General features: G+C 51.0%; 4 protein-coding genes across 9 annotated transcripts in view; all 4 read right to left on the reverse strand.

Moving 5' to 3' along the window:
• The window catches only part of LOC134338889 (properdin-like), a 52,845-nt gene extending 35,225 nt beyond the window's left edge, over positions 1-17,620 (reverse strand). For 2 of the 4 annotated variants that reach the window (XR_010016302.1, XM_063035055.1), the window contains exons 1-2: positions 17,422-17,620; positions 15,691-15,841 (exon numbers count right to left, since the gene is read on the reverse strand). Coding sequence is in view for 3 of the 4 variants with exons in the window: in XM_063035055.1 (XP_062891125.1) it covers positions 15,691-15,841; positions 17,422-17,497 (227 nt within the window). In the remaining variant the exon portion in view is untranslated. The remainder of the gene's footprint in view (positions 1-15,690; positions 15,842-17,421) is intronic. The other 2 variants (XM_063035053.1, XM_063035054.1) reach the window with 2 other exon arrangements.
• Positions 17,621-26,205: 8,585 nt separating this feature from the next.
• LOC134339120 (adiponectin receptor protein 1-like) lies at positions 26,206-53,385 on the reverse strand. The gene is made up of 7 exons (XM_063035451.1): positions 53,307-53,385; positions 39,552-39,689; positions 37,426-37,597; positions 37,141-37,327; positions 35,972-36,159; positions 34,968-35,161; positions 26,206-26,926 (listed from the first exon to the last, which is right to left on the reverse strand). Exons 1-7 carry the CDS (start codon positions 53,307-53,309, stop codon positions 26,798-26,800), a joined length of 1,011 nt encoding a protein of 336 aa, XP_062891521.1. The 5' UTR covers positions 53,310-53,385; the 3' UTR covers positions 26,206-26,797.
• A 14,071-nt stretch (positions 53,386-67,456) lies between these two features.
• On the reverse strand, positions 67,457-81,578 carry atp6ap1a (ATPase H+ transporting accessory protein 1a). Its single transcript, XM_063034999.1, has 10 exons — positions 81,443-81,578; positions 78,782-78,908; positions 76,917-76,991; positions 75,725-75,918; positions 72,396-72,436; positions 71,692-71,777; positions 71,155-71,399; positions 70,327-70,377; positions 68,691-68,922; positions 67,457-68,201 (listed from the first exon to the last, which is right to left on the reverse strand). The coding sequence occupies exons 1-10, from the start codon at positions 81,541-81,543 to the stop codon at positions 67,992-67,994; spliced, it is 1,362 nt and encodes a 453-aa protein (XP_062891069.1). The 5' UTR covers positions 81,544-81,578; the 3' UTR covers positions 67,457-67,991.
• A 10,033-nt stretch (positions 81,579-91,611) lies between these two features.
• On the reverse strand, positions 91,612-117,248 carry tafazzin (tafazzin, phospholipid-lysophospholipid transacylase). 3 transcript variants are annotated; one of them, XR_010016304.1, is made up of 11 exons: positions 116,856-117,246; positions 108,450-108,578; positions 106,142-106,187; positions 105,753-105,838; positions 104,471-104,551; positions 98,776-98,817; positions 98,567-98,629; positions 93,484-93,536; positions 92,897-92,974; positions 92,166-92,563; positions 92,089-92,098 (listed from the first exon to the last, which is right to left on the reverse strand). XR_010016304.1 is itself a non-coding variant. In XM_063035066.1 (10 exons), exons 1-10 carry the CDS (start codon positions 116,962-116,964, stop codon positions 92,456-92,458), a joined length of 795 nt encoding a protein of 264 aa, XP_062891136.1. In that variant the 5' UTR covers positions 116,965-117,246; the 3' UTR covers positions 91,612-92,455. The 3 variants fall into 3 exon arrangements, 2 of the variants coding, with proteins under 2 accessions (XP_062891136.1, XP_062891138.1); XM_063035066.1 differs by having other exon boundaries at positions 91,612-92,563; XM_063035068.1 differs by lacking the exon at positions 98,567-98,629 and having other exon boundaries at positions 91,612-92,563; positions 116,856-117,248.
• Between the last annotated feature and the right edge of the window lie 360 nt (positions 117,249-117,608).

Raw genomic sequence — 117,608 nt, forward strand, 5'->3', positions numbered from 1 at the left:
CATCACACATTCCCGGGGTTAGACACGGAGAAGCTCTCTCCACACCGTCCAGCACACATTCCCAGGGTTAGACACAGGGAAAAGCTCTCTCCACACTGTCCATCACACATTCCCGGGGTTAGACACGGAGAAGCTCTCTCCACACCGTCCAGCACACATTCCCAGGGTTAGTCAGAGAGAAGCTCTCTCCACACTGTCCATCACACATTCCCAGGGTTAGACACAGGGAAAAGCTCTCTCCACACCGTCCATCACACATTCCCAGGGTTAGACACAGGGAAAAGCTCTCTCCACACTGTCCATCACACATTCCCAGGGTTAGACACGGAGAAAAGCTCTCTCCACACTGTCCATCACACATTCCCAGGGTTAGACACAGGGAAAAGCTCTCTCCACACCGTCCATCACACATTCCCAGGGTTAGACACAGGGAAAAGCTCTCTCCACACCGTCCATCACACATTCCCAGGGTTAGACACAGAGAGAAGCTCTCTCCACACCGTCCATCACACATTCCCAGGGTTAGACACAGAGAAAAGCTCTCTCCACACCGTCCATCACACATTCCCAGGGTTAGACACGGAGAAAAGCTCTCTCCACACCGTCCATCACACATTCCCAGGGTTAGACACAGGGAAAAGCTCTCTCCACACCGTCCATCACACATTCCCAGGGTTAGACACGGAGAAAAGCTCTCTCCACACCGTCCATCACACATTCCCAGGGTTAGACACAGGGAAAAGCTCTCTCGACACTGTCCATCACACATTCCCAGGGTTAGACACGGAGAGAAGCTCTCTCCACACCGTCCAGCACACATTCCCAGGGTTAGTCAGAGAGAAGCTCTCTCCACACCGTCCATCACACATTCCCAGGGTTAGACACAGGGAAAAGCTCTCTCCACACAGTCCAGCACACATTCCCAGGGTTAGTCAGAGAGAAGCTCTCTCCACACCGTCCATCACACATTCCCAGGGTTAGACACGGAGAGAAGCTCTCTCCACACTGTCCATCACACATTCCCAGGGTTAGACACAGGGAAAAGCTCTCTCCACACCGTCCATCACACATTCCCAGGGTTAGACACGGAGAGAAGCTCTCTCCACACTGTCCAGCACACATTCCCAGGGTTAGACACAGGGAAAAGCTCTCTTCACACCGTCCATCACACATTCCCAGGGTTAGACAGAGAAAAGCTCTCTCCACACTGTCCATCACACATTCCCGGGGTTAGACACGGGAAAAGCTCTCTCCACACTGTCCATCACACATTTCCAGGGTTAGACACAGGGAAAAGCTCTCTCGACGCTGTCCATCACACATTCCCGGGGTTCGACACGGAGAAGCTCTCTCCACACCGTCCAGCACACATTCCCAGGGTTAGACACAGAGAAGCTCTCTCCACACTGTCCAGCACACATTCCCAGGGTTAGACACAGGGAAAAGCTCTCTCCACACCGTCCATCACACATTCCCAGGGTTAGACAGAGAGAAGCTCTCTCCACACCGTCCATCACACATTCCCAGGGTTAGACACAGAGAGAAGCTCTCTCCACACCGTCCATCACACATTCCCAGGGTTAGACACAGGGAAAAGCTCTCTCCACACCGTCCATCACACATTCCCAGGGTTAGACACAGGGAAAAGCTCTCTCCACACCGTCCATCACACATTCCCAGGGTTAGACACGGAGAAAAGCTCTCTCCACACCGTCCATCACACATTCCCAGGGTTAGACACGGAGAAAAGCTCTCTCCACACCGTCCATCACACATTCCCAGGGTTAGACACAGGGAAAAGCTCTCTCCACACCGTCCATCACACATTCCCAGGGTTAGACACAGGGAAAAGCTCTCTCCACACTGTCCATCACACATTCCCGGGGTTAGACAGAGAGAAGCTCTCTCCACACCGTCCATCACACATTCCCAGGGTTAGACACGGAGAGAAGCTCTCTCCACACTGTCCAGCACACATTCCCAGGGTTAGACACAGGGAAAAGCTCTCTCCACACCGTCCATCACACATTCCCAGGGTTAGACACAGGGAAAAGCTCTCTCCACACTGTCCATCACACATTCCCAGGGTTAGACACGGAGAAAAGCTCTCTCCACACCGTCCATCACACATTCCCAGGGTTAGACAGAGAGAAGCTCTCTCCACACTGTCCATCACACATTCCCAGGGTTAGACACAGAGAGAAGCTCTCTCCACACTGTCCATCACACATTCCCAGGGTTAGACAGGGAAAAGCTCTCTCCACACTGTCCATCACACATTCCCAGGGTTAGACACAGGGAAAAGCTCTCTCCACACTGTCCATCACACATTCCCAGGGTTAGACAGAGAGAAGCTCTCTCCACACTGTCCATCACACATTCCCGGGGTTAGACACGGAGAAGCTCTCTCCACACCGTCCAGCACACATTCCCAGGGTTAGTCAGAGAGAAGCTCTCTCCACACCGTCCATCACACATTCCCGGGGTTAGACACGAAGAAGCTCTCTCCACACTGTCCAGCACACATTCCCAGGGTTAGTCAGAGAGAAGCTCTCTCCACACCGTCCATCACACATTCCCGGGGTTAGACACGAAGAAGCTCTCTCCACACTGTCCAGCACACATTCCCAGGGTTAGACACAGGGAAAAGCTCTCTCCACACCGTCCATCACACATTCCCAGGGTTAGACACAGAGAGAAGCTCTCTCCACACTGTCCATCACACATTCCCAGGGTTAGACACGGAGAAAAGCTCTCTCCACACCGTCCATCACACATTCCCAGGGTTAGACACGGAGAAAAGCTCTCTCCACACTGTCCATCACACATTCCCAGGGTTAGACAGAGAGAAGCTCTCTCCACACCGTCCAGCACACATTCCCAGGGTTAGTCAGAGAGAAGCTCTCTCCACACTGTCCATCACACATTCCCAGGGTTAGACACAGGGAAAAGCTCTCTCCACACTGTCCATCACACATTCCCGGGGTTAGACAGAGAAAAGCTCTCTCCACACTGTCCATCACACATTCCCGGGGTTAGACAGAGAGAAGCTCTCTCCACACCGTCCATCACACATTCCTAGGGTTAGACACGGAGAGAAGCTCTCTCCACACTGTCCATCACACATTCCCAGGGTTAGACACAGGGAAAAGCTCTCTCCACACCGTCCATCACACATTCCCAGGGTTAGACACGGAGAGAAGCTCTCTCCACACTGTCCAGCACACATTCCCAGGGTTAGACACAGGGAAAAGCTCTCTTGACACCGTCCATCACACATTCCCAGGGTTAGACAGAGAAAAGCTCCCTCCACACTGTCCATCACACATTCCCGGGGTTAGACAGGGAAAAGCTCTCTCCACACTGTCCATCACACATTCCCAGGGTTAGTCAGAGAGAAGCTCTCTCCACACTGTCCATCACACATTTCCAGGGTTAGACACAGGGAAAAGCTCTCTCGACACTGTCCATCACACATTCCCGGGGTTCGACACGGAGAAGCTCTCTCCACACCGTCCAGCACACATTCCCAGGGTTAGTCAGAGAGAAGCTCTCTCCACGCTGTCCATCACACATTCCCGGGGTTAGACACGGAGAAGCTCTCTCCACACCGTCCAGCACACATTCCCAGGGTTAGTCAGAGAGAAGCTCTCTCCACACCGTCCATCACACATTCCCGGGGTTAGACACGAAGAAGCTCTCTCCACACTGTCCAGCACACATTCCCAGGGTTAGACACAGGGAAAAGCTCTCTCCACACCGTCCATCACACAATCCCAGGGTTAGACACAGGGAAAAGCTCTCTCCACACCGTCCATCACACATTCCCAGGGTTAGACACGGAGAAAAGCTCTCTCCACACCGTCCATCACACATTCCCAGGGTTAGACACGGAGAAAAGCTCTCTCCACACCGTCCATCACACATTCCCAGGGTTAGACACAGGGAAAAGCTCTCTCCACACCGTCCATCACACATTCCCAGGGTTAGACACAGAGAGAAGCTCTCTCCACACTGTCCAGCACACATTCCCAGGGTTAGACACAGGGAAAAGCTCTCTCAACACTGTCCATCACGCATTCCCAGGGTTAGACAGAGAGAAGCTCTCTCCACACCGTCCATCACACATTCCCGGGGTTAGACACGAAGAAGCTGTCTCCACACTGTCCAGCACACATTCCCAGGGTTAGACAGAGGGAAAAGCTCTCTCCACACCGTACATCACACATTCCCAGGGTTAGACACAGGGAAAAGCTCTCTCCACACCGTCCATCACACATTCCCAGGGTTAGACACGGAGAAAAGCTCTCTCCACACCGTCCATCACACATTCCCAGGGTTAGACACGGAGAAAAGCTCTCTCCACACCGTCCATCACACATTCCCAGGGTTAGACACAGGGAAAAGCTCTCTCCACACTGTCCATCACACATTCCCAGGGTTAGACACGGAGAGAAGCTCTCTCCACACTGTCCAGCACACATTCCCAGGGTTAGACACAGGGAAAAGCTCTCTCGACACTGTCCATCACGCATTCCCAGGGTTAGACAGAGAGAAGCTCTCTCCACACCGTCCAGCACACATTCCCAGGGTTAGTCAGAGAGAAGCTCTCTCCACACCGTCCATCACACATTCCCGGGGTTAGACACGAAGAAGCTGTCTCCACACTGTCTGGCACACATTCCCAGGGTTAGTCAGAGAGAAGCTCTCTCCACACCGTCCATCACACATTCCTAGGGTTAGACACGGAGAGAAGCTCTCTCCACACTGTCCATCACACATTCCCAGGGTTAGACACAGGGAAAAGCTCTCTCCACACCGTCCATCACACATTCGCAGGGTTAGACACAGGGAAAAGCTCTCTCCACATCGTCCATCACACATTCCCAGGGTTAGACACGGAGAAAAGCTCTCTCCACACCGTCCATCACACATTCCCAGGGTTAGACACGGAGAGAAGCTCTCTCCACACTGTCCAGCACACATTCCCAGGGTTACACACAGGGAAAAGCTCTCTTGACACTGTCCATCACACATTCCCAGGGTTAGACAGAGAGAAGCTCTCTCCACACCGTCCAGCACACATTCCCAGGGTTAGTCAGAGAGAAGCTCTCTCCACACCGTCCATCACACATTCCCGGGGTTAGACACGAAGAAGCTCTCTCCACACTGTCCAGCACACATTCCCAGGGTTAGTCAGAGAGAAGCTCTCTCCACACCGTCCATCACACATTCCCAGGGTTAGACACAGAGAGAAGCTCTCTCCACACTGTCCATCACACATTCCCAGGGTTAGTCAGAGAGAAGCTCTCTCCACACCGTCCATCACACATTCCCGGGGTTAGACACGAAGAAGCTCTCTCCACACTGTCCAGCACAGATTCCCAGGGTTAGTCAGACAGAAGCTCTCTCCACACCGTCCATCACACATTCCCAGGGTTAGACACAGGGAGAAGCTCTCTCCACACCGTCCATCACACATTCCCAGGATTAGACACAGGGAAAAGCTCTCTCCACACTGTCCATCACACATTCCCAGGGTTAGACACGGAGAGAAGCTCTCTCCACACTGTCCCATTACCATAAGGGTATAAGACCATCAGATATGTTGCAGAATTAGGCCGTTTGGCCCATCGAGCTTTTTCTGTCATTTCGTCATAGCTGATGCATCTCCCTCTCCTGCCTTCTCCCCGTAAGGTCTCACTCCCTGACTTGTATCTTGGCCTTAAATACACCCAGTGACCTGGCCTCCGGTGTTGTCTATGGCAATGAATTCCACAAACTCACCGTGCTCTGGCTGAAGAAATTCCTCCTCATCTGTTTTAAATGGGCGCTCCTCTACTTGGAGGCTGTTTCCTCTGGTCCTCGACTCCCCCACCATAGGAAGCATCCTCTCCACATCACCACTGAGCCCTTTGAACATTCGACAGGTTTCAATGTATCCCTCTCATTCTTCTAAATTCCAGCGAGTGCAGCCCCAAAGCTACTCATATGATAAAACTTTAATTCGCAGAAGTATTCTTGCGAACCTCCTCTGAACCCTCTCCAACAGTTGCACATCCTTTCTTAAATAAAGGGCCCAGAGTGCTCACAATACTCCATACAGTCTCATCAATGCCTGAGAAAGCCTCAGCATTACATCCCTGTTTTTATATTCCAGTCCTCCCAAAATGAATACTAACATTGCATTTGCCTTCCTCACCACCAACTCAACCTGCAAGTTAACCTTCAGGGAATCCTGCATGAGAACTTCTCCCAAAGTGCATGACCATACATTTTCTGACACCGTATTTTATCTGCCACCTCTTTGTCCGTTCTCCTCACCTAAGTCCTTCTGCAGAATCCCTGCTTCCTCTAAGCTACCTGCCTCCCCACCCATCTTCATACTGTCTGCAAACACAGCCACAAAGCCATCAATTCCATTATCTAAATCATTGACATGTAAGGTAAAAACAAGAAGTCCCAACCCCAACCCCTGTGGTACACCACTAGTCACCAGTAGCCAAACAGAAAAGGCTCCCTTTATTCCCACGCTTTGCCTCCTGCCAATCAGTCATTGCTCTATCCGTGATAGCACCTTTCCTGGAATACCATGGACTCTTACGTTGCTAAGCACTGTGTCAAAGGCCTTTTGAAGATCCAAGTACACAACATCCAACGATTCCCCTTTGTCTATCCTGCTTGTTATTTCATCAAAGAATTCCAACAGATTTGTTAGGCAAGTTTTTCCCTTGCGAAACCCATGCTGATGCTGGCCTATTTTATCATGTGCCACCAAATACCCCGAAACCACATCCTTAACAATCAACTGAGGTCATGATAACTGGTTTTCATTTCCTTTCTTCTGACTCTCTCCCTTCTTGAAGAGTGCAGTGATATTTACAATTTTTCAACTCCAGAACAATGCCAGAATCTAGTGGTACTTGAAAGATCATTACTCATGCCTCCACAATCTCTTCAGCCACCTCCTTCAGAACCCTGGGGTATAGTCCATCTGGTCCAGGTGATTTATCCACCTTTCAGCTTCCCAAACACCATCTCCCTAGTAAAAACAACTGCACTCCCTCCTGCCTCCAACACTCTTGAACTTCCGACATGCTGGTAGTGTTTTCCATAGCGAAGACTAATGCAAAAGAACTTATTCAGTTCATCTGTCACTTTCTTCTCCCCCTTTACTAACTCTCCAGCATCATTTTCCAGTGATCCAATATCTACTCTCGCCTCACTTTTGCTCTTTACATACCTGAAAGAATTTTTGCTATCCTCTTTGATATTACTGGATAGCTTACCTTCATATTCAAACAAGAGAAAATCTAAAAATGCTGGAAGTCCAAGCGACACACACAAAATGCTGAAGGAACTCAGTAGGCCAGACATGATGAAGGGTCTTTGCCCAAAGCATTGAATGTTTACTCCTTTCCATAGATGCTGCCTGACCTGCTGAGTTCCTCCAGCATTTTGTGTGTAACCTTCATATTTCATCTCCCCGCACCCTCCATACAGCTTTTTTAATTGCTTTCTGTTGGTTTTTAAAAGCTTCCCAATCCTCTACCTTCCCACTCATATTTGCTTCATTATATGCCTTGTCTTTTGATGAATCTCATAGAATTTTTTGAGGATGTAACTCGTAGAGTGGATAGGGGAGAACCAGTGGATGTGGTATATTTGGATTTTCAAAAGGCTTTTGACAAGGTCCCACACAGGAGATTAGTGTGCAAACTTAAAGCACCACCGTATTCGGGGTATGGTATTGATGTGGATAGAGAATTGGTTGGCAGACAGGAAGCAAAGAGTGGGAATAAACGGGACCTTTTCAGAATGGCAGGCAGTGACTAGTGGGGTACCGCAAGGCTCAGTGCTGGGATCCCAGTTGTTTACAATATATATTAATGACTTAGACGAGGGAATTAAATGCAGCATCTCCAAGTTTGCAGATGACACGAAGCTGGGTGGCAGTGTTAGCTGTGAGGAGGATGCTAACAGGATGCAGGGTGACTTGGATAGGTTAGGTGAGTGGACAAATTCATGGCAGATGCAATTTAATGTGGATAAATGTGAAGTTATCCACTTTGGTGGCAAGAACAGGAAAACAGATTATCATCTGAATGGTGGCTGATTAGGAAAAGGGGAGGTGCAACGAGACCTGGGTGTCATTATACACCAGTCATTGAAAGTGGGCATGCAGGTACAGCAGGCGGTGAAAAAGGCGAATGGTATGCTGGCATTTATAGCGAGAGGATTCGAGTACAGGAGCAGGGAGGTACTACTGCAGTTGTACAAGGCCTCGATGAGACCACACCTGGAGTATTGTGTGCAGTTTTGGTCCCCTAATCTGAGGAAAGATGTTCTTGCCATAGAGGGAGTCCAAAGAAGGTTCACCAGATTGATTCCTGGGATGGCAGGACTTTCATATGATGAAAGACTGGATCGACTAGGCTTATACTCGCTGGAATTTAGAAGATTGAGGGGGGATCTTATTGAAATGTATAAAATTCTAAAGGGATTGGACAGGCTAAATGTAGGAAGATTGTTCCCGATGTTGGGGAAATCCAGAACGAGGAGTCACAGTTTAAGGATAAAGAGGAAGCCTTTTAGGACCAAGATGAGGAAAAACTTCTTCACACAGAGAGTGGTGAATCTGTGGAATTCTCTGCCACAGGAAATAGTTGAGGCCAGTTCACTGGCTATATTTAAGAGTGAGTTAGATAAGGCCCTTGTGGCTAAAGGGATCAGGGGGTATGGAGGGAAGGCAGGTACAGGGTTCTGAGTTGGATGATCAGCCATGATCATACTGAATGGCGGTGCAGGCTCGAAGGGCCGAATGGCCTACTCCTGCACCTATTTTCTACGTTTTGCTTTCACGTTGGCTTTGACTTCCCTTGTCAGCCACAGTTGCATCATCCTACCTTTAGAATACTACCAACACACATCAGAGTTGCTGGTGAACGCAACAGGCCAGGCAGCATCCCCAGGAAGAGGTACAGTCGATGTTTTGGACCGAAACCCTTCGTCAGGACTAACTGAAGGAAGAGTTAGATCCCCCTCCCACTTTCAAATCTCTTACTAGCTCTTCCTTCAGTTAGTCCTGACGAAGGGTCTCGGCCCGAAACGTTGACTGTACCTCTTCCTAGAGATGCTGCCTGGACTGCTGCGTTCACCAGCAACTTTGATGCGTGTTACTTGAATTTCCAGCATCTGCAGAATTCCTCATGTTTATGTTTTAGAATACTACCTCTTCTTTGGGATGTATCTATCCTATGCCTTGCAAATTGCTCCCAGAAACTCCATCCATTGCTGCCCTGCCGTCATCCATGCTCGTGTCCCCTTTCAATCAACTTTGGCCAGCTCAACTCTCATGTCTCTGTAATTCCCTTTGCTCCACTGTATTACTGATACAACTGACTTCAGCTTCCCCCTCTCAAATTTATGATCACTGACTCTAAGGGTTCCTTTACCTTAAGTTCACGAATCAAAACTGGTTCTTAACGCAATATCCAGTTGAGAGTCGCTGCTCCCCTAGTGGGCTCAACTACAAGTTATTCTAAAAGCCATCTTGTAGGCTTTCTACCAATTTACTTTCTTAGGATCGAACAGCAATATGATTTTCCCAATCTACCTACAAGTAGATGATGGATGTAACGTGGATGTATGAAAGGACAAGCCAATGATTGGGTACAAATGCAGACAGAGCAAAGAGTTAAATTGTACCACAGAGGCAACATTCAAAAGGGTGAAGAATGCAGGGCTGAAGCTGCTGTATTTAAATGCACGTAAGATTTTGCATAAAGTGGACAAACCTGTGGCAATTAGAGATTGGTCGGTATGGCATTGAGGGCAGCACTGAGTCATGCCTGAAAGTAGGCCATAGTTGGGAGCTTAACATCAAAGGATATACTTTATATTGAAAGGACAGACAGGAAGGCATAACCGGTGGTGTGGCTCTGTTGGTAGGAGATGGACCATAAGACCATAAGACATAGGAGCGGAATTAGGCCATCAAGTCTGCAGATCCCAGATCCCACTCAACTCAATGCTCCTGCTTTCTCGCCATATCCTTTGATGCCCTGACTGATCAGGAAATGATCAATTTCCACCTTAGATATAGCCATGGACTGAGCCTCCACCGTAGTCTGTGGCAGAGCGTTCCGTAGGTTCACTACTCTGGCTAAAAAAAATTCCTCCTTAATTCTGTTCTAAATGATCAAACCTGTGCCCTCTAGTTCTGGATATGCTCACCATCTTTAGAAATAGCTGACATAGGGTCAGAGAATGTTGAATATATGTGGGTGGAGTTAAGAAACTGCAAGGGTTAAAAACCATTATGGGAATCATATAGATCTCCAAATAGTAGCCAAGATGTGGGGTTGAGATTGCAAAAGGAGCTGGAAAAGGCATGTAATAAGGGTAATGTCACAATTGTAATGGGGGTTATGCAGGGGAAAATCAGGTTGGTGTCAGTTCGCAAGAGAGAGAATGTGTTGAATACCTTCAATTATGGCTTTGAGCTTGAGCCTATTTTAGATTGAGTGTTGTGTAATAACCCAGATCTTATTAGGGAGCTAAACACAAAGGAACCCTTAAGAAGCAGTGATCATAATATGATTGAATTCATACTTCAGTTTGAAAGGGAGAAGCATAAGTCACATGTATCAGTATCGCGATGGAATAATGAGAGTTACAGACGCATGAGAGAGGAGCTTGCCCACGTGGATTGGAGCAGTATACTGGGGGGGGCGGGGATGATGGCAGAGCAGAGATGGCTGAAGTTTCTGGGAATATTTCACAAGGTGCAGGATAGCTGTGTCCCACAGAAGTTGTAGTTCTCATATGGCAGGGTTAGGCATCCATGGCTGACAAGGAAAGTTAGGGACTGCATAAAAGCCAAGGAAAGGGCAAATAATACAGCAAAAGTGAGTGGGAAGTAGGATGATTGAGAAGCTTTTAAAATCCAACAAAAAGCAACTAAAAAAACGTTAAGAAGAGAAAAGATGAAATATGAGGACAGACTAGCCAATGACATAAAGCAGGATACTAAAAGATTTTTCAGTTTTATAAAGAGTAAAAGTTGGTGAGAGTTGATATTGGACCACTGGAAAATGATGTTGGTGAGGTAGCAATGGGGGACAAAGAAATGGGTTCTTTGCATTAGTCTTCACTGTGGAAGACACTAGCAGTGTGCCAGAGATCTGTCTGTGTTGGGGAGCAGATGTGAATACTATTGCTATTACAAAGGAAAAGGTGTTAGGGAAACTGAAAGGTCTTAAGGTGGATAAGTCACCTGGGCCAGATGGACTACATCCCAGAGCCCTGAGAGAGGTTGCTGAAAGATAAGATGCATTGGTCATGATCTTTCAAGAATCACTTGATTCTGGCGTGGCCCTGGAGGACTGGAAGATTGCAAATGTCACACCACTCTTTAAGAAGGGAGGAAGGAAAAAGAAAGGAAACTGTAGGCCAGTTAGCCGACCCTCAGTGGTTGGGAAGGTGTTAGAGTCTATTATTAAGGATGGGGAGACTAATGATAAAAACAAATCAAAGTCAGTATGGTTTTTGTAAAGGGAAATCTTGCCTGACAAATTGCTTAGACTCCCTTGAGGAAGTAACAAGCAGGGTGGACAAAGGAGTGGTTGTCAATTACTAGGGTTTTCAGAAGGCATTGGATAAGGTACCGCACGAGGCTGCTGAACAAAATAAAATCCCATGGCATTACAGGAAAGATACTGGCATGGATAGAGGAGTGGCTGACAGCCAGGAGGCAGTGAGTGAGAATAAAAGGGATCTTTTCTGGTTGGCTGCCAGTGACTAGTGGTGTTCCTCAGGGTTCAGTATTGGGACCACTACTTTTCATATTGTCTTCAATGATTTGGATAATGAAATTGATGGCTTTGTGGCAATGTTTGCAGATGATACAAACATAGGTGAGAGGAGTCGGTTCTGCTGAAGTAGCAATGCGATTGCAGCAGGACTTAGATAAATTGGAAGATTGGGCTAAAAAGTGGCAGATGGAATACTGTGTTGGGAAATGCATGATTGCATTTTGGTAAAAGGAACAATATTGCAAACTATTATCTAAATGGGGAGAAGGTTCAAACATCAGAGGTGCAGAGGGACTTAGGAGTCCTCGTGCAAGTTAATCTACAGGCTGAGTCTGTGATAAAAAAAGGGAAATGCAATGTTGGCATTTATTTCAAGGGAATAGAATATAAACACAAGGAGATAATGCTGAGGCTTTATAAGATACTAGTCAGATTGCACTTATTGTACTGTCAACAATTTTGGGAGTCGTATCTCAGAAAGGATGTGTTGTCATTGGAGAGAGTCCAGAGGAGGTTCAGGAGGATGATTCCAGGAATGAAAGGGTTAACATATGAGGAGCATTTGGCAGCTTTGGGCCTGTATTGACTGGCAGGAGGGTCTCATTGATCACTGTAAGCTCTGTGGTCAAAAAGGGACACTGGCTCATATACTGTCCAGGTGTAAAACATCTCTAACTCAAGGACGGTATAGCTGGCACCATGATAAGGTGCTCCTGCTCTTGCTGACACACTAGAGCGGGAAAGATGCAAGAAGAGGGCGGCTGGCACAGATTTGAGGAAGGCCATCACCTTCATCAAAGAGGGAGCCAGGCCTTTTGTAACCAATCAAAGCCCAATCTGCTGCTAACGGCCAGTTCCTGGGAGATGAGGGTCGATGTGGGAAGCAGGCTGCAGTTCCCGGATGTGGTGCACACAACCCTACGCCCGGGCATTGTACTGTGGTCAGCTGAAGACAGGAAAATAATTCTGGTTGAGGTGACTGTGCCGTGGGAGGAGGGATGGGAAGAGGCCCACGAGAGAAAGGCCTTGAAGTACCAGCCCTTAGTGCAGGAGTGCAAAGACAAGGGATGGCAGGCATGGTTGTTCCCTGTGGAGATCGGCTGCAGAGGTTTCCCAGCCAAATCAGCATGGCGGTTGTTGTCAGATCTGGGCCTGGACGAAAGGAGCAAAAAACAAGCAGCTGGTAGGATGGGGGAAGAGGCGGATTTGGAGTAGGCGAGAGGAGGGGAGCTGGAAGCCAGGAGCAGATGGGCAGTGATTTGGCCACCACTGCCGGCCCACCTACTGGGAGAGTGTTGTGGTTAAGGGTCAAAACACTCTGTGAAGGTTGGGAACCACCTGATGACATCTGCTCCTGGCTGAAGGCCATGGTTACCTTATAAGGTATCTGGAGAATGTACCCTAACAGGTGTATGTAACAAGCAAACAAGCAAGAATGTTGAAAGGTCTGGATAGGATGGTTGTGGAGAGGATATTTGGGGGGTCCAGGACTAGAGGTCACAGCCTAAAAATTGAGGGATGACCTTTTAGAACTGAGGTACGGAGGAAATTTTAAGCCAGCAAATAGGCCAAGTCCGTGGGTATATTTAAGGCGGAAATTCAGAGTTTCCTGATCGTTAGGGCATCAAAGGATATGGTGAGAAGGCGATCAGCCATGATGGAATGGTGGAGCAGACTCAATTGGCTGAATAGCCTAGTTCTGCTCCTATGTCTTATGGTCTTAAATTGAAATCCTCCATGACTGTTGCAGTTCCTTAACTCTACCCACAAGGATTCAAATCTTCAAATCTCATGTCACCTCTTTCCAATGATTTGAAAGCCACCCCACTCCCTCTGCCTACCTGTCTGTCCTTTCAATATAGTGTGCGTCCTTTGATGTTAAACTCCCAACTATAATCCTTTTTGTGTGATGCCCACAATGTCAAACTTGCCAATCTCTAACTGTGCTAATGTTCATCTATCTCATTCCATATGCTGCAAGCATTCAAATATAACACCTATAGTCCTGTATTCCTGTTCTCTTTTAGATTTTGACCCCTTTTACATTGCAACTCATCCCTTTGACTGTAATTTTGCTCCATCATCAGCCTCTCCTTGCCAGCAGTGTCCCTTCGCATTGCTTCTGTTTATAAACCAACAGCCCTATCACTGCAGTTGTCATCTCCAGAATTAGTTTAAACCCTCCTGAACAGCTCTGTCTAACCTGTTGACAAGGATATTGGTCCCCCTTGGGTTCGGGTGTAACCCATCCCTTTTGTACAGGTCATACCCTCCATAGGAGAGATCCCAATGATCTAGAAATCTGAATCACTGCCCTCTGAACCAGAGTCTCAGCCATGCATTCAACTGCCAGATCATCCTATTCCTACCCTGACTGGCATGTGGAATAGGCGGCAGCTCAGAGATCATTACCTTGAACATAGGCGGCAGCTCAGAGATCATTACCTTGCTCCCTAAATTTTCTCTTCAGGACCCGATCCAAGACATTCCTCACCTCGCACTTAGGAGGCAACATACCACCCGGGTGTCTCTATCTCATCCACAAAACCTCATGTCTACCCTTCTAACTGTGGAATCAAACATTACGCAGTTCTCTTCTCCACCTTCCCTTTCTCTTCTGAGCCACCGTGCTGAGGGGAATAGCCACAGGGGCACTCTGCACCGGCTGCCCATTTCCTTTCCCTCTCCCAACAGTCACCCAGGTACCTGCCTCCTGTAACTGAGGGGTGACTACCTCTCTGTAGCTCCTATCTATCACTTCCTCAGTCTCTCATACCAGTCGAAGGTGATCAAGCTGCTGCTCCAGTTCTCTGAGGGGCTGCAGCTTGGTGCACCCGGTGCAGGAGGCTGGAAGCTCTCCCAGAATTCCCACATCTCACACAAGGAGCACAACACAACTCCCTCACTGCAGTAACAGTTGAAGAATGAAGAAGAAGAAACCCACCAGATACTTAACTTGCCCAAGCCTGTTCCCACCGAAGCCTCCCCACTCTAACGCTGGTCCACTCACAGAATGGCCACTCCTGCTGGTACCTGCCTTATTTTTATTTGTCTTTGCTAATGAATCGCGACTGTGATGGCAAAAAAAAGCTGAAATCCCACGACAGCTCCTTTTCAGTATCTCTCCCTCCCAGACCTGAGACCTCCTCCGTCGAGTCAACTGCGACTATGTGGTAAAAAGCCACTCGTATACTCCAGAGATCCAACATAGTGTGAAGGACTTTGCACACCACCTTATTACACAATCCCAGTATCAGACACAGAGTGGGACTCCCATCACACACTCCCGGGGTCAGACACAGAGTGAATCTCCCTCCACACCGTCGCATCACACACCCCCGGGGTCAGACACAGAGTGAATCTCCCTCCACACCGTCCCATCACACACTCCTGGGGTCAGAGACAGAGTGAAGCTCCCTCCACACTGTCCCATCACACACTCCCAGGGTCAGACACAGAGTGAAGCTCCCTCCACACCGTCCCATCACACACTCCCGGGGACAGACACAGAGTGAAACTCCCTCCACACCGTCCCATCACACACTCCCGGGGTCAGACACAGAGTGAAGCTCCCTCCACACCGTCCCATCACACACTCCCGGGGTCAGACACAGAGTGAAACTCCCTCCACACTGTCCCATCACACACCCCCGGGGTCAGACACAGAGTGAAGCTTCCTCCACACCGTCCCATCACACACTCCCGGGGACAGACACAGAGTGAAGCTCTCTCCACACTGTCCCATCACACACTCCCGGGGTCAGACAGAGTGAAGCTCCCACACTATCCCGTTGCATTCTCCAGGATTAGACACTGTCCAATCAAATTCTCCTGAGGCGGGGGGAGGGAACGAAGGTGTGCGTGTGATACTCACCAGCACAGGACTGATTTGCCATCGGAATTCCTCTGGAAGCAGTAATTCGGGTTCAGACAGCAGACTTCTTCCTTAATGTTGTCCGCGATCAGGTCAGTGCAGGTGAATGTGCTGCGGTCCATTGCAGTGTAGCATCGTACACTGGCCGTGTCTGGCAGGGGACAACGAGTTAGACCCTTCGACCATCAATCAGATCCTCCTTTCTCTCCTGGCCCACAGGCTTCCCATCTTTGTCCGGCCGACAGTCTCGGCTTCTTGGGGATTCGACAGCTCAACAGGTGGCGAGATGGGATTCCCTGCCCGGGTCCTCGCCTCCAGCTCCAGGCACAGCCGGAGCGCCAGGAGCACATCCCACTGTGTGGCGATCCTTCCCCACGACATAGCGATCTCTCCTCACCCACCACACGGTGTTCCGTCCTCACCGCCCCCCCCCCCCCACAGTGCGGCACTCTCTCCTCACCTCACACCCCCAGAGTGCGGCACTCTCCTCACCTCACACCCCCAGAGTGCGGCACTCTCTCCTCACCTCACACCCCCAGAGTGTGGCACTCTCTCCTCACCTCACACCCCCAGAGTGCGGCACTCTCTCCTCATCTCACACCCCCAGAGTGCGGCACTCTCTCCTCACCTCACACCCCCAGAGTGCGGCACTCTCTCCTCACCTCACACCCCCAGAGTGCGGCACTCTCCTCACCTCACACCCCCGGAGTGCGGCACTCTCTCCTCACCTCACACCCCCAGAGTGCGGCACTCTCTCCTCACCTCACACCCCCGGAGTGCGGCACACCTCACATCCCCAGAGTGCGGCACCACCCCAGAGTGTGGCACTCTCTCCTCACCTCACACCCCCAGAGTGCGGCACTCTCTCCTCACCTCACACCCCCAGAGTGGGGCACTCTCTCCTCACCTCACACCCCCAGAGTGCGGCACTCTCTCCTCATCTCACACCCCCAGAGTGCGGCACTCTCCTCACCTCACACCCCCAGAGTGCGGCACTCTCCTCACCTCACACCCCCAGAGTGCGGCACTCTCTCCTCACCTCACACCCCCAGAGTGCGGCACTCTCCTCACCTCACACCCCCAGAGTGCGGCACTCTCTCCTCATCTCACACCCCCAGAGTGCGGCACTCTCTCCTCACCTCACACCCCCAGAGTGGGGCACTCTCTCCTCACCTCACACCCCCGGAGTGCGGCACTCTCTCCTCACCTCACACCCCCAGAGTGGGGCACTCTCTCCTCACCTCACACCCCCGGAGTGCGGCACTCTCTCCTCACCTCACACCCCCAGAGTGCGGCACTCTCCTCACCTCACATCCCCAGAGTGCGGCACTCTCTCCTCATCTCACACCCCCAGAGTGCGGCACTCTGCTCATCTCACACCCCCAGAGTGCGGCACTCTGCTCATCTCACAACCCCAGAGTGCGGCACTCTCTCCTCATCGCCTCTCCCACAGCGCGGCATTCTCTCCTCACTGCCCTGCCACAACGCAGCACTCCCCTCCCACAGCACAGTGCTCCGTTCTCACTGCCCACGGTACGGAGCTCTGTCAGCTCCAGACACACATCAAATTCCTTCCCCGCTTGGGGCGTGAGCTGCCGAAAAGGCCCTGTGGAAAAGCGGTATGCCGATCCGATCCCAGGGAGGGCGTCACACACCCCTCTTCCTACCCACTGAAGTGGGGGATGCTGGAGGCTGCCCACCCACCCAGTAATGGAGCGCCCAGGTACCTACCTGTGGGGCTGGGGTACAGAGCAAGGAGCAGTAGGTAAGCCAGAAACACACCAGGTGCCTGGTTTCCGCTTGCCATGGTGTTGGACTGAATGCTGGACTCTGCCCGCTGGAGGTGTGAATGACCGGGGGGCCGAGAGCTCACTGTGACCGCAGCTGGGCCTTTCCTCAATGTTTACGGGGGCCGTGTATTCGGGGAAAGATCTCTCCCACCCACCCACGCTCCCCAACCCAGACAGGATGTTGCAACTGACGGGCAGGAGGGTGGTGAGCTGTCCCCGATCCCATTCAGTGATGTGGGCTGAGGATTAGAGTGACAGTCGCAGGACACAGTTGGAGGTGGCGTAACCCGGACCATCTCAATGGGGCCGGGGGGATTTCAGGATCCTCAGGCAACAGAGGAGGCCTCGGTCTCAGAATGGCAGAGCTGCGCTCCCTCCTCTCTGCCCGTCCCACGGCGCGGCGCTCCCTCCTCACTGCCCCCTCCCACGGCGCGGCGCTCCCTCCTCACTGCCCCTCCCACAGCATGACGCTCCTTCCTCACTGCCCCTCCCACAGCATGACGCTCCCTCCTCTCTGCCCCTCCCACAGCATGACGCTCCTTCCTCACTGCCCCCCACAGCATGATACTCCCTCCTCAATGTCCCTCCCACAGCATGACGCTCCCTCCTTACTGCCCTCCCACAGCAGGACGCTCCCTCCTTACTGCCCCCTCCCACAGCATGATGCTCCCTCCTCACTGCCCCCACAGCATGATGCTCCCTCCTCACTGCCCCCCACAGCATGATGCTCCCTCCTCACTGCCCCTCCCACAGCATGACGCTCCCTCCTCACTGCCCCTCCCACAGCATGACGCTGCCTCCTCACTGCCCCCCAACAGCATGACGCTCCCTCCTTACTGCCCTCCCACAGCAGGACGCTCCCTCCTTACTGCCCCTCCCACAGCATGACGCTCCCTCCTCACTTCCCCTCCCACAGCATGACGCTGCCTCCTCACTGCCCCCCAACAGCATGACGCTCCCTCCTTACTGCCCTCCCACAGCAGGACGCTCCCTCCTTACTGCCCCTCCCACAGTATGATGTGCCCTCCTCACTGCCCCTCCCACAGCATGACGCCTTCTCCTCACTGCCCCCCAACAGCATGACGCTCCCTCCTTACTGCCCTCCCACAGCAGGACGCTCCCTCCTTACTGCCCCTCCCACAGTATGATATGCCCTCCTCACTGCCCCCCCACAGCATGACGCCTTCTCCTCACTGCCGACCTCCCACAGCATGATGTGCCCTCCTCACTGCCCCTCCCACAGCATGACGCTCCCTCCTCACTGCCCCTCCCACAGCATGACGCTCCCTCCTCACTGCCCCCCTCCCACAGCACAGCAGTTCTTCCTCAGTGCCCCTGCCATAGCGCCAGAGTAAGTGTAGCAATTTGAGCTTTGGTGATGGAAAGGAGCAAGGGGTTGGGGCAGGACTGTGAGGGGAAGAGCTGCCCTGAAGGAACAGGCTGTGTACTGCTGGCAGGGGTGGTAGCACTTCCTCCCATTGCGGTTGTGCATTTCAAAGTGCAAAGGTCAGAGACCGTGGTCCTCGCTCAGTGCTGGGAATCTGGGTTGTTTGCAACGAATTGCAACATAAGCTTGTGCCGGGAATCGAGGCTTGACCTGTGAGTGCTAGGACCCCAAGGGGCTCCGAGGTGGGCTGTGGCTGTCACCCTTCAGGAATGGAGTTGGCAGGGGAGGGAAGGGAAGGGGGAGAGGGGAATACAGGCTGCTCAGTTCCTCTGGTCTGTGCCAGCTCTCCTTCCTCCACCACCCCACCATCAGTCCCACATTCCAGGGCACACTTCTCCCCCTCTCAATCTCCCTGATAACCCCTCTGAGAGTCCTTGTTGAATCTGCAGTGAGTCCTGGATGGCAGAGACTAAATAACCCCTCTCAGATGAGAGGCAGAATTGCTTCAGACTGTGCACTCTGCCTAGCCCCTCGCCGTCGGGAGGGGTTTTCCACCGGAAACACAACATAAAGAACAGCACAGGCACAGGCCCTTCAGCCCACAATGTGCTGAACTAATTAAACCAGTAATCAAATGCCCAACAAAATTAACACCTTCTGCTTCCACAATGTCCATAAGACATAGGAGCAGAATTAGGCCATCTGGCCCATCGAGTCTGCTCCACCATTCAATCATGGCTGATTCCCGGCCTTCTCCCCATAACCTTTGACGCCATGTCCAATCAAGAACCTATCCATCTCAGCCTTAAATACACCCAATGATCTGGTCTCCACAGCTGCCTGTGGCAACAAATTCCACAAATTCACCACCCTCTGGCTAAAGAAATTTCTCTGTGTCTCTGTTTTGAAAGGGTGCCCCTCTATCCTGAGGCGCAGATCTTGTCCTAGGCTCCCCCACCGTGGGAAACATCCTTTCCTCATCAACTCTGTCTCGGCCTTTGAACATTTGAGAGGTTTCAATGAGATTCCCACTCATCCCTCTAAATTCCAGTGAGTACAGACCAGAGCCATCAAATGTTACTCGTACGATAACCGTTTCATTCCTGGAATCACCTTGTGAACCTCCTCCGGACCCTCTCCAATGCCAGCACATCTTTTCTAAGATGAGGGGCACAAAACTGTTCACAATACTCAAGGTGAGGCCTCACCAGTGTCTTATAAAGCCTCAGCATCACATCCCTGCTCCTGTATTCCAGATCTCTTGAAATGAATGCTAACATGGCATTTGCCTTCCTCACCACCAACTCAACCTGCAAGTTAACCTTTAGGGTGTTCTGCACAAGGACTCCCAAGTCCCTCTGCAGTTCAGATTCCTGGATTTTCTCTCCATTTAGAAAATAGTCCGCACATTTATTTCTACTACCAAAGTGCATGACCATGCGTTTTCCAACATTGTATTTCATTTGCCACTTTCTTGCCCTTTCTCCTAATCTGTCTAAGTCCTTCTGCATCCTACCTGTTTCCTCAACACTACCTGCCCACCACCTATCTTCAAGTCATCTGCAAACTTGGGAACAAAGCCATAATTCCATCGTCTAAATCATTTATATACAGCATAAAAAGAAGTGGTCCCAACACCGACCCCTGTGGAACACCACTAGTCACTGACAGCCAACCAGAAAAGGATCCTTTTATTCCCACTCACTGCCTCCTACCAATCAGCTAATGCTCTAACCGCGTTAGTAATTTTCCTGTAATACCATGTTTGGTAAGCAGTCTGTGTGGCACCTTGTCAAAGGCCTTCTGAAAGTCCAAATATTCAACACCCACAGCATCTCCTTTATCTATCCTACTTGTAATCTCCTCAAACAATTCCAGCAGGTTTGTTGGGCAGGATTTTCCCTGAAGGAAACCATGCTGCCTTAGTATTATCTTACCCTGTGTCACCAAGTACCCCATCACCTCATCCTTAACAATAGATTCTAACATCATCCCAATCACTGAGGTCAGGCTAACTGGTCTATAATTTCTTTACAGCTGCCTTTCTCTTTTCTTAAAGAGTGGAGAAACATTTGCAATTCTCCTAATCTGTCTAAGTCCTTCTGCATCCTACCTATTTCCTCAACACTACCTGCCCACCACCTATCTCCAAGTCATTTGCAAACTTTGCAACAAAGACATCTATTCCATCATCTCAATCATTTATATACAGCATAAAAAGAAGTGGTCCCAACACCGACCCCTTCGGAACACCACTAGTCACTGGCAGCCAATCAGAAAAGGAAATCTTTTAAAGAGTGGAGAAACATTTGCAATTTTCCAGTCCTCTGGCACCATGCCAGAGTCCAATGATTTTAGAAAGATCATTTCTAATGCCACCACAATCTCTAACACTACCTCTTTCAGTATCCTAGGGTGCAGTTCCTCTGGTCCAGATGACTCATATAGCTTTAGGCCTTTCAGCGTTTTGAGCACCTTCTCTCTTGTAACATTAAGTGCACCCACTTCTCTTCCTTCACACATTACGACATCAGGCATACTGCTAATGTCTTCCACGATGAAGACTGGCGCAAAATACATAGTTCATCAGCCATCTCCTTGTCCCCCGTTATTATTTCTCCTGTCTCATTTTCTAGTGGTCCTATATCCACTCTCACTTCTCTTTTATTTTCAACATACTTGAAAAAACTTTTACTATCCATTTTGATATTTTTTGCTAGCTTGCTTTCATATTTCATCTTTTCCCTTCTAATGATTCTTTTAGTTGCTCTCTGTAGGTTTTTAAAAACTTCCCAGTCCTCTATCTTCCCACTAATTTTTGCTTTGTTGTATGCTCTTTCTTTTGCTTTTACAATAGCTTTGACTTCCTTTGTCAGCCACAATTGTACTATTTTACCATTTGAGTAGTTCTTCATTTTTGGAATACACATCCTGCACCTTCCTCATTTTTCCCAGAAACTCACACCATTGCTGCTCTGCTGACATCCCCGCCAGCATCTCCTTCCAATTTACTTTGGCCGACTCCTCTCTCATACCACTCACTCACTCTACTGGAATATTGCTACATCTGACATTACTTTCACCCTAACAAATTTCAAATTGAACACAATCATATCGTGATCACTGGTTCCTAAGGGTTCTTTTACCTTAAGCTCCCTAATCGCCTGTGGTTCTTTACATAACACTCAATCCAGTATAGCTGATCCCCTAGTAGGCTCAACAATAAACTGCTCCAAAAAGCCATCTCTTAGGCATTCAGCAAACTCACTCTCTTGAGATCCATTACCAACCTGATTTTCCCAATCGACCTGCATGTTAAATTCTCCATGACTACCATAACATTGCCCTTTGACTCGTCTTTTGTATTTCCTGTTGTAAGCTGTCATCCACATCCCAGCCACTGTTGGGAGGCCTGGATATAACTGCCTTCAACGTCCTTTCACCCTCGCAGTTTAACTCAACCCACAAGGATTCAACATCTTCCGATCCTATGTCACATCTTTCTACTGATTTGATGCCATTATGTACCAGTAGAGCCACACCAACCCCTCTGCCTACCTTCCTATCCCCCGATATAACGTGTAACCTTGGACATTCAGCTCCTAACTACCACCATCCTCCAGCCACGATTCAGTGATGGCCACATCATCTGTAATGTTGCAACAAGATCGTCCACCTTATTTCTTATACTACACGCATTTAGATACAACACCTTGAGTACCGTATTTGCTATCCTTTTTGATTCTGCATCCCTAATGATTTGATACTCAGCCTGCTGACTGCAACTAAGTCCTATCACCTGCCTGCCCTTCCTGACAGTCTGACTGCACGCTATCTTTACTTTTTTACCATCCATCCTATCCTGAGTCCATTCACTCCGGTTCCTAGATCCCTGTCAAGTTAGTTTAAACCCTCCCCAGAAGCTCAAACAAACCTGCCCACGAGAATATTGGCCCCCTCGGGTTCAGGTGCAACCCGTCACTTTTGAACAGGTCATACCTCCCCCATAAGAGATCCCAATGATCCAAGAACTTGAAGCCCTGTTCCCCGCACGAGCTTCTCAGCCACACATTTATCTGCCAAATCGTCCTGTTTCTACCTTCACTGGCATGTGGCTCAGGGAGCAATCCAGAGATTACTACCCAGGAGGTCCTGCTTCTCAGCTTTCTACCTAACTCTCTAAATTCTCTTTTCAGGACCTCATTGCTTTTCCTTCCTATGTCATTGGTACCAATATGTACCAAGACATCTGGCTGCTCCCCCTCCCTCTCCGAAATGTTGTGGACGTGATCTGAGACATCCCTGACCCTGGCACCTGGGAGGCAACATTCCATCCGGGTGTCCCATTCACATCCACAGAATCTCCTGTCTGCTCCCCTCACTATCAAGTCCCCTATCACTCACGCTCCCAAATCCTGTCTCTTTCCCTTCTGCACCACGGACCCATACTCAGTGCCTGTAACCTGATCGCCGTGGCATTCTCCTGGAAGGTCATCCCCCACAAACGGGCGCTCTGCACTAACTGCCTATTTCCATTTCTCCTAACAGTCACCCAGCTACTCACCTCCTGCAACTTCGGAGTGACTACTTCCCAATAACTCTGATCAATTATATCCTTGCTCTGCCGTACGAGCTGAAGGTCATCCAGTTGCTGCTCCAGATCCCGAACACGGTCTTCAAGGAGCTGCAGCCGGATGCACTTCACACAGATGTAGTTCCCCGGGAGACTCTGGGTCTCCCAAGGCTCCAGCATCCATATGTTCATATCCCTCCATTCCCTGCACATCCATGTGTTTGTCTAAGAACCTCTTAAATGCCTCTATTGTATCTGCCCACACCACAAGATCATAGGAGCAGAATTAGGCCATTTGACCCATTAAACCTGCTCTGCCATTCCGACATAGCAAATTCATTATCCTTCTCCTGCCTTTTCCTGTAACATTTGACATCATGACTAATCAACAACCTATCAACCTCTGCTTTAAATACACCCAATAACTTGGCTTCCACAGCCATCTGTGGCAATTAATTCCACAGATTCGCTACCCTCTAGCAAAAGAAATTCCTCCTCATTTCTTCTAAATGGTGGTCCCTCTATTTTGAGGCAGTGCCCTCTGATCCTAGACTCCTCCACTAGGAAACAGCTTTTCTATATCCACCCTATCTATTCAATAGGTTTTAATGAGGTAGCCCCTCATTCTTCTAAACTCCAGTGAGTACAGGCCCAGTGATCACATATTAACCCTTTCATTCCTGGGATCATTCTCATATAGCTCCTCTCCGATGCCAGTATATCCTTTCATAAATACAGGGCCCAAAACCGCTCACAATACTCCAAGTGTGACCAATGTTGTGTATAAAGCCTCAGCATTACATCCTCGTTTTTATATTCTAGTCCTCTCAAAGTGAATGCTAACATTGTATTTGCCTTCCTCACCACTGACTCAACCTGCAAGTTAACCTTTAGGGGATCCTGCACAAGGACTCCCGAGTCCCTTTGTACCTCGGATTTCCGAATTTTCTCCCCGTTTAGAAAATAGGCTAGTCCAATATTTCTTCCACCAAAGTGCATGATCATACACTGCACTGTATTCCATCAGCCACTTCTTTGCCCCTGGCAGCATATTCCAGGTACCCACTGCTCTCTGTAAAAATGTCTTGCCCCTCACATCTCCTTGGAACTTACTCCCTCTCACCTTAATTGCATGCCTGCTGGTGTTAGAGATTTCAGCCCTGGGAAAAAGATACCATCATAATTTTATAAACCTCTATCAGATCTCCCCTCAGCCTCTGCCACTCTAGAGAAAACAACCCAAGTTTGTCTAACCTCTCTGTATAGGTCGTACCCTCTAAACCAGGCAGCACCCTGGTGAACCTCTTCTGTACCCTCTTCAAAGCCTCCTCGTCCCTCTTGTAATGGCTTGACCAGAACTGTATGTGGCACAAGTAGAGTTTTATAAAGCTGCAAATTGATTTCCCAACTCCTGAACTATGAATAAAGGCAGTGTGCAGTGTGACTTCTTTACACACCCTGTCAATCTGTATAATCACTTTCAGGGAGCTATGATCTCTCTGGACATCAACACTGTTAAGGGTCCTGGCATTGACTGTGCACACTTCACATTCGGTGGGTGAGATAGGGACATGTTTGCCTAGCGTGTGAAGTCTTATCTGGTGGACTGGACAGGTGAGAACTACAGAGAGATCCAACAGTCAGGAAGGCAGTTCTGCAACGCTCCACGGAGAGTGAAGAGCATAATGAGGCACTGAAGGAGTCATGGTTGGCCATGATATGACGACGACTTGTACTACTGGACCTGGACATCCGAGGTCAAGAAAGTGGAACTGCCCCAAGGCAACAGCTCTTTCACTGCAAAACCTTTCCTGCACAGGTTTCACTGTCATTGTCAGATACAACGGATAAACACCAAACCCATCTAGCCACTTTCAGAGAGCTGTGGACTTGGACCCAGAGATCCCTCTGATCATCAACACCGTTTATGGTCTTCCCATTAACCGTCTCTTTACATTTGATCTCCCAAAGTGTAACACCTCACGTTTGTTTGGGTTAAACTTCACTTGCCATTTCTACCCCCATATCTGCAAATGATCTATATCCCACTGTATTTTTTGCCAGTCTTCTATGCTGTTCACAACGCCACCTATCGTCATATCATTTGCAAACTTACAAACTCGCATACGCGGTCTTCCAGATGATTTACAACGGGCGTCCCAGCACAGATCTTTGAGGAACATCTCCAGCCAGACTAAATCCCATCAACCACCACCCTCTGTTTTCCATGGGCAGGCTAATTCTGAATTCGGGCACTCATGTTACTGTGAATCCTCTGCATCTATTCACCCAAAGTCCCGGTGATTCTGAACACCTTGATTTAATGTCTCCTTAACCTGCCCTGCTCCAGCCCCCCTGCTCTCTGCAGGAGAGTCAGACACATGTTGCCTCTCTGGGTAGGTGACATAAGGGGGAGAAAGCATACTGGAGACTCAGGGGAGGGACGGAGCGGATGCTTGTGGTCTGTGATTCCTTGTGGGGTGTGGCAGGGAGGGAACATGTGAGGGTGCATGGGACGCCAGGGTATCGTTGATCCTAGGTCACAGACAAGGGGAATGGAGGTTGCTGTGCAGTGAGGAAATGACCCCCTGCTGTGTTCTGATTGGCCAGCCTCCCGTCTCTTGGCAAGCTCCCTGTCCAACACTCCCACTGCCGATGCCCCATCCCTGGGGCTAACCTGTGCCAGAACCCACATTCCCACCCGAACCGTCAGCAGGTCTTCTGTAAACAAAATGAGAAACAATCTGCCTTCTGGTTCACAACAGGCAATATTTTTCTCTCTGCACCTCATTACAGTCCTGCCTACCACATTCTCTTCCCCCCTTACCTTCTCTCAGTTCTAGATTTCCTTATGTTCCCCTCATCCCATTCTCCATCTCTTCCTCCTTCTGTATCACTGTCCTCCTCTCCTTCTCTGTGTGCTGCTCTGTTCTCTCTCTCTCCCTCTCTCATTCTGCGTCTCTCTCTCCCTATCCCTATCTCTTTTTCACTGTCCCACTCTCTCACTCTCTGCAAGTCTTTCTCTCCCATCTGACTCCATTCCTCCCCTCTCATACTTTTCCTCCGTCTCTCTTCCTCCCCATCTCTTTCTCCACTCATCTCTTTCCCTCCACTCACCCTTTCTCCCTCTCTGTCTGTCCATTTCTCCCCCTCTGTCTCTCCCGGTCACGCACTCTCTCTTCCTCTCTCCGTTTTTCATTCTCTCTCTCTCTCTCTCCCCACCCCCACTCTTCTTCATCCTCCTGTCTCTCTCTCTCTTCCATCTCCAGTTTCTTTGTCCCTCTCTCTCTTCCCTCCAACAGCAACTCCCACTCTCCCCCACGCTTCAAGCGAGTCCATGAATCGATGGAGACCAGGTCACAGCATTGTGTTGGAGGCGCAGCCTGCACCAAGCGATGAGCGGAATTCCTGAAGCTGGGAGATTCCGTGAAGGTGAACGAGCGCTGCCGCCACCACAAGAACGTGGAAAATCTGGTGCGAATGGAACTGTGGTAGAGAATACAACAATGGCGTTAGCAGGACGGCCACGAGCTTACAGTGGACATGTGCACTGGGCATTAGTTTAGTGTAAAAGGCATAGGCAGAGGGAGCAGATGGTACAGAGACAGACAGGGTGCCTTACAGCTTACACACAGGGAGGACTGTAGCAAGACAGATGGAATGTGTTACACACAGGGAGGACTGTAGCAAGACAGATAGGGTGAGATCCACACAGGTGGGACTGTATTGGGACAGACAAGGTGAGTTAAACACATGAAGGACTGTACAGAGACAGACAGGGTAACTTACACATAAAGTTGACTGTAGCAAGCTGGATAGGGTGTTGCATACAGGGAGGACAGTAGCGAGCTGGATATGGTGTGTTGTACACAGAGAGGACTGTACGGAGATGTACTGGGTGTATTACACACAGAGAGGACTGTACAGGGACAGACGGGGTGTGTTACACATGGGGAGGCCTGTACGGGGACGGACAGGGTGTGTTACACATGGAGAGGACTGTATGAGGATGGACAGGGAGGACTGTACATGGACAGATAGGGTGCATTACACATAGGGGACTGTACAGAGACAGACGAGGTGTTACATATGGGAACAGTGTGGTAAACCATATATATGTTGTAACTGGGTTAACTGTCTGGACTCGCCCCTCTGCTGACTGCCCCTGTGGCTCCTCCCCCAGATCCCTGAATAAAGGTGATTTCACCTTGCCCCCCACCTCAGTCTGGGGGCAGACACTCAGCATGGAGGTCGTATTGTACAGCGAATAAAAGTCTTTCAGTATTTTACCCAACTTCAGTCTTTTGGAATTATTGAAGGTGCTTCACAGAGACAGTGCATTACACATGCTGGAAACCAGTTTACAGGGAACAGACAGCGTGGTGTACACTAGGAACCAGTTTAAAGGGAACAAACAGTATGCTGCACGCTGGAAACCCGTTTCCAGGAGACAGACAGAGGGTTGTACGCTGGGCACTTATTTTCGGGGGACAGACAGTGTGGTAAATACAGGGGACAAGATTACAGTGGACAAATAGCATCTTACATGCCGGGAACTTATTTATAGGAGACACTTGGCATATTACACACAGAGCACTGGTTTATAGGAAGAGACAGTGTCTTACCACTGGCACAAATTTACAGGGTTGCACAGTGTGTTATACAGTTGAGTCTAGTATACTGGGGACAGAAAGCCTGTTACACACCACATAAAGTGTGTTATACACTAGGCATGAGTTTACAGGGAACAAGTTCTGTGCTGCACGCTGAGCACTAATTTAACGGACACCAATACAGATTGTGCATTTCATACCTAACACCACATTTTTACTTTACTTTATTTAGAGATACAGTGTGAAAGTGAAACAGGCCCTTCCAGCCCAACAAGCCTTGTTTAAAGGGGTAGGCAGTGTGTTACATGTTGGGTATCAGTTTTTACAGGGGGACATACAGACTGGAACACACTGGCCACTTATTTAAAGGCAACAGACAGTGTGTTATCCACAGGTCACTAGTCAACAGAGACAGAATGTGTGATACATTACAGAGGCCCTGTAGCTTGTTACACGTGGGGAACTACGATCAATAACCACTCAGGGCTCCTCCTGTACCTAATAAAGTGGCCACAGGGTATCCATTCATGGTCGTCTGCTGCTGTTTAATGTTTCAATTTGTTATGTGTTCAGAAATGCTCTTCTGCACACCACTGCTTTAAGTTCAAGTCCAAGCAAGTAACCATCTAAGTTGCTTTTCTTGTCATTGCAAGAACTTTTTGGATATTGCTGACGTGGGATGCTGCAAGTTCGATTCACTGATTTAGGGGCAGACAGTGGGGGGAGCTGTGTGGCTTCGGTCATAGTGAGGACTGGGCCTCAAGCTGTTTACAGCTGCCAGGAGAGACGTGTCTAAAGCCAGCGCACTCCACCAGGGGGCAGTGCAGAGCGGCATCCAGGCTGGAGTCGGTGCTGCCCCCGCTGTTCGCTTGGCAGAAGACAAGCTGTATTGTCGTTGACTGCAGATTTCTGCGGCAGTCATGGACTCAGGATCGGGACTATTTTTTTGTGTGGCTGCATTTTACTGATATTCTACATGTGCTTGCCATCTAGTATGTGCTATGTGTGCTTTGTGCTGTGTGTGACTGTTGGTAACGTGTCTTGCACCCTGGCCCTGGAGTAATACTGTCTCGTTTGGCTGTATTCATCAGTACTCATGTATGGTTGAATGACAATTAAACGTGAATTATCGTCAATCAACTGTACACATGTATACCACTGAATGAAACAACATTCCTTCAGACCAAGGTGCACAACACAGTACATATAATCACACACATAATATGAAGTAATACTAGCACAAATAAATTAACAAATAATAAGGTGTGTTGACAACACAGGTAAAAAAGTAGACCGTGTGGCACCACTGGCGCCTCTTACATTATGAGACCCGAGTGGTGGCTGGGAATTCAGTCGTCTTACAATCTGGGGGAAGATGCTGTTTCTCGTCCCAACAGCTCTTGTCATAATGCTCCCGCCCGGCAGTAGGGGATCAAAGAGATTGTTGGACGGATGAGAAGGATCATTCACAATGCTAAGGGCCCCTGGTAAATATCTCCAGTGGGTAGAAGGGAGACCCCGATGACCCTCTCAGTAGTCCTCACAATCCCTTGTAGCATCTTGCCTTCAGATGCCTTGCCATCTTGTACGAGACGGTGATGCAGCTGGCCAGGACACTCTCAATGGTACCCCCGTAAGAACTGGTTAGAGAGAGGCAGGGAGTCCTCATACGCCTCAGTCTCCTCAGGAAGTGAAGATGCTGCTGGGCTTTCTTGACTAAAGAGGTGATTTTGAGGGACCACATGAGATCAGCCGTTTTGTGCACTGCCAGGAACTCGGTGCTCCAAACTCTCTCCACGGAGGAACCGTGTATGTACAGTGAAGAGCGGTCAGACTGAACCTTCCTAAAACGTGGTGATTTGAGTTACTGTTGCCTTCCTGTCAGCTTGAATAGGTCAGGACATTCTCCTCTGACCTCTCTCATTATCAAGGCATTTTCACCCACAGAACTACCGCTGTCTGGATGTTTGCACCATTGTCTGTAAACTCTAGAGATTGTTGTGCTTGAAAATCCCAGGAGATCAGCAGCTTCTGAGGTACTCAAACCACCCCGTCAGGCACAAATATTCATCTCATGGGCAAAGTCACTTAAATCACATATCTTCCCCGTTTTGATATTTGTTCTAAAGAGCAACTTGGTTTGGCCAGATACTAAAGACTGGTGTTGATCATCTGGCTAGTGTGTTCACCGAGCTCTTTAGCCTCTCGCTTCAGCAGTGTGTGGGATCCACCTGCTTCAAGTATACCAGTGCCCAAGAAGGGCTTGGTGACCTGCCTCAATGACTATCACCCAGTAGCCCTTACATCCATGATGATGAAGTGTTCTGAGGGGTTAGCGATGAAACATATATCTCTCTCTCTCCATCTTGTTTTACGGTGGTTGGCACCCAGTTAATGGTGCAATACTGCCACCTTCTGCTCCGGAGTGTGCAATACACTTACATTCTAAATCTCTTCACCCAGTCTCACACACACACACATACCCTAAAGTAAAGGCACCCGTTAGTCTTGTGAGACCATGATCTGCGCCTGGAAAGTCTTCACTCTCCAGGGCGCAGGCCTGGGCAAGGCTGTATGGAAGACCAGCAGTTGCCCATGCTGCAAGTCTCCCCTCTCCACGACACTGATGTTGTCCAAAGGAAGGGCATTAGGACCCATACAGCTTGGCACCAGTGTCGTCGCAGAGCAATGCCTTGCTCAAGGACACAACACGTTGCCTCAGCTGGGGCTCGAGCTCACAACCTTCAAGTCCCTAGTCCGATGCCTTAACAACTTGGCCACGTGCCCACACATACCCTAACCTACACTTTATCCTCCCCTCTTTGGCCATCCTATTCTTGCTTATTCGTCATATCCTATAAAAAAAAACCCTGTACCCTTTAAGAAAGCTAAAAATACCCTAACCTGTTCTCTCTCACCCATGCCCAGCAACCCTTTTAATGTGAATTCCTGCATCCCCAATTTCCTTTGATTAATTCTCATCATCTCTCTCTGTATCCCATACTTCCTGCAACTCAGAACTACATGTTCTACTGACTCCCCTTCCTGACATCCCTCACACAATCCTGTCTGGTGTTTCCCTATCATTTTAAATGTCTCGTTTAACGCACAGTGCCCCAGCCTTAACCTAGTCCACACAGTCTCCTCTCTTCTGTATCCACTACCTACCCTAGTACCTGCTACACTTTTTTGTATTTGATATAAATGCCTCCCTTTCCCCTCCCTGTCCCATCTTTCTTGCCACATTTGGTTGAATTTTTCCCAGATTACACACTTAACCTCTGCTTTACTGACACTAATGTGCATTTATCTATTTTCTTCGATGAAAAATACCAACTCCTGCCTGAGAATCAACTTTGATCGGCTTCAATTTGCCTACCAGAGCAGATGTCATTTCATTGTCTCTTCACTCAACCCTGAAACATTCGGACAGCGAAGATGCATACATCAGGATGCTCTTTATCAACATCAGCTCAGCAGTTAATACCATCATCCCCTGAAAACTCATGAAAAAGTTCCAAGACCTTAGCATCAACACCTCTTCGTGCAATCGGATCCTGGATTTCCTCACTTCCAGACCCCAGTTAGTTGAGATTAGTTTACATCTCCATCAGCACAGGGGAAGCACAAGGCTGTGTGCTTAACCTCCTGCTCTACGCTTATGACTGTGTGACTAAGCACAGCTCCAATGCCACTGTGGGATCTAGTCATTTTTCGATCCCCAGGTTCTTTTAGGAGTCCAAGAATGAACAAAAACTTGTTGCTTCACAGTTGTTCATTTTAAAGTTTAAACAAAAGAACAGATAAAACTAAAAGAATACAAAGAGAAAGACAAGAAAGAAGATTGTGATTTTGCCGAGTCTGACACTTTTATACTCAGGTCAGACAAATTCCTGAGGCGAGTTAAAAGTCATGTGCCTATACTTAAGATGATAAACCATATGTAATTGTTGTACTGCTTTTCCGTCAGTAGGCAGGGACAGACACCAAATTTTGTAAAAAAATATACCAGTTAAATAGGTTAGTAAACAGCAATGGCTAAAAAAACATTAATTCAACTACTACCTTATTAAAGCATAAAAAGATTGATCCCAACACCATATTCAAGTTTGCTGATGATACCACTGTTGTGGACTGAATTAAAGGTGGTCATAACAACAACCTCTCACCCAATGTCAGCAACACCGAGGAGCTGATTATTGACATCAGGAATAGGGAACCAGAGGTCCTCATCAAAGGATCAGAGATGGAGAGGGTTAGCAACATTGAATTCCGAGGTGTTACTATTTTAAGAGGTCCGTCCTGGGCCCGGCACGTAAGTGCAATTATGAAGAACGTATGGTTACGTCTCCACTTCCTCAGGAGTTTGTGGAGATTCAGCATGACATCAAAACCTTTGACAATCTTCTATAGATGTGTGGTGGAGCGTATTATTGACTGGCTGCATCACAACCTGGTACGCAATGACCAATGCCCTTCAGCAGAAAATCCTACAAAAAGGAGTGGATATGGCCTCGTTGATCAGGGGTAAAGCCCTCCCCATCGTTGAGGAAATCTACACGAAACACTGTTACAGGAAAGCGGCGTTCATCATCCGGGACCCTCACCACCCAGGCAGGCCATGCACTTTTCTCACTGCTGCCATCAGGAAGAAGGTACAGGAGCCTCAGGATTAATCACCACTAGGCTCAGGAACTGTTATCGCCTCTCAACCATCAGGCTCTTGAACCAAAGGGGGGATAACTTCACTCAACTTCACTTGCTCCATTTGTGACCTGTTCCCACAACCGATGGACTCATTTCAAGGACCCTTCTCTTCATGTTCTCAATCTTTATTGCTTATTCATTCATTTATTATTATTACTATTTCTTTTTGTATTTCACAGCTGGTTGAATATCCTAGTTAGGTAGTCTTTCACTGATTTTGTTATGGTTATTTTTCTATACATTTGTTGCATATGCCCACAAGAAGACAAATCTCAGAGTTATGATGGTTAATCCTGGGGACAGAGCCTGTGTGACACGCTGGGCACTAGTTTACGGGGACAGACTGTGTGTGACACGCTGGGCACTAGTTTACGGGGACAGAGCCTGTGTGACACGCTGGGCACTAGTTTACGGGGACAGAGCCTGTGTGACACGCTGGGCACTAGTTTACGGGGACAGAGCCTGTGTGACACGCTGGGCACTAGTTTACAGGGACAGAGCCTGTGTGACACGCTGGGCACTAGTTTACAGGGACAGAGCCTGTGTGACACGCTGGGCACTAGTTTACGGGGACAGAGCCTGTGTGACACGCTGGGCACTAGTTTACGGGGACAGACTGTGTGACACGCTGGGCGCTAGTTTACGGGGACAGACTGCGTGACACGCTGGGCACTAGTTTACAGGGACAGAGCCTGCGTGACACGCTGGGCACTAGTTTACGGGGACAGAGCCTGTGTGACACGCTGGGCACTAGTTTACAGGGACAGAGACTGTGTGACACGCTGGGCACTAGTTTACGGGGACAGACTGTGTGTGACACGCTGGGCACTAGTTTACAGGGACAGAGCCTGTGTGACACGCTGGGCACTAGTTTATGGGGACAGAGCCTGTGTGACACGCTGGGCACTAGTTTACAGGGACAGAGCCTGTGTGACACGCTGGGCACTAGTTTACGGGGACAGAGCCTGTGACACGCTGGGCACTAGTTTACAGGGACAGAGCGTTTGTGACACGCTGGGCACTAGTTTATGGGGACAGAGCCTGTGTGACACTCTGGGCACTAGTTTACAGGGACAGAGCCTGTGTGACACGCTGGGCACTAGTTTACAGGGACAGAGCCTGTGTGACACGCTGGGCACTAGTTTACGGGGACAGAGACTGTGTGTGACACGCTGGGCACTAGTTTACAGGGACAGAGCCTGTGTGACACGCTGGGCACTAGTTTATGGGGACAGAGCCTGTGTGACACGCTGGGCACTAGTTTACAGGGACAGAGCCTGTGTGACACGCTGGGCACTAGTTTACGGGGACAGAGCCTGTGACACGCTGGGCACTAGTTTACAGGGACAGAGCGTTTGTGACACGCTGGGCACTAGTTTATGGGGACAGAGCCTGTGTGACACTCTGGGCACTAGTTTACAGGGACAGAGCCTGTGTGACACGCTGGGCACTAGTTTACAGGGACAGAGCCTGTGTGACACGCTGGGCACTAGTTTACGGGGACAGAGCCTGTGTGACACGCTGGGCACTAGTTTACGGGGACAGAGCCTGTGTGACACGCTGGGCACTAGCTTACAGGGACAGAGCCTATGTGACACGCTGGGCACTAGTTTACGGGGACAGAGCCTGTGTGACACGCTGGGCACTAGTTTACGGGGACAGAGCCTGTGTGACACGCTGGGCACTAGCTTACAGGGACAGAGCCTATGACACGCTGGGCGCTAGTTTACGGGGACAGACCCTGTGTGACACGCTGGACATCTTGTACATCTCTATCAAGTCACCTCTCATCCTCCTTCTCTCCAAACAGAAAAGTCTTAGCTCACTCAAACTTCCCTCATAAGACATGCTCTCTAATCCAGGCAGCATCCTGGAAAATCTCCTCTGTACCCACTGTAAAGTTTCCACAAGCTTTTCATAATGAAGTGAACAGGACTGAGCACAATACTTCACGTGTGTCTAACCAGGGCTTTATGTGGCTGCAATAAAATGGGGCCTCATGGCTCTTAAACTCAATCCCACAACTAATGCAGGCCAACACACCATATGTATCTGTGAACCACAATACTCTACGTGTGGTCTAACCAGGGTTTTATAGAGTTTTATTGTTATTTCTTTGCTGTGGGCGTTGAATAAAATGGCAGTCACCTTACGTATTCTCCTCATTGACTTCTGAACGATATCACCTCCAGATCCAATGTACTTACCCAGATATCGCACTTGCCGGGGAAGAAACGCTCAGGGATGCGAGCAGCGTAGATGGCGACACCCAGGATGTACAGGAAAGCCATGAGGAACAGCCAGCCCAGCTGTCCAACCGTCGCTGCTTTGATGAAGCCCTCGGCAAACATGAAGTGAAGTGTGGGGACTAGTCCGCTCAGGCCTAGACTCAGGAACACGCCTGTGGGAGCGAGGAGAGCTGTCAGCCCCTTTTCTCCCCCTTCACCTCTCCCCCATCCATCCTTCCTCTTCCCCCTCCAAACCTTCTCTTCTCCCCATTTTCCAACAACTCTCACCACCCTTCTCCCCAATCCCTCCACTCTCTCTTCTTCCAGCTCCCCAGCTTCCTCAACCTCTCTCGCCAACCTTCCCCTCTCCTCGCCCTCCCTCACCCTCTCTCCCCAACCTTCCCCTCTCCTCTCCCTCCCTCCCCGACCTTCCCCTCTCCTTAGCCTCCTTCCCCGACCTTCCCCTCTCCTCAGCCTCCCTCCCCGACCTTCCCCTCTCCTCACCCTTCCTCCCCAACCTTCCCCTCTCCTCACTCTCCCTCCCCCACTTTCCCCTCTCCTCAGCCTCCCTCCCCAACCTTCCCCTCTCCTCACCCTCCCTCCCCTCTCCTCTCCCTCTCTCCCCGACCTTCCCCTCTCCTCAGCCACCCTCTCTGATCTTCCCCTCTCCTCACCCTCCCTCCCCGACCTCCTCCTCTCCTCAGCCTCCCTCCCCAACCTTCCCCTCTCCTCACCGTCCCTCCCCTACCTTCCCCTCCCTCCCCGACCTCCTCCTCTCCTCAGCCTCCCTCCCCAACCTTCCCCTCTCCTCACCGTCCCTCCCCTACCTTCCCCTCCCTCCCCGACCTCCTCCTCTCCTCACCCTCCCTCCCGAACCTTCCCCTCTCCTCAGCCTCCCTCCCCGACCTTCCCCTCTTCTCAGCCTCCCTCCCCGACCTTCCCCTCTCCTCCCCCCACGCAGCTGCCCTGAGTCGAGCACTCACCCGCGCGCACAGCCCTGTACTGAGGGGTGGCGAAGCGGTCCCACTGGGACACCACGATGGCGGTGATGCCCAGCACACAGACGGTGATGAGGTAGATGAGCCGGGGCTGGGGGGAGCAGTAGAACGAGTAATACAACCAGGGTACGAAGCTGCCCATGATCAGCAACGCGATGCCTGAGTAATCCAACCTGCCAGCACGGCAAGGCCCAGTGAGTGGCGTGAAATATGTTATTCTATATATAGAATGCCCCGCGCCCCTGGATTAGATCCGAGTCTGTAACCACAGCTGGGGATCTTTTATTCTATATATAAACCCCTACCCGAACCCCTGGATTACACTCGCCCCATCACTGAACTGTTCCCATAACCTATGGACTCATTCTCAAGGACTCTCCATCTCATCTTCTCGATATTTATTGCTTATTTACTTATTATTAATACTTCTTTTCTACTGGCACAGCTTGTTGTCATTTGCACACTGGTTGTTTGTTCATCCTGTTCGATGCAGTCTTTCTTCGACTCAACTGCATTTCTTGGATATATTGTGTAGTCATAGTCATACCTTATTGATCCCGGGGAAAATTTGGTTTTCGTTACAGTTGCACCATAAATAATTAAATAGTAATAATACCATAAATGGTTAAATAGTAATATGTAAATTATGCCAGGAAATAAGTCCAGGACCAGCCTATTGGCTCAGGGTGTCTGACGCTCCAAGGGAGGAGTTGTAAGGTTTGATGGCCACGGGCAGGAATGACTTCCTGTGACGCTCTGTGTTGCATCTCGGTGGAATGAGTCTCTGGCTGAATGTACTCCTGTGCCCAACCAGTACATTATGTAGTGGATGGGAGACATTGTCCAAGATGGCATGCAACTCGGACAGCATCCTCTTTTCATACACCACCGTCAGAGAGTCCAGTTCCATCCCCACAACATCACTGGCCTTACGAATGAGTTTGTTGATTCTGTTGGTGTCTGCTACCCTCAGCCTGCTGTCCCAGCTCACAACAGCAAACATGATAGCACTGGTCACCACAGACTCGTATGCCCACAAGAAAATGAATGTCAGGGTTGGCCTATGTTATTTTGCGCAGAAACCCCTCTGAACCTTGGACCAGATCCCACCCTGCGAGCCCCACAGTGCCAGCCGGAAGCGTTTGCGGACTCACTTGGAGAAGGTGCGTGAGACTTTCTCGGAGTGGCAGTAGACGGTGTGGAAGAGCCAGGAGAAGCAGAGGCACAGGATGGCGCCCAGGAAGAACATGCCGAAGACCACCTTCTCCTGCACGGGGGCCACAAAGTTGATGTTGGGCTGGAACATGTATCCAACTCCGAAGAAAAGGAAGAACAGGAAGCCTGAGGAGGGGAGAGAGAGGGAGAGGCCGAGTTAACAGAACAGAACAGTGCCTCCCCGAGCTCAGCACGCCCTGGCGGTCGGAGCGACTCTCAGGTACCTAGTAGGTGTGTCCAGATGTTCCCCGTCTCAGTGTGCAGCCTGAAGATGCTGTAGAAACAGGCACGGAACGAGGGCATCGGCGGCCGATGACCGTCGAGCAGGAAGTCATTGTCTTGCAGCCAGTCGGGCAGGACATCGTGTGGGATCACACGCCACCTGCCCTCCCAAACCTGCAGAGAGTGGTGGGGGGAGGAAACAGAGGACAGGGGGGAGCGGGGATTGGGGTGGAGGGGAGAGGGAGGGATTGGGAGGGGGGTGGAGAAGGTTGGAGAGGGTGGAAGACAGGAGGGGAGAGAGAGGGGTGAGGGAGAGGGGAGGAGGGAGGAGAGAGGGAGGAGGAGGGAGGGGGGGAGAGGGGGAGAGGGGAGAGGGAGAGAGAGGGGAGGAGGGAGGAGGAGAGAGGGAGGAGGAGGGAGAGGAGAGGGGGAGGAGGAGGGAGAGAGGGGAGTGAGGGAGAGAGGGGGAGGGAGAGAGGAGGGAGAGAGGGGAGGGAGAGAGGAGGAGGGAGAGAGGAGGAGGGAGAGAGGGGGAGGAGGGAGAGAGGGGAGTGAGGGAGAGAGGGGAGTGAGGGAGAGGAGGGAGAGAGGGGGAGGAGGGAGAGAGGGGGAGGAGGGAGAGAGGGGGAGGGAGAGAGGGGGAGGAGGGAGAGAGGGGGGAGGAGGGAGAGAGGGGGGAGGGAGGGAGGGGGGAGGAGGGAGAGAGGGGGGAGGAGGGAGGGGGGAGGAGGGAGAGAGGGGGAGGAGGGAGAGAGGGGGAGGAGGGAGAGAGGGGGGAGGAGGGAGAGAGGGGGAGGAGGGAGAGAGGGGGGTGAGGGGGGAGGAGGGAGAGAGGGGGGTGAGGGAGAGAGGGGGAGTGAGGGGGTGAGGGAGAAAGGGGAGGAGGGAGAGAGGGGAGGAGGGAGAGAGGGGAGGAGGGAGAGGGGGAGGAAGGAGAGAGGGGAGGAGGGAGAGAGGGGAGGAGGGAGAGAGGGGAGGAGGGAGAGAAGGGGGTGAGGGAGAGAAGGGGGTGAGGGAGAGGAGAGGAAGGAGTGAGAGGGAGGAGGGGAGGAAGGAGAGAGGGGAGAAGGAGAGAGGGGGAGGAGGGAGAGAGGGGGGTGAGGGAGAGAGGGGAGGAGGGAAAGAGGGGGAGGAGGGAGAGAGGGGAGGAGGGAGAGAGGGGTGAGGGAGAGAGGGGGAGAAGGGAGAGAGGGGGAGGAGGGAGAGAGGGGAGGAGGGAGAGAGTGGAGGAGGGAGAGAGGGGGAGGAGGGAGAGAGGGGAGGAGGGAGAGAGGGGAGGAGGGAGAGAGTGGGGAGGAGGGAGAGAAGGGAGGAGGGAGAGTGGGGAGTGAGGGAGAGGGGAGTGAGGGAGACGGGGGTGAGGGAGAGAGGGGAGGAGGGAGAGGGGGAGGAGGGAAGGAGGGAGAGAGGGAAGGAGGGAGAGAGGGGAGGAGGGAGAGAGGGAAGGAGGGAGAGAGGGAAGGAGGGAGAGAGGGAAGGAGGGAGAGAGGGGAGGAGGGAGAGGGGGAGGAGGGAGAGAGGGGAGGAGGGAGAGAGGAGGAGGGAGAGAGGGGAGGAGGGAGAGAGGGAAGGAGGGAGAGGGGGAGGAGGGAGAGAGGGGAGGAGGGAGAGAGTGAGGAGGAGGGGTGGTGGTGGAAAGAGAGGGGCGTGGTAGCGGAGATAGGTTGGGTGGTGGTGGTGGAGAGAGTGTAGGGGGGAGACAGAGGGGGTGGGTGGGGGGGAGAAGGATGGAAGGGGAGCATTCAGAAGGGAGAGAAGGGGTGAGAAAGAGAACAGGGAGTAAGTACCAGCTCATTTGATTAAGTGGCACAATTATAGCACCTCTGGTCGCTGAACCACTGCTTCCCCTCCTCAACCCACTGTCCAAGCCCCCTGGGTTCTCCCTTCCCTGTCCCTCCCCACATACATTCTCTCCTCTGCACCCACATTCTATACCCTCGTCTGTCCCGCTCCCTACGTACAGTCACGATGAAGGAACTCAACCTGTAACATCATGTGCTCATTTCCGTCCGGCCTGCTGAGTTCCTCCAGTTTTTTTTTTGCGTGTGTTCCAGCAACTGGTGGAAATCTGCTCGTATCTCCACAATACATTTGACTTCAATTTTGATAAAGGCCATGGTGGTCTTACCTTGAAGACAAACTCCTCCATCTTCTCCATGGCGTGGTGAGCCTGCTGAGGGAGGGTCAGGACTTGCGGACTGTCCATCCCCTCCTCCTGCACCCCCTGTTCCAGTGTGATCCAATCCGTCGTGCTGCCTGCACCTTCCTGCGGAGGAGTCAGGGAGCCCTGTCACACATTGGGAAATCGGCCTTGAGACACGCGTCACTACGGACCTCTTGCTACAACCATCAAAGGGGAAAATCCACATTCAGCAATTCATGAACAGCTTCTTCCCTCCACCACCAGATTTCTGAACAGTCCATGAATCTCACTGTTCTTTTTTTGCACTTTTTGGTCATTTATAATGATTTTACAGTACTGTGCAAAAGTCACATACACAGCAGGATGCCCTATGACTTTTGCACAGTGCTGTAGTAATTTTATGTATTGCACTGGTACACTGTTGTGAAAAAAAACGGATTTCATAACATATGTGAGTGATGATATGGGTCACTATTCTGTACTGAGAGTGGGAATGGGGCAGGGAGAGGGGAATCATGGTTGGGAAAAGAGGAAGGTAGAGTGAAGGGACTGGAAAACACCAGAGTAATTATCAATAAACCAAATAACCTTGCCTGGTGTCTCAGGGCTGGGTATGCACTACCCATCCCACACACTCTCTCTCCACCACCTGTCCCACACCCCTCCTGCGGTGCCCCACCCTCGCCATTCCCGACCATCCTTTGCTCGCACCCGATTTACAAACTCACTCTCCACCCCACATTGACAAATACAGTTCAGTACCGTGTAAAAGTCTTAGGCACCCTAGCTATATATTGTATATGTGCCTTTTGCATTGTATCTCTTGACTCTGTAATGCTGCCATCAGCAAACAGCTACAGGAGCCTCGGGACTCTCACTACCAGGTTCATGAACAGTTATTACCCCTCAACCATCCATCAGCCTCTTGAACGAGTGGGGATAATTTCACTCACCCCATCACTGAACTCTTCCCTCAACCTATGGATTCACTTTCAAGGACCCTTCATCTCATGTTCTTAATATTTATTTATTACTATTTCCTTTTCCATTTGCACAGTTTGTTGTCTTTTGTCTGACCGTCCTTTGATTCTATTATGGTTTTTGGATTTACTGAGAATGCCCCCAAGAAAATGAATCTCAGGGTTGTATACGGTGAAATATATGTACTTTGAACTTTGAGTGATAGTAACCATATAACAACTGCAGCACAGAAACAGGCCATCTCGGCCCTTCTAGTCCGTGCCGAACTCTTACTCTTACCTAGTCCCACTGACCTGCACTCAGCCCATAACCCTCCATTCCTTTCCTGTCCATATATCTATCCAATTGAACTTTAAACGACAACATCGAACCTGCCTCAACCACTTCTGCTGGAAGCTCGTTCCACACAGCTACCACTCTCTGAGTAAAGAAGTTCCCCTCATGTTACCCCTAAAATTTTGCCCTTTAACTCTCAACTAAAGTCCTCTTGTTTGAATCTCCCCCACTCTCAATGGAAAAAGCCTATCCATGTCAACTCTATCTATCCTCCTCATAATTTTAAATACCTCTATCAAGTCCCCTCTCAACCTTCTACACTCCAATCAAGCCTAGTAAATCTGATTTTGACCCCACCACTGAAAAGTTCCACTCTCACGCCAGTACTGGTCAGGAATTTCACCGGGTGAGAGGAGACTGCCATTCAGCCCATCACAACCCAATCTATCCCCAACTTTCAGCACTAGGTTTACTATCTTTCAGGTCTTTTGGAAGACACACAGACGCTGAGATACTTCCTCTGTTATACACTAAAGATCTAGATGTGGTTGACATAAGTTATATTTCTGATAATATCGGAATCTGAATTCATATACGAACAATGAATTGAATTGTAAACACGAGAGATTCTGCAGATGCTGGAAGTCTAAATCAACACACACAAAATGCTGGAGGAACTCAACAGGTCAGACAGCATCTGTGGAAGATGCATTTTTTTGCTATTGTCACACCGAGGTATCGTGAAAAACTGCATGCCATCCACACAGAGCTTTTCATTACCACAGTGCACTGAGGTCGTACAGGATGCAGGATAAAGTGTTACAGCTACAGAGAAAGTGCATTGCAGGCAGACGGGGTAGATTCTGAGGTCAAGAGTCCATCTTACCGTACTAGGAAACCACTCAATAATCTGACAACAGCTGTCCTCGAGCCTGGTGGTACGTGCTTTCGGGCTTTTGTATCTTCTGCCCAACGGAGAGGGGAGGGGAGGAGAGAGAACGTCTGGGTTGGGTGGGGATCTTTGATTATATGGGCAGCTTTGCTGAGGCAGTGAGAGTCGTAGACAAAGTCCACAGAGGGGAGGCTGTCAGAATCAGGATTATTGTCACTGACAGGTTGTTTTGCAGTAGCAGTACAACGCAAAACCACAATTACAAGTTACAATAAGAAATATAAAAGTAAGTAGTGTGAAAAGAGGGCAAAATATTGTGACGGTATTCGTTGGGTCATGGCCCAGTCACAAATCTGATGGTTGAGGAGAAGAAGCAGTTCAGGCTCCTGTACCTCCTCCCTGATGACGGGCACATCCTTAACAGTGGATGCCACCTTCATGAGGCATTGTCTTTTGAAGATATTCTTAATGGTGGGAGGGCTGTCTCATGAATGCGAATGGTATGCTGGCATTTATAGCGAGAGGATTCAAGTACAGGAGCAGGGAGGTACTACTGCAGTTGTACAAGGCCTTGGTGAGACCACACCTGGAGTATTGTGTGCAGTTTTGGTCCCCTAATCTGAGGAAAGACATCTTTGCCATGGAGGGAGTACAAAGAAGGTTCACCAGATTGATTCCTGGGATGGCAGGACTTTCATGTGAAGAAAGACTGGATGAACTGGGCTTGTACTCGTTGGAATTTAGAAGATTGAGGGGGGATCTGATTGAAACGTATAAGATCCTAAAGGGATTGGACAGGCTAGATGCAGGAAGATTGTTCCCGATGTTGGGGAAGTCCAGAACGAGGGGTCACACTTTGAGGATAGAAGGGAAGCCTTTTAGGACCGAGATTAGGAAAAACTTCTTCACACAGAGAGTGGTGAATCTGTGGAATTCTCTGCCACAGGAAACAGTTGAGGCCAGTTCATTGGCTGTGTTTAAGAGGGAGTTAGATATGGCCCTTGTGGCTACAGGGGTCAGGGGGTATGGAGGGAAGGCTGGGGCGGGGTTCTGAGTTGGGATGATCAGCCATGATCATAATAAATGGCGGTGCAGGCTCGAAGGGCCGAATGGCCTACTCCTGCACCTATTTTCTATGTTTCTATGTTTCTATGATGGAGCCGAGTGAATGTACAATCCTCTGCAGCTTTGGCCAGTCCTCTGCATTGGAGCCTCCGTGCCACACAGTGATGCCACCAGTCAGAATGCTCTCCACAGTACAGCTGTAGAAACTTGCTATAGACTCTTTGGTGGCATATCAAAACTCCTCTCTCAACATAGCTGCTAGCACGCCTTCTTCGCAATTGCATCAATTTGTTGGGCCCAGGATAGATCTTCAGAGGATGTTGAAGCTGATCACCTTTTCCACTGCTTCTCCCTCGGTGGTCAGTGCGTGTTCTTGCAAATTCCTCTTTCTTTCTTTCTCAATCTTGTTATTAATTTCGAAATACAGAAACAAAACATAGCAATAATACAAATAGTAGGAGATATATTGTTACACTTAAGAAAAGTAATTGTAAAATGAAATAGTGCAAATTAACAAGGCTCCCTATCATGTAGAACTAGCAACGTATAATACAAAGCAAAAAAAAACTGGAAAAAAAATCATGAAAAAGAAAAAAAAACCAAACAAAAAAAAACAAACGCCATTCCCAAAGAAAAACAAAATTAATCAACTAAACTAAAAGACTTGGGCAAAACTAACAACTTAAAAATGGAAAAGAAGAAAACCTTAGTGTCGACGACTCCATCCCCCTCCAACAACAGTACAGAGAGGTAAAACAAGTTTGGAAATGATCAAATTACATCAAATGAAAATGCTGAATAATGCTGAATAGGTTGATACAGTTTAAAGTAGTGCACAGGGCTCGTATGTCCAAAGATAAACTATCTCGTTATTACTCTCATATTAATCCAATATGTGACAGATGTCATTCCGAGATAGCTTCTTTAACCCACATGTTTTGGTCATGTCCCTTGTTGGAGAAATATTGGGAAGATATTTTTGATATTATTTCAACGGTCCTAAATATAGACTTACAACCTCATCCAATTACTGCTATCTTTGGACCACCAATGATAGACTTAAATAATTTAACCTCTTCATCACGAAGGATGATTGCATTTCTTACTTTAATGGCTAGAAGGTCCATTTTGTTGAAATGGAAAGAGATTAACCCTCCCAAGATATTTCATTGGTTTTCACAAACTATGGTGTGTTTTAATTTGGAGAAAATTAGAAGTGCAGTTTATGACCCTTCTATTAAGTTTGAAAAAACTTGGAGGCCACTTATCCAAATTCCTCTTTCTGAAGTCCACAATCAATTCCTTGGTCTTACTGATGTTGAGTGTAAGCTTGCTGTTGCAAAACCACAACCTGCTCCTGTAGGCCCCCTCATCACTATCTGACATTCTGTCATCAGTAGCTGAGACATTGATTAATTTATGAATGTCGTTTGAGCTGTGCTGAGCCACACAGTCGTGGGTGTAGAGGGAGTCGCGCAGTGGGCTAAGCACGCATCGTTGAGGTGCAGTGGTGTTGATTGTCAGCGAGGTTTTATTTCCAGCCCACGCTGTGGTCTCCCGGTGAGGAAGTCAAGGATTCACAGTTGCAGAGGGAGGTAGAGGTCAGGTTTTGAAGCTTTTGATTAGTACTGAGGGGATGATGGATGATTGTACTGAACATTGCTGTTTACTGATTACAGCTCAGTCACAAACAAGAGAAAATCTGCAGATTCTGGAAATCAAGGTAGCGCACACAAAATGCTGGAGGAACTCAGCAGCCCAGGCAGCATGTATGGAAAAGGGTAAACAGTCAATGTTTCAGGCCGAGACCCTTCATCAAGACTGGAAAAGAAAGAGATGAGATGTCAGAGTAAGAAGGTGGAGGTGGCGGAGGTGGGGGGGAGGTAGGAGATGAAGAAGTACAAAGTAGGTGACACCGGGAGAAGGGTAGGGTGAAGTAAAGAGCTGGGAAGTTGATTGTTTAAAGAGATAAAGGGCTGGAGCAGGGGGAAATCTGATAGAATACAGAAAAGCATGGAAGAAAGGGAAGGGGGAGGAGCACCACAGGGAGGTGGACAGGTAAGGAGATACGGTGAGAGAGGGAATGTGGAATTAGTGGAAGTTTGAGAAATCGAGCTCATGCCAGCAGGTTGGAGGCTAACCAGGCAGAATATAAGGTGTGGCTCCTCCAACCTGAGTATGGCTTCATAGCGGCAGTAGAGGAGGCTATAGAGTGACATACTGGAATGGGAATGGGAAGTAGAATTGAAATGGGTGGCTACTGGGAGATCCTGCTTTTTTTTGGCATAGGCGAAATGCTTTCCCAATCTACCTTGGGTCTCACTGACATACAAGAGGCTACACCAGGAGCACCAGATACAGTAGATGACCCCAACAGATTCACAGATGAAGTGTTGCCACACTGGAATGACGATTTAGAGTCCTGAATGGTCGTGAGGGAGGAGCTGTAGGGGCAGGAGTGGCACTTGTTCTGCTTGTAAGAATAAGTACCAGGAGAGAGATGAGCGGGGAAGGACGAATGGACAAGGGAGCGATCCCTGTAGAAACCAGTAAGTGGGGGTGAAGGGTAGGGAAAGATGTGTTTGGTGGTGGGATCCCGTTGGAGGTGGCAGATACAAGGAATTATGTGCTGGACATGGAGGCTCGGTATTGCTGTTGTCCAGGTGGTACGAGGCTGAGTGAAAAGTCGGTGAGATTGCACCCTCCATAGAACTGTTGTAGCAGTAGCAGATTGCAGCAGGTCCAGATCTTTGCTTGGGTCATCATCATTATCATCATCAGGTGCCGTGCCCAGTTTGAGCTTTGACGCTATGGCCCACCCGCTCCTGTTTCAGGTCAAGTGGACCAATTCATTGGTATTCATTTCCAGTTCATTTGTCTTTGTCTTCCTCTTGCTTTCTTCCCTTCAATCTTTCCCATAATTACCATGCATTCTAACTCCTCTTTCCTAATCACATGTCCAATGAAGTTACGTTGCCTTTTCATGATCTCATACATCATTTCTCTTTTTCTGTTTGCTCTGTTCATGACATCCTCATTAGATATTCATTTCGTCCATGATATTCTTTGCATCCTCCTCAAAAACCACATTTCTGCTGCTACAGTTCGTTTCCTCACGTTACTAGATATTGTCCAACATTCTGAGCCGTATAACATAACTGGATAAACGTAACATTTCAGTACTCTGAGGCGGGTTGTCACGCCTAGTTTAGTGTTGGTCAGTATACTCTTCATTCTCATAAAGGTGTCTTTTGCCATCCCTATTCTTCTTTTGATGTCCATGTCGCACCTGCCATCTGATGTCACCCAGCTTCCAAAGTAGCAAAAGTTCTGTACTTGTTTTATGTCTTCCCCGTTTATTCTCAGCCTGCAGATAGGATTCTCCTTCTTTTTGGATATCACCATATATTGTCTTTTTGCAATTGATAGATAGACCCATTCTTGCACTTTCTTCAACAATTATATCAATTAAGTTTTGTAGTTCTTCCTCCATAGTTGCAATTAACACAGTGTCATCTGCATATCTGAAATTATTGATGTTTTCACCATCAACTTTGATTCCCAAGTCTCTTGGTTGGGTAGGATTCTAATTTGCTCAGGTTGCTTCCGGCAATGACCGATCTCTCAAAGCACCTTATCACAGTCGATGTGAGTGCTACTGGGTGACAGTTGTTAAGGCAGCTCACCCTGCTCTTCTTGGGCACTAGTATGATTGGTGTGCTGAGCTGTGTCCACAACTCTCTGCTTTGCCCCTCTGTCTCAGGCAGAGCAGTTCTGTACCCAGCCTTAAGCTACCAGATGTTACGGATCAGCCAGCAAGATGGGCAGAGCAGCGGCAGACGGAATGTGGGCAGGGAAAATGATTAAAAACACGGGAAAGTCTCTAGATGCTGGAAATCCAAAGTAACAACACAAGATCCTGGAGGAACTCACCAGGTCAGGTGGAACTTAGGGAAATTAATAGATAGTTGACAGTTCGGGTCGAGACTCTAGTTCAGGACTGAGAAAGAAGTGGAAAGATGCCAGAAGAAGGTTGGGGAGAAAGAGACTAGCTGGAAGGTGATAGGTGGAGCCAGGTGGGTGGGAAAGGTAAGGGTGGAGAAGAAGGTATCTAATAGGAGAGGAGAGTGGACCACAGGAGAAAGTGAAGGGGGTTGACCCAGGGGGAAATAATAGGCAGGTGAGAAGAGATAAAAAGTTGGAAAGGGGAATAAAGTAAGGGGGGGGCGGGTGGGAGAAGCGAAATTTAGAGAAATCGATGTTCAAGCCATCAGGTTGGAGGCTACCCAGGTGTGGCTCCTCCAACCTGAGAGTGGCCTTGTCCTGGCACAAGAGGAGCCATGGACCGACATGTCAGAACAGGGGTGAGAATGGGAATTGGCCACGGGGAAGTGCCGCTTGAGATGGATGGTGCAGAGGTGCTCGATGAAGCGGTTTGCATGTCCACCCCATCCACACCCCTCATGATCTTACACACCTCAATAAGGCTATCCCTCAGTCTCCTCCGCTCCAACGCATAACATTCTAGCCGGTCCAGCCTCTCCCTATAACTCAGTCCCTCAAGTCCTGGCAACATCCTTGTAAACCTCCTCTGCACTCTTTCCAGCTTAATTGTGCACTTACTCCAGCAGAGCAGCTAGAACTGAACAAAGTTATTCCAAGGCAGCCTCACCAGCGTCTTCTGCAACTGCAACTTCACACCCCAACTTCTATATTCAGAGCCCTGACTATTGAAGGCTGGTTGCCCAAGGCCTTCCTCAGCCAGCCTGTCCACCTCACTTTCAGGGACATTATGAGGGAGGGTAAATCATGGGAAATGTTCCTGATGTGTCTGACGCCTGCAGTTGTGCAGAACGGTACAAGAGTCTGAGGCACAGATAGATAGCGAGGACGCCTGAGATTTGTGCACAGTACTGTATTTGGCAAGGTGGAGCGGAGATCAAGCAGGAGCAAAGGATAATGGGAATGGTGAGGGTGGAGCGGCGTGGGAAGGGTGTGGGAGAGGTGCCAGGGGAGGGGGTTGGCGCAGGTGCAGACGCACCCAGCCCTGAGGCACCAGGCAAGGCAATTTGATTCCAAACAATTGGTTTATTGATTATTATAGAGCGTTCCTGTCCACTACATTGCAGTTTCTGTACCGTGCTCTCTACTTCACATCTGTAGGTTGTGAGCATAGCTCTCTGCCAGCCACGATGACAATGAACTTGCCTGTGACGACGTACATCTCTCTCTCTGTGGGGGATGGATGTTTCCCCCACTCTGCCACATTGAGGTCTTTTCCTGACCGAGCATCACTGGACCAGCTGGTCTTGCAGCCACACGAGGTTTCCCTGACTGCCCCGAAACCGAGAAGACAAACTCATTACTGTCGAGTCACGTACGGACAAAGCACCTTTAGGGTGACAGTTTCCTGTCGCTTAAGGACATAAAGGAACTGGATCATCCTGTCGCAGCAATCCAATCATCTTGCATTTACACAACATGTTAAGATTACAGACTTAATTAGTTTAGGGACTCGATGGTAGTGTTGCAGTTAGCCTTACAGTCAAGTCAAGTCACTTTTTATTGTCATTTCGACCATAACTGCTGGTACAGTACACAGTAAAAACGAGACAACGTTTTCCAGGACCATGGTGCTACATGAACAATACAAAAACTACACTGAACTATGTAAAAAACAACACAAAACTACACTCAACTACAGACCTACCCAGGACTGCATAAAGTGCACAAAACAGTGCAGGCATTACAATGAATAATAAACAAGACAATAGGCACGGTAGAGGGCAGTAGGTTGGTGTCAGTCCAGGCTCTGGGTACTGAGGAGTCTGATGACTTGGGGGAAGAAACTGTTGCATAGTCTGGTCGTGAGAGTCCAAATGCTTCGGTGCCTTTTTCCAGATGGCAGGAGGGAGAAGAGTTTGTATGAGGGGTGCGTGGGGTCCTTCATAATGCTGTTTGCTTTACGGATGCAGCGTGTGGTGTAAATGTCTGAGATGGCGGGAAGAGAGACCCCGATGATCTTCTCAGCTGACCTCACTATCCGCTGCAGGGTCTTGCGATCCGAGACGGTGCAATTCCCGAACCGGGCAGCGATGCGGCTGCTCAGGATGCTCTCAATACAACCTCTGTAGAATGTGGTGAGGATGGGGGTGGGAGATGGACTTTTCTCAGCCTTCGTAGGAAGTAGAGACACTGCTGGGCTTTCTTTGCTATGGAGCTGGTGTTGAGGGACCAGGTGAGATTCTCCGCCAGGTGAACACCAAGAAATTTGGTGCTTTTAACGATCTCCACGGAGGAGTCGGCCATGTTCGGTGGAGAGTGGTCGCTCCATGTCCTCCTGAAGTGAACAACCATCTCTTTTGTTTTGTTCACATTCAGAGACAGGTTGTTGGCTCTGCACCAGTCCGTTAGCCGCTGCACCTCCTCTCTGTATGCTGATTCGTCGTTCTTGCTGATGAGACCCACCACAGTTGTGTCATCGGCGAACTTGATGTGGTTCGAGCTGTGTGTTGCAGCACAGTCGTGGGTCAGCAGAGTGAACAGCAGTGGACTGAGCACTAGCGATCTCCTCTCAGGGGTTAAATTCCCACCGCAGTCTGTAAGGAGTTTGTACGTTCTCCCCATGATCGTGTGAGTTTCCACCGGGTACCCTGGTTTCCTCTCTCATTCCAAAGACGTACAGGTTAGTGAGTCGTGGGCATACTATGTTGGTGTCGGAAACGTGGTGACACTTATAGGCTCTCTCCAGCACATCCTTGAACGGTGTTGGTCAGTAATAGAAAACGAGGCATTCCACTGTATGCTTTGATGTACATGTGACAAATAAAGCTAATCAAACCTCTTATGAAAATTTAAGTGCCCCATTTTAGCTCAGAGGTATCTAAGCGGAGGTAGGTAACTATCGGAAAGACCAGGGGATCTGGTACAAAAGAGGAGTTAAGGTCTAGGGGTAGATCAGCCAGGGTTACTTTGAAAGGTGGGACCCCAACACACACACACACACACAAACTACCGGTGGAACCCAGCAGGTAATCAGGTCAGTCAGGTCTATAGCGGAGAATAAACAGTCAATACTTCAGGCCAAGACCCTTCATCAGGACAATGTCACTGAAAATTTCCAGCATCTGCAGAATCTCTTGAGTCTCTAAATGTCGAGACAGTCTGAAGAGGCCAAAGGGCCTGTTTCTGTCCCCAAATTATTGTGCTCCATGACAGATTTTGAAATCTGCATCAATGGTCTGGACGCCAGTCGCTAATCTACTGAGTTTGTTACAGCAGCCTATTTAGAATCACTGGGGCTGCCCCGGGACCCCTCAGTGAACCTGAGCTGAGGGAAAAGACTACCACCTGTCTGGAATTCTTGCCTGAATGGGTAGGGGAATGACAAACCCTCCTGCAGAGAGAGCCGTGGAGGCTGCAGCATAGAGATAGGCCTTTGGACAGGAGAGAACATCACAGACAGCCTGTCCAGCTCCAACAGTGGACAAGAAACATCACCAGTGCCTCTACTTGCTCAAGGTTAAAGGCAAGTCCACATCAACCCTCACCAATTTTATCGATACACCAGAGAAATTATCCCATCCAGATGCATCATGGTTTGGTACGGCAACTACTCTGCCTGAGGCCGCAAGAAACCTCAGAGTGTTGTGCACACAGCTCAGCACATCACAGAAACCAGCCTCACCTCCACAGTTACACACAAAATGCCTCTGGAGGGGAATAATTCTGTACAGTTCTGGTCACCGAATTATAGGAAAGATGTCAATAAAATTGACAGTACCGAGGAGATTTACTAAAATGTTGCCTGGGTTTCATCTCCTAAATTTTACTGACGTTGAGTGCCCACTCAACTAGTTGATCTATCTCGTTCCTGTACGCCTTCTCATCACCACCTGAAATTCTGCCAGTGGCTAATTTATAGATGGTGATTGAGCTGTGCCTAGCCACATAGTCGTGGGTGCAGAAAGAGTGGAGGAGTGGGCCAAGCACACATCCATGAGATGTGCCAGTGAGGTGGAGATGTTATATCTAATTCCCATAGACTCCCGGTGAGAAAGTCAAGAATAGAGTTACGGAACAGGGTACAGTGCCCCAGGTTTTGGAATTTGTTGATTAGAAGTAAGGGCTTGATTTTATCTGCCTGATAGTGGTGACCTTCCCACCATTATCCTGATAGCGGTGTACATTCCACCTCAGGGCAACGTGGAGGTGCTGAGCAGTGTAATCAACAGGCACGAAATAGCACACCCTGATGATTGCGGGAGATTTCAACCAGACACGAGGAAATCTGCAGATGCTGGAAATTCAAGCAACACATACAAAAAAATGCTGGTGAACGCAGCAGGCCAGGCATGTATAGGAAGAGGTACAGTCGACATTTCGGGCCAAGATCCTTCGTCAGGACTAATGCAAAAAAGAGATAGTAAGAGATCATCTCTTACTATCTCTTCTTTCAGTTAGTCCTGACGAAGGGTCTTGGCCCGAAATGTCGACTGTACCTCTTCCTATACATGCTGCCTGGCCTGCAGATTTCAACTGGACCAACTTAAGGAAGTCTCTGAACAACTACAACCAATCTTTAGCCCATACCCCTCTAAATCTGTCCAACTGTATTTTAAATATCGTTAGTTCTTATCAGATAAACTCTGCTCTAAATCTTAAGGTACCTGTGACCCCTGTTTCCATCCAGGGGGTCAGTGTGGACATGGTGGAGGATTAAAAATACCTGGGGATACGAATTGACAATAAACTGGACTGGTCAAAGAACACTGAGGCTGTCTACAAGAAGGATCAGAGCCGTCTCTATTTCCTGAGGAGCCTGAGGTCCTTTAACATCTGCCCGACGATGCTGAGGATGTTCTACAAGTCTGTGGCGGCCAGTGCTATCATGTTTGCTGTTGTGTGCTGGGGCAGCAGGCTGAGGATAGCAGACACTAACAGAATCAACAAACTCATTCATAAGGCCAGTGATGTTGTGGGGATGGAACTGGACTCTCTCACGGTGGTGTCTGAAAAGAGGATGCTGTCCAAGTTGCATGCCATCTTGGTCAATGTGTCCCATCCACTACATAATGTACTGGGTGGGCACAGGAGTACATTCAGCCAGAGACTCATTCCACCAAGATGCAGCACAGAGCGTCATAGGAAGTCATTCCTGCCTGTGGCCATCAAACTTTATAACTCCTGCCTTGGAGGGTCAGACACCCTGAGCCAATAGGCTGGCCCTGGACTTATTTTCTGGCATAATTTACATATTACTATTTAACTATTTATGGTTTTATTACTATGTATGATTTATGGTGCAAATGTAACGAAAACCAATTTCCCCCGGGATCAATAACGTATGACTATGACGATGACTATTATGAGATGGACAATTACAGCTAATAGAGCTCGCTGTCTATTGGGTAGCACACATATCAATCTTCCTCAAGCACCGCCCGCAAATCAAGACCCTAGTCTTTGATTGGTTCGAAATCACAGACCCGCAGCAGTCAATAATCCCAGAGCCCTCTTAACTCCCGCCAATACTGTACTACGAGGCGCGATGGGGGAGAGGGTTAATAACGGAGCCGTAACCGGGGAGACAAGCCCCACTGTGCATGTTCCGAACGGTCCGAGGGGGGACCGCTATAAGCACGCACCTTCTCCGTCACCAGAGCAGCTCAGACCGGTAGGGCAAGCAACGAGTGGACATTCGTTCAGACGGCCAATGGGTGTACAGCGTTTCCTAAGTGACAGCTGTCACCAGTCGAAGGCGGGACTTATCGCCCGGCTCGAACCGCCTTCCGAATGGTGGGAGGTATCAGGCGCTGTGCCCAGAGGGCGGACAACAGCATCACAGACGGATAGCTACATCGACCAATCGGGGGAGGGCGGAGGCGGAGTCAATGCTCCCAGTGGCCAATTGACGTCAGCCCTATGAAAAACAAGATCAATAAAGAAGGACGGGATGTCATTTCATTGACAGTTACTTCAGCCAATAGAAATCTCCAAGGGCTGAAAAATAAGGCGGGCTCCCAATGGCAGCGGAGTCAGATTGTTATTGGTCAGTGGCGAACCAATCGCCATCGTCTAGAGGTTTTTTTCCGTGGGAAATCAAATGTTGTCCGTCTGGACTTCAATTCAATGGTGCCGCCATCCCAATCCCATCCCCACAACTGAACCAATTTATGGGAGTTTTCCACATAGATCTTGGAGTCGGTTGGCTTAAAAAGTGCCTTTTGAAAGAACATGTTTCTCTCAGGTTTCGGATGTTCCGTCCAGCCAGTGCCAATGGTCTTGGCTGGACTCCCCACCCCCGTCCAACACAAACGCCATCAAGCCAATGTCCACCCCGGAGCCAGTGGAGGACTCACGTGCTGGAAGGCGAGGCGGCATGAGGTGTGGAAAGTGCGAGAACAAGTCACAGAAAATGGAGAAATCGTCAACCCCCTCCCAACCCAACTCTCTTCTCGCCCCCCCCCCCACCGCATCCCATCCCTTCCTGCCCCTCCCGTGGCACCTGCGAGACCATCACTCACCATTTACTCAGTCCCGATGAAGGGTCTCTACTGTTCTTCCACAGATGTTGCCTGACTCGCTCAGTTTCTCCAATATTTCTGTGGATAATTTCTAAGCTCCTTCCTATAGGCCGCCACAGCCATCAATATTCGTGGTACCGCCCACCTCCCGCAGGCTCTTCCCTTCCATTGGTTGGGAACCACAGATCTGCGGCTTGGTTGGGTCGCCCTGCCGTCAATCCCAAAGGCCTCGCCCAGACGCCAGCGAGTCTATCGATGAAGAAACTCGAAGCCTCGCCGTGGCCGCTCTCTGACTTCCTCCAGCGCTTTCTGTGCATCAGGATCCATGCGGAGCCTCGTGTTTATGGCGCGTGGACGGAAGGGAGAGCGCGTGTTCGTTTGGCGGGTCGGTACACGAGGGAATATCTATTGCACGCGTCCGTGAGTCGGGGCTGTGTAGGGTAGAGCGACCCCACGTGTCCGTTACTCGGGAGGAGGGATACGCGTGTCTGTGGGACGGGGTGGGGACCGAGTGCATGTGTCTGTGACCCAGGATTGGAAGAGTGAGCTCGCGTGACCGTGACCGGGGAGAACGAGCGCGCCTGTTCGGGAGCAGCGACGCGCGTGTCCATGAGCTGGGGGGTCCGCGCGTGTCGGTGACCCAGGATTGGAAGAGTGAGCGCGCGTGACCGTGACCGAGGAGAACGAGCGCGCCTGTCCGGGAGCAGCGACGCGCGTGTCCATGAGGCGGAGTGGGGGGCGCGCGTGTCTGTGACCCGGGATTGAAAGAGCGAACTCGCGTGATCGTGAGTCGCGGAAGGGGCTGTGAGCGGCGCGTTCCCGAACGACAGCATCCTCCACCCAGCGTGGACGGGGACGGAGCCCGGAGGGGCAAACCAGGGTGGTGGGTGAGGACAAGTTACATTGGTTCCTTTGGGGGGGCGTCTAGAAATAAGGAGGGAAGATACGGTTATAGTGGGTGAAGGGACTCCCAGCGAGGTACATTAGATGGAGCAACACACATCAAAGTTGCTGGTGAACGCAGCAGGCCAGGCAGCATCTCTAGGAAGAGGTACAGTCGACGTTTCGGGCCGAGACCCTTCGTCAGGATTGACTGAAGGAAGAGTGAGTTAGAGATTTGAAAGTGGGGGGGGAGAGGGAGATCCAAAATGATAGGAGAAGACAGGAGGGGGAGGGATAGAGCCAAGAGCTGGACAGGTGATTGGCAAAAGGGATATGAGAGGATCAATGGGACAGGAGACCCAGGGAGAAAGAAAAGGGGGAGGGGGGAACCAGAGGATGGACAAGGGGTATAGTCAGAGGGACAGAGGGAGAAAAAGGAGAGAGAGAGAAAGAATGTGTGTATATAAATAAGTAACGGATGGGGTACGAGGGGGAGGTGGGGCATAAGCGGAAGTTTGAGAAGTCAATGTTCATGCCATCAGCTTGGAGGCTACCCAGACAGAATATAAGGTGTTGTTCCTCCACCCTGAGTGTGGCTTCATCTTTACAGTAGAGGAGGCCGTGGACAGACATGTCAGAATGGGAATGGGATGTGGAATTAAAATATCTGGCCACTGGGAGATCCTGCTTTCTCTGGCGGACAGAGCGTAGATGTTCAGCAAAGCGGTCTCCCAGTCTGCGTCGGGTCTCCCCAATATATAAAAGGCCACATTGGGAGCACCGGACGCAGTATATCACCCCAGTCGACTTACAGGTGAAGTGTTGCCTCACCTGGAAGGACTGCTTGGGGCCCTGAATGGTGGTAAGGGAGGAAATGTAAGGGCAGGTGTAGCACTTGTTCTGCTTACACGGATAAGTGCCAGGAGGGAGATCAGTGGGGAGGGATGGGGGGGGGAACGAATGGACAAGGGAGTTGTGTAGGGAGCGATCCTAAAAACCTCATCCTGAGAGCAGATGCAGCGGAGACGGAGGAATTGCGAGAAGGGGATGGTGTTTTTGCAAGAGACAGGGTGAGAAGAGGAATAGTCCAGATAGCTGTGAGAGTCAGTAGGCTTATAGTAGACATCAGTGGATAAGCTGTCTCCAGAAACAGAGACAGAAAGATCTAGAAAGGGGAGGGAGGTGTCGGAAATGGACCAGGTAAACTTGAGGGCAGGGTGAATGTTGGAGGCAAAGTTAATAAAGTCAACGAGTTCTGCATGTGTGCAGGAAGCAGCGCCAATGCAGTCGTCGATGTAGCGAAGGAAAAGTGGGGGACAGATACCAGAATAGGCACGGAACATAGATTGTTCCACAAACCCAACAAAAAGGCAGGCAAAGCTAGGACCCATACGGGTGCCCATAGCTACACCTTTAGTTTGGAGGAAGTGGGAGGAGCCAAAGGAGAAATTATTAAGAGTAAGGACTAATTCCGCTAGACGGAGCAGAGTGGTGGTAGAGGGGAACTGATTAGGTCTGGAATCCAAAAAGAAGCGTAGAACTTTGAGACCTTCCTGATGGGGGATGGAAGTATATAGGGACTGGACATCCATGGTGAAAATAAAGCGGTGGGGGCCAGGGAACTTAAAATCATCAAAAAGTTTAAGAGCGTGAGAAGTGTCACGAACATAGGTCGGAAGGGATTCTATCCCTTCCAACCTATGTTCGTGACCCCTTGTTAAATCCCTTCCGACCTATGTTCGTGACCCCTTGTTCAATCCCTTCCGACCTGTGTTCGTGACCCCTTGTTCAATCCCTTCCGACCTATGTTCGTGACATTTCTCACGCTCTTAAACTTTTCGATGATTTTAAGTTCCCTGGCCCCCACCGCTTTATTTTCACCATGGATGTCCAGTCCCTATATACTTCCATCCCCCATCAGGAAGGTCTCAAAGCTCTACGCTTCTTTTTGGATTCCAGACCTAATCAGTTCCCCTCTACCACCACTCTGCTCCGTCTAGCAGAATTAGTCCTTACTCTTAATAATTTCTCCTTTGGCTCCTCCCACTTCCTCCAAACTAAAGGTGTAGCTATGGGCACCCGTTTGGGTCCTAGCTATGCCTGCCTTTTTGTTGGGTTTGTGGAACAATCTATGTTCCGTGCCTATTCTGGTATCTGTCCCCCACTTTTCCTTCGCTACATCGACGACTGCATTGGTGCTGCTTCCTGCACGCATGCAGAACTCGTTGACTTTATTAACTTTGCCTCCAACATTCACCCTGCCCTCAAGTTTACCTGGTCCATTTCCGACACCTCCCCCCCCTTTCTAGATCTTTCTGTCTCTGTCTCTGGAGACAGCTTATCCACTGATGTCTACTATAAGCCTACTGACTCTCACAGCTATCTGGACTATTCCTCTTCTCACCGTCTCTTGCAAAAACGCCATCCCCTTCTCGCAATTCCTCCGTCTCCGCCGCATCTGCTCTCAGGATGAGGCTTTTCATTCTAGGACGAGGGAGATGTCTTCCTTTTTTAAAGAAAGGCGCTTCCCTTCCTCCACTATCAACTCTGCTCTTAAAGGTTTAGGGAACGTTGGTTTTCAAGAGATATTGAGGCCCTCAGAGGAGGTATAGGCAGGTAGGAACAAATGATGTGCTTATGGAGCATAAGAAATGCAAGAAAGCACTTAAGAAAGAAATCAGGATGGCTAAAAGAAGGCATGAGTTTGCCCTAGCAGTCAAGCTGAATGAGGGATGTTAAGAGCAGAAGGTTTGCAAGGGACAAAATTAGTCCTCTGAAAGACTATAATGGTAATCCATACGTGGATAGGGGAGATCTTAAATGAATTTTTTGCTTCTGTGTTTACTCAGGAGACAGACACGGAGACTACAGAAGTGAAGCAAAGAGGTGTCAACTTCATGGACCCAATACATATTACAAAGGAGGAAGTGTTTGTTGTCTTGGATCCGGGCCGGAAAGCCTCACAGAAACGGGTTGTGCTACAGTTTGTTTGGCTCAGCCTCAGCAAGGATGTGCATGATTGGACTGTAGCCTGTGTGAAGTGCCAGCGGGAAAATTAAACCATGTTCAGGCTCCATTGGCACATTTTGAGGTCCTTGAGCGACGGTTTGTCCATGTCAATGAAAGAGGACTTTGTTGGTCCTCTTTCCCCCGCTTCTGTGATTTCACACACCTTCTTACCATGGTGGACGGTAGACCAGGTGGTCAGATGTCATCCCTCTCGCAATAATGACGGCCGCAGACGTGGCCCAGGCATTCATCAACACCTGGGTTGCTGGGTCTGGCACCCTATCTGACCGCCATCCCCAGGTGATTTCAGACCTCTGGGCTGTGATGGCCCAGAACCTCGGCGTTGGGCTACATCCACCATGGGGCATGTCACCCAGATTCCAACGCTGGATGAGAGGTTTCACTGCTCCTTAAAGGCTGCTCTGAGGGCTTCCCTGATTGATGAGTGTTGGCATGATCGTCTCCCTTGGGTCTTCCTGGGACTCAGAACTGCTCCAAAAGACAACCTGTAGTCGTCTGTGGCAGAGTTCGTAGAGGGACAGCAGTTACAAGTGCAAGGAGATTTCATTCCTGACCCTGATCAGCAGCATTCCACCCTCCCCAGTAAATTCAATTCCTTTTCACCTATCCTGGCGTACAGCAGTCCTTGGGTTCCTGTTGACTTACATTCCGCCTTGTTTGTTCACGTCCACCGTGACACACACCAACACCCGAGGCCCCCTTATGATGGCCCGTTTAGATTAGAGGAGTAAACCTGAACGTATTTCAGTAAATCGCCTTAAACCGGCCGAAAGGTGTATCCTGCTGCCGTGCCCTGGAGTCACAACATGGCCTTGAGTTCTGGTCCATGTAGGTACCAATGATATGGGTAGGATGAGTGATGAGGTTCTGCATAGAGAGTTCTGGGAGTTTGGTGCCAAGTTGAAGGGCAGGACCTCCAGGATTGCGATCTCAGGATTGCTACCTGTGTCACGCTAGTGAGGCCAGAACTAGGAAGATTATACAGTTTAATACGTGCCTAAGGAGTTGGGAGTAGGAGGGATGACACGATTTTTCAATCATCGGGCTCTTTTCCAGGGAAGGGAAGCCTAAACAGAAGGAGTGGTTTGCACCTGAACTGGAGGCAGACTAAAATCCTAGTGGGAAGGTTTGTTAGTGCTGCGTGGTGGGTTTAAACTGGAGTTGCAGGGCGATGGGAACCTGAGCGCCAGAACAGATAGTGGAGAGGTTGTAGATGCAGATGTTGGTAAGACCTCAGTCAAAGTTAGGAATCACATGGTGCGAATAGTGTCCTATGTTGCCTAAATTTCAATGCAAGAAGTGTCACAGGAAAGACAGATAATTGTGCTGAGGATGAGGTAGCTGGTTTACAAACACAGGCAATGTGTATTGAGGAGAGGCTGTTGATAGGGAAAAATTGCAGTCAACAGGATGAGTTGCAAGGTAAAAGGTGGACAAAATTGAAAAGGGACTAAAGGTGTGGTATCTGAATGCACGCAGTATACAAAATAAGGCAGATGAACTTGCAGCACTGTTGCAGGTTAGCAGGTATGATGTTATAGGGCTCACTGAATCATGCATACCAAAAGGGCAATGTTAAAATAGTCAAGGGGGACTTCAATATGCAGGTAAATTGTGAAAATCAGGTTGGTGCTGGATTGCTGGAGGGGCAATTTCTAGAGTGCCTACAAGATGGCTTTTTAGGGCAGCTTCTGGTTGAGCCCACTAAGGGATCAGCAATTCTAGAGTGGGTGTTGTGCAATGAACCAGAATTGATTAGAGAGCTTAAGGTAAAAGAACCCTTGAGGGCAGGTGGTCATAATATCAATTTCACCCTGAAATTTGAGAAGGAGAAGCTAAAGTCAGATGTATCAGTATTACAGTGGAATAAAGGGAACTACAGAGTCCTGACGAAGGGTCTCGGCCTGAAACGTCGACTGCGCCTCTTCCTATAGATGCTGCTTGGCCTGCTGCGTTCACCAGCAACTTTGATGTGTGTTACAGAGACATGAGAGAGTTGTTGACCGGAATTGTTTGGAAATGAACACTGGCAGGGATGACAGCAGAGCAGCAATGGCTGGAATTTCTGGAAGCAATTCAGAAAGCACAGGATATATATGGAGAAGAAGATGGCAGCGGCCACTCCGGTGATGAATATCTGTTATCTGTCAAGTAGGTGCCGTGCACCATCCTGATTTGATGGAGACAGACATGAGAGCATGGAGGAACATCTGGTGAAACTTTTGAAATGCCTGCTTCACTGCCGCTGCTGCTGTGTGATCCTGATTTTCCAGAGGGGAAGGCCCCGAGTCCTGGGCTTTGCTTGTTGTTTGGCGGCCGGGGTGGGGTCGAAGCGCTCGGCAGAGGTGGTGCTCGGAGTCGGAGGCTCGAAGTTTTCAGACGGACTCAGGGTCGGCTGTGGTCGGGTGCTTCCAATGGTGCTGCATTGGCAAGTTTGCAGCACTGGAGGTTCATGGCAGGGAGAGTTTCTCCCTTCTACCGTCCGCGTGAGATGATGGGCTATCGGGACTTTGAGACTTTTTTTTTACCATGCCCATGGTCTGCTCTTTATCAAATTATGGTATTGCTTTGCACTGTTGTAACTATATGTTATAATTATGTGGTTTTTGTCAGTTTTAGTCTTGGTCTGTCCTGTGTTTCTGTGATAACGTACTGGAGGAACATTGTATCATTTCTTAATGCATGCATTTCTAAATGACAATAAACGAGGACTGAGTGTCCTCATAATCTAATCTAATCTAATCTAATATACATCCCAAAGAGGGAAAAGTATTCTAAAGACAAGATGACACAACCGTGGCTAGCAAGTAAAGTCAAAGCCAACATAAAAACCCAAAGGAGGGTGTATAGTAGAGCAAAAATTAGTGGGATGTTAGAGGAATTGAAAGCTTTTAAATACCAACAGAAGGCAACTAAAAATGTCATTAAGAAAGTAAAAATGGAATAGGAAAGTAAGCTAGCCAATAATATTAAAGAGGATACTAAAAGTTTCTTCAGATATGTAACGTGTAAAAGAGAGTCAAGGGTGCATATCAGACCACTGGAAAACAATGCTGGAGAAGTAGTAATGGGGGACAGTGAAATGGTGGATGAACTGAATAAGTATTTTCCATCAGTCTTCACTGTAGAAGACACTAGCGGTATGGTGGAAGTGCCAGATGTCGTGGAAAATGAAATGTGTGAAGTTACCACAATTAGAGAGAAGGTTCTTGGGAAACTGAAAGGTAGATAAGTCACCTGGACCAGATGGTGTACATCCCAGAATTCTGAAAAAGGTGGTTGAAGAGATTGTGGAGGCTCTAGTAATGATCTTTCAAAAATCACTAGAATGGTTCTGGGAGACTGGAAAATTGCAAATGTCACTTCATTCTTCAAGAAGGGAGAGGCAGAAGAAAGGAAACTATAGACTAGCTAATCTGGCCTCAGTGGTTAAAATGTTGGGATTGATTATTAAGGGTGAGGTCTCAGGGTACTTGGAGGCAGATGATAAACTAGGCCATAATCAGCATGGTTTCCTCAAGGGAAAATCTTGCCTGACAAACCTGTTGAAATTCTCTTGAAGGATAGAAACAGGAGAATCAGTTGATGTTGTGTACCTGAATTTTCAGAAGGCCTTTGACAAGGTGCTACACATGAGGCCTCTTAAAAAGCTGCAAGCCAATGTGACAGGGGTCCTGAATTACCCCTATGAACTGTGCTTTCCAAAAGAAAGAGAGAGAGTTATTTAACACCGACATGTTGTTTTGAAAAGAGAGAGAGAGAGAGAGAGACGAAGACTAACTTTTGGACTGTCACTTTAAGGCACTGGGAGTAACTTTTGGATTTCTGCTGAGTTGGAGACAAACAGCACCGAGCAGCTTGTAAGTTGCTATGGTGACCGAGGGTGGTGTTATTTGATGGACAATCGATGTTGTGATTTTTCAGCAGAGTGTTTATATTTCTCAAGGACATTTGCCTGCTTGTACATTTCTTACACAGAGAAGAAAAGGAGGAGTTATTTGAGAGACAGTTGATGCTCAGCACGGGAAGATAAAATAGAAGGTCAGATGATAGACCTCAGGCACATGTTTTGGACACTGAATGAGTTTTGTTGTGCCCACAGGAAAAGTGCGTTTTTGGAGGATTGATCAGGCAGATCGATCAGTCGCTCTTGCAGTGAGAAAAGGGATTGACTGGTGGGGAGTTGTCCATGTGTCTACCCTTGCCTGGGTTGATAGCTCCACCACAGAAAACCAGTCCCCTTTGTTGTGGTCACAGTCGGTGACTTTTAAAGGATTTCGGAGGACAACGAGAAGATCAATGGCGTCAGCTCACCTGAAGACTCAAATCTCTCCCTCTCTCTCCAACACTACTCAACTCAATACCACGAACTAAACTGAACTTTACTCATCATCGTAAGACTGTATCTTTTTACCCCTAGACTTAAAGAAGCTTGGTTTTTCATATATGTTTGTACATATTTCCACACTTACTGAATTACTTATTTATATAATCATCGCTAACCTGTTTGATTTATTTACATTTATATTACTGTATTGTGTAGTTACTAATAAATAATATTTGTTAATAGCAATACTGGACTCCAAGTGTTTTCCATCTCTGCTGGTTCTTTATTCCTGTCACAGGGTACGTGACACAGGAAAGATTCTAGCACGGATAAAGCAATGGCTGATTAACAGGAGGTAAAGAGTGGGCATAGAGAGAGCCTTTTCTGGCTGGCTGCTGGTGACTAGTGGTGTTCCACAAGGACAAGTTCTTTTGACGTTATTTGTCATTCATTTGGATGATGGAATTGATGGCTTTGTTGAAAAGTTTGCAGATGATATGAAGATAGGCGGAGGGACAGGTAGTTTTGAGGAAGTAAAGAGGCTACAGAAGGACTTAGACAGATTAGGAGGATGGACAAAGAAATGGCGGTGTTGGGAAATGTATAGTCATGGGCTTTAGGGAATCCTGCATGAGGACTCTCAAGTCCCTTTGTACCTCCGATTTCTGAATAATCTACATTTATTCCTTTTACCAAAGTTCATGACCATACACTACACTCCATCTACCATTTCTCTGCCCGTTCTCCTAATTAGTTCAAGTCGTTCTGCAGCCTCCTGCTTCCTCAACACTACTTACCAATCCACCTATCTTCCTATCTCCTTAATGAATTATAGCTGCTATTGTGTCTTCTTTGTAACTGCAACTCTAAATATAAGAATGTTGCTCTGCATACAGAGGTTCATGGGGTGAAGGTAAGGACAGGGGGACCTTTTTCGGCAGCAGGAAGATGGGGTGAGAGTGGATGTCTAGGAAATGGAGGAGACGCCAGTGATGGCAGCATCAGTGGTGGTGAGTGAATGGCCATTCTTTGAAGGAGGAGGTCATCTCAGATGTTCTGGAATGAAAAGTCTCATGATGAGGATAGATGAAGCAGAGATGGAGGAACTGAGACGTGTTGACACTCATTGACACGTGTGCACGCTTTCCACCACACTTACAGACATGTGCACTTGATCCATCTGGATTATTGTAGTCCCGCCCACTCAGCACTCCTTATGGGAAAGCAGTATACATCATCAAAGATACCCACCACCCAGACCATGCTCTCTTCTTGCTGATGCCATTAGGTAGAAGGTACAGGAGCCTCCGGACTTGCACCACCAGGTTCAAGAACAGTTACTACCCCTCCACCGCTCTTGAATAAAAGGGGATAACTACATTCACTTGCCCCATCGAGATGTTTCCCACAACCATTGATCGCACTTTAAGGACTCTATCTCATGTTCTGGTTATTTGTTGCTATTTATTTATATTTGCATCTTTTATTGCTCCTGTTATAGTTACTATTCTACAGATTTGCTGAGTATGCCAACTGGAAAATGAATCTCAGGGTTGTATATGGTGACACATATGTACTTCGATAATAACATTTACTTTGAACTTTGAAGCAACATACCCCCAGTGCCAAGGTGCAAAATACATTACATAGCACATGTAGTTACGATAGTTCGTTCTGGAAGGCAGCACTGATGGGAGGGGCCATCTCCCAGCCCAGTACGGATACAGCGTGCCCAAAGTCCTGTAAAGCCTAGTCCGCCCTACAACCAAGTCAATGCGGCTTCTTCACCTTTGAACTCGCTAACGAATCGGGCTTGCAGTATTCTACGTTACCCATGTGCAACAGGGGTCTTGTGATCATAATGAAAATGTCCAAGATAATCACTTGCTCCCTTTGTTGGATCACGCACCGCCTTGGCACAATGGTAGCCACAAGTCCAGGGGAGAAAATGGGAAGCAGCAGAGAGACATGCTGGAATGATCAATAAACTAATTGTCTGGAATAAAATGACCTTGCCTGGTGTCTCAGGGGCAGATGTGTCTGCACACACACCACCCCCAACAGTCCTCCTCTGTCACCAATCCCACACCCTTCCTGCAGAGCTCCACCCTCACCGTTTCCTACATCTTACGCTTTCACCAGATTTACAAACTCACTCTCCTACTGCACATTGACAAATACAATACCATGTAAAACTCTTAGGCACCCTCGCTATATATGTACTGAATATACTGATTGTAATTTATAGTTTTCATTGTTATGTATTGCTACCACAAAATAACAAATGTCACGACATCTGCCAGTGATATTAAACCTGACTCTGAAAGCACGTGGAGATTGTGCAGAGTTCATCAGGATTCTGCCTGGGTCATAGGGCACGTGTCTGGAGTTTGGGCTCCCATTGTCAGCTAGAGTGGGGATCGATCGGAAAATGAAGCCTGAGCATCAATGGGGGGAGTTGGAGGTCTGTCTGTCTGGGTGGGAAGGAGGAAGATCAGGGCTTGTCTTGATGTTGTTTTGTTGCTTGTGATCTGTGTTGTTCTGAGCATTATGGCATCAGAATGTGCAGCAACACTTGCAGGCTGTACCCCGATGCATTTCACTGTATGTTTCGGTGTACACGTCACAAATAAAGCTGGGTCTGAATCTGAACTTTAGCTGGACTGATAATGGAAAGACAGCGCAGACATGTCAGCCCACCTATGCTAACCATCGAGCACCATCGCTCCTGCTCCCATTCAACATAAAGCATAGGACAGCAGAGCAGAAGAAATGGCCCTTCAGCCCACATTACCCCTGCTGTACGTGTCAATTTTAACATTCAAGTTCAACCATAGCCAATGGATGAGCATTCCTCCACAGCCAAGGTGCAAAACACATTACCAACAGCACACAGCATGCAGCACAAAAAGCACATATGGTTATAATTATAGAAAAACATACAGTCACAAAGAAAAACAAAATCATAATATAACCCAAGTACGGAAAATGAGGCCAGAGAAATAATAACGAGGAGATGGCAGATGAACTAAATAATTATTTTGCATCAGTCTTCACTGTGGGAGATATTTGCAGTGTGCCTGATGTTGAAGTGTGTAGGGAAGAAAAGTGGGTGTAGTTACTATTACAAGGGGGAAGGTGCTCAAAAAGCTGAAAGAACTATGTGTACCAAAGTCACTTGGACCAGATGAACTGCACCCTAGGGTTCTGGAAGTGGTAGGAGTAGAGATTGTGGTGTCATTAGTAATGTTCTTTCAAAAATCATTGGACTCTGGAATAGTGCCAGAGGACTGGAACATTGCAAATGTTACTCCACTCTTTAAGAAAGGAGGAAGGGAGCAGAAAGGAAATTCTAGACCTGTTAGCCTGACCTCAGTGATTGGGAAGATCAATTGTTAAGGATGAGGTGGTGGAGTACTTGGTGACACAGGACAAAGTCAGCATGGTTTCCTTAAGAAAAACCTTGCCTGACGAACCTGTTGGAATTCTTTGAGGAGATTACAAGTAGGATAGATAGAGGGGATGCAGTGGATTTTGTATATTTGGACTTTCATAAGGCCTCTGACAAGGTGCCACACATGAGGCTGCTTACCAAGTTAGGAGCCCATGGTATTACAGAAGAGTTACCGGCATGGTTAGAGCATTGGCTGATTGGTAGGAGGCAGCGAGTGGGAATATAGGATTCTTTTCTGGTTGGCTGTCAGTGACTAGTGGTGTTCCGCAGGGGTCGGTGTTCGGACCACTTCTTTTTATACTGTATATCAATGATTTAGATGATGGAATAGATGGTTTTATTGCCAATATAATAAGCTCGGCGGAGAGGCAGGTAGTGTTGAGGAAACATGTAGGCTGCAAATGACTTACACAGATGAGGAGAATGGGTAAGAAAGTGGCAAATGAAATACAATGTTGGAAAATGCATGATCATACACTTTGGTAGAAGAAATAAATGAGCAGACTATTTTCTAAATGGGGAGAAAATCCAAAAATTTGAGATTCAAGGGGACTTGGGAGTCCTTGTGCAGATCACCCTACAGGTTAACTTGCAGGTTGTGTCGGTGGTGAGGAAGGCGAATGCAATGTTAGCATTCATTTCAAGAGCTCTAGGATATAAGACCGGGGATGTGACGCTGAGGCTTTATAAGACACTGGTGAGGCCTCACCTTGAGTATTGCGAACAATTCTGGGCTCATCATCTAAAAGATGTGCTGGTGTTGGAGAGGGTTCAGAGGAGGTTCACAATGATGATTCCAGGAATGAAAGGGTTATCATGAGAGGAATGTTTGATAGCTCTGGGTCTGTATTCGCTGGAATTTAGGAGGATGAGGGGGAATCTCATCAAAACCTTTCAAATGTTGAAAGGCCTAGACAGAGTGGATGTGGAATGGATGGGTGGGTGAGTCTAGGACAGGAGGACACAGCCTACGGATAGAGGGGCGTCCTTTTAAAATAGATGCGGAGAAACTCTTTTTAGCCAGAGGGTGGTGAATTTGTATTGCAGGCAGAGCTTTATAGGTTCTTGGTTGGCCACTGCATCACAGGTTACGGGGAGTGCGGCTGGGGAAGGGGGAGAAGGATCGGCCATGATTGAATGGTGGAGCAGACTTGATGGGCCAAATGGCCTAATTTTGCTCCTTATCAGACCCTGTGGGCTGCAATGTTGTTGCAAGTTATGTTTTTTTTAATCGCACCTTGTGCACTTCAGCACATAGCCATAATCTCCATTTTAACCCCAGTCAAAAGGAAAAGTCATCCTTACCGCAAAGCAATGCAACCTACTGGTGGTTGACAACTGACTCACGCGGTCGAGTAGCTCACAGCGCTGGAGGCTCAGAGCAGTACCAGTGAATGGTCTGGTTCCATGAAGGGGGGAGTTTGTAAGTGACTGATGTGGTTTGTATGCTCACTGTGGCTTTGATTTCTCCGGCTTGCGCCCACAACTCGCTCTCTGTACTGAAGGGAATGAGCCAAGAGGGGATGCACCTGAAGATCTTCTCACCCCACATCCCCACTTTAACTCCCGAGCATCACCACGATAACTGAGACTTGCATCTCACCAGCAATAACATCTGTAAGTTTTCTGAAATACTTTTAGCCACCTGTGCATGGCTGGCTGTGATGGCTTTGGGGATTTCAGCCTGGGAAACAGATGGCAGATACAGCCCCATCCAGTGGACCCTTGTGCTGAATGTCAGGAGGGAGCTTTACTCTGTGTCTGACCCCAGGACTGCGTGATGGGACGGTGTGGAGGGAGCGTCACTCTGTGTCTGACCCCGGGAGTGTGTGATGGGACAGTGTGGAGGGAGATTCACTCTGTGTCTGACCCCGGGAGTGTGTGATGGGACGGTGTGGAGGGAGATTCACTCTGTGTCTGACCCCGGGAGTGTGTGATGGGACGGTGTGGAGGGAGCTTCACTCTGTATCTGACCCCGGGAGTGTGTGATGGGACAGTGTGGAGGGAGCTTTACTCTGTGTCTGACCCCAGGACTGCGTGATGGGACAGTGTGGAGGGAGCGTCACTCTGTATCTGACCCCGGGAGTGTGTGATGGGACAGTGTGGAGGGAGCGTCACTCTCCATCTGACCCTGGGAGTGTGTGATGGGACGGTGTGGAGGGAGATTCACTCCGTATCTGACCCCAGGACTGCGTGATGGGATGGTGTGGAGGGAGATTCACTCTGTGTCTGACCCTGGGAGTGTGTGATGGACGGTGTGGAGGGAACTTCACTCTGTGTCTGACCCCGGGAGTGTGTGATGGGACGGTGTGGAGGGAGCTTCACTCTGTGTCTGAACCCGGGAGTGTGTGATGGGACGGTGTGGAGGGAGTTTCACTTTGTGTCTGATCCTTGGACTGTTTGACCTTAGGACCATAAGCCTCATCGTTTAGCTCCAATTTCCCACTGACCCAGCAGAATGGTTCATTCACGTTTATTGATTCACACGAAGTTTCAAAATCAGAATAAATTCACATTTAAGCACATTATCAACAATACAAGCTTGGTTGATCAGAGAGACACTCGACGTGTAACAGGTGACAGGGGAGTTGGTGTGGCTTTTATCCATCACACACTCCCTTCGCAGAAACAGTTGGGGGCTGATCAAAACACTCATGTTTTACCAAAATAATTATATACATCCATTAAATAATACCACAGTTAAATAGGAGCAAAATCCAGTGCACGTCCAGGGGGAAATCACTTAACATTGGGATGTCATGAGGAGTTGAATTGGGAGAGAGGATTGTCACGAACTGCTCCGATGTCCCCATGTTCTGCCAGCTCGACATCCTAGCCCAAGCGAATGGGAGTGTGAACATTGGAAGCAGAGCAGACACTCCGATAATCAATCCTTGCTCTGGATCATGTGGGAAATTTCAGTGGAAGGTGAAGGGCTAAAGGATGGGCAGCAAGGGGCAGAGAGATTTGTTACTTGTAAGAAAGGGGGTGGTCACTCAGTCTGGGGCACAGAGATGGAGGGGCCCTTAGGGTCATCAAAGCGGTCCATGGTCTTGAGGCTGGTCACCATGTGTAGGCCGTATGTCAAGATAGAAACCATCAGAAGGCTCGTGAGGAGACCCATCCAGACGGCCGGCGTAAAGAAACCAGAGCAGTCACTGGCGTAGGAGAATCGTAGGCCCTTCACCCCAAATGCCTGGATCTGCAAGGAGTGCAAGATATGGGTCAGCAGAGCAGCAAACACACACACTGTCCAAGAGCACAACTTATTATTTCACTATCTATCCCATTCTCAAGGCTGCAGTCTAATCCAGGGGTTCAGGGTGTATAGAATATTAGATCCTCAGGAATTGGTTACAAGCTGGGATCCAATCTAGGGGTTAAGGGATTTATATATATGGAATAAGAGAAGCCCCAGTGGGTGTTACAGGCTGGGATCTAATCCAGTGGTTCTGGGGATTTTATATACAGAATAATAGATCCCATGTCATGGATTACAGGCTGGGATCTGTTCCAGAGGTTCAGGGGTCTACATACAGAATAACAGATCCTCGGGAGTGGGTTACACGCTGGGATGGAAACCCAGGGAATTGGGGATTGGGATCAGGAGTAGCTGGGATCTTTAGCTGGGATCGGGGGGAGGTCTGTACACAAGTCCATCGCTCACAGAACAAGCATCCTCCGACTGTACCTGGAAATCGTAGATCTGAAGCCTCCAAGGCTGGGAGGTGGCGGTGGTGCGGAGGACGGAGCTGGAGGCCGGATCGTTGGAGACGTAGCCGCAACGGTAGGAGTAGGCGGCTGGAGCATAGACATCAGTGACGTTGAATGTGACAGCGTCCTTGTCGGAGGAGACTTCCACCTGGTCCAGGGTAAACCAGGGCTTGGCTGACACCCTGTATGACTGGTTGCTCATTTTAAAGCTGCAGGGAGTCAGGGCAGAATAACTTGTGGCTCATCATCACTCACAATAGTCCTGAAACGCTTTGTGGCAGCGAGACGTAATAATTATGATAAATTCAAATAAATACATTGAGCAAGAGGAATGAGGATGCAGCGTTTACTGAGGGTTTAGAAATCCGATGGGGGAGAGAATACGCTGTAGTTAAAAAGTTTGAGGGTGTGCCTTCAGGTTCCTCGATTGCAATAATGTGAGAAGGGCACGTCCTGGATGGTGAGGGTCCTCGTTGATGGATGCCACCTTCTTGAGGTGAGATGTTGAAGGGGTTGGGGGGGGTGGTTTTCGGACCCTTGTGGGGAGGGGCTGCTCGGACTTCTGCCTGGGTGGTCTGCCTGTGTTGCTTTCAGACTGACAATTTTGCAGAAGTTATGTTTTGTGAATTGGGTTCTGCTTTTCTGTCTTTGTCTTGTAAGCTACTTCTATAAATACTCTATGTTCAATATGACCTTGCAATCCTTGTTGCAGGACAGGATGTAGTAATTTAATTATTCTGTCTAAAAATGTGAAACTATGGTTGAAAAATGAGGAACTACATCGTGCACATTGTCTGAGTTTGATGGCTTTTACCTTTTAAGGTAACTAAGGGGTCTTTGTCTTAAAATACCACTGTTGCTGGGCAGTGTAACTATAGGGGTAGCTAAAAACTTGTTTCCTGCTACGACAAAAATGATGTAATAATTGTGTCTCTGTGCTTTGGGGGAGAGGGAGGGAGAGGGAGGGAGAGGGAGGGAGAGGGAGGGAGAGGGAGGGAGAGGGAGGGAGAGGGAGGGAGAGGGAGGGAGAGGGAGGGAGAGGGAGGGAGAGGGAGGGAGAGGGAGGGAGAGGGAGACCGACGACTTGTGTGTGCCTAGGTGCTCTCTCTCCAGTAGCAAGCTACTAATAAAAAGCTGTTGCTTTATCTTCTGCAGTACTGTGTGTTCTTGCATCGGGTAACGGGTAATAATTAGAAGGTTTGACAATTATCGGGTAACGGGTAATAATTAGAAGTAAGGTTTAACAGAGGGACCTCGCTTTGAAACTGTCCTTGATGATGAGGAGGCTGGTGCCCATGATGTCGAGTAAGGGAAGGAGGCAGGGCTCTCCCCAAGAAAGAGGGGGGTGGGAGGAGAACGGAGGAGGCAGTAAGGGATGGGAGGGTAAGGGAGGGGGAGGGGAACTGGAGGAACGGTGGAGAGAGATAGGTAGAGGGAGGGAGATAGATTGAGACAGAGGGTGTGATAGAGACGTGGAGAACGGGGCCCACAAACAGGACATGTGGTTGGGGTGAGATTGGGGTGTTCAGGAGATCGAGTGGCCGGGTCAGGGAGGAGCAGGAAGTGGAATCGCTGTCCGGGACGGACCCTGAAGATGTCACTCTGGTACTTACGTGATCTTCACTGCCCCGAGCTTTTCCACGTTGCTGTACTCGAGGACGAGTCTGCGGAGTCGGAGGTGGGGAACGGGAACAGAGCGTTAATGAGCAGCCCCACCACCACCGTCCCCACTCAGCTCCAAGGAGACGATCGACCTCCCGCCTCGAGCCACTAGACGGCGGGTGGGGCAGCAGTCCATTTCCGAGGTGAGGGCGACCAATGCTTGGGGCATCATCAGAGACGGAGTGCTGCCTCCTCTCTAATCCTCGACCCGAAGCCCCAGCACCCTACCCATGCACAGTAGGATCCCATGGAGTACCAGCGAGGAGCAGCTGAGGAAATGGGAGGGTGATGGGGTGGGAAGAGTGCACACACACAAACCCTCACCTCAGAAATGACTGACCCCTTCCTCTCCCCAATGCTCACCCCACGCTATCCCATCTCTGTCCCATCCACTCCCCACCCAACTCTCCCACCCTCCCAAATGGTCTCTCCCCTGCTCCAACCCATCATACCCCTCCCCTATGGACACACACTGGGCAGTAGGACATTACCCCATCACCCCCTCCTTCCTTGCATCCCCCCACCCCATCTCTCAGCGCCCGTGGAGCGGCGGATGGACATGGGGTCGGTGGTCCCAAACCCTCACCCCTCTCATCCCTCCTGTCCTCCCTACCCGTCTGTACAGCCTCAGCCTTGTCCTCTCTCCTCCCTCCACTCAGTCAGCGCTGTGGTTGGCGCAGGAGGAGCTGCAAACGGTGGCCTGTCCCTCCTTACTCGCAGCCACCCACACCGACTCGGTGTCCCTCCCTCCTCCTCCTCCCCTTCCCGAGGCCACTCACTCGGCGCTGTGGTTGGCGCAGGCGGAGCGTTGCACGGAGACCGTGGCAGTGCTCCCGAACGTGCGGTTGGTGAGGTTGACCTGCTGCTCACCCCGGGACAGCCACAGCTGAGACGCCCACAGCAGGATGCAGGGGGCCCCGCTCTGGTTGAAGGCCAGCGGGGCGTGAGCCCGCTCACCCTCGTCCTGCAGCCCCAGCAGGTGGCGGCTGGGCGCTGGAGGGGCAGGCAGCACAGCCTGGACAACCTGCGGAGAAAGGTGGGGGGAATGGTGTGAGAACCCAGGGTAGCCAGACCCCATCCTCCCCACCAGCACACCGAGCTGTCTGGCCTCCTCCGCTCCACTCCCCACCCCCAGACTGTCTTCCCCCCTCTCACAGCACTTCCTGCCCTCACCAACTCTCTCTCCCCATAGCCCCATCTCTCTCCACACCCCCACTTCCCCTCTCACATTCCTCTCCGTCGTCCCCTCTCCCCGTACACTCCTTATCCCCTCCACCCCACCCCTCCCTGCACACCTCTCCCCTGCAACAGCTTACCCGGGAGGGCCTGGAGGCGGTGAGGATGGCAGTGAACGGGACCCCGTCCTCCTTCAGGATGTCCAGCACCTTCCCCACAATGTCGTCTGTGGGGTACAGCAAATGGCAGTGTCACTCAGGGGCAGGGGCAAGAGAAGGGTGACAGTGGGACGGAGATAGCACAGAGAGAGACTGACATGACGAAATTCCATCCTTGAACAGTCCAGCACAGAAACTGGCCCTTTGCCCATCCGGTACCTGCCAACCCACCGTGTACAGTATCCCATTCCAATCCCTCCCCCACCCAACCCCCAGGAAGGGCAATTAACCCGCATGTCATTGGGTGTGGGGAGGGAAGCTCATGTGTGTCACAGGGAGCGTGCAAACTCCACGCTGACAGACAGCGTTAGATCAAATCCGGGGTGGTGATACCCTCCCCCCTCCCCACAGCTGAAAGCACACACAAGGGAGGGAGAAAGAGGAAAGGTAACAGGGAAAGAGGGTGAAAATCAAACACAAGTAGTTCTGCAGATGCTGGAAATCCAGAGACAGACGGACACACACACACAAAATGTCGGAGAACCGCATCAGGTCAGGCTGCATCCATGAAGGGGAATAAACGGTCGACGTTTCGGGCCTACGCTCTTCATCGGGACTAGAAAAGAAGGGGACAGAAGCCAGAGTAAGGTGGAAGGGAGGGGAGAAACACGAGGAAACAAACGTACCGTTGGCAGCGAGGGCCTCCTTTGGACGTATCAAAATGGAGCTGAGAAGGATGAAAACAAAGTGGACAATCAGCAGATGGGGTACAGACACACCCTCAGGTTCAACCCAAATCACCACAGCAGCCCAAGTGCTTACCATTATTTTGCACACCTCTATCAAATCTCTCCTCAAAATCCTATGTACTAGGAAATAAAGTCCTAACCTATTCATTCTTCCCTATAGCTCAGGTCCTCAAAGTCCTGGCCACATCCTTGTAAATCTTCTCTGCATCCTTTCAGTTCTGTTTACATCTTTCCTATACTTAAGTAACCAAAACTACACACAAAACTCCAAACTACACCTCACCAACGTCTGACACGATTTCCACATTACATCCCAACTCCTGTACTCAATACTTTGATTTATGAAGGCCCATGTGCCAAAGGCTCTCTTTATGAACCTATCGACCTGTGACGCCAATTTCAAGAAATTACAGATCTGTATTCTCGGATCCCTTTGTTCTACGGCTGTGCAAGACCCCCAAAGTGTACCAACTCACACTTGTCTGCACCAAATACCTTCCGCCATCTACTACCACTCTCCAGCTTCTCCAACAAAACCAACGTCCAATCCAATCTACTACCTCATCTTAAATACCAAGCAACTAAACTTAGGCATGGATAAGGTGCCAGAGGATTGGAGGATAGCAAATGTGATTACGACAGAAACCAGGGCATAGATAGAGTGGATGGCGAGAGCTTTCCCCCCCAGAGTGGAAATGGATAATCCTAAGGGGTATGATTTTATTCGAGCCCCACTGAGACAATACTTAATCCACACCAGAAGGATGTAGAGGGAAGGATCTAATTGAAAACACGAACACTGAAAAATATGGGGGTGGGGTGGGGTGGGTTTTTTGGTACCAAGCAAAGGAGATTCACAAGAATGATCCTGGGAATGAAAGGGTTAATGTATGACGCGCATTTGATGGCTCTGGGCCTCTACTCACTGGGGTTTAGAAGAATGAGGGGGAATTGCATTGGATGTTAGAAGGCATAGATAGATGTGGAGAGGAGGTTTCCTACAGTGGGAGAGTCTAGGAGCAGAGGATGTTTCCTATAGTGGGGGAGTCTAGGACCAGAGGACACAGATAGCGTGGATGTGGAAAGGATGTTTCCTGTAGTGGGGGAGTCTAGGACCAGAGGACACAGATAGAGTGGATGTGGAGAGGACGTTTCCACTAGTGGGGGAGTCTAGGACCAGAGGGCACAGATAGAGTGGATGCGGAGAGGACGTTTCCTATAGTGGGGGAGTCCAGGACCAGAGAGCACAGATAGAGTGGATGTGGAGAGTATGTTTCCTATAGTAGGGTAGCCTAGGACCAGAGGGCACAGATAGAGTGGATGTGGAGAGGTCATTTCCTATAGTGGGGGAGTCTAGGACCAAAGGACAGATAGAGTGGATGTGGAGAGGACATTTCCTATAGTGGGGGAGTCTGGGACCAGAGGACACAGATAGAGTGGATGTGGAGAGGACGTTTCCTATAGTGGGGGAGTCCAGGACCAGAGAGCACAGATAGAGTGGATGTGGAGAGGACGTTTCCTATAGTGGGGTAGTCTAGGACCAGAGGGCACAGATAGAGTGGATGTGGAGAGGTCATTTCCTATAGTGGGGGAGTCTAGGACCAAAGGACAGATAGAGTGGATGTGGAGAGGACATTTCCAGTAGTGGGGGAGTCTAGGACCAGAGGGCACAGATAGAGTGGATGTGGAGAGGACGTTTCCTATAGTGGGGGAGTCTGGGACCAGAGGACACAGGTAGAGTGGATGTGGAGAGGACGTTTCCTATAGTGGGGGAGTCCAGGACCAGAGGGCACAGATAGAGTGGATGTGGAGAGGATGTTTCCGATAATGGGAGAGTCTAGAACCAGAGGACACAGGTAGAGTGGATGTGGAGAGGATGTTTCCTGTAGTGGGGGAGTCCAGGACCAGAGTACACAGATAGAGTGGATGTGGAGAGGACGTTTCCAGTAGTGGGGGAGTCTAGGACCAGAGGGCACAGATAGAGTGGATGTGGAGAGGACGTTTCCTGTAGTGGGGGAGTCTAGGACCAGAGGGCACAGATAGAGTGGATGTGGAGAGTACATTTCCTATAGTGGGGGAGTCTAGGACCAGAGGACACAGATAAGAGTGGATGTGGAGAGGACGTTTCCTATAGTGGGGGAGTCCAGGACCAGAGAATACAACTCAGAATAGGGGAATCTCCCTTCAGAACAGAGATGAGGAGGACTTTCTTTATTTATTTATCTACTGAGGTACAACAGAGAGTAAACCCTTCGAGCAGCGCCGTCTAGCAATCCCCCAATTTAACACTTGCCTCATCACAGGACAATTTACAATGACCAATTAACCTACCAACTGGTGAGTCTTTTGGACTGTGGGAGGAAACTGGAGCACCCAGAGGAAACCCACGTGGTCATGGGGAGAAGGTACAGGCAGCGGCGGGAAAGGGGTGAATCTGTGGAATTCATGGCTACGGACGGCTGTGGAGGCCAAGTCCTTTGAAGCAGAGGTAGACGGGTTTGCAGAATCAGAACCAGGTTTGTACCACGGTACGTCATGAAATTTGTTGTTTTTAAGCAGAAAAACAATAAACACAAATAAAAGAGTGTACAACAGAGAGAATAAACAGTGCAAGGAGTGAGAGTTTTCATGGACTTTCGAAATTTGACGGTGGAGGGAAAGCAGCTGTTCTTAAATTGTTGAGTAAGAGTCTTGAGGCTCCTGGGTACCTCCTCCCTTATGGCAGTAATCAGCTGAGGGCATGCCCTCGATTGATTGGTAAGGGGGGAGGTGCAAGAATGGGAGTTGGACTGATCGAATGACTGACAAGGGACGACGGGCAGAACTACTTAAAATCTTACAGGAGCAAAGGAGGTGCTGCAGACGCTGGAATCCAGAGCAACACAAACAAAATGCTGGAGGAGCTCAGCAGGTCAGGCAGCATCTGCGGAGAGGAATAAACAGTTGTTGTTTCCAGCCGAGACCATTCATCAGGATGGGCAGAAAGGGGGAAAACAGTGGGGGGAGCAGGACAGGTACAAACTGGCTGGAAGGAATACAAGATATTAGCTCATCTGGCTTCCTTTCCAGTCCTGATGAGGGGTCTCGGTCCGAAACGTCGACTGTTTAAAGCTCTCCATATATACTACCTGAGTATATCCAGCATTTGATGTGTTTCTCTTTCCGGAACAGTACCACTCGAGGGTCGAGCCCAACCCGCGAGGAATCCCAGCCCAGAGCAGCAACGTACCACTTCCACCCTCCCCTACGGGAAGCCCCACACTCACCCAGAGCTGTAGGGGAGGCGAACAGCAAGCAAAGAGGGGACACTGGCGTTGAGCCGGAGATCGCGGATGGTCAGTGGGTCCACGTAGAGTGGACCAGCCCCTACAGTGGCCTGCAGGAGAGGCAGCAGGGAGCTGGTGGCATGCCAGTCCACTGAAGGCAGAATGAGGGAGGAGGGTGAGGATTCCAGGGCCACCTGAAACCCAAAGAGCAACAGTCGGCGTTCAGTGATATCATACCCCAGTTATACAGTAATAGACCCGTCCCCACCGGTACCGTACCCCAGTTATACAGTAACAGACCCGTCCCCACCGGTACCGTACCCCAGTTATACAGTAACAGACCTGTCCCCAAGTTATACAGTGACAGACCCATCTCCACCGGTACCATACCCCAGTTATACGGTGACAGACCCGTCCCCACCGGTACCGTACCCCAGTTATACGGTGACAGACCCGGCCCCACCGGTACCGTACCCCAGTTATACAGTGACAGACCCGTCCCCACCGGTACCATACCCCAGTTATACAGTGACAGACCCGTCCCCACCGGTACCGTACCCCAGTTATACAGTGACAGACCCGTCCCCACCGGTACCGTACCCCAGTTATACGGTGACGGACCCGGCCCCACCGGTACCGTACCCCAGTTATACGGTGACAGACCCGTCCCCACCGGTACCGTACCCAAGTTATACGGTGACAGACCCGTCCCTACCGGTACCGTACCCCAGTTATACGGTGACAGACCCCTCCCCACCGGTACCGTACCCCGGTGTCGCACGGCGAGACCCGTCCCCACCGGTACCGTACCCCGGTGTCACACAGCGACAGACCCGTCCCCACCGGTACCGTACCCCGGTGTTACACAGCGACAGACCCGTCCCCACCGGTACCGTACCCCGGTGTTACACAGCGACAGACCCGTCCCCACCGGTACCGTACCCCGGTGTTACACAGCGACAGACCCGTCCCCACCGGTACCACACCCCGGTGTCACACAGCGACAGACCCGTCCCCACCGGTACCACACCCCGGTGTCACACAGCGACAGACCCGTCCCCACCGGTACCACACCCCGGTGCTACACAGCGACAGACCCGTCCCCACCGGTACCGTACCCCGGTGTCACACAGTGACAGACCCGTCCCCACCGGTACTGTACCCCAGTTTGGGGTGAACAATTGCCGATTACCTGCAGGCGGTGAAACGCGCTGTCCTGTTTGTTTCCGTAGACTCCTCCATATACGGTGAAATCGTCAACGCTAAGCTGCAGGGAGAGGCGGACAGAGGGTGAGGGCGGTGTTGCTGGCGGCTGGGAGATTGCCTTTATCCCATCAGCGGCAGGCTGGTGGGAGCACCCAGGGCTGCCGGGCACGGTGACCGCAGTCCAACAGACGGGCAGCTGTGGGGAGCTCCTGTTGTCAGCAGCCAGAGGGGAGCAGGGTAACATCACGGTCCGCCGTGGCAGAATTGGTTTATTATTGTCACGTGTAATGAGGTCTTGCACTCTGCTTGTGCAGATCAATTTGTGCATTCAGGTAGCACAGAATGCAGGATAAAGTCTAACAGCTTCCCAAAGAGTGCAGGGCAGGCAGACGAGGTTGAGTGTCAGGTCAAAGGTCTATCTCATCATATTGGGGAACCGTTCAATAGTCTGATAACAGCGAGGTAGAAGCTGGCCTTGAGCCTGGTGGGACATGCTTTCAGGCTTTTGTAACTCCTGTCTGATGGGAGAGGGGAGAAGAGGGAATGCTTGGGGTGGGTGGGGTTTTGATGATGCTGGCCGCTTTACCAAGACAGCGGGAACGTAGACAGAGTTCATAAAGGGGAGACAACAGCAATTCTGCAGATGCTGGAAATTCAAGCAACACACATCAAATTTGCTGGTGAACGCAGCAGGCCAAGCAGCATCTCTAGGAAGAGGTGCAGTCGATGTTTCAGGCCGAGACCCTTCATCAGGGTCGAAGGGTCTCGGCCCGAAACGCCGACTGTACCTCTTCCTAGAGATGCTGCTTGGCCTGCTGCGTTCACCAGCAACTTTGATGATCATATGATGATCATAAAGGGGAGGCTGGCTTCCGCTCTGTCCACCACCTTCTGCAGATTTTTGTGGTTACGAAGCCGTGGTGCATCGATTAAAAATGGATGAGGGTTGATGGAAGGGTGACGCAGCCTACTGGATGGTGGGACAGGACAGGGGGACCCTCAGTACACCTCAGCAAGAGGTAACCAGCTCTCTCGGGGGTGTAGTGGAGCAGGGAGGAAGGGAATCAGATCAGATTTACTGTCATTAACATATATTATGGAATTGGTTGTTTATGTTTGCAGTGGTGCTGGCGAGTAGCCAAGTGGTTAAGGCGTCAGTCTAGTGATCTGAAGGTCGTGAGTTCGAGCCTCAGCTGAGGCAGCGTGTTGTGTCCTTGAGCAAGGCACTTAACCACACATTGCTCTGTGACGACACCGGTGCCAAGCTGTATGGGTCCTAATGCCCTTCCCTTGGACAACATCGGTGTCGTGGAGAGGGGAGACTTGCAGCATGGGCAACTGCCGGTCTTCCATACAACCTTGCCCAGGCCTGCGCCCTGGAAACCTTCCAAGGCACAAATCCATGGTCTCATGAGACTAACGGATGCCTATAAAATGGTTGCAGTACAGTGCAAAACATGAAAGATACTATAAATTATAATAAACGTATATATAAAATAGTTCAATAAGTAATGCAGAAAGAGTGTAAAAATGGTGAGGTTGTTTTCATGGTCCGTCCAGAAATCGAACACCGAGGGGAAAAGCTATTCCTGAATCATTGCGTGTCATCAGGGCTCCCGTACCTCCCTGATGGTAGCAATGAGAAGAGGGTGATGGGGTCCTTAGCAACGTAGGCCATCTTTTTTTGAAGTGTCACCTCTTGAGGATTTCTTCGACGGTGAAGAGGGAGGAGTTGGTTGAACCTCTGAAGGGGAGTGGGGGGCGGTGGGAGGTCGAGGTTTGGATCTGGGCACCGACACCAGTGTAGGAGAGACTCGCGAGCAGACCGGCCACCCGGCGAAGGGTCCTCACCTTTTCCTGAAGAAAGAGTATGATAGTCTTGGGGCCCATCCCCAGGGCCGGTCTCAGGTACGACACCAGCTGCTGCTCGGAGACAATGTGGCCTTCGTTAGGAGCAGCCTGGGAGTGCCACAGGGAGCTGAGGGGGAGGAGAGAGAGAGAGGGGGTGTCAAGTTTGTCAGCCACGACCCTAGGCCTAGCACACGGAACCACAGAGAAGGTTGGGAATGGGCAAACCTGGAGGTCAAAGCCGCTGGAAGTCAGAGGTCTGTAGGCCATTGTGTGCGAGTCCGGGGCCAAGTACTGGAGGTCAAAGAGCCGGAAGCAGCCTGCCCTGGGGTCCGAGGCCCATCAGTGGGTGTGTGGGAAGGTGGGAAAGGGACGTGCCTTGCTGCTGCTAAACAGAGTGGACTTTGGAGTCAGATAAGGAAGGAAGGATCAAAGAGGCATTTAGACCAACGCAGGACGCCCAGTGCTCGCTCCGTGGAAGGACAAGTTCACCAACAACTCTACAGTCATACCACTCAGGGTCTTGAACTGTATTATGATCTTTTTTCCCTTTGTGACTGGGAGGAGAGGGGGTACAGCCTACATGTGTCACTGCACATTCTGACACCAACATAGTATGTCCATAACGCTCAGAACACCAGCAACAAAACATCAAGACAAGGCCTGTTCTTCCCCCTTCCCACCCAGGCAGACAGTCCTCCAACTTCCCCCCCATTGATTCTCAGACAGGTACACCCAAGGCTTCATTTTCCAATCGACCCCCAGTCCAGCTGACAATGGGAGCCCAAACTCCAGACACGTGCCCCATGACCCAGGCAGCATCCTGGTGAACTCTGCTGCACAATCTCCACGTGCTTTCAGACAACACACACAAAATGCTGGTGGAACGCAGCAGGCCAGGCATCTGTAAGAAGAGGTAGAGTTGACGTTTCGGGCCAAGGCCCTTCGTCACTGGCAGATATCCTGACATTTGTTATTGTGTGTGTGTGTGTGTGTGTGTGTGTGTGTGTGTGTGTGTGTGTGTGTGCGCGCGCATAATTATGTCACAAAAGTGCCTAAGAATCTCACACTGTACTGTATTTGTCAATGTGCAGTGGAGAGCAAGTTTGGTGGGAGCAAAAGATGTTGGGAAGGGTGAGGGTGGAGCACTGCAGGAAGGGTGTGGGACGGGCGGCAGAGGAGTGTCGGGGCGGGGGGTGCCCCGGCTGCAGACACACCCAGCCCTGAGACACCAGGCAAGGCAATTTGATTCCAAACAATTAGTTTATTGGTCATTACAGAATGTCTCTGTGGTGCTTCCCACTCCCTCCCTTGGCCCCTTCCCTTTTTCCTAACCGTGACTCCCCTCTCCCTGCCCCTTCCCAGTCCACAACAGAGACCCATATCAGAATCAGGTTTATCATCACTCATTGTGTTATGAAATATGTTTTTTTTGTGGCAGCAGTACAGTGCAATACATAAAATTACTACAGTACTGTGCAAAAGTCTTAGGCACCCTAGATATTTACATAAGCCTAAGATTTTTGCACACTACTCTATATATCAAATTAGTAGTGTAAAAAGGGGGAAAAAAGTGAGATAGTGTACAAGGGCTCATTGTCCATTCGGAAATCTGCTGGCAGAGGAAAAGAAGCTGTTCCTGAATCGATGGGTGTGTCTCTTCAGACTCCTGTACCTCCTCCTGGATGGTAGCAATGAGAAGAGGGGACGTCTCAGATGGTGTCTGCGATACCAGGGAGGCTGGTGCCCATGATGGATCCAGGGTAACTGTGATTAGTATTCCTCACAATGGTCCAGATGACAGGTTGTGATGCAATACCTGATTATTTTAATCTAAGTGTTTGATTTTTAATTTTGTCTTGCATGTTTATGACTGTATTGATTTATCTTTGAGCCTGCACCTTAATGTATGAAAGATGACATATGAAGTAAGTTATTTTTAAAATACAGCTCAAGCAAAAATGGAGTACTGTTGCAAGAAAGTAGCATCCATCATCAGCTCCCCCCTCACCCCCCAACACCCAGCTGGAAGATGATACAGGAGCCTCAAGACTCAGACCACCAGGTTCAGGAACAGTCACTACCCTTCTACCATCAGGCTCTTGAACCAGAGTGGATAACTTCACTCACCCCTTCACTGAAATATTCCCACAACCTATGGCCTCACTTTCAAGGACTTAATCTCATGTTCTCAGTATTGATTGCTTATTTATTTACTCTATCTTCCTTTCTGTATTTCTGGGTTTGTTGTCATTTGCACATTGGTTGAATGCCCAAGTTGGTGCGCTCTTCCATCAAATGTTGTGGCCATTAGCCCATAGTGGACCATTGAGCACGCCCGCAGGAAAACGAATCACAGGGGATATGGTGACATGGATGCATTTGGATAATAAATTTACTTTGAACTTTTCAAAGATGAGAAAGAATTTCACATTCAGGCCTCTCTCACCACCCCAAGATGTCACTTCCAGAGAGCTGTGGACTTCCACCCCAGGTCGGAGACCTGCATTCGACCTCCCAAAGGACACACAGACGCTCCGGGTAAACGCCGTCTGCCATCTTCCTGCCGAAGAATCTGACAACCGTAGGAAGCCGGGATCCCGGGCCCGGGGCGGAGTGGGGCCCCCGGTGTCCCCACCCGCCGCACTTCCCCGCCCCACTCACCCGTCTGTGGACCATGCCAACACCGGGACCTGGTCGGTACCCCGACCGCCGCTCAGCGCCGAACCCAGGGCAAGCCCCAGTAACCAGCCCGCCGCCGCCATCACCGCCCGATGTCACCTGACTGCCTTCCCGATGCCTGCGCAATGCGCTTGCGCAACTTCCCTAACATCCCGCCCTCTTGTAGCAATCACCGGCATTCTCTTTGTTCATTGGCAGAGGTTTCCAAGCTCGAAATCTATTGGGCAGAACGCCTATCACTCATTTCGAGTTCCGCCCTCGTCTGACGGGAGGGCGTGACGATAATACAATTCGGATGCCAATCATTCCTAGACCGGCCCTTGGCGTGACGTTGCAGGCAGCTTTTACTTCTGATTGTAGGACTCCGCATCCCTCTCCTGTCAGTCACCAGCGGGTCCCGCCTCTTCCGCTGTGCCCAGCTCTCTCGTCCCGAAGGAGCTGGTTCGGAAGTTGCACGGAGAGTGAGGAGGCTAACAACAGGAATTCTGCAGATGCTGGAAATTCAAACAACATACATCAAAGTTGCTGGTGAACGCAGCAGGCCAGGCAGCATCTATAGGAAGAGGTGCAGTCGACGTTTCAGGCCGAGACCCTTCGTCAGGACTGCAGTCGACGTTTCAGGCCGAGACCCTTCGTCAGGACTGAGTCCTTTCGGCCGAGACCCTTCGTCACGAAGGGTCTCGGCCTGAAACGTCGACTGCGCCTCTTCCTATAGATGCTGCTTGGCCTGCTGCGTTCACCAGCAACTTTGATGTATGTTGAGTGAGGAGGCTGCAGACTTTCAAACGGGATGCAATGCTGAAGATTGGTCAGACAACATTATAACTGTCTTTCTCACTGTTTTAACGGTCTTTCTTTGTTTACTACCTTTTTTCACCAATTCATAATTTTAAAACAATCTCATTTTGTGAAATGTTTTCAACTTTAAAACGCCAAATCCAAAACAATGGGGGTAAGGCTAGACTACCTGCCCACTCCGGCAAAGGAGAGAGGATTTGCCCTGAGCTGTCAGATAGTACCTCCAGATTCCTGATGGAAACGTCAAAACAGCCGAGCTGCGCGACACCTTAGACACCCCCGTCACAAGCTGAGCGCTGGTGGCGGACCCAAATGCAAGGCACAGGCACTGAAGTACTGGGAACTGGACTAGGACTCAGACTAGGGGCTGGGACAGGAACACAGACTTGGGCTAGGACTTGGCTAGGAAAGCGGGACCAGGACAAGGAACAGGGAACTAGGAGCCTGGGCTTGGACTCGGAGCCAGAGACTGGACAAGGACCCAGAACTTGGGTCTTGACTTGGGCTAGAACCCCGGAACTAGGCGAGGAGATGACGTGGCTACAGGACTGGACATAGCTTGGATTCTTCGAGGCTTTCCTGGGCAGGGCGAGGTACTCCTGGGCTGGGTGAGAACATGAAACCTTGACTTGGTCTTGGCAGAACAGGAACTCAGAGCCTTGGACAAAGACTGGACACTCGGAGCCTTTTCTAGAGCATGGGAACATGGAGTCTTCTACTTGAGAGACAGGAACATGGAACACAGAGCTGGGACCCCTCCTTGGGAACAGGATGTAGGGCCGGGACTCATACACAGAATGCTGAACATGACGAGATGGTTCCCAACACAAGGCAGCAGCAAATGGCTGGACTACCTAGCGAAGGCATGGACACAGAGATTGTTCCCAACACAAGGTAGCGGCAAACGCTGGACCTATCTAGCGAAGGCATGGACACAGAGACAGTTCCTAACACAAGGTAGCGGCAAACGGCCAGACCTACCTAGCGAAGGTGTGGACACAGAGACTGTTCCCAACACAAGGGAGTGACAAACGTCTGGACCTACCTAGCGAAGGCGTGGACACAGAGACTGTTCCTAACACAAGGGAGCGGCAAACGCTGGACCTATCTAGCGAAGGCGTGGACACAGAGACAGTTCCTAACACAAGGTAGCGGCAAACGCTGGACCTACCTAGCGAAGGCGTGGACACAGAGATAGTTCCAAACAATGATAGATAGTTTCTTATCTAGACACAGCAAGGCTCCGGTCTTGCTCCGGCAGAACTTAACAGTGATACAGATGAGGACACAGGCGAGGTTGCAAGCAGGTCTTCAGGCAAAGGCTTCAGAAGGAAGGAGAAGGGAAGGGAAGGGACAGTCCAGCAAATGAAGCTGAACCCAGGAGCTATTTATGTAGCCAGCCCAAAATGAGAATCAGGTGCCTCAATTAGAGCACCCAACAGAACAAGGGAAAACCGGAAAATCTGGAATAAGGAACGATGGACCGGACTGTGAACCAGAATGCGGACTTCACAGACTGGAGCGTGACACCCCCACAGGTGGACATAGCCACAAGCCACCTGGTCATGATCGGACTGCTCAGCCTGCTCCCGGATCGACTTCCTCTTCCTCTCAGAGCCCGTCTCGGTCAGATCCACCAGCTTCACGCCGGTGTTCTTCTCTGACCACTGCCTTATGCCAGCCACCTGTCACCTGCCGGAGGACTAGAAAGCAGGTGGGGGTGGGGGGGGAGGGTGGAAGCTGAATGTTAAGCTGCTGACCCGAGAGAACATTAAGGAACGAGGGAGGGAGTTCACAGGTTGGAGAACCTTGAAAGCCTTCTTTGATTCCCCTGGTCACTGATGGGAAGCCACCAAGGAGAACATCAAGAGGTTCTTCACCCAGCAAGGGATCCGAAAGCAAGGCAGGGGCGAGGGAAGTGTGTAAACTCCAGACAGAGTTGCAGCAATTTCTCTTTCTACAGTCAAAGGGAATAGTTGTGAGGGAGGGATTACGAGAGTTGAAGAGCCGGTAAATCCAGTACTTCGCCGTCGAATCCTCCAAGATTATCTCCCGATCGAGGGTCAAAACCGTGGAGCAGGACGAGACGTGCTCACGCTTCTTCTTCCAAAAGGTGCACAGGGGGAGCTCTGTGATCCACAACCTTAAGGAAGAGGACAGCTCAGTCACGTCCTCGCAGACCGACATACTGAGGATCTGCAGGTCCTTCTACGCTGTACGACAGAAAGGCCACAGACTCCACAGCCTCCCGCAACTTCCTGTCGTCTATCACGCAGGTCTCAGACGACCACCAGCAGGAGAGTCTGGATCAGCCTCTGACCCTGGACGAGCTGACAGGCTCCATCCGTTCCTTTGGGTCGGGTAAGACTCCCGGAAGCGACGGCTTGCCGGTTGAGTTGTACTCGGCTCTGTGGAACTGGATGGACCCAGGCCTATTGGAAGTGTACAACGCTATGTTTCTATCTGGCAGCATGTTGGAATCCATGAGGAAGGGCATCATTACCCTCACCTCAAAGCAGAAGGGGGAAAGGGAGGACATTAAAAATTGGACCCGTGCTGTACCGGGCAGGGAGATCTCGGACAGCCTCGCTCTGCTGAGGGACACCATCGGCTACGTGCAGGACAGGGGGGTGGACGCCTGTCTGGTTAGCTTGGACCAGGAAAGAGCCTTCGACAGGATATCACACGCGTATGTGATGGATCTCCGAAATGGGATTTGCGAAGGGAATCAGGAATTCGATCCAACCGCTCTACACAGACGTCTGTAGTCAGTCCCAGTCAAAGGGTGGAAAACAGACAGCTTCCCCATCAAGTCTGGAGTCGGGCAGGGCTGTCCCCTCTCCCCTGTCTTGTTTGTCTGCTGCATAGAAGCCATCAGGAAAGATGGGAGCATAAGAGGGGCGACGCTTCCAGGCAGTGGAGGGACCCAAGTGAAAACCTCCCTGTACATGGACGATGTCACTATCTTCTGCTCTGATCCGAGGTCAGTTCGCAGGCTGATTGGCATCTGCGAACAGTTCGAGCTGGCATCAGGGGCCAGGGTCAACCGCACAAAGAGCGAAGCCATGCTCGTCGGCAACTGGCCCGACCGATCCAGCGTCCCCTTCACCATCAGGTCTGACCACGTGAAGGTGTTGGGGATCTGGTTCGGAGGGGCCGAGGCGTGCAACAAGAACTGGCAGGAGCGGACTGCCAAGGTGAAACAGAAACTGGGACTGTGGGGAGGGCGCTCCCTCTCAATAACGGGCAAGAACCTGGTAATCAGGTGTGAGGTGCTCTCGGGGCTGCTGTACTTGGCGCAAGAGTAGCCCGTTTCCACCACCTCCCCCCACCCCCGCAGCTTGGAAATCACCCGAGCCGTCTTCAGGTTCCTCTGGGGGTCGAAGATGAAGCAGGTCAGACGGGCCACTATGCACCATGGGGGCAAAACCATTCCCAATGTGGCCCTCACCCTGTCAGAGTGCTGCCGAATGGCACCTTCTCGGCTGCAGGAGGTCGCGTTAAGGGACGCGCTGAAACTCGGCGCAGCCACCGCAAAAGGGCCTGGTGGGGAAGGGCCACGGTTTACTTCTCCCGCGGGAGAGGGAGGGGTTGGGTGGCGGGGAGGAAACCCTTCGACTATTATATTGTATGATATGAACCCCCAGAGTACGGAATGTAATGATAATGTCTGGAATGTCATGATAATGTCTGTAAAGAATTAGAGTTCTTGAACGGCTTATTGTTGTAAATTGTGCATAAAAGTTTATTCTGATAATAAAAAAAATTAGGCTGTGGGGTATATCTGGGTGGGACAGATAAACGACCATATCTGGTATAGATTCCTGGAAGTGTCGGAGCCGATGGAGATTATTGAACAGGTGAGTCCACCTCGTCACGGGGATTCCTTCCTCGACCTTTCGTGGTCTTTGACGGCGGACGAGCGCACGCCTGGTCCGCCTGATTCGCCTGATTCCCCCCGTGATGTTCTGTTCACGAACGATCGTGGTGCCTGCTGCCGGACAATTGTTCCTTTGGTGAATAGCTTCACACCGCCTGAGCGGGGCAGAGAGTTTACTCCGTGTGGGAGATCATGCATGAGTTTCGTTTTATCACGCCGTGTTGTCTCAAACTTTCTCGCCTTGTCCAAGTCCGGTAAGTGAGGTTAGAGAAGGGAAGGAAGAACGGGCAGGCTTGTTCTCTCGCTGTTACCATCAGGTAGGAGCTACAGAAACCTGAAGGCTCACACTCAGCGATTCAGTGAGGAAGGACATTCTTGCTATTGAGGGAGTGCAGCGTAGGTTCATTGGGTTAATTCCCGGGATGGTGGGACTGTCATATATCGAAAGATTAGAGCGACTGGGCTTGTATACTCTGGAATTTAGAAGGATGAGAGGGGATCTGATTGAAACATATAAGATTATTAAGCGATGGGACACGCTGGAGGCAGGAAACATGTTCCCGACGTTGGGGGAGTCCAGAACCAGAGGCCACAGTTTAAAAATAAGGGTTAGGCCATTTAGAACGGAGTTGAGGAAAAACTTTTTCACCCAGAGAGTGGTGGATATATGGAATGCTCTGCCCCAGAAGGCTGTGGAGACCAAGTCTCTGGATGCTTTCAAGAAAGAGATGGATAGAGCTCTTAAAGATAGCGGAATCAAAGGTTATGGGGATAAGGCAGGAACTGGATACTGATTGCGGATGATCAGCCATGATCACAGTGAATGGCGGTGCTGGCTCGAAGGGCCGAATGGCCTGCTCCTGCACCTATTGTCTATTGATTCAGGAACAGCTTCTTCCCCTCTGCCATCCGATTCCTAAATGGATGTTGAAGCTCCTTCCACACTACCTCACTTTTTAATATATATTGTTTTTTTGCACGATTTTTAATCTATTGGATATACGTACACTGCAATTTATTTATTTATTTATTTATTTTTCTATATTATGTATTGCATTGAACTGCTGCTGCTAAGTTAACGAATTTCACGTCACACGCCGGTGATAGTTCACCCATTCTGCTATTATTTTATTTTTGTATTTGCAGTTTGTTGTCTTTTTGCACACTGGTTAAACACCCAGTTGGTGTGGTCTTTCAGTGATTCTGTTATGGTTACAGTGTTGGAGTTACTGAGCGCCTGCAGGAAAACGAACCCCAGGGTTGGATATGGTGACATACCTGCACTTTGATAATAAATTTACTTTGCCCTTTTCTCTCCCGTTTCTTCAGCCTGACACTCGACGGCAAGCAGATCAACCCGTCTTGGGACACAGGAGGTAACTGTTCTCAGGGGAAACCCCGCTGGTTACAGCGAGAACGTGCGAACTCCACACATACACACACACACACACACACACACACAGCTATAAAGTTTGTAAACCCTGTGGATTTTTTTTCTATTTTCTAAATATGACCTAAAATGTGATTAGATCTTCATGCAAGTCCTAAAACTAGATAGACAGCCCAATTAAATAACACAAAAACATTATACATGTTCATTCATTTATTTATTTATTGAGAAAATGATCCAGTATTACATGTATTTGTTGGGAAAAGTATGTGAACCTCTGGGGTAATGCCTTCTACAAAAGCTATTTGGAGTCAGTGTTCCACTCAATGAGATGAGATTGGAGGTGTATGGAAGTTGTAGAGGTGCCCTGCCCTATGAGAAAGACACACAGTTAGGTTACTGACACAGCCTGCTCTTCTCAAGAAAGATCAGTTTACGTGCATCATGCCTCCATCAAAACAACCTTAAGAGGCCCTTAGAAGTAATTGTAGAGATGCATGAAGCTGGAAAAGGCAACAGAAGTATTTCTAAAGACCTGAGTGTTCATCAGTCCACAGTAAGAGAAATTGTCTGCAAATGGAGGAAACTCAGTCCTGTTGCTACTCTCCCCAGGAGTGGGCATCCTGCAAAGATCACAACGTGCAATGCTGTAGGAGGTTAAAAAAAAAGAACCCAAGGGTAACAGCAAAAGACCTCCAGAAATCCAGAACTTGCTGAAGTCTCTGTTCATGTGTCCACTATAAAAAAAAGCACTGAACATGACTGGTGTCCATGGAAGGACACTACAGAGGAAACCACTGCTCTCCAAACCAAACATAGAAACATAGAAAATAGGTGCAGGAGTAGGCCATTTGGCCCTTCGAGCCTGCACTGCCATTTATTATGATCATGGCTGATCATCCAACTCAGAACCCTGCCCCAGCCTTCCCTCCATACCCCCTGCTCCCTGTAGCCACAAGGGCCATATCTAACTCCCTCTTAAATATAGCCAATGAACTGGCCTCAACTGTTTCCTGTGGCAGAGAATTCCACAGATTCACCACTCTCTGTGTGAAGAAGATTTTTCCTCATCTCGGTCCTAAAAGGCTTCCCCTTTATCCTCAAACTGTGACCCCTCGTTCTGGACTTCCCCAACATCGGGAACAATCTTCCTGCATCTAGCCTGTCCAATCCCTTTAGGATTTTATACGTTTCAATCAGATCCCCCCTCAATCTTCTAAATTCCAACGAGTACAAGCCCAGTTCATCCAGACTTTCTTCATATGAAAGTCCTGCCATCCCAGGAATCAATTTGGTGAACCTTCTTTGTACTCCCTCTAAGGCAAGGATGTCTTTCCTCAGATTAGGGGACCAAAACTGCACACAATACTCCAGGTGTGGTCTCACCAAGGCCTTGTACAACTGCAGTAGTACCTCCCTGCTCCTGTACTCGAATCCTCTTGCTATAAATGCCAGCATACCATTCGCCTTTTTCACCGCCTGCTGTACCTGCATGCCCACTTTCAATGACTGGTGTATAATGACACCCAGGTCTCGTTGCACCTCCCCTTTTCCTAATCGGCCACCATTCAGATAACATTGCTGCATGTAGCACACATAAAAGATGCTGGTGAACGCAGCAGGCCTGGCAGCATCTATAGGAAGAAGTACAGTCGACGTTTCAGGCCAAGACCCTTCGTCTAGTCCTGACGAAGGGTCTCGGCACGAAACGTTGACTGTACTTCTTCCTATAGATGCTGCCTGGCCTGCTGCGTTCACCAGCAACTTTTATGTGTGTTGCTTGAAATTCCAGCATCTGTAGATTTCCTCGTGATTGCTACATGTGCAAGTTTGCAAAAAGACCAGCTGGATATTCTACAACACTTCTGGGACAATGTTCTGTGGACAGGTGAGATGAAAGTTGAACTTTTGGGTAGAAATGCACATGGCTATGTTTGGAGGAAAGAGGGCACGGCACACAACACTAAAACCTCACCCCAACTGTGTAGCATGGTGAAAGGAACATCATGGTTTGGGGATGTTTTCCTAGCTCATGCCCTGAACAGCTTGCAATTGCTAAGGGAACAATGAATTCAAAATTGTATTAAGACAGTTTGCAGGAGAATGCTAGGGTAGCTGTCACCTGAAGCTTAATAGAAGTTGGATGATGCAACAAGACAATGATTCAAAAGACAAGAGTAAATCAACAGCAGAATGGTTTAAAAAGAAGAAAATTTGTGTTTTGGAATGGCTCAGTCAAAGTCCTGACCCTAATCCTGTGGAAATGTCAAAAGACCCGAAACAAGCAGTCCATGCAAGGAAGCCCACCAACGTCCCAGAGTTGAACAGTTTTGTAAGGAGGAATGGCCAGATTAAACTCCCCCAAGCTGATGTGTGGGACTGATCAACAGTTAGCAGAAACGGTTGGCTGAAGTTATTGCTGTACAAAGGGGTCACAACAATTACTGAAAGCAAGGGTTCACATACTTTTCCAACAAATACATGTAATACTGGATCATCTTCTCAATAAATAAATGAACAAGTACGTTTTTTGTGTTATTTAATTGGGTTCCCTTCACCTAGCTTTAGGACTGAAGTTACCTGATCACATATTTATGCAGAAATAGAGAAAATTCTGCAGGATTCACAGATTTTCCAGCACCACTGTACGTGTACACTTGTCCAGATAGATACGTGCACTGTTCACATACACAGGCAAGGGTCCATGTACACGGACAGCGCTGGAGGTCAGGATCGAGCCAGGGTCCCTGCAGACGCGTGGCAGCAGCTCTCTCCACAGCTCCTCTGTGCGAGTTGTCCACTGTTACGTCTCCTTGCCCTGTTAACACCTCCCCACCTGCACCATCTCTCACCTCTCTTGGCTGTTTCACTTCATGGAGCCAACCGAATGGCTGGTCTTTCACTGCTGGGAGAAAGCCCCCTCCACATTTGCCCCCCGGGGAGGTCCCCAGTGATACTTCTTCCCAGTGGATGTTCTGGGATTAGCGAGACCTTGGGCTCCTGCCATTCATCTGACTGGTCTGCAAAGCGGCAACAGAACCCTGATTCTGCACCTCCCCACACAGTGTCACACTCCGCTGCAGTGGAGACACAGGCTCTCCTGCCTGGGTTCCTGTCGCATCGACCGTCGCCCTACATACCCTCCCATCTGTGTACTTATCCAAGCTTCTCTTAGACGTTGCAATTGAATTCACATCCGCCACTTCCACTGGCAGCTCGTTCCGCACCCTCACCCCCCTCTGCGTGAAGAACCCCCCCCCAGTTCCCCTTAAATACTCCACCTTTCACCCTTAACCTACGACCTCTAGTTCTAGTCTCACCTCCCCTCAGTGGGAAAAGTCTGCTTGCTTTTACCCTATCTACACCCCTCGTAAGTTTGTGTACCTCCATCAAATCTCCCTCATTCTCTGGTCCAGGGAATGAAGCCCGAACCACTTCAGCCTTTCCCTGTAACTCCTGTCCTCGAGTCCAGGCACATCCTTGTAAACTTTCTCTGCACAATTTCAGCCTTATTTATATCTTTCCTGTACGTAGGTGAGCAAAACTTCACACAAAACTCCCAATTAGGCTCACCCGCATCTTATACAACTTCAACCATCTTCTATGCTCAACACTTTGGAGGCCAGTGTGTCAAAAGCTCTGTGTACAAGCTCATCCACTTGTGATGCCACTGTTGAGGAATGATGGATCCCTCTGCTGTCTCTCACTCCTCAGAGCACTGTGAAAGTGTCCAGCACCTTACACTCGTCTGCACTGAATTCCATCCGCCATTCTTGCTGCTGGTCCAGATGCTGTTGCAAACTGTGAGGGACAGAAGGCCGGGAGGAAGCGGGGGGGGGGGGGCGGTGAAAGACTGAGAATGGCATCACGGATCCACATCCTGTCTGGAGGTCGCAGACACTCTCTCAGGCCCCAGAATCTAAACCGACTGGTTCCTAGTGCTGGGGCTGATGCGGCAGAGAAGGGATGGTGCTGAGAGAGAGTCACCACTTTCTCTGACAATCGCTGCTTTCCATGTACTTACACACACCTTGGCGCAGTGCCACTGGGCTGAACAAAGCACACCCGACACTTTTAAAAGATACGGAGTTGTGTATTTCGATTAACGTACACGAGTACAGGACATTGTGACTGGCGTAATCCTTGTGTCAAATCCCCTGAACCCTTCCTGCAGGCCTGGCAGCCCTCAACAAGGCCGAGGGACAGGACGTGGGTCCTGAGGAGCAGAGCCTCAAAACCAAGGGGCTGGACCTGGATTGTGGCAGGCAAGGCCACAGAGCCGAAGGGTTGGGACCTGCATTCTGCGTGGCGGGGTCAAAGGAACAGAGGGGCAGGACCTGGGTCCTGAGTGCAGGGGTCAAAGGAACTGAGGGGTGGGACCACTGGAATTGAGGGCAGCCCCTCGGTCACGATGGGCGCGACCTGCACCCAGAGGAGTAGAACCACAGGAGCCGGTAAGGGAGGGGGGTGGGACCTGGGTCCTGAGGGACGATGCTGAAAAGGGCTTGCATCTGTGGGAGGGGACGAGAATGGTTAAGAGAGGGACAGGAATAGTGTGCAGGTGACATCACTGGGAGGAGCTTGGCCTCACTGACAGAAGTCAGGGAGATGTGATGTCACTAACCAATGTGGGTGACCTGGGAGGAGGGGTGACGTCACTGGTGAGGGGAGTGACCTCACAGGGTAGGATCCATCAGTGACCGGGGGAAGGGGTGTGTGGGTTAGCGCCCACCAGAAATCGTTAGCAATGGGGCTGTGGCCCAGGGCTAAGCCGATGACCCGGATATCCCACCGCACACTCCCTACAGAGCACCCAAAGGCCAGGGAAGGACCGGACTGGCAGCTGGAAGCTCTCTCTGCCCCTCTCTGTTCAGGGCATGTCCAGTAGTGGCGCTGGACTGCTGAGTGGCCTCTGACCGCTCTCCATTCAGGGCTGCCGCGGCTGGTGATAACGTTGGTGAGTCGCCTCAGCTAGTGCCTTCAGCTTCCACATCTCGTCCTGGATGAAGTCTGTCAGGGCTTTGCGCATCTCCATCTGGGAGGGGCGGAGAGAAAGAACCACATGAGGGCAGGGGCAACGGGGGGGGGGGGTTCAGACAATTGAGGCTGTTCCATGCGGCCGGGGTGCGGGGGCCGGTGGGACAGAGGTTCAGGCCCTTGTTAGGCCACTCAACCTCCCAGAGAATAGACGAAGGGTGGGTGGTGACGAGTAGGAAAGACTGTTGAAGTGCCGGGGGGGGGGGGGAGGGAGTGGCAGGGATGGGGAGAGGTGGAGGGAGAGGGGCCAGGATAAACGGGGTAACGGAGAGAGGGGGGAAGGGAGGGTGTTAGCGTCACCACCACCAGCCGAAAGGGCCGTGATACTCACCGGGGTCCGGTTCTCGGCCCTCAGCTGCTGCACCATCCGTTCAAGTGTGAAGGGTCTCCCGATGTAGACAGTGATTCTCTGCGGAGACCAGGTGAAGGAGCATCAGACCCCGGGGGAGGCAAGAGACCACCCGTCCCCCTCCCCCCAAGGAGCCGGTCTGTGATTGTCAGATTTTAAATGCTCCCAGCAGCCCCTCCACCCAGAGACCGTGGGTTTGCAGGAACTTGTGAAATGGTACACGTGTCAACATATGTGGAGAGTGCAGGCAGGCCTGCGTACGAGTGTGTACATGCACGCACAAGGGTTGTGTATGTGAGAACATGCGGGCATATCAGTGTACCCTGTTCCCCACCCCTCGATGGAGCTTCCCCAGGGGATGTCCCCTCAGTCCTATTCCTCCCTCCCCCCACCCTCGAGTCCATCCCCACCCCTCACCCTTGGTCCTCTCCTTCTCCTGCTCACCCTCCCCTACCCTCACATTCCCATCCACATCCCTCACCATCTCTACCCACCTGCCCTCAGGGAGAGTAAAGGGAGGGAGAAGGGTGGAACGGGGAACGGAGGAAGGGGGGAGGGGAGAGACTCACCTTCCCGATGCGGGGGTAGTACGGGGGCTTGTTGGGGAGCACGTCACACAGGCCTGAGGGGGCAGACACCAGTTGCTGTCAGATCAGAGTGAGTCCCACACCCCCCCTTTCTCCCTTCTACTCACTCCCCTCCACTCTCACACACCCCTTGCCCTCATACCCTCTCCCCTGAGCCCTCAGCCCCCTCCCCAGCCCTCACACCCCCTTCATCTCCCCTACTCACTCCCTTCTAACCTCACACACCCCTCTGTCCTCATACCCCCTCCCCTGAGCCCTCAGCCCCCTCCCCAGCCCTCACACCCCCTTCATCTCTCCTACTTACTCCCCTCTAACCTCACACACCCCTCTGTCCTCATACCCCCTCCCCTGAGCCCTCAGCCCCCTCCCCAGCCCTCACACCCCCTTCATCTCTCCTACTTACTCCCCTCTAACCTCACACACCCCTCTGTCCTCATACCCCCTCCCCTGAGCCCTCAGCCCCCTCCCCAGCCCTCATACCCCCTTCATCTCTCCTACTCACTCCCCTCCACCCTCACACACCTCTGCCTTCAAACCCCACCCCCTCAGCCCACGTCCCTCTCCCCTGCCCTCACACCCCCTTCATCCCTTCGTGCCTCCTACTCTCTCCCTCCACCCTCACCCCGTCCTCAAACCCCACCCCCTCAGCCCCCACAGCCTCCCCTTCATTCCTCCTACTCCATCCTCACCCCCTCCCCCACTCTGCTGCCACAGTTCGGCTGACCAGCATCGGACAGACACACTCACCTCATCTCCCATAAGTCAGAGGAGCAGAATTAGGCTTTCAGCTATTGACTCTGTTCCATCATTCCATCAGGGCTGATTTATCCCTCTCAAACCTATTCTCCTGCCTCCTCCACCTAACCTTTGACACCAAGACTAATCGAAAGCCTATCACCCTCTGGTTTAAATATATCCCATGACTTGATCTCCACAGCTGTCTGTGGTAATGAACTCCACAGATTCACCACCCTCTAAAGAAATTTTCATCCCTGTTCGAAAGGGATGTCTCTCTATTAAGGCTGTGTCCTCTGGTCCTAGACTCCCTCACTATAGGAAACATCCTCACCGCTCTGTCCAGGCCTTTCAATATCCGGTAGGTTTCAGTGAAAAGAAGAAACAGGAGAGACTAGACTTGTTCTCTCACAACACGCTGGAGGAATTCAGCAGGTCGGGCAGCATCTGTGGAAAAGATCGGTCGACGTTTCGGGCCGGAACCCTTCGTCAGACTGATCTTTTCCACGGATGCTGCCCGACCTGTTGAGTTCCTCCAGCGTGTTGTGAGTGTTGCCTTGACCCCAGCATCTGCAGATTATTCTGTGTTTACTAGACTTGTTCTCCCTGGCGCAGAGCGGGAAAGGACCTGACAGAGGTGGACAAGATTCCAAGGCTGTCGGGAACACAGAGGAAAAGGAATGGGGGAGTTTTTTTTCCAACAGAATGCATTTGGCTCTGGTCTGTGTGTGTGGAGAGGTAGCGTCTACATGTTACTGTTCACAAGAGCATCAGCATAGAAAATTCGGCCATACCAACCAAGATGTCTTTCTAAGCTAGTGCCAGTAAGCAAATATCCCTCTAGACCAGGGGTCCCCAATTTAACGGTGTAGGTCCATGGCATAAAAAATGTTGGGAACCCCTGGTCTAAACCTTGCGTACCCCTATATCTACGTTGGCACAGTAGCGTAGTGAGTAGTACAATGATATTACAGCGCCCGTTGTAAGATCCGGGTTCAACTCCTGCCGTCCTCCCCAACACCATGTGGTCCGCTTTCCTCCCAGTCAGGGTCAGTGAGTTGTGGACGTGGCACTGGAAACATGGTGACTCTCAGCAAATCTTTGCTGATTTGATTTGATGCAAACGACACATTTCACTGTATGTTTCGATGTAAGTGTGACAAATAAAGCCAATCTAATCTCATCTGTCCAAATTGTTCTTAAACGTAATTGACGCACAGGATCCATAGACTCTGTCTACACACCTCCTACAAAGCAGCCAGCAGAATCAAAGACCCCACCCACCCCGGGCACTATCTCCTCTCCCCTGAAAGCACATCCCATCAGGCTCAAGTACAGCTTCTATCACACTGTTATCTGACCAGTTTAGTTGTACTTGTCTCTACCAGTCCCTCTGGCCATAAACCGACGTGGACAAGTTCCCCTCAAATCCCTTTAATTCTCCCCTCATCTTAAATCTGTGCCCTCCTTCACAGGGAAAACCTATCCAGCCTCTCCTTACTACTCAAGCCCTCGATTCCTGGCAACGTCCTTGTGACACGGGAGGATCTGCAGATGCTGGAAACCCAGAGCAATGCACACAAAATCAGCAGGTCAGGTCAGGTCGCATCTTTGAAGGGGAGTGGCCAAGTGGTTAAGGTGTTCGTCTAGTGATCTGAAGGTCGCTAGTTCGAACCTCAGCTGTGGCAGCATGTTTGTGTCCTTGAGCAAGGCACTTAACCACACATTGCTCTAGTGTCTGTGCGAGGAGTGGCGCCCCACACAGACTTCCAAACTGCGCCTTGTAAGGCATGAAAATGCCCGACGCAGGCCTCTCATGGTCTGAGTCGATGTTCCCTCCTTTTGAAGGGGCATAAACAGTCGATGTTCTGGGCTGAGACCTTTCATTAGGACTGGAAAGGAAGGGGGAAGAAGCCAGAATGGCTTCCTTGTGAAGCATTTCTGCACGCTCTCCAGTTCTATCGCTGGCCATATAGAACTGTACACAATACTCCCAATACTCTCGCACTAACCCCTTGTACAGTAAGATGACACAATGCCCTGAAGGTCTGTGAGAGGAACGACATCTTCACCATCATGTGTTGCCGCTCTCAGGAAACTGTACCAGCAGCTCGCAATCTTGCTGATCTACCACATTCCCCAGGGTCCCGTCATTCACCACACAAACAATCTGCTGGAGGAGCACAGTGAGTCAAGCCGCATCTGTGCGCAGTTAGAGTGTCGCAGAGCAGTACAGCACAGAAGCAAGCCCTTTGGCCCATCTAGTCCACGCCAATCTCATCTTCTGCCTGGAGGAACTGCACCTGGACCATAGTCACCCAGAATCCTCCCAATCATATACCTGTCCAAACTACTTCTCCAGCCCTTTCCCTCTTTCAACCACTTCATCCCCTGAACCCCACCCACCTTCCCCCTCACCTGCCACCTTGTACTCCCCCCCTCGTCCAACCTTGTTCTTCCTTCAGTCCCCTTCCTTTCCGATCCTGAGGAACCATCACAGGCCGAAACATGGACTCACTTCTACAGGTGCCGCCTGACCTGCCGAGTTCCTCCAGCATTTTATCAGCCATTTTTCAGCCTAGTTTTGACTTGAAACATTGTCAATTCTTTTTAGCAAAACCTCAAAACATCAACCTGATGGCATGAGCATCGACTTCTCCTTCCAGTATTTTTCCCCTCCCCCTCCTCCTACTACGTCTACGTCGACTCAGGCCTAGGGGGCTGGCGTCGGGCACGATGACGGACTCTCCACTTCTCCCTCTCCCTCATCAGTGTGTTCAGTTCATCTACATTAGCCGCGCCGCTGTCTTCTAGGAGCGTGTTGACCGTAGTCTTGGGAGGGCGCCCAGGGTTCATCCTCCCATGCTTGGGCTCCCATATGGTGACTAGGCTGGCAGGTAGCTCGGGGTGGCGTAGACAGTGCCCCGCTAGTTGCAGTCTTCTCACCTCGATTTTAGTGGTGAGCATCGGTAGGTTGTTATAGAGCTCAATGTTCGTCATGTGCTGTTGCCAACACACGTCAAGAGCCATCCGGAGCATTCGTGTATAGCAACCATCTAGAGACTTTCCCATAGTCTTGGTGAATGTCCACGTCTCACATCCATACGTGAGAATGGGCTCTGTGACGGCTATGAAAATCCTCTTTTTAAGCCCTCTTGTCAGGTTCGACTTCCAGATTTCCTTCATGTCGTTCATAGCCCTCCACGCCAGCGCCTTCCGTATCTTTATGTCCTTCTCTGAACTCATCATTCTTGACTTTGACTACAAGTACCTCGGGTCAAGAATGATGAGTTCCCCCTTCCCTCTTCTTATATTCCCCACTCTAGCCTCTCACCTCTTCTCCTCACCTGCTTATCACCTACCCCACTGCCCCTCCTTCTTCCCTTTCTCCTATGGTTTACTCTCCTCTGCTATCAGATTCCTTCGTCTCTGGCCCTTTACCTTTCCCACCCTCCTGGCTTCACCTATCATCGTTCAGCTAGCCTCCTTCCCCTCCCACCACCTTTTAACGCTGACATCTTCCCCCTTCCTTTTCAGTCCTGAAGAAAGGCCAGAAACATCCACTGTTCGTTCATTTCCACAGAGGTTGCCTGACCCGCTGAGTTCCTCCAGCATTTTGTGTGCGCTGCTCTGGATTTCAGCATCTGCAGCCTCTCGTGCCTCCATTCACTAAACCTTACCTTAGTTTTGCAAAATGTGTCACTCGGCACTGAACTGTATTCTGTGCCAAGTTACGTACCCAAGCGGGTGTGAAGTGTGTACGTAGGAGACTGAGTGAGTACACACACCATGCCTAGACCCCGCCGAGACCCACAGTCAGCAGGACCCTCGGAATTAAAGGGTTAACATATGAGGAGCGTTTGATGACTCTGGGCCTGAACTCCTGGAATTTAGAAGAATGAGGTGGGGCTTCATTGAGACTAAACGAATATTGAAACAGAGTGGATGTGGAGAGGATGTTTCCTGCAGCAGGTGAGCCTTGGACGGGAGTGCACAGCCTCAGAATACAGTGTTGTCCCTTTAGAACAGAGATAAGGAGCAATTCCTTTCGCCAGCAGGTGGTGATCTGTGAAATTCGTCGCTGCAAACAACTGTGGAACCCAAGTCATCGGTAACATTTAAAGCGGAGGTGGATAAATTCACAGTCAGGGTGTCACAGATTATGGGAAGAAGGCAGGAGAATGGGATTCAGATCGAAGGACGGACTGGTGCAGCAGACTCAATGGATGAATGGCCCAATCCTGCTCCTTATGGTCTTGTGGACTGCAGGAGGGTGAGGAATGCCCAGTGCTCACCCACCACCCACCCCTCTCGTGCACCTGGTACTCACCAACATGCCAGAGCGGGAGGATGATGGGACTCAGAGAGCACTCGGCAATGAGCCTACCGATTCCTGGGAAGAAATACAGTGAGTCACAGCTGGTCAGTGTGTCACTGCCCCCCACCCCGCATCTCTCTCTCTCTCTCACACACACGCACACAGAGTACAAGCTAATGGGGAGGGGATAGAATGAACACCCCTGATAGGAGGGTACTCACCCCATTTGAGCCTCATGAATTCCTGCGTCATGTTTACCTTCCCTGGAATGAAGACATAACAGAATTACAAACGAGGGAGTGGAGGCAAACCCCCTGACCCACCAGCTCGGCTGTGTGGAGGCCCGGAGGATGACAGCTCCACCCCTCACAGGTTGAGTGTGTAGGGTTAATGTTCTCAGTGAAACACTAACCGTGTTCTGCCGACTTTCAGACTTCTCAGAGATCAATCTAACCCTTCCCTCCCACATAACCCTTCATCTTTCTATCATCTATGTGCCTTTCCTAAGAGTCTCTTAAATGTCCCTAATGTATCAGCCTCCACCACCAGCCCTGGCAGCACGTTCCACACACCCACCATGCACTCAGTGGAAAAGATCCCCTATACTCTCCCCCCATCGCCTTAAAATTATAACCCCCTTGAATTAGCCATTTCCACGCAGGGAAAACGTCTCTGGCTGTCCACGATCTCTGCCTCTTACCATCTTGTACATCTCTATCAAGTCACCTCTCATCCTCCTTTGCTCCAAAGAGAAAAGCTTTAGCTCACTCAACCGGTCCTCATAAGACAGGCAGCATCCAGGTAAATCTCCTCAGCACCCTCTCTAAAGCTTCAACATCCTTCCTATAACGAGGTGACCAGAACTGAACAGAATACGCCGTCTGCACTAACCAGGGTTTTACAGAGCTGCAATATTACCTCACCGCTCTTGAACTCAGAGCCCGAATGAAGAAGGCCAACTCCTCCTTAACCGCCGTATCAGTTTGATTTCCTCACTTGCAGATCTCCGTTCAGATGGGCAACATCTCCTCCACAATTACTATCAGCGTAGGTGAACCACCAGGCTGTGTGTTTGGCCCCCTGCTCCACTCACTTTTACACTTGTGACTGTGAGGCTAAGCACAGGTCCGATTCCATAATCATCTGGCTGAGTGGAGTCCCAGCACCACCTCTCACTCAATGCCAGCAACTCCAAGAAGCTGATTATTGACTTCGGCAGGAGGAAACCAGAGGTCCATGAGCCATTCCTCATTGGAGGATCAGCTACAGAAGGCTGTAAAATTAGTCTGCTCCAATTCTGTAATATCCAAGACATCTTCAAGCAGTGGTTCTTTAGAAAGGAGGCATCCATTATCAAGGACCCCCATCACCCAGGGCACGTTTTCTTCTCATTGTTACTGTCAGGAAGGAGGTACAGAAGCCTAAAGACACACACAGCGATTCACGAACAGTGCCTTCCCCTCTGGCACACGATTCCTAAATGGACATCGAACCCATAAACACTACCTCACTTTTATTTTATATTCACCTCCTCAACCCCAGTTCCCGGCCTCCTCCCCGTAACCTTTGATGACATGTCCAATCAAGAACCTATTAATCTCTGCCTTAAATACACCCAACGACCTGGCCTCCACATCTGCATGTGGCAACAAATTCCACAAATTCACCACCCTTTGGCTAAAGAAATTTCTCCGCATCTGTTTTGAAAGGGTGCCCCTCTGTCCTGAGGCTGTGCCCTCTTGTCCGAGAATCTCCCCCCCATGGGAAACATCCTTTCCACATCTATGTCTAGGCCTTTCAACATTTGAAAGGTTTCAATGAGGTCCCCCCTCAACCTTCTGAATCCCAGTGAGTACAGACCAGAGCCATTAAACGTTCGCCGTATGATAACCCTTTAATTCCTGGAATCATCCCTGTGAACCTACTCTCCAATGCCAGCACATCTTTTCTAAGATGAGGGGCACAAAACTGTTCACAATACCCAAGGTGAGGCCTCACCAGAGCCTTATAAAGCCTCAGCATCACATCCTTACTCTTGTATTCCAGACCTCTTGAAATGAATGCTAACATGGCATTTGCCTTCCTCACCACCGACTCAACCTGCAAGTTAACCTTTAGGGTGTTCTGCACAAGGACTCCCAAGTCCCAATGAATCTCAGATTCCTGGATTTTCTCCCCATTTAGAAAATAGTCCGCACATTTATTTCTACTACCAAAGTTCATGATCATACATTTTCCAACATTTCATTTGCCACTTTTTTGCCCATTCTCCTAATCTGTCTAAGTCCTTCTGCATCCTACCTGTTTCCTCAACACTACCTGCCCCTCCACCAATCTTCGTATCATCTGCAAACTTGGCAACAAAGCCATCTATTCCATCATCTAAATCATTTTTATACAGCATAAAAAGAAGTGGTCCCAACACCGACCCCTGCGGAACACCACTAGTCACTGATAGCCAATCAGAAAAGGATCCTTTTATTCCCGCTTGCTGCCTCCTACCAATCAACCAGTGCTCTAACCATGTTAGCAACTTTCCTGTAATACCATGGGCTCTTAACTTGGTAAGGCCTTCTTAAATTCCAAATATACAACATCCACTGTATCCCCTTTATCTATCCTACTGTAATATCCTCAAAGAATTCCAACAGGTTTGTCAGACAGGAATTTCCCTGAAGGAACCCATGCTGACTTTGTCCTGCCTCGTACTGTGTCACCAAGTACTCCATCACCTCATCCTTAACAATCGACTCAAACATCTTCCCAACCACTGAGGTCAGGCTAACTGGTCTATAATTTCTGCTGTCTTCCTCCTTTTCTTAAAGAGTGGAGTGACATTTGCAATTTTCCAGTCCTCTGGCACCATGCCAGAGTCCAATGATTTTTGAAAGATCATTTCTAATGCCACCACAATCTCTAATGCTACTCTTTTAGAACCCTAGGGTGCAGTTCATCTGGTCCAGGTGACTTAAGTACCCTTAGTTTTCAGCGTTTTGAGCACCTTCTCTCTTGTGATAGTAACTGCACTCACTTCTCTTCCTCCACACACGACAACATCAGGCACACTGCTAGTGTCTTCCACAGTGAAGACTGATGCAAAATACTCATTTAATTCATCAGCCATCTCCTGGTCCCCCGCTATTATTTCTCCTGCCACATTTTCTAACAGTCCTATATCCATTCTCATTTCTTTTATTTCTAACAGACTTGGAAAAAATTTTACTATTCACTTTGATATTTTTTGCTAGCCTGCTTTCATATTTCGTCTTTTCCCTTCTAATGATTTTTTTAATTGCTCTCTGTAGGTTTTTAAAAACTTCCCAATCCTGTAACTTCCCAATTTTTGCTTTGTTGTATGCCCTTTCTTTTTGGTTTTACAATACCTTTGACTTCCTTGTCAGCCATGGTTGTACTATTTAAGTATTTCTTCATTTTTGGAAGATATATGCCCTGCACCTTTCTCATTTTTCCCAGAAACGCACGCCATTGCTGCTCTGCTGACATCTCTGCCGGCAGCTCCTTCCAGTTGATTTTGGCCAACTCCTGCATTGCTTTGTACTGCAGCTGCTAAGTTAACTAATTTCACAAAACATACCGGTGATAATAACTTAATTCTGAAATTCCTGATGGTATCATTTTCAGAGAATCGGTCCAGGGCCAAGTACTTAAGTGAAACTAACAAGAAGCCTCTACTTCTTCAGAAGTTTGTTGAGATTCAGCACAACATTTAAAACTTTGATGAATTTCTATCGATGCTGGGTGGAGAATATATTGACCGGTTGCATTGCGGCCCCTGAATGGAAAATCCTCCCAGTCCATCATGGGTAAAGCCCTTCCCACGATTGAGCACATCTACCAAGCTGTCCACAATCAAGAACCACATCACCCAGGTGACGCTCTCTTCTCGCCCCTGACATCATGAAGGTACAGGAGCCTCAGAACTCACACCAACAGGTTCAGGAACAGTTATTAACCCTCCCTCAACCATCAGGCTCCTGAAGCAAAGGAGATATCTTCACTTGCCCTCTCAACTGAAATGTTCCCACAACCTATGGATTCACTTTGAAGGACTCTTTATCTCATGTCCTCGATATTTATTGCTTATTTACTTATTATTATTATTTCTTCCTTCTTTTGTATTTGCACAGTTCATTGTCTTTTGCACGCTGGTTCAACACCCGAGCAGTGCGGTCTTTCATTGATTCTGTTATGGTTATTATTCCATTATGGATTTGTTGCACAAAAATGAGCTTCAGGGTTCACACGGTGACGTGTAATAAATTTACTTGGAACGTACAGGAGAACGTGCGATACTGGATCTCCTATTACAGAACGGGACGTGGCAGGTGACAGAACTGTGTTTCCAGGAACACTTTTGGATCTAATAAAAAAGGAAATTCTTCACTCAGAGGGTGGAATGCACAGCCAGCAGAAGTGGTGGATGTGAGTTCAATCTTAACAGTTGAGAAAGTTCAGATAAGTACATGGACGGGAGGGGTATGGATGTGGGTTTGGATGAGTACATGGACGGGAGGGGTATGGATGTGGGTTTGGATCAGTACATGGATGGGAGGGGTATGGATGTGGATTTGGATCAGTACATGGATGGGAGGGGTATGGATGTGGCTTTGGATCAGTACATGGATGGGAGGGGTATGGATGTGGCTTTGGATCAGTACATGGGTGGGAGGGGTGTGGATGTGGGTCTGGATCAGTATATGGACGGGAGTGGTATGGATGTGGGTTTGGATCAGTACATGGACAGGAGGGGTATGGATGTGGGTTTGGATCAGTACATGGACGGGAGGGGTATGGATGTGGGTTTGGATCAGTACATGGACGGGAGGGGTATGGATGTGGGTTTGGATCAGTACATGGACGGGAGGGGTGTGGATGTGGGTTTGGATCAGTACATGGACGGGAGGGGTATGGATGTGGGTTTGGATCAGTAAATGGATGGGAGGGGTATGGATGTGGGTTTGGATCAGTAAATGGATGGGAGGGGTATGGATGTGGGTTTGGATCAGTACATGGATGGGAGGGGTATAGATGTGGGTTTGGATCAGTACATGGGTGGGAGGGGTGTGGATGTGGGTTTGGATCAGTACATGGACAGGAGGGGTATGGATGTGGGTTCAGATTAAGTACATGGACGGGAGGGGTATGGATATGGGTTTGGATCAGTACATGGATGGGAGGGGTATGGATGTGGGTTTGGATCAGTACATGGACAGGAGGGGTATGGATGTGGGTTTGGATCAGTACATGGACAGGAGGGGTATGGATGTGGGTTTGGATCAGTACATGGACGGGAGGGTTATGGATGTGGGTTTGGATCAGTACATGGACGGAAGGGGTGTGGATGTGGGTTTGGATCAGTACATGGACAGGAGGGGTATGGATATGGGTTTGGATCAGTACATGGACAGGAGGGGTGTGGATGTGGGTTTGGATCAGTACATGGACAGGAGGGGTATGGATGTGGGTTTGGATCAGTACATGGACGGGAGGGGTATGGATGTGGGTTTGGATCAGTACATGGACAGGAGGGGTGTGGATGTGGGTTTGGATCAGTACATGGACAGGAGGGGTGTGGATGTGGGTTTGGATCAGTACATGGACGGGAGGGGTATGGATGTGGGTTTGGATCAGTACATGGACAGGAGGGGTATGGATGTGGGTTTGGATCAGTACATGGACAGGAGGGGTGTGGATGTGGGTTTGGATCAGTACATGGACAGGAGGGGTATGGATGACTATGGTCTGAGTGCAGGTTGATGAGACTGAGCAGAATGACAGATAGGCACAGTCCAGATGGGCCGAAGAGTCTGTTTCGGAGCTGTAGTGATCTATGACACAAGCATCTTGAGCTGGGACTGTCGACAAGTGGGGGAAAGGAAGCAGGTCCAGTCTCACCTTCTGGAAAGAAGTGCACCCAGTCACCATGGTTCAACTTCTCAAGCAGGAAGTCCATCCCCTTCTGGTAAACACCATCACCTATATGGGACACACCAGTGTGAAGGGAGGGCAGATGTTAAAGCAGGACAGTCTGACCGGTCAGGCAACTGATGTACTCCCACGGACGTTAATCCAGCTCCCTCACACCGTCCCTCAGTGACCCCTCTCCCCCAGCGCCTTGTCACTGACTGTATTCCCACTGACGTTAATCCAGCTCCCTCACACCATCAGCGACCCCTCTCCCCGTGTTCTGTCAGTGACCGTATCCAGCTCCCTCACACCGTCCCTCAGTGACCCCTCTCCCCCAGCACCTTGTGTCACTGACTGTATCCCCACTGACGTTAATCCAGCTCCCTCACACCGTCCCTCAGTGACCCCTCTCTCATAGCGCCCTGTCACTGACTCTATCCCCACTGATGTTAATCCAGCTCCCTTACACTGTCCTTCAGAGGCCCCTCTCCCCCAGCGTCCTGTGTCACTGACTGTGTCCCCACTGACATTAATTCAGCAACACACATAAAAGTTGCTGGTGAACGCAGCAGGCCAGGCAGCATCTCTAGGAAGAGGTACAGTCGACGTTTCGGGCCGAGACCCTTCGTCAGGACTAACTGAAGGAAGAGTGAGTAAGAGATTTGAAAGTGGGAGGGGGAGGGGGAGATCCAAAATGATAGGAGAAGACAGGAGGGGGAGGGATGGAGCCAAGAGCTGGACAGGTGATTGGCAAAGGGGATATGAGAGGATCATGGGACAGGAGGCCCAGGGAGAAAGAAAAGGGGGAGGGGGAGGAAAACCAGAGGATGGACAAGGGCTATAGTCAGAGGGACAGAGGGAGAAAAAGGAGAGAGAGAAAAAGAATGTGTGTATAAAAATAAATAATGGATGGGGTACGAGGGGGAGGTGGGGCATTAGCGGAAGTTAGAGAAGTCAGTGTTCATGCCATCAGTTTGGAGGCTACCCAAGATGGAATATAAGGTGTTGTTCCTCCAACCTGAGTGTGGCTTCATCTTTACAGTAGAGGAGGCTGTGGATAGACATATCAGAATGGGAATGGGACGTGGAATTAAAATGTGTGGCCACTGGGAGATCCTGCTTTCTCTGGCGGACAGAGCGTACTGACTCCTCTCCCCCAGCGCCCTGTCACTGACTGTATCCCCACCGACATTAATTCAGCTCCCTCACTGACCCCTCACCCAAGTAACCTGTGACCTGACTAATGTGAATGCAGCTCCTTTACACTTACCACGGCACACAGGAACACATTTCCCCAGGCTGAAAAACCGTGAGTGCAGTTCTTTAGTGAAACAGATGTCGGCTGCAGTGGGAGTCCTGAAGTTGGGAAAGGACAGGATTAACTGAAGCCAGGAGGTGCTATCCTGAGATCTCACCCTCACCACCCCACACTGCAACAATGCCCCATCTTCTCCCACCCCCACCCCCGTTGCTTCATGGAGACAGATATTCATCCTGAACTCGAGGTCACAGATCGAACAATCACAAATTGAGATATTGTGTGGAGGGAGCTTCACTCTGTCTCTGACCCCAGGAGTGTGTGATGGGACGGTGTGGAGGGATCTTCACTCTGTGTCTGACCCTGGGAGTGTGTGATGGGACGGTGTGGAGGAAACTCACCATCTCATTCGCCGAGTTCTCCACAACTGCTTCAACTCGAGGACACCTGGAGGGAAGAGGAAACGAGTGTTAAGGAAATGGTCAGCCCGTCACTGATGAACATTCAGGAGACTGTGGCCTCCAGGAGGTTGCTGGTGATCTCTCCGGACTCGTGGTAAGAGCCAGTGAGCGGACCCTGGTACAGTACCGGGATAATGACTGCAGCATCACTGATGATATTCAATGACCTTGGTATATTTGTGGCTGACCTGGAATACTGCTTGAGCCAACATGCGATGATGAATTTCAGCACCTCCTCCAGCTCAAAGCTGATCCATTTTCTCCCAATTTTCTACTCAGAAAGTACACACTGCTCCCAGTTGCAGAGCGAATGCGCAGTATTTAAACACTTTGAGATTTTCACAAAGTGCCCTGTAACGCAGAACAATGAGCAATGATCTTATAGAGATATATAAATTTATTTATTTATTGAGATACAGCGCAGAATAAGCCCTACCGCGCCTCCCAATCCCTGATTTAATCCAAGCCTAATCATGGGACAATTTACAAGGATCAATTAACAGTCTTTGGACTGTGGGAGGAAACTAGACCACCCGGTGGAAACACATGTGGTCACAGGGAGAACGTACAAACTCCTTACGGGACAGTGGCGGGAATTGAGTCCCAGTTGCCCGTACTGTAAAGCGGTGCGCTCGCGTGCTCGACACCATGTGGGGTACAGATGAAGGTGAATGATTGCAGGCTTTCCACCTCAGGTTCAGGGTGAAAGGTGAAGTATTTAGGAGGAACCTGAGGGCAGTGCAAGTGTGGAACGAGAAACATTCTTCTCATAGCGTGGCGACCGGAAGCGCAGACAGTCCTCCAAGTGCAGTCTAACTCACGTCTTGTGCCTCTGGAACCCTAATCTTCAATTCTGTACCCTGCCTTAATGAAGGCAAGGATGCCACACACACAAAATGCTGCAGGAACTCAGCAGGTCAGGCAGCATCTATGGAAAAATGTAGTAGACGTTTTGGGCTGAGACCCTTTGACAGGACCAGGGATGCCTAACCTGAAGATGTTTAAATCTTTTGTGTAACGCCCCGGGAAAGGTCTCACTGCTAACGTAATGGGCTGTCTGCTGCAGCAGTGTTTGGGTAATGACTAGAGATTACGGGGGCTTTGGAATGTGCGCTGCCCAATGAAGGGAGGGTTGTTTTTCTTGTTGTGTGCCTGAGAACGTGGGGATCTGGGTCTTTAGTTCGGCGGAAGACGAAGAGAGAAGACGGCTGAAAGGAGTGGACTCGGAGTGGGGCTGGGAGTCGACGAAGCCCGGGGGAAATCACTGGAGGACCAGCGGAGGGGAAACCGTGAGCTCCAACGTGCATATTAGGCTGGTTCATTAAAATCGGCCCTTTTCTTTTTGTTTTTCTTTCCTAACCCTCTAGTCAAATTAATGATAAAGCTGGATTGTTTACTTGCATATGGTGTACTGTCTGTTATTTCGGGGTACTGATTTGTAACAGGGTTACACGTCACACAGCATCCAGACCAACAGGAGGTTTTGCACCTCAGATTTCACACATTTAGCGGGGACAGAGACTGTCTTCCCTAGACTAACTCCGCCGGCCGAACCTGGGGGTTACATTTGTATTCCAGGGTTGCCTTCTCCATTAGCGTATCGACACATGTTGTGTGTAGTTTTGGTCACCTACCCACAGGACAGACATCAAGAAGATTGATAGAGTACAAAGAAAATTTACAAGGATGTTGCCAGGACTTGAGAACCGTAATTACAGGAAGAGGTCAAAAAGATTGTGGCTTTATTCCTGGAGTGCAGAAAAATGAGGGGAGATTTGATAGAGAAATACTAAATTATGGGGTGTACAGATAGGGTAAATGCAAGCAGGCTTTATTCACTTAAATTGGGTGAGACTAGGACTAGAGGTCATGGATCAAGGGTGAAAGGTGAAATGTTTAGAGGGAACAAGAGGGAAAAAACCTTCATTCAGAGCATGGGAGAGTGCCAAACGAGCTGCCAGTGGAAGTGACGGTTGTGGGTACAATTTTAACACTAGTCTGGATGGGAGGGGTACGGAGGGTGTGGTCCAGGTGCCGGTCAATGGGACAAGGCAGAATAAGAGTTTAGCAGGGACTAGATGGGCTGAAAGGCCTGTTTCTGTGCTGGATGCTCAATGCCTCCGTGAATCCAGAGATAGGACATCACCAGGGTTGGGAGGCAGGAATTCCCAATGGATTTTGTGTGAATTTCCATCGGATGCAGGGCTTTGGGAGAAATGTATTCCGGGAAGGCGTGACACTTCCTCACCCCAGATGTGTGGGTCGTCCATGCAGGACTGGTGGTTGGCAACAGTGATGAGGGGCTTGCCGCGTGGGCGCTGTTCAATTGCCTCGTACAGGGTCTCCTTGTTGTGGACCAGCAGCTGGTTCATGTATTCTGTCAGGAAAGACCACAGGACATGGGAGCAGAATTAGACCATTCATTCAGCCCATCCAGTTGCTCTGCCATTCGATCAAGGCTGATTTATTATCCCTCTTAAACTCACTCTCCTGTCCGCTCCTTGTAACCTTTGACACCCTGACTAATCAAGAAACAATCAACCTCCACTTTATATAATAGCCACAACTTGGCCTCCACAACCACCTGTGGCGTCAAATTCCACACATCCATCACTCACTGGCTAAAGATATTCCTTCTCATCTGCTTTCTAATTGGACTTCCCACTTTTGAGAGGCTGGGCTCCCTCCCTCCCCATTCCCCATCTCTCCCTCCCCGTTCCCCCCAACTCTCCCTCCCCGTTCCTCCATTTCTCCCTCCCCATTCCCCCATCTCTCCCTCCCTCCCCGTACCCCCATCTCTCCATCCCTCCCTGTTCCCCCATCTCTCCCTCCCTCCCCGTTCACCCATCTCTCATTCCCTCCCTCACTGTTCCCCATCTCTCACTCCCTCCCTCACTGTTCCCCATCTCTCCCTCCGTCCCTCCCCGTTCCCCCCTCTCCCTCCCTCCTTTTCCCCATCTCTCCCTCCGTCCCTCCCCGTTCCCTCCCCTACCTCCCTCCCTGTTTCCCCATCTCTCCCTCCCTCCCCATTCCCCCATCTCTCCCTCCCTCCCCATTCCCCCATCTCTCCCTCCCTCCCCATTCCCCCATCTCTCCCTCCCCATCCCCCCTTCCCCATCTCTCCTGCCCCGTTCCCCCATCTCTCTCCCCCATCCCCCCTCCCCATTACCCCATCTCTCCCTCCCTCCCCGTTCCCCCATCTCTCCCTCCCTCCCCGTTCCCCCATCTCTCCCTCCCTCCCCATTCCATCTCTCCCTCCCTCCCCATTCCCATCTCTCCCTCCCTCCCCGTTCCCCCATCTCTCCCTCCTCCCCATTCACCCATCTCTCCCTCCTCCCCATTCCCCCATCTCTCCCTCCCTCCCCATTCCCCCATCTCTCCCTCCTTCCCCATTCCATCTCTCCCTCCCTCTCTCCCCGTTCCCTCATCTCTCCCTCCATCCCCGTTAATCATCTCTCTCTCCCTCCCCGTTCCCCATCTCTCCCTCCCTCCCCATTCTCCCATCTCTCCCTCCCTCCCCGTTCCCCCATCTCTCCCTCCCCGTTCCCTCATCTCTCCCTCCCTCCCCGTTCCCCATCTCTCTCTCCCCGTTCCCCATCTCTCCCTCCCCGTTCCCCATCTCTCTCCCCATTCCCCCATCTCTCTCTCCCTGTTCCCCCATCTCTCCCTCCCTCCCCGTTCCCCCATCTCTCCCTCCCTCCCCGTTCCCCCATCTCTCTCTCCCTCCCCGTTCCCTCATCTCTCCCTTCCTCCCTGTTCCCCATCTCTCTCCCCGTTCCCCATCTCTCCCTCCCTCCCCGTTCCCCCATCTCTCTCCCCATTCCCCCATCTCTCTCTCCCTGTTCCCCCATCTCTCCCTCCTTCCCCATTCCCCCATCTCTGCCTCCCCGTTCCCCATCTCTCCCTCATCCCCGTTCCCCCACCTCTGCCTCCCTGTTCCTCCATCTCTCCCTCCCCGTTCCATCTTTCCCTCCTCCCCGTTCCCCCATCTCTCCCTCCTCCCCATTCCCCCATCTCTTCCTCCCTCCCCGTTCCATCTCTCCCTCCTCCCCATTCCCCCATCTCTCCCTCCCTCTCCATTCCCCCATCTCTCCCTCCCTCCTCGTTCCCCCATCTCTCCGTCCCTCCTCGTTCCCCCATCTCTCCCTCCCTCCTCGTTCCCCCATTTCTCCCTCCTCCCCGTTCCCCCATCTCTCTCTCCTCCCCGTTCCCCCATCTCCCCATCCCTCCCTGTTCCTCCATCTCTCCCTCCCCGTTCCATCTTTCCCTCCTCCCCGTTCCCCCATCTCTCCCTCCTCCCCATTACCCCATCTCTTCCTCCCTCCCCGTTCCCCCATCTCTCCCTCCTCCCCATTCCCCCATCTCTCCCTCCCTCTCCGTTCCCCCATCTCTCCCTCCCTCCCCGTTCTGCCATCTCTCCCTCCTCCCCATTCCCCCATCTCTCCCTCCTCCCCGTTCCCCCATCTCTCCCTCCTCCCCGTTCCCCCATCTCTCCCTCCTCTCCATTCCCCCATCTCTCCCTCCCTCCTCGTTCCCCCATCTCTCCGTCCCTCCTCGTTCCCCCATCTCTCCCTCCCTCCTCGTTCCCCCATTTCTCCCTCCTCCCCGTTCCCCCATCTCTCTCTCCTCCCCGTTCCCCCATCTCCCCATCCCTCCATGTTCCTCCATCTCTCCCTCCCCGTTCCATCTTTCCCTCCTCCCCGTTCCCCCATCTCTCCCTCCTCCCCATTACCCCATCTCTTCCTCCCTCCCCGTTCCCCCATCTCTCCCTCCTCCCCATTCCCCCATCTCTCCCTCCCTCTCCGTTCCCCCATCTCTCCCTCCCTCCCCGTTCTGCCATCTCTCCCTCCTCCCCATTCCCCCATCTCTCCCTCCTCCCCGTTCCCCCATCTCTCCCTCCTCCCCGTTCCCCCATCTCTCCCTCCTCCCCGTTCCCCCATCTCTCCCTCCTCCCCATTCCCCCATCTCTCCCTCCTCCCCGTTCCCCCATCTCTCCCTCCCTCCCCGTTCCGCCATCTCTCCCTCCTCCCCATTCCCCCATCTCTCCCTCCTCCCCGTTCCCCCATCTCTCCCTCCTCCCCATTCCCCCATCTCTCCCTCCCTCCCCGTTCCCCCATCTCTCCCTCCTCCCCATTCCCCCATCTCTTCCTCCCTCCCCGTTCCCCCATCTCTCCCTCCTCCCCATTCCCCCATCTCTCCCTCCCTCTCCATTCCCCCATCTCTCCCTCCCTCCCCGTTCCGCCATCTCTCCCTCCTCCCCATTCCCCCATCTCTCCCTCCTCCCCATTCCCCCATCTCTCCCTCCTCCCCGTTCCCCCATCTCTCCCTCCCTCCCCGTTCCGCCATCTCTCCCTCCTCCCCATTCCCCCATCTCTCCCTCCTCCCCGTTCCCCCATCTCTCCCTCCTCCCCGTTCCCCCATCTCTCCCTCCTCCCCATTCCCCCATCTCTCCCTCCCTCCCCGTTCCCCCATCTCTCCCTCCTCCCCATTCCCCCATCTCTTCCTCCCTCCCCGTTCCCCCATCTCTCCCTCCTCCCCATTCCCCCATCTCTCCCTCCTCCCCATTCCCCCATCTCTCCCTCCCTCCCCATTCCCCCATCTCTTCCTCCCTCCCCGTTCCCCCATCTCTCCCTCCTCCCCATTCCCCCATCTCTCCCTCCTCCCCATTCCATCTCTTCCTCCCTCCCCGTTCCCCCATCTCTCCCTCCTCCCCATTCCCCCATCTCTGCCTCCCCGTTCCCCATCTCTCCCTCATCCCCGTTCCCCCACCTCTGCCTCCCTGTTCCTCCATCTCTCCCTCCCCGTTCCATCTTTCCCTCCTCCCCGTTCCCCCATCTCTCCCTCCTCCCCATTCCCCCATCTCTTCCTCCCTCCCCGTTCCCCCATCTCTCCCTCCTCCCCATTCCCCCATCTCTCCCTCCCTCTCCATTCCCCCATCTCTCCCTCCCTCCTCGTTCCCCCATCTCTCCGTCCCTCCTCGTTCCCCCATCTCTCCCTCCCTCCTCGTTCCCCCATTTCTCCCTCCTCCCCGTTCCCCCATCTCTCTCTCCTCCCCGTTCCCCCATCTCCCCATCCCTCCCTGTTCCTCCATCTCTCCCTCCCCGTTCCATCTTTCCCTCCTCCCCGTTCCCCCATCTCTCCCTCCTCCCCATTACCCCATCTCTTCCTCCCTCCCCGTTCCCCCATCTCTCCCTCCTCCCCATTCCCCCATCTCTCTCCCTCCCTCTCCGTTCCCCCATCTCTCCCTCCCTCCCCGTTCTGCCATCTCTCCCTCCTCCCCATTCCCCCATCTCTCCCTCCTCCCCGTTCCCCCATCTCTCCCTCCTCCCCGTTCCCCCATCTCTCCCTCCTCTCCATTCCCCCATCTCTCCCTCCCTCCTCGTTCCCCCATCTCTCCGTCCCTCCTCGTTCCCCCATCTCTCCCTCCCTCCTCGTTCCCCCATTTCTCCCTCCTCCCCGTTCCCCCATCTCTCTCTCCTCCCCGTTCCCCCATCTCCCCATCCCTCCATCCCTCCCTGTTCCTCCATCTCTCCCTCCCCGTTCCATCTTTCCCTCCTCCCCGTTCCCCCATCTCTCCCTCCTCCCCATTACCCCATCTCTTCCTCCCTCCCCGTTCCCCCATCTCTCCCTCCTCCCCATTCCCCCATCTCTCCCTCCCTCTCCGTTCCCCCATCTCTCCCTCTCTCCCCGTTCTGCCATCTCTCCCTCCCTCCCCGTTCCCCCATCTCTCCCTCCTCCCCGTTCCCCCATCTCTCCCTCCTCCCCGTTCCCCCATCTCTCCCTCCTCCCCGTTCCCCCATCTCTCCCTCCTCCCCGTTCCCCCATCTCTCCCTCCCTCCCCGTTCCGCCATCTCTCCCTCCTCCCCATTCCCCCATCTCTCCCTCCTCCCCGTTCCCCCATCTCTCCCTCCTCCCCATTCCCCCATCTCTCCCTCCCTCCCCGTTCCCCCATCTCTCCCTCCTCCCCATTCCCCCATCTCTTCCTCCCTCCCCGTTCCCCCATCTCTCCCTCCTCCCCATTCCCCCATCTCTCCCTCCCTCTCCATTCCCCCATCTCTCCCTCCCTCCCCGTTCCGCCATCTCTCCCTCCTCCCCATTCCCCCATCTCTCCCTCCTCCCCATTCCCCCATCTCTCCCTCCTCCCCGTTCCCCCATCTCTCCCTCCCTCCCCGTTCCGCCATCTCTCCCTCCTCCCCATTCCCCCATCTCTCCCTCCTCCCCGTTCCCCCATCTCTCCCTCCTCCCCGTTCCCCCATCTCTCCCTCCTCCCCATTCCCCCATTTCTCCCTCCCTCCCTGTTCCCCCATCTCTCCCTCCTCCCCATTCCCCCATCTCTTCCTCCCTCCCCGTTCCCCCATCTCTCCCTCCTCCCCATTCCCCCATCTCTCCCTCCTCCCCATTCCCCCATCTCTCCCTCCCACCCCCTTCCCCCATCTCTTCCTCCCGCCCCGTTCCCCCATCTCTCCCTCCTCCCCCTTCCCCCATCTCTCCCTCCTCCCCATTCCCCCATCTCTTCCTCCCTCCCCGTTCCCCCATCTCTCCCTCCTCCCCATTCCCCCATCTCTCCCTCCTCCCCATTCCCCCATCTCTCCCTCCCTCCCCGTTCCCCCATCTCTCCCTCCCTCCCCGTTCCCCCATCTCTCCCTCCCTCCCCGTTCCGCCATCTCTCCCTCCTCCCCGTTCCCCCATCTCTCCCTCCTCCCCGTTCCCCCATCTCTCCCTCCTCCCCGTTCCCCCATCTCTCCCTCCCTCCCCGTTCCGCCATCTCTCCCTCCTCCCCATTCCCCCATCTCTCCCTCCTCCCCATTCCCCCATCTCTCCCTCCCTCCCCGTTCCCCCATCTCTCCCTCCCTCTCCATTCCCCCATCTCTCCCTCCCTCCCCGTTCCGCCATCTCTCCCTCCTCCCCGTTCCCCCATCTCTCCCTCCTCCCCGTTCCCCCATCTCTCCCTCCTCCCCGTTCCCCCATCTCTCCCTCCTCCCCGTTCCCCCATCTCTCCCTCCCTCCCCGTTCCGCCATCTCTCCCTCCTCCCCGTTCCCCCATCTCTCCCTCCCTCCCCGTTCCCCCATCTCTCCCTTCCTCCCTGTTCCCCATCTCTCCCTCCCTCCCCGTTCCGCCATCTCTCCCTCCTCCCCATTCCCCCATCTCTCCCTCCTCCCCGTTCCCCCATCTCTCCCTCCTCCCCATTCCCCCATCTCTCCCTCCTCCCCGTTCCCCCATCTCTCCCTCCCTCCCCATTCCGCCATCTCTCCCTCCTCCCCATTCCCCCATCTCTCCCTCCTCCCCATTCCCCCATCTCTCCCTCCTCCCCGTTCCCCCATCTCTCCCTCCCTCCCCGTTCCCCCATCTCTCCCTCCTCCCCGTTCCCCCATCTCTCCCTCCTCCCCGTTCCCCCATCTCTCCCTCCTCCCCGTTCCCCCATCTCTCCCTCCTCTCCATTCCCCCATCTCTCCCTCCCTCCTCGTTCCCCCATCTCTCCATCCCTCCTCGTTCCCCCATCTCTCCCTCCCTCCTCGTTCCCCCATTTCTCCCTCCTCCCCGTTCCCCCATCTCTCTCACCTCCCCGTTCCCCCATCTTCCCATCCCTCCATCCCTCCCTGTTCCTCCATCTCTCCCTCCCCGTTCCATCTTTCCCTCCTCCCCGTTCCCCCATCTCTCCCTCCTCCCCATTACCCCATCTCTTCCTCCCTCCCCGTTCCCCCATCTCTCCCTCCTCCCCATTCCCCCATCTCTCCCTCCCTCTCCGTTCCCCCATCTCTCCCTCCCTCCCCGTTCTGCCATCTCTCCCTCCTCCCCATTCCCCCATCTCTCCCTCCTCCCCGTTCCCCCATCTCTCCCTCCTCCCCGTTCCCCCATCTCTCCCTCCTCCCCATTCCCCCATCTCTCCCTCCTCCCCGTTCCCCCATCTCTCCCTCCCTCCCCATTCCGCCATCTCTCCCTCCTCCCCTTTCCCCCATCTCTCCCTCCTCCCCATTCCCCCATCTCTCCCTCCTCCCCGTTCCCCCATCTCTCCCTCCTCCCCGTTCCCCCATCTCTCCCTCCCTCCCCGTTCCCCCATCTCTCCCTCCTCCCCGTTCCCCCATCTCTCCCTCCTCCCCGTTCCCCCATCTCTCCCTCCTCCCCGTTCCCCCATCTCTCCCTCCTCTCCATTCCCCCATCTCTCCCTCCCTCCTCGTTCCCCCATCTCTCCATCCCTCCTCGTTCCCCCATCTCTCCCTCCCTCCTCGTTCCCCCATTTCTCCCTCCTCCCCGTTCCCCCATCTCTCTCTCCTCCCCGTTCCCCCATCTTCCCATCCCTCCATCCCTCCCTGTTCCTCCATCTCTCCCTCCCCGTTCCATCTTTCCCTCCTCCCCGTTCCCCCATCTCTCCCTCCTCCCCATTACCCCATCTCTTCCTCCCTCCCCGTTCCCCCATCTCTCCCTCCTCCCCATTCCCCCATCTCTCCCTCCCTCTCCGTTCCCCCATCTCTCCCTCCCTCCCCGTTCTGCCATCTCTCCCTCCTCCCCATTCCCCCATCTCTCCCTCCTCCCCGTTCCCCCATCTCTCCCTCCTCCCCGTTCCCCCATCTCTCCCTCCTCCCCATTCCGCCATCTCTCCCTCCTCCCCATTCCCCCATCTCTCCCTCCTCCCCGTTCCCCCATCTCTCCCTCCCTCCCCGTTCCGCCATCTCTCCCTCCTCCCCATTCCCCCATCTCTCCCTCCTCCCCGTTCCCCCATCTCTCCCTCCTCCCCATTCCCCCATCTCTCCCTCCCTCCCCATTCCCCCATCTCTTCCTCCCTCCCCGTTCCCCCATCTCTCCCTCCTCCCCGTTCCCCCATCTCTCCCTCCTCCCCGTTCCCCCATCTCTTCCTCCCTCCCCGTTCCCCCATCTCTCCCTCCTCCCCGTTCCCCCATCTCTCCCTCCCTCCCCGTTCCCCCATCTCTCCCTCCCTCTCCATTCCCCCATCTCTCCCTCCCTCCCCGTTCCGCCATCTCTCCCTCCTCCCCATTCCCCCATCTCTCCCTCCTCCCCGTTCCCCCATCTCTCCCTCCTCCCCGTTCCCCCATCTCTCCCTCCCTCCCCGTTCCGCCATCTCTCCCTCCTCCCCGTTCCCCCATCTCTCCCTCCCTCCCCGTTCCCCCATCTCTCCCTTCCTCCCTGTTCCCCATCTCTCCCTCCCTCCCCGTTCCCCCATCTCTCCCTCCTCCCCGTTCCCCCATCTCTCCCTCCCTCCCCGTTCCGCCATCTCTCCCTCCTCCCCATTCCCCCATCTCTCCCTCCTCCCCGTTCCCCCATCTCTCCCTCCTCCCCATTCCCCCATCTCTCCCTCCTCCCCGTTCCCCCATGTCTCCCTCCCTCCCCGTTCCGCCATCTCTCCCTCCTCCCCATTCCCCCATCTCTCCCTCCTCCCCATTCCCCCATCTCTCCCTCCTCCCCCGTTCCCCATCTCTCCCTCCTCCCCATTCCCCCATCTCTCCCTCCTCCCCATTCCCCCATCTCTCCCTCCCTCCCCGTTCCGCCATCTCTCCCTCCTCCCCGTTCCGCCATCTCTCCCTCCTCCCCATTCCCCCATCTCTCCCTCCTCCCCGTTCCCCCATCTCTCTCGCCCTTCCCGTTCCCCATCTCTGCCTCCCCATTCCCCACCCAAAGCTCCCTCGACCCGTTACTCACGGGTCCAGATGCGGCTGTAGAGCCCCACCAACCCGGTGACCAGGGCGCTGCCGAGCCGCCAGCCCAGCCCCGGGCGCCGGGCGAACGGCCACTTCACCTCCATGGGCATCGGCCCGCAGGGGTGTTAAATGCAGATCACACCCCAGTCCTGAGGCTCTGAGCGGCGGAAGCCGGTGACTGGGCTGTGTGTGCTTGGGAGGGGAAGACCTGTAGTGTCGGAAACAAGGGTGATCTCCGCCCTCGGTGATTTAACCCTTTCTATTCAAAGAATCCCCCACCCCCACCCTTCATCCGAGACAAAGGGAGGATCTGCCCCTCATGTGCCGAGCTTCCAAATCACTCGAGACCGAGGCTTCAACTTTCCCCCTACTTCGTGTACTGGGCCCGAGTGTCCGCAGCGACGACGGGCTGGCGTCAGCACGCATGCGGAGGCGCCCGTTGCACTCTGGGAAATGTAGGCATTTTTAGGGGACGGAGCAGAGGGAGCTGGGGTGAGGGGTGAGGGGTGAGGGGTGAGGGGTGAGGGGTGAGTTGTGGGAGGGTGAGGGGTGAGTTGTGGGAGGGTGAGGGGTGAGTTGTGGGAGTGGAAGTGGGAGTGGGAGTGGGAGGGGGAGAGAGTGGGGGAGTGGGAGGGGAGAGAGTGGTGGAGTGGGAGAGGGTGGGTGGGGGTCGGACAGTGGTGGGAAGGGTTAGGGGTGGGTGGTGGTGGTGGTGGGAGTGGAAAATGGGAAATAGGTGTGTTGGGAGCTGGGG

This window comes from Mobula hypostoma, chromosome 28 (genome assembly GCF_963921235.1).
Source record: "Mobula hypostoma chromosome 28, sMobHyp1.1, whole genome shotgun sequence".
NCBI classification, from domain to species: Eukaryota; Metazoa; Chordata; class Chondrichthyes; order Myliobatiformes; family Myliobatidae; genus Mobula; species Mobula hypostoma.

Bases quoted from the DNA above. Each gene is read 5' to 3' on its own strand.
- LOC134339120 (XM_063035451.1), bottom strand. The intron at 37,598-39,551 runs GTAAGACCACCA...CACTCTCTGCAG, and splicing joins TGGAGGAGTTTGTCTTCAAG to GTTTGGGAGGGCAGGTGGCG. The intron at 36,160-37,140 runs GTGAGTCCGCAA...CCGTGCTGGCAG, and splicing joins GTCTCACGCACCTTCTCCAA to GTTGGATTACTCAGGCATCG.
- atp6ap1a (XM_063034999.1), bottom strand. From the start codon at position 81,543: ATGGCGGCGGCGGGCTGGTTACTGGGGCTTGCCCTGGGTTCGGCGCTG. The intron at 72,437-75,724 runs GTGAGTGTGGGG...CATCCTTCTCAG, and splicing joins CGCCTCCCCTACAGCTCTGG to CTCCATTTTGATACGTCCAA. The intron at 68,202-68,690 runs GTACAGTCGGAG...CACTCCTTGCAG, and splicing joins TTCAGATCTACGATTTCCAG to ATCCAGGCATTTGGGGTGAA.
- tafazzin (XM_063035066.1), bottom strand. From the start codon at position 116,964: ATGCCCATGGAGGTGAAGTGGCCGTTCGCCCGGCGCCCGGGGCTGGGC. The intron at 93,537-98,566 runs GTGAGTACCAGG...CTGCCCCCTCAG, and splicing joins CCTCCCGCTCTGGCATGTTG to GCCTGTGTGACGTGCTCCCC. The intron at 92,564-92,896 runs GTGAGTATCACG...CGCCCCTCCCAG, and splicing joins GGGCCGAGAACCGGACCCCG to ATGGAGATGCGCAAAGCCCT.